Source organism: Mya arenaria, chromosome 4 (genome assembly GCF_026914265.1).
Source record: "Mya arenaria isolate MELC-2E11 chromosome 4, ASM2691426v1".
Classification (NCBI taxonomy): Eukaryota; Metazoa; Mollusca; class Bivalvia; order Myida; family Myidae; genus Mya; species Mya arenaria.
Genome location: NC_069125.1, coordinates 18653050 through 18797228, shown reverse-complemented (window position 1 = coordinate 18797228; position 144179 = coordinate 18653050). Strand labels below are relative to the sequence as shown.

At 34.4% G+C, this 144179-nt stretch overlaps 6 protein-coding genes across 7 annotated transcripts; 1 reads left to right on the top strand and 5 right to left on the bottom strand.

The window, feature by feature from the left end:
- Positions 1-1570: 1570 nt before the first annotated feature.
- Positions 1571-43950, bottom strand: LOC128232496 (atrial natriuretic peptide receptor 1-like). Its single transcript, XM_052946069.1, has 24 exons — positions 43258-43950; positions 39378-39487; positions 31154-31288; positions 26976-27188; positions 26282-26388; positions 25703-25810; positions 22412-22525; positions 22027-22165; positions 19183-19325; positions 18928-19045; positions 18500-18584; positions 17079-17175; positions 16200-16383; positions 15354-15430; positions 14559-14735; positions 13011-13182; positions 10622-10777; positions 9396-9576; positions 8954-9094; positions 8417-8540; positions 6301-6369; positions 5553-5715; positions 4009-4119; positions 1571-2822 (listed from the first exon to the last, which is right to left on the bottom strand). Exons 1-24 carry the CDS (start codon positions 43548-43550, stop codon positions 2446-2448), a joined length of 3594 nt encoding a protein of 1197 aa, XP_052802029.1. The 5' UTR covers positions 43551-43950; the 3' UTR covers positions 1571-2445.
- Positions 43951-53785: 9835 nt separating this feature from the next.
- On the bottom strand, positions 53786-56545 carry LOC128229635 (uncharacterized). Its single transcript, XM_052941402.1, has 4 exons — positions 56220-56545; positions 55273-55364; positions 54278-54371; positions 53786-54009 (listed from the first exon to the last, which is right to left on the bottom strand). Exons 1-4 carry the CDS (start codon positions 56335-56337, stop codon positions 53879-53881), a joined length of 435 nt encoding a protein of 144 aa, XP_052797362.1. The 5' UTR covers positions 56338-56545; the 3' UTR covers positions 53786-53878.
- A 12782-nt stretch (positions 56546-69327) lies between these two features.
- Positions 69328-81257, bottom strand: LOC128231840 (transducin beta-like protein 2). The gene is made up of 12 exons (XM_052945061.1): positions 81067-81257; positions 80076-80282; positions 79767-79818; positions 79357-79419; positions 78647-78755; positions 78154-78253; positions 76861-76947; positions 75431-75616; positions 74231-74410; positions 73333-73422; positions 72331-72427; positions 69328-71480 (listed from the first exon to the last, which is right to left on the bottom strand). Exons 1-12 carry the CDS (start codon positions 81179-81181, stop codon positions 71420-71422), a joined length of 1347 nt encoding a protein of 448 aa, XP_052801021.1. The 5' UTR covers positions 81182-81257; the 3' UTR covers positions 69328-71419.
- Positions 81258-81282: 25 nt separating this feature from the next.
- On the top strand, positions 81283-92738 carry LOC128231839 (THO complex subunit 6 homolog). Its single transcript, XM_052945060.1, has 13 exons — positions 81283-81315; positions 81483-81598; positions 83423-83487; positions 83993-84050; positions 84990-85041; positions 85765-85802; positions 86586-86634; positions 87571-87648; positions 88740-88842; positions 89345-89466; positions 89791-89904; positions 91582-91710; positions 92296-92738. The coding sequence occupies exons 1-13, from the start codon at positions 81310-81312 to the stop codon at positions 92380-92382; spliced, it is 1017 nt and encodes a 338-aa protein (XP_052801020.1). The 5' UTR covers positions 81283-81309; the 3' UTR covers positions 92383-92738.
- Positions 92739-94203: 1465 nt separating this feature from the next.
- LOC128231556 (protein UBASH3A homolog) lies at positions 94204-124242 on the bottom strand. 2 transcript variants are annotated; one of them, XM_052944550.1, is made up of 14 exons: positions 123748-124242; positions 123436-123498; positions 118792-118905; positions 113776-113829; positions 112007-112193; positions 108442-108634; positions 107171-107340; positions 105792-106000; positions 103301-103442; positions 101671-101824; positions 101029-101151; positions 99765-99857; positions 98732-98977; positions 94204-98260 (listed from the first exon to the last, which is right to left on the bottom strand). In XM_052944550.1, exons 3-14 carry the CDS (start codon positions 118899-118901, stop codon positions 98007-98009), a joined length of 1935 nt encoding a protein of 644 aa, XP_052800510.1. In that variant the 5' UTR covers positions 118902-118905; positions 123436-123498; positions 123748-124242; the 3' UTR covers positions 94204-98006. The 2 variants fall into 2 exon arrangements, with proteins under 2 accessions (XP_052800510.1, XP_052800509.1); XM_052944549.1 differs by lacking the exons at positions 123436-123498; positions 123748-124242 and adding an exon at positions 120904-121112.
- Positions 124243-134161: 9919 nt separating this feature from the next.
- Positions 134162-138260, bottom strand: LOC128232494 (uncharacterized). The gene is made up of 5 exons (XM_052946066.1): positions 138184-138260; positions 137346-137541; positions 136976-137090; positions 136144-136233; positions 134162-134959 (listed from the first exon to the last, which is right to left on the bottom strand). Exons 2-5 carry the CDS (start codon positions 137526-137528, stop codon positions 134766-134768), a joined length of 582 nt encoding a protein of 193 aa, XP_052802026.1. The 5' UTR covers positions 137529-137541; positions 138184-138260; the 3' UTR covers positions 134162-134765.
- Positions 138261-144179: the final 5919 nt, after the last annotated feature.

Below are 144179 nucleotides of genomic sequence, written 5' to 3'. Positions count from 1 at the left end.
TAAACCATTGCAGTTACCATTCATCCACTGAATGTCCGCAATTGGTATTACATAATGTCTGATTAATTACTATAGTCTCATACATTAAATTTTGCTCTTTTTATACCATGCCGTTTATAATGTAGATGTTATTTGTGCTGTCGTCTTGAAATTGTCAATATTCCAATCTTACCTGTAGCTGTCAAATCAAGCAATGGATGATGTTGAACTCTTAAAAAATGTTAATTTAATGGTTGATCGCATTACATATCGTGTGTTCGTGCTGTGAAGTTGGTTGCAAGCGTGCGTGTCTGCCTTCATACAGTATAATCACACGAAGTATTGCAATCAATCCATATATTTAGTTTTCAAATAATTATCCATTACGTTTACAAATTAGTAGGATCTTCTAAAATCGAGTATTCATTACAAAATATAGTGCATGTGACATATTTGTGCCGGGTTTTCGTGATTATTTGGATGAAATGGCGATTATCAGTTTTCCGGCCCGGGCCGATTATCGTTTATCGTTTCGCGGCCTGTAGAACGTTCGCACTTGAAATCAATTTTCGTCTAAAATTCAAATTTGGCGACTGTAATGTAATGTCTTAACTAAATAATTACAACAACTTATTGATCTGCTTGAATAGTTTAATTATGAAAATCGTTAACGAAGGCAAACGCGAACGCAGTTTAGGAAAATATGCTAGTGTTCGGTAACCAGTGAAGACTATTGGGGCGGCGTTTTTTATTCAGCGTTGACGTTGACGTCGATGAAACAAATGACGTCAATCAAGGGACCGCTGTCCAAACGGCAGAGTTTGTACTAAGTTCAATCATCTTGGAAGCGGTTTTTTCAGCGATTTTACCCCAGGAAATAATGAGTGTAAATATAAACATTGAATATCTTAGAATTGCGTATGAACACATTTGATACACGGATAATTGTGAAGTCCTTCACTTTCTTTTCTCTAGCTAAATGTTTTCATACACTAATGACCCGCAATTCTAAAACATTTAATTATTAATTGAACTATTCTACATTCTTGCATACAATATGCCAGCGAAGAACAAGTACGACATTGCTTAACATTATTGTAGCGAAGCATATAAGAAAGACCTCCAAAGGTGAAATAAGCGGTATCTCTCAAATACACCCATTGACTTTCTGCTTAATTATTTTGTTTGTTTGTTTATTGTAAATGTAACTCTTTGGTTCAATGTGTCTACTGTACTTTAAAATATCAATTCTTTGTCAGTCATAATTCTCGACTGAAATGGAGGAATAAATGAATAATCTGTATTCCTATTTGGAACAAGACTGTTATGGAGTGACCGTGAACAGTCGAAATCAACATGGTTTGAATAAGTAATGTAACATTTTCCCGAACCTTTTATTAATTTTGGCTGACAACATTTTCGAGGATAATGACAGCTAAAGAATATTTCCCATCAGTTAACGGAGAAACCAGGCTGCCATTTGTTTATTGCAATATCTAGGTACACACCATTCAACAACAGTGATTTCAGAAACTTATGACTCAAACAAGCGTTGTTATTATGTAACGTAAAATGAACGACTAGTCATAGGTGAATTTTCAAGGTTTATTATCAAAAAATGCATTGCAAGTAGGACATGTTCATAAACAACATCAAAAACAAATGTACAACATAACAGTTACTTGGAAAACAATTTTATTTCATCGAGAAAGGTAGTTCCTACGTGCACGTTTAAGGACAATTTTATTAGGTTTGGCTTAATGGGTTAAGTAAGCCAAATACGACTTTAATTAGTCTATCCAAACATTACCAGTTAGCCACTTGCTCTTGTAGTTTATCTAGAATTTATAGATGTATTCACAAATACGCTTAAAAAGTAGTCCGTGAAAACAAATCAGCGTGGAAGCGTACAGTGAATATCACAATATAAATAAAGTAGTCATAAAGCACATTACGTGAATAAGTATTGTGAAAAGAACATAATATACATAATAATGCATCATAAATACATGTTTTGTACATGAGCGAAATATTTTACATTAATTTGATTAAGACTGTAACACAGTCTATTGTAGGGCTTTTAAATATATTGCATCTCACCATGTACACTAATAGCTTAAATATATCGCAAATGCAACTATCAATCATTTCTACTTAAGAAATACACACCATAGCTCTACTGATTACATTGCATTGCATAATACATCACATGTCAATAACTTTCACCCGCATTTGTAAACTGTTCAGCAAACACTCGTGTAATAGTTCCCTTGCTGTCTTTCATTTTCCAAAGTAGAGAGTCAAAACGCCCTTTTCTTATTATAAATAAGCTTTCCACATAATATATCCGTTGGCGTATGGAACTGTGTCGGTAATGTATCTCATATCCATTGAAAATGGATTTGCAAAATAATTCTCGTCTTTTGATGTATATGAAATGACGTTGTTATTGCGTTATTTTGTAGGTCACAAACACGTTACCTCCAAAATACTGGTTTGTTTTGATTTGTACTTTTCGTCCAAGTCTTCGGAGAATGTAGACACTTGAGATACTTTATGTGCGAACTCCAAGGACGGACATGTTGTGAAACTTGATGACGCCCCGGAAATCAATGACGCCATAGAATTCAATGACGTCACAGAGGCACGAAAATTCAAGTTTTCACAATTGTCATATTGCTCTGAGTATGGCAATTCTTTTTTAAATCCGTCTCGACCACAAAGTAAGTATGTCCTCATTTTCCCTTTTCCCTTTACTGCAACCTCACCCCGACAGATCAGATGGTACCCGGGGTATGCATCCAATGCCTCTTTTGAGTGTGAGCTCAAATGGATTCGCAATGCTGTAAAATGGAAATGTAAAAAACAATTAACGTTTTAGTTCAATGCTTCGTGCACTTTTGTGTACATATTCAGTAAGGAACATCCATAACATAATAAGGCTTGTAATGATGTTTGAGGTATGTTGAAATAAAAATAAACTCAAAATAGCACAGCAGTTGATTGACAGAAATAAATGTGTATATATGGTGGTATGGTGAAGATTCTTCTTGTATATATGTACTATAGTTTATTTAAAACAACAATGTTGTTATATTATTGATCGCCAACATATTGCGCTACAATGTATGGTATGAGTGTCGAACAATACTTAGTGCTCGGCGGTCTCCGAGAATCTTTGAAAAACAGGCCGAAAGGTTTCGAGAGACGTAAATTCTGGGTTGACCAATATCTTTTGTCAATAACATAGTGAATATTATGAAATACAATAAAATCTTAAAGTCTTTTATATATTCAAGACACACCCATTTCGTACATTCAAGCTTGATATATAAACCAATCAAAACGTTTTATTTGCTGTGTAATTGCACACCGGGCTCTATATATAATACATGACTGATCTAAAATCTAAGTCAAACTCCGTCTTATACAGATACGCCGAAAATGAATACGCTAATTTACGTTTATGAGTGGGAACGTGTCAATGATTAAAACAATAATGTCGTTAATGCGTTATGTTTTATATTAAGACTTTGCTGCTGTAAACTGTTATGACAGTCACAACCAAATAAATAAGAAACACTACTTTATACACAGCAATAAAAATGTTGACATACAAACAATAATAAAGAATATCGAATTTAATTCTGTTTCTTTTTTATTATTTAGATGTTTCAGAAAAAAAATCGTGCACTAAAATAGAACAAGGTAAAAATAAAATCATAAATTATGATAAACACAATGCATTTCTTATTTCTATATTTTTTGCTACATGCATGAGATAGTGAGGCGTTTTTGTATATTTTATGGTATTAATTAACAACATCGCTATCAATGATGTATTGTTTCCAATAATTAAACCTATTGTCCGCAAGTTGCTGGAGATATAGAAAAGTAAACGTTTGCAGCAACGGCAAAATAGGTTCAAAATATCATGGCTGAGTCTCAAGGAGCTATCCATTCCAATAAAACCTGATTAAGTTTAAGTTTAACTTATGTTCTTCCATAAGGACCATGTCTAATACTTACGCAGTCCAGTTGACTCCATCCTGGACGCCGTGTTGACCGTGTCTCCAAACAAGCAGTACCTAGGCATCGCTAAACCAACAACGCCAGCAACAACAGGGCCAGAGTGAATACCTGCAATTTGAACAACATGGCTTTTGTTATTTAGTTATGCGTCCGATTGAAACAAATATAACTGTAACAGGTCATGACTGAGATGCTTTCTTGCATAAGAACCAGCTGTCTATTAAACATTGCACCGATGTATCTAACTATAAATTAAAAACTGTATTATAATTACAGGAACAAAAAACAATAACAACACTTATAATATGATATTGTTACATGGTAAACAGGTCAAACTCTTAAATTCAAATGGACAGACAAATAGCATTACACATCTCAAATATTCTGTCTTTAAAAACATATTTATGTAACCCCTTTGATAATATTACCATGTATTTACTAGTATGACATACACTGTTGCAATGTTTGATATATATATATTGAAGAAAAACATATGGTAAAACTTAAGAATATCGAATTCATTTTAAAGACGCACATTATAGGTTTAATTATGCACAAAAAATAATATTTTAATGCATTATCGTGTTTAACTCGTTTGACTTTAATGATACAAAATGCATATGATTCAGAAGACAGATAAAAGTACAAGCAATAAAATGCTCTAGCGCTTTTCATATATATTGTACACTTATTAGGTGGTAAAGGCGATCGCAAGCCGGTTCAACTAGTAATGTATGTAGGAAAAGAAACAAGAAACACTGCGTTGATTGATAATGGGCATTTATTCAAAATGCCATAAAATAAAATCAAAGTCAATAAGAATAGGTTGACATTTAGTGTTACGTTATGTTTTCCGTAATACAATATCTGGGTGGGTAAACCGCCCCCGTTATGATAGACAGAAAAATACAAAGTTGTAAATAACGTTATATTATGGCAGTACATGTATAAACAGGGAAATAATACATTTTAATGAAACACAAGTCATAATGAATCAAATGATACAAAGTAAAATGTGCGGCACCCTAGACAACCAAATTCCTTTTTTCAAGAGAAAAAGAGTTGGAGGAGATGGAGGTGGTGGTTAGTTGAAAACATTAAACCAAATTGTCGAACGCTTCTACTATGCCGAAGTAAGCAAAGGAGATGGCTGAAGATTGGTTAACAGAGATCACATGAGAGGTCAAGTGACCTGATAAGCCCGCGTGCCTTAACAAATCTCCTGATTGGCTGATCGCGGTCAGCTGACTGATAAAGGCACTGCTAATGAAATATTCGTTGCACAATGACATAAAGAATTCTATGTGTGCATAAAATACTAGCGCTTTTTAAACTGGGAATTTGTGGTCACGCTATTAATTAAAAAACATTAATAGGACTAATATTGTATTATCTGTAACCAAATCATATGTTTGTTTTTGTTTTTATCATTAAGGTAAAATGAGTTAAACATGATTATAAATGCATTCAAAATAAAAAAATGCATCAAATATATTGTGTATCTTTATAATTCGATACATTGACTTTATTTTCACACATACCTACTCTAATCCTGACTCTCTGGTCGGGCTGGTGAGGGATGCAGAATGTGGATATGGACGCGAGGATGTCCAGGGCGCAGTCGGCTACTTCCTGTATGTGCTTCTTTCCGTTCCGCTTCGGTAAACCGCTGGCGATCATGTACGCATCGCCAATGGTTTCTACCTATAGTGGTTATTGCAGTATTTGATGTACATGTATAAAACTCATCAAACAGAATGGCAGTATTTTTCAAATTCTTCATAGGTTTATGTTTGGTAAATCAGCATTCTTCCATTAATGATTTTAATAAGGTTTATCTAATATCTGCTTTAAAGGCGCACAATATAGGTTGGACGGGACGATATTTTTTTCTACAGCTTCACCTGATTAAAATCAATACGGCTGATTGCTGATTTACTGAAATAAATATATTGGAAAACCTAAAAAAAAAAACGCCTCCTCATTGGACAAAATATAAAGTTGAACACAATTTTTTGTTAATATACATATATTAAACTGCTCCAGGCCTGACAACGATTTATTTGATTCATGCATATTAACAAACACTTACCTATACATAGACCTTAAAATGTGATGTTTAATTATTCAATAAGGTGTATTAAGAAAACTACTGTAAAACTGCTATCACATAAAACAATTGATTGATCTGTTTTGTCACCAGCAACGTAACCAGAATGTGTAGTTAAAAAGTCCACAAGCATGAATATGTCTATTCTTATTCGCCTCAATTGCTTAAGAAAAACTTACCTTATAAACGTCATATCTGGTGATTATATCGTCAAAGAGAGTGTAGAGACTGTTTAATAAATTAACCACCTGAAAAAGTCGAGAATTATATTTAAATTCAACAGCTTCATGTAAAATATGTTTTGAAAACAATATATGCAAAAAAGATATATTTTTTTATAGATGTCGGAAGTTCCTTAATGCAATCAGACGGGTGCTTTGCTTATATTTATGACTAATGTTAAAGACTTTGAATCAAAATTTTCTCATAACCATATACTGCTCTGTAAATCATTGATTTAAGCATCAAATTAATAAACTCTTGAATGAGCATTAAATAATGAAACTCAAATGATTTATGATATATGAACGATAGGTGTGCTGTTGGAACAAAGCGCAGATGAACCTACCTCGATAGGTGTGCTGTTGGAACAAAGCGCAGATGAACCTACCTCGATAGGTGTGCTGTTGAAACATAGCGCAGATGAACCTACCTCGATAGGTGTGCTGTTAAAAAATAGCGCAGATGAACCTACCTCGATACGTGTGCTGTTAAAACATAGCCCAGATGAACCTACCTCGATAGGTGTGCTGTTGGAACATAGCTCAGATGAACCTACCTCGATAGGTGTGCTGTTGAAACATAGCGCAGATGAACCTACCTCGATAGGTGTGCTGTTGGAACATAGCGCAGACTGACCTACCTCGATAGGTGTGCTGTTAAAAAATAGCGCAGATGAACCTACCTCGATACGTGTGCTGTTAAAACATAGCCCAGATGAACCTACCTCGATAGGTGTGCTGTTGGAACATAGCTCAGATGAACCTACATCGATATGTGTGCTGTTGGAACATAGCGCAGACTGACCTACCTCGATTGGTGTGCTGTTGGAACATAGCTCAGATGAACCTACCTCGATACGTGTGCTGTTAAAACATAGCCCAGATGAACCTACCTCGATAGGTGTGCTGTTAAAACATAGCGCAGATGAACCTACATCGATATGTGTGCTGTTGGAACATAGCGCAGACTGACCTACCTCGATTGGTGTGCTGTTGGAACATAGCTCAGATGAACCTACCTCGATAGGTGTACTGTTGGAACATAGCGCAGATGAACCTACCTCGATAGGTGTGCTGTTGGAACATAGCTCAGATGAACCTACCTCGATAGGTGTGCTGTTGGAACATAGCGCAGACTGACCTACCTCGATTGGTGTTGTGTTGAAATATAGCTCAGATGAACCTACCTCGATAGGTGTGCTGTTGGAACATAGCGCAGATGAACCTACCCCGAAAGGTTTGCTGTTGGAACATAGCGTAGATGAACCTACCTCGATAGGTGTGCTGTTGGAACATAGCTCAGATGAACCTACCTCGATCGGTGTGCTGTTGTAACATAGCTCAGATTAACCTACCTCGATAAGTGTGCTGTTGGAACATAGCTCAGATGAACCTACCTCGATAGGTGTGCTGTTGAAACATAGCGCAGATGAACCTACCTCGATAGGTGTGCTGTTGGAACATAGCGCAGATGAACCTACCTCGATAAGTGTGCTGTTGGAACATAGCGCAGACTGACCTACCTCGATAGGTGTTTTGTTGAAATATAGCGCAGATGAACCTACCTCGATATGTGTGCTGTTGAAACATAGCGCAGATGAACCTACCTCGATAGGTGTGCTGTTGGAACATAGCTCAGATGAACCTACCTCGATAGGTGTGCTGTTGGAACCTACCTCAGATGAACCTACCTCGATAGGTGTGCTGTTGGAACATAGCGCAGATGAACCTACCTCGATAGGTGTGCTGTTGGAACATAGCTCAGATGAACCTACCTCGATAGGTGTGCTGTTGGAACATAGCTCAGATGAACATACATAGATAGATGTGCTGTTGGAACATATTGAAGATGAACCTAAGTGTTCTGTTGGAACATACAGGCTTGCTGTTATAAAAGATGGACATCCTCGATAGGCGTGCTGTTGGAGGGGGGATAGTTTAACCTACCTCGATACGCGTGCTGTAGGAAAAGATGACCCTTCCTCGATTGAAGTGCTGTTGTAATAAATGAAAACGTGTTGTATGTACCTATATTGTACCTCGAAATGCCTGCTGTTGGAATAGATAGACTCACCTCGATAGGTGTGCTGTTTGAACATATTGAAGTAAAGCCGACAATATCTGAGAAGTATAGTGTTGATTCGTCGAAATGTTCAGCTTTGATTGGTCGACCCAATTTCAATTCTTCCGCGACAGTTCTGAAGTACAAAATCATTTACTTGATGCTACAGAATTTTCAACAATAATAGTATGAAAATGACCTAGTTTAGATGATAGCTTTAGTAAATATATATATATATGTTAACATTTTGAAATCTTATTAAAATTCTTGATACTAGAACATGGCGGATGCATTCAGTAGATTAACAATCTAAGAGAAGTAAAACATTGACATGCTGAATCATCATTTTAAATATATCAATAATATTTTTTTTCCTAAAATAATAAGCTCTAGATTAGATTATTCACTCCGTTATTCAATGTTCAACCATTTCCACAACGAGGGGCGGGGGGGGGGGGGTCATTTAACTGCATTAAAATGAATATGACCCATTGGTGTCATTTTCTGTAACCGCATTTTAAAGAGACCAGTATATGCATATAGACTCACTGTGGCAGCATGCGATACAGGAGGTTTTCTGTTTTGGCCTTCTCAGCATCCAACTCGCTCGTCCTCTCCGCTACAAGGTCCTCCAGGTGGTTTGCGTACTTCTCCAGCATCACAATCATGTTGTCTATCATAGTCAGATTCCTGAAATGAAAGACAGGATTTCACAATTTGCGATTAAACTTCTTTAACTGACCATATTAACCACACAAATACTAACGTTTTCCATATTTGAATACTTACCATTTTGTGTTAGAATTAATTTAAAAAATAACACTTTTATATACTTCAAATACATTCAAATTCGGCTACCATGTCAGTATTGAATTAGTTTTAAAAACATAACAAAAAAACATACAAATATTACTAACATTAATATTTAAGCTAAGTGGATGCTATCAAATTTTGTACAATATATTTATCAGGCAAATAAAGCAAGTCTTACTGTGGGTTAATTTTGTTGAGTTGTTTGAGGACCCTATTGGCATTCGGGCGACTTGATGGGTCCTCGCTCCAACAGTCCTCGATCAACGACGTGAGTTCCGTATGCTGCCGCAATTGTAACGACAGCATCGGACGAAATGGTCGCTCTCCCTTCACATGGCATTTAATCTTCTCCACAATTTCTGAAAATCGAAATTAAGATAATGGTAACCATGTCTACGAATAATGCAGTCCATTTTTACCATTGTAACCAAGCCCCCCCCCCCCCCCAGGTCTGGGGAATAGCGAGGACAAACTGCTGATAAAATCCCCGTTAAATGCCTCCGCGCCCCGGGGACATCCTAGGTTAATTCAGAGATGATCAGGATGAAACACCATCTTTTTAAAAAATATCGCAAGATTTCGTTTACCTCCGGAACAAGCTTGGCTAAAACGCGGACAAATCCCGTTCGCGGACAAATCCTTTTAAAAGAAGGGGTATTTCCAGACACAAAGTCACGGCCCATTTCCCGTAAATTTCGGCGTGAACATAAAACCACCGCATTCACTTGGCATTGCAGCCCCCTCCCCCCCCCCCCCCTGGAAAGTAAAAACACAGCCCATTTCTCCCGCTATCCCCGCCGGTATACCCGCAGGGGGGGGGGGGGCGTGGTGGTTACAATTGACAAGTGGATAACGATAACGAATGTAATGTTATTTATTTAGTCCTAGAGAGAATAAATCAGAGAACAATTTTCCCGCGATAGTTAAAACGAATAAGATGAAGTAAGGATTATTAAAGTATCTGCTTTTGCATGTTTTAATATCAACTCATGTCACAACCCTAACATAAAGAAAACCATACCACGTAGTACACGAACATACCCAATCGTAATAACTCGGCAATCTCCGGCAACAACACACAATACATCTCCCAAACCCCAACCCCAACCTCAATTTCTATAGGAAAATTAGCGGTTGGGAAAGTGGGAACACAACAACAATATACCGAACTGGTTGATTTTGATTCTTGACTTATTTACGCTTTCGAGTAACTTGAAACAAGATATAAAGAAATTAACTTTCAGGACGCCGGGTATAATTCCTCTACTTCTCTAAAACATTAAATGTGTCTCCTGACGGTTGAAAACACATTCAACACGTTTTCAATCAACCAGTTTTAAATCACCGTTCTTAAATAGGTCAGATCTTTTGAATAATGGCAGAGGTGTTCCGATGAGAACATACCGTTTGATTCAAGGAATGGATACTCGCTGTAAGGCCCGGACCGTGTAAACACCTCCTTCAGGATTATTCCTAGGGCGTAGATGTCGACCTTCTGGCGGTCAACACATTTTTCCTTCCTCTCCTCTCGTAAACACTCTGGTGCCATCCATTGCAACTCTGAAAGAAATCAGATGAAATCAACATGTACTAATAACGATCTTTAGTACTTGTATTTTATATGTATGTTGTCTTGTGGCGGTGTATGTCTATCATTTACATCTTGTCCTGTTAGCACAGTGGTTAGCGCAATCGATTCTCACCAAAGCGACCTGGAGTCTCGGCTTAGGCCCATGTGAGTGTTACAGGTCACCAAGCCGGATAAGTAGGGTACTTCGGTTTCCCCAATAAATACAAGATCACACACTCGTGCAACATCATGCAAACGACAGTGGCTTAGTATATTTTTCTTTACTGTCTTCATAATCGTTGTAAACTGTTTAGACTAGTTTCTGCTTTCCGTTGATCCTTGTGCCTATAAACTGTTTCTTAATTAAATTCAATCGGAGCATCTCGGCCATTTGCCTTCGAAACAACCTCAGATGTATACTGATTGTTTAAAAGGTTTACAATGTCATATTTGTTTACATTCAACTACACTGCAAGTAGGTCGCGTAGTAATTTTGATTAAGCAGTTAAGCCTAAGGACTGTAGTCTTAGGAATCTGATTTATGCAATAAAACACTTCACTAGGAATGATTTTGAACTAAGTAATACAATACACGTTAGAATACTGCAATTGATTATTATTATTATTATTATTATTATTATTATTATTATTATTATTATTATTATTATTATTACGAACTACTTTTACATCCGAGGTTCTTCGTACGGCGGAGGTGGCCGAGGAGTTCCGATTGGGTTAAGTATAGCCTACTTGGCATATCCCCGTTGTTTTACAAAAAAAGTCTCGAACTGAATAGGGCGTCTTTTTATGTCTTGTCCGTTTGTCTTTTGGGGGTTCCAATGTTTAATGTTCAAATAACAAAAGACTGTCATAGAATGTATATGAGTCTAGTTACGTGATCATCCAGTTTAGATTCCAAGTGGTCATACTGACCACACCGAGACGTTAACGTAAAACTATGAACGTCTCAATTACATTTTAAATTCAAATACGAAGTACGCAAAATAGAACCCATATACAGGTTTAAATAATTTAATGCTATATCATTTATTAACAGTTTCCCTTTTATGTCAGTTTCGCAGAGAAAAAGCAATACAATACGCTAAAAATCAACATTTCGGACCATACATTGTTAAAAAAATCTCCCTGCCAACATCTCAAACTATAAAGAGTTCTGAAAGAAGGGGGAATGTTAAAAGGTTGTGCCCCTAAGATACGCCCCCTCTTACTTCGATGCCAGGACTTGCCTCTGTTTTCGATAAACAACTAAAAATATTGTACTGTCATAAAAGCTTGTATTTTTGTAACTTCGGTCTCCAACTTCTATTGAAACTAGTTACGCTTGCAATATATCGTTTCTAGACACTTTTATCATGAATAAGATTGTTTTAGTAGTTTTGCAAGCTAGATTGACATTTATTAATAGACCAACGCGAAACAATTAATCCCAAATGCACATTAAGTTGGAAATGACAACAATAATGTTTCCACGAAAATTCCTTTTTTTTCTTTTTTTTCAAATTTGATATATCTTTGACAAACAATCATATATTTCACCGAAATAAGGCATTAATCACTTATAATCCTGTTTTATTTTTAAGTAGTAAAAATAAAACATAATTTCATAAATCGAACAAAGCTGTATTTGATAAATGTGTACTGCATATTTGTGATAATGTAAACAAACTTTAATGTTTCTCCAAAACCACATCGTACATACCGGCGATAACGAAACATGGGATTAAGCGGTGGCACGTGCATTTTCACTCTCAGTACCTTTGAATACAGACTCAAGAGTGATTGAATTCACTCATTAGCTGTCTTCTAAATCGACATTTGCTGTCGTTTGTGATGTAGCATTTATTCAAAAGCATATTGTAGAGGTGAACCTCATTCAAGTTTAAAGGTACACATCTATATTAAGAAATTCCAAACTAATCGGTGCTTCTCTGAATTAGATGTAGGTACGCCTCCATATATAGAGTTGCACATCTATTAAATATGCATGCCAACTAGTACAAAGCGATGTTGGCCCAAATGATACGGCGTAGTCGTTTGTTAGGCCTTTGATATGATATATCTAATATGGCTTGTCCCTGAAGTTTCCATTGGAAACTTAAATAGGAAAGTGTAAGCTATGAGGAAGTTACGAAAGTGACCTACTATCTATGGATAATTACAATAGTGACCTTTTGTACCAGGGAAATGACGAAAATGACCTACTTTCCCAGGGTGGATCCTTATTAGCCTGTTGAGCTGCAACTTTCTCCATCTCTCGAATTGTCGGGACACCGAAGTCAGTCAGTTTGCACGTCCATCGGCTGTCCACCACACAGTTGGTGCTGCGCAGGTTCCCGTGGAAATGTATGGCGCTCTTGTGCAATAGTTCAAGGCCCTGTATAGAGAGTTATATATACATTAAATTTGTGCGATTCAAATGTATCTTAATATCAGTACAGCTTTCTTAATGGGATTCATAAATAACTGTCCTAAATATTCTTGTATGTTTATTCTTTGAATCTACAGGCAGGGAATATTCGCTTGGAATGCTACATCTTAAGTTTGACAACTCCCATTGCAAAATATGTTCATATAATAGTAACATAAAGTGGTTTTAACGCTTTGTTGGACCAAGGTTGTTTGTTTGATTAATTAAGAGTTGACACACGAAAATTATCCAATTATTTACTTTTACATGTTTTGCTTATCATCTCATAGGACATAAAAATGAATCTACAAATTTTATGTTCCCAGTTTGAACAGGTACTTAAAATACTACCAACGTAATAGATTTGATGAATTCAATGAAAACGTGAGGATAGGAGTAAGGTTGATATTAAGCTCAGATTTATCATCAAGTTTTTAATGTAATCATTCATGGACGATATCCAGTTATTAAGTGCTGTGAGAGACTAAACGCCAAGTATTTGACAATTATCAAATGCTTTCAAAATGACGAAGTGGAAAGAAATATGTGTTGTTTACCAAAGAGAAATTATCATTATTCTAATTACTATCAGTTTAAGAACAATAGAACCCCTATTCATTGACTAGACTTTGTAGAATGAATTGACTGACAAAGTTCTCGATTTTCGGATATTTTTAAGTATTACTCAATTCAATTTTAAACAATGTTTTTGTTTTTGTTTTGGTGAGCGTCGACCCTACGAAGAAATGTCCCTTGTGATAATTAGTCCGGTGCGTACCAAACAAATGCATGTTAACAGGTCTCTTCTGACGTAACTTGTCCTGAAACCTTTTGTGACAAAAACATTTGAAGAAAACAATCGACTCTCATTGCAATTCTCTGCCAAAGAACATTACTGCAAACGAACATTTTCAATTTACCCTAAAATGCTGTTTTCATACTTCGGACATATTGTGTGCTTTTAAATGGCCTCTCTTCCGAAATGTGTTTAGTAAGTATGGCGTTTAACACATAACTTTGATTTTTAAGTAATGAACCGGTTAAATCGACCAGTCCTTTGTTGTCACTGTTGGAGGTAACCCCAACAGTCCCTTGAAGGAAATCAGCTTATGGCTTTGTTTCATATGACCTGTGACGATTAACCTAAAAGCATTTATGTTTTCTTTAGATCTATGAAAGGGGGCCACTCCTACCAGCCAATTTTTTGACACTGTTAAACTGCAGTCACTCATTGTTAGTTTTATTACTGGACATTGGTCAGTGTGCCTTTAAATATGTTACTGGTTAAATTTAGGATACTGGGCTTGTCTCAGCAAGTTCCATTGTGTATTTTGTGCACAGACCTTTGCAACATCGTGGCTGAGGGCAAACATGAACATCTGGTCGAGTTTGATGTTCTGGTTCCAAATGACGTCTTGAAGACTGCCCTTCGCACAGTATTCCCATAGCAATAGGAAACGGTTCGGCTCGAGACATGCTCCTACAAATGCGCATATGTTCTGATGCTTTATTTCCGTTATCTGAAGGAGAAAAGATCGAACGACGGCTTTATTTCCTTTATCTTAAAGAGAAAATATCAAAATAAGACTTCATTTCCATTATCTGGTGGAGAAAATATCGACAAAAGCGTTTATTTCCGTTATCGTAGGCAGAAAAAGGTCAAAAGAAGGCTCTATTTCCATTATCTGAATGAGAAAAAATCAAAATAAGGTTGTATTTTCATTTTCTGAAGGAGAAAAGATCAAAAGAAGGCTCTATTTACATTATCTGAAGGAGAAAAGTTCGAAAGAAGGCTCTATTTACATTATCTGAAGGAGAAAAGTTCGAAAGAAGGCTCTAATTCCGTAAGCTGAAGGAGAAAAAGACGGAAGAAACGACACAAATATGCAGTATTTGATCCCGTTCTTCGGGGTTGTTACTTTTTCTTGCGAGCTGTTGATCTAATTTATACTTTTCATTTTATTTGTGTTTTGATAAACCTTGGAAATCATACAATCTGTCACTGGAAAAACATACCATGAATATACTCACACATATTGGCAGATTTATAGAAATTTCAGGTTAACAATTATACACACATGCACTTTTTTAAACTTAAAAGATAATACAATTATTTATATCATATCTAGTTAAAATACCTGATTCAATTGTTGTAATACGCATTTTGTAAGATTCAAAGTAGGGATCTGCATCCGTTTAACAGACGTCAGATTTCCTGAAATGACAAGAAACAGAGAGTTTGAACGTCAAGAATTAAAAAAAATGCAATCATAAAGCAACATTGATTGTTCTCAAAATCTTGTTAAAACGACAAAAGACTGAACAATTAGTATGTTATGAACAATCAAAATTACCTGTTATGAACAATCAATAGTAGCTGTTATTAACAATTAATAGTAACTTGTATATAAAAAATCATCAAGATACCTTTATACAATACAAGTGAAAACAGCTTTTAATTTGCATGTGTCATTAAAGAACATTAACGTATATAGTATTTGGCTACTAAGCCATGTTATTGTGATCAAATTGAACGTGGTCAGGCGCGGTACATTCCGTTCGATGCTTTCATACATGTATTTCATAAATTCTCGTCTACTGACCCAAATACCGACTGCTGATTGACCAAAATAAACGAACGGAAGATTTGAAAAAAACACTGCAGTCCCATTGGACAAAAAGTCTTCCGAATACCATGTACATGTTAGTTTTGCCATTGCCTAATAAAACATAGAACCGCAATTATTTAACAGATATGGATATGATGCATGAGTGATCTGTCTGCGTTATTTGTATATTGTGTGTAACTTGTAATGTCTTAGCTTTGTGCTTATGAACTATTTGTTTCTTCGATTCTTAATTTAGTCACAAGGATATGGACCTTAAAACACTTTTCTAAGTTAAGTCACAGGAAACGTCATTATTTCCACTCACGTCATATCTTATATACATTGTATATTTACGTTTGTCTGCCATTGATTTACCTCTAACAAATGCAACAGATCCAAACATTGAGGCAGGATCAAGTGCCTTCATGGTGATTTCTGGCGAACCCTTCTTTCCGTTCTCGGTAATCGACTTCATGTCTGGTAGACCAGTTACGTTAATTCGACGCCGCTTTAACGTCTTTGAAGATGGTTTTCTTTTTGACAAGTTTTTGAAACTGTTCTGTAAAAGAGATTGATAGAGAATAACTTCCATACGAGCTTACATAATCATTACACGAGAACAGGAAAACAGTTTTTAATATTTTGAATATATGATTTTCAAATCAGGCAAACTGTGCATTTATATGAACGTTTTTTTATAAATCAATTACTCGGACAATTCAAAGTTTATAATAGGTTTCAATTTATTTTTTAAAATAAATCAAATAAACATGTATTCGAAAATGTTATAAAACTTAAAGGGGCTCGCTCATGTTTTGTAAAATGCACGTTCTTCTATGACGAAACAAAGTGAGGCAAATCATTTTGAGTGTTAAAACTAAGACACTGACGGCTGGAACCCTTCAACAAATGTTGATATATACTCAGATATTGTCTTTGAAGCCAAGGGTTTTAAATAGCCTTAGTAACACGATTCAATAAAACTCTTAAAGGTTAGCTTTTATATGAGTCCTTGTGGGCGAGTGGTTTTGGTGCAATATTTCTATGTTCATTAGTCCGTCGTGGATTCGCTTTTAACACAACCAATACATCAATTGTATTTTTTTTCTGCAGTTGCAGTATCAAAGAGTAAAATAATCATAAAATTACATGTTTCTCGGATGCATAACCGGGAAAAAAAGTGGTTCCAAAACAATATCACATCGTTGTGAATGAGAGTATTATTACATAATGATGATGCAGAATCTGGCTTACTCTTATACTTCCGGTCATAAGAGCGGTCACAAAGTCTATCTCGTCAAAGCGCACCTGCCACAGCATACTTTGCAACGTCATCTGTCGACGGTAACGCCTGCAACCACAACATTCTTAATAAATACTAAAGAGGCATACTATTGGTTGATCATGGAAAGATAATATCATTTGACGCATTGTTATAGCTGACTTAAATGATCGAAACAAAAATAAAACATGATTTGTGTAAATATAATATAATTTTAGCTCTTTTTTAATTATAAGCTACGTTAGTCAATAAAGGTCCAAAATATCTCTAATATTATTCATGTAAAGCAAAATTAAATGTCGTTAATAACAGAAGACCAAATATTGCAAGAAGAAAATAATATTTGGCAAAAATAATCATGCTTTCTTGACTTTTTCTAATCTAAAATTATGTGTTATTACTAATCAATAAGTATATCCTCATAGGCAAAATGACACTGATCATACCAATTTACATTTGAAACTGTTTTAACAGTCCAATAACGTATGCTGAAACCAAATAAAATCAAAATTATTTGAACTTGGTTCGGGTCTTTGTTTGAGTTTCGTCAACTCAAATTGTTAAATGTTGATTTTCCTTACGTTATTATAAACCGCTCACCATCTACATCTTGCATCAACCACATATCAACTACAGCTTCCCTGGGCATCATGTGGACCACTATGGCCAACATCAACACTACACATCAACTACAGCTTACCTGAGCATCATGTGGACCACTTTGGCCAGCATCGACACCACACACAAACTACAGCTTACCTGAGCATCATGTGGACCACTTTGGCCAACATCGACACCACACACAAACTACAGCTTACCTGAGCATCATGTGGACCACTATGGCAAGCATCAAAAACACACATCAATTACAGCTTACCAGAACATCATGTGGACCACTTTGGCAAACATCGACACCACACACAAACTACAGCTTACCTGAACATCATATGGACCACTATGGCCAGCATCAATACCACACATCAACCACAGCTTACCTGAGCATCAGCATCAACACCACACATCAACCACAGCTTACCTGAGCATCATGTGGACCACTATGGCCAGCATCATTACCACACATCAACCACAGCTTACCTGAGTTTCATGTGGACCACTATGGCCGCCAGCATCAACACCACACATCAACCACAGCTTACCTGAGCATCATGTGGACCACTATGGCCAGCATCAACACCACACATCAACCACAGCTTACCTGAGCATCATGTGGACCACTATGGCCAGCATCAATACCACACATCAACCACAGCTTACCTGAGCATCATGTGGACCACTATGGCCAGCATCAACAACACACATCAACCACAGCTTACCTGAACATCATGTGGACCACTATGGCCAGCATCAATACCACACATTAACTACAGCTTACCTGAGCATCATATGGACCACTATGGCCAGCATCAACACCACAGAAGCAGACACAGACGCACCGATAATTGTTCCATTATAGTTATCTAAAATTAAGAAACAAATCGGGTCATTAAGGCGTTCGAATCACATGTTCAAACACTTCATTGAATTGTACAAAACGAAGTTTAGTCAGACCACTGATGCTTTGAAATATGAAAATTAAAAGCACGGACATTACTAGAAAAATGAGGCGATATATGTTTGTAATGTTTGTTTACCAATGTTTGTATTGATGAGTATGCCATTAATTACATTATCATCCTCACCATCATTTCCGATATATAACTGAATTGCAATTCTTTTTGGATCATTACTTGTACCATGACTATTTAAAATAGTACATATTTCTGAGCCCCCCTACTTTATAGCCTAAGTCAAAACACATACTTTGGTAGTCTTCAACAACACACATCTCTCCCTCATAACCACAGACAGGAATGTTTGCTGGTGGAACACCGCCCTTTGTAGGCCAGCGTCCTTTTTTCTCAAACTTTTCTAGATCATCCTGAAAAAGAACTCTAAATATTAGTCTGATCCATTTTCTGGGGAACAAAGGCATCGAATCGGGATGACGATTTTGTCCGCCTATGGAAAGTTTGGTGCTGCGAGTGTTAGTGTCTATAATATCTTATTGAAACTTACGTATTCAATCTTCATTTCCTTGTTTTCTTTAAAGATGAACTTGTAGAGAGTGTAGAATGTTCCATCGTCTCGCATGTCCAGAATACGGTAGTTCAGCATTCGATTCCGTTCTGGCTCGTCAAAGACAATTGCCCCGGTCACACCTGATGGTACATGACGTATGAAAATAGGCACGTGTTGAACATACAGGATCTACTTGATCTACCTTTTGTTTACTTTTACACCACATCCAACAGGGTCACTGTATTGAATGCATTGTGATAACGTTCAACCTTTTAAAAAATATAATAAACGTGACTTTATTCTAATGTTAATTAATGTTTAGTACACAAGTCTTTTCATAAATGGTGTTGGTGGTCGTGAATCACTGATGATTGTTATTAAGCGTGCAAATTGGTCAATTAACTATATTATATATAGAAAATTTACTCATTGGCCTTTGGTCTTCGCCACAAATGCATTAGCATCGATACAGACGAAAGGTCTCATATTGAAATATGAAATACGGAGAAGGCGCATCCATGGCAATTGTGTGATTAATTGAAGTAAAAAGATCAAACAAAAGGCTGCATAATACATTATAACATAATAATAATGGAAACGCTGAAGGTTAATGGTGTGCGTTGATAAGCGTAATTTAGTAAAGTTATTTCCATTTGTTTTTGTTATTTAAATATTCATATGTTCAGCCATACTGAATTTATTTGCAAATGCAAGTATCAAATATTAAGTTCAAAGTGTGCTTTAAACGTATCAAACGAAAAATACAAGTATAAAAATTTCACATTTAGGTCAGGACACAGTGTTGCATAGGTACACTGGTTAAGTACGTTCTTTTTCATTCAAAGATGACGCTGTTTTTAGGCAAATTCATTGTGAAAATTAAGTTTGGTAAAAAAATGATGTATAGGTTGATTTAAATAGGTATAAAAGTTAATTGCTAGTCATGCGAATCACATTAAGGATTTGTTAAGTCTGACTCCCTGTGCTGGACACGATAATGCTAACAAAGTCTCATGAAGTAGGACCAAGCTCAGTTTAGGTATAAATTGTCTAATGCTCCTCTATTGTCTTAACTCAGGCCTATGTAACAAAGTACCCTTTCCCCACACCCACAACCCCCCCCCCAAAAAAAAAGTAAATAGAAAAAAAATACATACAAAATATGAATATATATATATATATATATATATATAGATTAATAAATAAAAAAATGAATTACGACAATAACTTTAATAATAACAATATATATTCAACTAAAAAAAATATGAAAAGAAATAAAAAAAATATATTTCGGGGGTATTGCACAAGGAGTTTGAATGTTCCTTATGTTTTTGCCATCTGGTTTCTGTTCAATGAGCTGTCAAAAGAAATAACGATGCAGCTACTTTTTCTTTGAACACAGCCCTGGAAAATTAGCCAATAAACAATTGACAAGAAAATTGGCACTGTTTGCTGTGACACTCGGGCAATCAACAGGGGATTAACATATCAGACACTCCTAAGACTAGGACTTAAAACAGTCTTCAGAAATTATATTAATTACAAGGTCATCAAGATAAACTATGTTTTAATTATTGAAGTTTAAACAAGTATATAGCCTAAATGAAATACGTTGAAACGTGTTACGCAATGATATTCACAGACGTAATTATGAACATATAGCTGGGCAGTTTCCTATTGCCGTATTCACAGACGCCTTACGTTCATATCGCTGTGTAGTTTACCAGCGGCGTATTCAGAGACATGTTACGTTTATATTCCTTGGTAGTTTCCAACTTTGTAAAAACACATTTTTCTAGTAATATTAAATGTTGTTGCTTCAATAATACAGACACAGGATTGCATAAAACCTAACCAAAAAAACATGATACAACGGATTTGAATTATTGCTTAGAAGTGTCAATTGATTGAATATGATTTAAGTTGACTTCTTGGTAATGACGATACCTGTTCAACAAAAGTTATGTGTACAGTTGCAGACACTGATTTTCTCTACGGGTCAAAGCAAGAAATACGAAAACAAATTTCAACCATATTAAATGAAAGATGTCTCTGTATAATCTGCCATCGGATTGTTCACACGTCGTCAAAAATGACTTACTCAAATATAGCTTACAGGAGTATTAGTTCATACAAAACGAGGCTTTAACTAAATATTGCACATTTTTGCTGTCTGCATGCATTTTCTGTCATGTATTTCCACGTATAGCGACAAGAATCACACATCAAAGTGTGTTATATCATCACCATGCAATGCACAGAACAATGCATGTTGTTTGACTAAAGATATTATTATTACTATTATTATTATTTACATATGTTTTGTATATACAGTCCATGTATGACATCCAAATGCAGCACGTGTGTAAATCGTGATTACGGCTCCATCAAAGATCAGCTGAACCGTTTTCGTTTTATCATTTACTAGTACACGGGCAGACGAAAGCCCTGTCTGGTTATATATTATCATGTACTTTTTTCTTGAAACCCGTTCAATATGACCCAGTGCCCCGTTCCAATAAAGATCTCAAGGTTTATGGTCGTTACTGTCCGGGCGTATCTCCGTTTTTGGGCGTAAACTGCGTTTTTAATAAAAAAAATATCGGAAGGCCATGAATCGAATAGATAACCTAAGTTAGGAAATGACTTAAGATGTTTAATAAATCCCGGCCCTGGTATATTTTCTTCTTTAGCTGAGAATATAAATACCGTTTCTTATTGTGCTATGACGCTCCTTATGGCCAGATGCTCAGGGGTGATATTTAATTCTGGTTATTGGATATAAGAACGGTGAAGTTTATAATCAGATTGCTCCATATAAATAATAGAAATGAGTCTTACCACTCGATATCACGGCCTTTGGAACGATGTTGTAGATGTGTTTACCGTCCCTCGGGTTACCCCCTCGCTGCATGGTGTAGTTTACACAGTCGGCCCACGTCAACATTGCATCATAAAGGTAGGGGGCATAAGCATCTAACTATATAAACACAAACACATCATGAAACATCTCAATTCAAACATTTATTTAAAAAAGGAACCTTTTATTTACGCCGAATACATGAGCAAACTTTGGATTGTTTTATATATTTAAAAAATATCGAACCCATGAAGTTTCCAATGCATTTTACAAGTAGCCGCACACGCATACTATAAATTGGAATTAAAACCAAAGCATGCAATACCCAACAAAGAATCGTTCATCCAATCAAATAGTAAATGGTACCTCTGTGTTATTGAAAGGAATGTCCCAAGCTGATACATTAACTACAGCAGCTTGCTTGGCATACTCTAGGAAATTATCGTAGTAGTCTTTTCTTACCACTGGCTCCATAATAATCTGTGAAAAGAGTAGAGGCATATTGTGGGTGTTGAATCATTAGCACGAATAGCCAGGGAGGTAAACACTCCGGTAAGAAACGTTATTCGTTAAATACCTTTTTTTTTAAATAGAAATTAATGTTGTTGTTTTTGCTTCAAAGCATGTGAACTATCTTTTATTACATGTAGTTGTATTTCAATAATAAAATATCGTTGCCCCACAAATCCCGGTACGTGACTGTATTTTACAACGGTTTTCTTCTATTTGTAATTTAAGGTAAATATAACTTAAAAAATACATAATTAACTTCACTTAAACAAAGTTCCGAACAATCAGCCTAATATCAAGGTATTTTATATCAAAAACTCGGTTTGTTCGTTATCATGCCGCAACGTGTTTCCCTATTCTAAATTTGAAGAAGCTATAATGTAGGTCAGTGAAAACATATATATTTTAGTCAAACCTTTAACACTGTTAAATGCTGCTAATTAAAAGCTAATTAATTTTAACTGTCCTGTGTACAGACATTCTTTAGTTATGCACATGTTAACATGTTATGAATAATTGCTTCTATAACTTATTTCAGCTGTTTTAATTTCAGTCGTGGCTTTTATCTCGCAAGACATGCTTTCGTGGCTTTTATCTCGCAAGACATGCTTTCGTGGCTTTTATCTTGCAAGACATGCTTTTTAATAGCAGGATGTTAACTGTGCTGGGACAAGTGTGTAATTGAGGTCACTTATATTAGCTGCGTACCACACACACCCCGCGAGTTCAGTTCCGCTGACATTTTCAAGTCGGCAACCCACACATTTAATAACAAAAATACATAGTATACATTTTCATATACTACTTATGTTCCTTCTTCACTTATAAAAGTGGCAGGGGTAAACACTATACTTTTGTCCGGTCGCTATCATAAGGCCCACTGAAGACTAGTTGAACGTAGCCGGCAAGAAGGTTTTACAAGACAATTATTTTACGACCTGTCAAAATGTTTACTGATATAAGTCAGTTCATGTTTGCTGAACAAAAATACTATATGGTAGCCACAAAAACATGCACAAAGGGCAAAAGAAGAAACCTTGACAGTTTGCTATATAGTTGTACTGTGGACGTCCTTGTTTCTCATTTAGTGTCTCTAAGGCCTGAACCCTGTGCACTAAACAACCCTTAGTGCTTAATGTTTGGTTATTTGGCTACTCCAGTAGTTTATATATTCCAGGAATTTTAATGCTAAATTAAAGAGGTTTATATTTAACATTTTGAAAGTTAAAAAATTCAAAACGAATGTCTTGCTCTCCGTCCAGACAAACTAGATCGTGTGGTATACCGAGAAGCCTTGATATTAAATCCATGCCCTGCTCGGTAATGATGTAATTAGAAAAACCTGAGACAGAAACATTTATTGCATAAAATGCAGTATTTAACACTGTGTAAATTTAAGAACGGAATGTTTTGTTTTCTGAATAAGTTTTACTAAAAGGTAATTTGCAGCTGCAATAAACCTGTACTTTTTATTGCACTCGTACAGAGCAGTGCACATTCATAAAATGTATGAGTTTGATTTAATTGCATCTTAATTTTATGAGCGTATACCATATTTTCGTTTGAACAATCAAATGAATTGCATGTACGGGTCATCTTAGTAAGTGAATAGAGAACAAAAACAAGACTATAATTAGAGCAATGCAGATCTATAAATATTACTCTTATCTTTATGATTTCGGATTTTTTTTATCCTGATGCAGGCGTACTTGTAACAGAAAAGTCCCATACTTATTATTTATAGAACACTGGTAAGAATTGTCTCGGCCTTTCTGGGACATTTAATTATTACTGTATGAAACTGAGTAATTAATCATGCTTAAACAGGGATACAATAATTATTATGCATTTATAAAAAAAACTTATTAAGCAAACCACGAAACATGGGAAAATTATTTTATCTATCATTTTGATACATCATCGTATTAAAATGGAAGACATAGCTATCTTATCATCTTTAACCACCACCAGCCTTTTCAAAGCGGGTTCTTTTTGAAGTTAGGACAAAAATTGTAATTTATGACTTTATTACACAATAACGCAATTTAAGCTTTCACTTTTAAAGGGTGATTGGTCGTAAACTATAGAAGTAGGGTAGCTAATTGATATTTCTATGTAAACACGTTGCTGATTTCAACACAATATTGTCAATCTAGAGACAAATTCCGGTTAAGTACTTGTTTATCTAAAATTTGATTGATTCCTTATATTCGATTGCAAAATGTTATTACAATAATTGACGTTTTGTTTTTAAGCCGTAGCAATATGCATGCACGAGTTATTAAAGGGATATCTAACATTGCATCTCGTATTTTAACTAGCTCTGGGTAAGGTTTTTAGGAGAGACAACCTCAATATCCTTACCCAAGGTCATTCGGAACTACTCGGCCATTTTAACAAAACAACCTCGGATGTATTTTAGTGGTACGCTTAAGTCCGCTGCAAGTAGATCGCGTAGTAATTTTATTTAGCAGTTAAACTTAATGATTTAACTCTTGGAAATATTTATTATGTTTGCAATAATATACTTCACTGACATTCAATTTAAACTTAGATCAATAAATACTATTCTAAAACACCATATTTCATAAATGATATAATTCAAAAATTTACGAACTACTTCAACTGATGTACCGGCATACATCCGAGGTTGTTTTCCATAAAAATGGCAGAGGAGCTCCGAATTACCCAAGGCCTTGACCTTATAACAGCAACCAGCATACAAGAAGATGATGATTAACAGTTTATTTTATCTCCATTATTGTTCTAGTTGAGATGAGTATTTAACTGGTCCTATCAACAATATACAATTGAGGAAGAATACGTTCACTGGACAAACAGAAGGTGTGTATTTAGCTGACAGTAATTTAAACTACAGAGCAGATGAAACCACCAATTTACACACTTTCAAACAAGCTATCTATCTTCACACAAAATAAGCTCACGGTATTGGGGAATGTTATGATTATTTATTTGTTTTAATTCATTCACCTTTGATTATTCAAGGCTCAAATTAGGCTAAAATACCTCAAGTGGTTACTAGTTCAAACGCATTCTGAAAGTGAATAATGAGTCATTTTTCACTTTGTTTTTACTACTGAATAAGTAGTAATGGATAAATTAATCAATTTGAAATTGGTTACATACGTGAATCACAGATTCGAATATTGTCCTTGCAATTTCATCTTGAGTATCGTTTCTACGCCAGCCCCAGTCAGAAACTATTTTCTCGTCCATGACTTTCAGTGTAAATAGCTAAAACATAAGCAAAATCAGCATGACTATTGTAATCGAACTATAATTGTTGCTACACGCAATATATACAACTGAACTAAATTAAGTTAGTTTGCAAAACACAGCCCGTGTATTTTCAACAGCATTATGAACCATTCAAGTCCATGTGTAGTCAACAGCATTAAGAACCATTCATGTCCATGTGTAGTCAACAGCATTATGAACCATTCATGTCCATGTGTATTCAACAACATTATGAACCATTCATGTCCGTGTTTATTGAACAGGATGATGTTAATGAATCCATTCATGTCCATGTGTACTCAACAGGATGGTGTCAATGATTCCATTCATGTATAGAGAACATTCCATGTCTAGACCCACATCGCTTATAAAACACATTCATAGTATTGGTAGAAGTAACCTTCTTGTTTTTAAAGGTCTACATTATACATAGTAAATAATGAATTTGAAGACAGTTTTGACACTTACATCGCCATGAACACAAAGGAAGGCCCATTCACCGTTCGCCATCCCTAGTTTATGTGCTATCAGCAGGTAGTGTCGCAACATGTGCCAAGGGACCACAAATATTATCACTGAAATACAAATAATTACATCATATATAGCATAAATTTAAACAAAATATCGCATCAACTTTGGTAAAGCATGTGTAGAATTGCTGTCGTGCTAATAAATAACACTGAAATACTGAATTCACTAATCAAAACAATCATACTATTTCATTAACTTTTCCATCTAGTCACAAAACCAATGTGATTACTAGATATATTTAACTTAGATGTTTCGAAACTTGGTCAACCTTGCCCATTAGATAATGGTCAACATGGCCCAACATTTCCTGTTCTGTTGTGCCCAACAAAGCCTGTTAGATTGTCAACATTGTCCGTAAGATCATGGTCTATATTGCCCACTGTATAACTGTCAAGATTGATCAGAATTATTCAGAAATACAGTTATTATAAGATTCAAACTATTAAGAGTTTATGTTTAGCTGATTGTCCAAGATTATATCCAACAGCAATGCTATTTGTATTTCTCTTTTTGCTTTTTCATCAGTTAGATCGTATTTATCGGGAAATATATACATTATATCAAATGCATAAAAATGATACGGTACATTTTGACCAATTAGTTGCAATAAATACAAACATATATATAGTACCACGTGCAAACTTCTTTATCTGCAACAACATCGACTGTATCTCGCTATCAGTTGTCCCTTCAGTGACATAATTTGTGCTTTTGATATTGTAGGACTGTCCTCTTGAGAAGTCTCTAAGCGCGACGGCGACCGTTTCGTATGGTGCCTGCTTGTCGTTGATCAAGGCAAAGTCGGTCCAGTTGAAGTAGAGACTAGTCTGGCGAACGATTTCAGCTGAAAATTAATATTAAATAAATTTACAAACGGTCACTTAGTATTGGAGCAAAAGCCACAAGGCTGTAACTTTTAGGCACACTGATACAGTACACCATCTATGTAGAACAACTTGGCCTACTAGTATCACATTAGTCATTCAAAGTTTAGTCAGTGTAATAAACGTTCAGACAATTCTTAATTGAATCGATCAATATATCAAGCCTTCTAGTTTGAACCAGTATGTTCAACTATTTAGTTAATATATTTTCATTACTTTTTAAGATAAGCATGGTAAGAGTTTTAAATAATATTGGTTCACCATTATATTATTTTACATGGACCATATATTTAAATAACACCAAAACAACACTACTATTATGATATGATACATCAAATGGGGGTTATAAAACAATATTTTATTATGATCGTATAGCAATTGTATTAATTTGTTTCCCAAATTACATAATGTTTATATAAAAAGCTCTTGCTAAAATCTTTAAAATTTATTCAAACTTAAAATGTTGTAACTTTAAAATGAAACTTCACCAGTAACACATTGTTGTTCAAATGATGAATGTCTTAATGTCTGAATCATTTCGTGCTTATTTCGGTTTGTGTTGTTTCGTCAAGACGCACCTGTTTAGTCTTAATATATATATTCGATTCTCATTTTTAATAACAGCATTTTGGGAAGTTTGTGGGAAAACTTTTCTTTAATAATGTTTTTACAAACCACAATTAACAAGCCTATATGTAAATAAAATTAAGACAGATATCATAATTCAAGACGGGTTTCAACTATGATTCGTTAGCTTGGAGCAGTTTTCTTGCATTTAAAATTAATCGCAGATAGTATATTTTCGACTCATCACGCTCATACATTGTTGTTTGTAGAAGACGTTAATATTTAAGACCGGTTTTCCGAGAAGCACAAAAAGTGTGTTGCAAATGATAAGATATTAATTTTCTAACGTCAACTGGTGCAGACAATAATAATTTAATTTGCACAAACGGGGGTATCTGTTTTAGTTTTTTTTTTCTTTTATGCATCAAGAAATAAGTACAAAAGCTAATTTGTCTCTTCTTCTATGAAACAGTTGTTTAGTTTATTTTGAAAATCAACAGCAAGAACACTTATATGCGCGGCCTTAACAAACATTGAAATTAAACTTAATAAACTGAATACCAACGCGTCTTTGAGTGCCAATCTGCATTTAAGATTAAGAATTGTTCAGGAAATCCTTTTATATATATATATATATATATATATATATATATATATATATATATATATATATATATATATATATATATATATATATAGGTGTTGGAAATGTATTGAAACCATCTTTAAATTGAACAGAAATATATGCAAATCTGCATTTTAGATTAAGAATTGTTCAGGAAATCCTTATAAACGATTCAAATTAATTATTATATTTTATTAGTAAAAACTGTAAAAAACAACAACATCGTTTTTATCTGTCGGTGTATAAGATATCACAATTTAACATTGTTATTTTGAAAGAAAAAAAATCGAAATGTATTTTCAGCCGGTGGCCTTGCATAAACACTAAATAATATTGGTATTAGTATATATATAGGTGTTGGAAATGTATTGAAACCATCTTTAAATTGAACAGAAATATGTGAAAAATATTTTTTTGTTTTTAAATAACAGGGCTTAAAGAATCGAAAACATCAGGATGAATCGCCAACCAATACCAGGGGGTTTACCTTCGCTATAATACAAACATTCTTGGGGCTTCGTTGGCATTTGTGTGGTGTTGTTTTTATCATACACATCTATACAATATATTAAGAAGCTGTCATTTAAATGCAAGTTTGTAAAACAAACTAGTCATAAGATGCAATTTTAAGTACGACACCTGTGTTATTTCTTTTTTATATTTTGAAAAATTGATTATCAACTTGTTTTGATAGTTTGGAGACTTTGATCATTTCATTGCAAAAGTTAAGCACCACACCTTCTAATGAATGGTACATCATCATTTAAGTAATTATCTAATGAGTTGGGGTTTTTTTTATGAAATGCACACTTTTCAATTTAAACCTTACCACAAAAAATAGTCGTTCTATCATCATATATTTTATTTTTATATAAGGCAATTGTTTGTCCACTAAATTTGGTTTTATAAATTATTCAAAATTATATCAATTCAAAGAGTTTAATACGCATCATAAAAATGCGTTCACTAACATAAACAAATAACGAAAATTTAGGGGAAAGCCCAGTAACCAGTGACCAGTAGCCATAACATAGAACGGTGGTTTTATGAACATTCAAAAAACACAATGAACAAAAGCCAAACTAACATTAATACGTTATTATTTAACCTATTATAAACTAAATTTCTAGCCAGAGAAATCGCCAATCAGCCTTCAAGTACTACGCTTAGTTGTTTAAGACTTATAGTTTTACAAATGACAAAAGACTTCATTATTTGACCCCCCGCCTGTACAACTAGATGCCAATCAAAGACACTGATCCAAGAAATCACTTCGCTTGTTTCCGCCCTCTTACTTAATATCTTTTATTTAAAACATATACATAAAATACATATAACAAGATAATAACTTAAAAAATATATATAAACGAATTTAGCGGTTATCCGCCCGGGAACGCCCGGTGAATATGAAAGAAACGAGTTTTGTTCAACCCTAAACAAAACCACATCTAACACTTTCTCATGGAATTCAAGCAAAACTCCCGTATGTTTTCATTCGTGATCTTCGCTCTGTACGGTTATTTATAAAACACTTGATTCATCAAACACGCGATTCATTATGTGACTAAATAAGCGGTATATGTGATTAAATATAAAAAAAAATACGAGTGAATGGTGTAATTAACTTAAAACATCTTTGACACTAGCGGATCTAGGGGTGGGCGCTACCGGTGCCACAAAAAAAAACCGACGAAGTTTACTTTTTATTCAATATACGAGAAAAACAATAATTAAATACGCTTAGAATATAATCCCGAGAATGCCATGCTTTTAGATTTTGACAAGTCAAAGGCACCTCTGATTTACTCTATTTAAAGATATATATGCATACCTTGTACGCATTATTATACTTGTACAATTGATCTAAATAATGCAATCTGGCTACACAGTTTAATTTATTCAAAGGGAATTATGGAAAATGCAAAGTAGATAAACATCGTTAAATGTGGTTTAATCCCCCGTGAACTAATTGTCCATAACTTACGTTTATGTGCAAAACACAAATGTTTATGTTTTCAAATTGCTTTATTTATTGTCAAACATGGAAATATGAGCTAGTGTTGACGCAAATCCAAGCAGTTATTGGAATAATTATTATTTTTATTTTCGAACGATTTATACATGCATAATACGATTTTATCGCATTGAATTAAAATGTCCGTTATATGAAGATAAAACTTTATTGTGCATAATAAGCTGCAATGTTAAGTTTCTTCAGTGACACATGTCATTTAGTTTACACTGCTGTTCATAGTACATAATGAGTTATTATCATCGATGTACGTACATGTTAAGGGGATAGACACCAAATGGTCCCAAAATCGGTATCTAATCGGTAATACAGTATTTCCACAAAACAAACCAAGATTTGTCAATATGAGCTAGTATGATGCCGATATAACAGCATTTTACATAGGTAAAAAATATGTTGTTGCTGAGTTAACATGTTCACGGCCTCTAAACGCCATCTCCACCACTTTACGGTGGTGCAAAGAAAAAGAGCTGTCGACACTTCCGTGGTGGAGCTGTGCCCTATGTTTACATGAACAAACGTTCGGCTGATGGGCTGATTCGGCTGTAGTTAGTTGCTTGGTCCCTGTATGTATAGCTATTTCAACATCAACGATATTGAAAGAGTGCACCTGATATACTGGGACACTATCATGTATCGAAAACCCACAATGGTCTTGTTCTGTTCTTTCCAGATCCCACAATATTACTGTTTTTACTTACAGAAGTAATGTAGCGGTCCCGAGAGGCGCACAAGGGTCGTGTACTTGTCCCTGTCCTTGAAGTCTAGATGGTCGGACACCCAACTGAATACAGGCAGGTTCCAGATGGATCCTAGTTGAGCCACGCCCAATAGTCCTGCAGGAATAGTATATAAAATGAAGAAATCACAGATAAGTATAAAATTAAACTAATTCTGTTAATTCACAGTATCGTGTCTTGATGTGTGTGTGGGGGTTGGGCTGATGTTTCAGATATACCTAAGCTAAAGCCACGGCCAACATTCCTGCACGCAACTTAAGCATTTCGACGATATAAATTAATCCATGTGTTTAATGAATCATTGTTGATAATTAATCTTTATGTGACACGCCTTGTATGCCAGATCGCCAGCTTTGAACGGACCATAGGTGGTATGTATTTATAATCAATTTAAATATAACTAAGAGGTCAATGGGTTCATACTGATCGGCAATTGGCATGAGAAAACATAGTATTATTGTTTGTACTCATATAATATGAACAATAATGTCATCGAAACTACTCATCATAGACCTGGCATGTGGTTTTACCTGGTCCAATTTGATTGTTCGCTTAAAGGGACTGTGTCACAGATTGGCACCAAAAAAAGTTTTTTTCTGTTACAAATCTCAGGACAATTATCTAATAGAATGTGTTACGCTTTGATATCATAATTGTAAAAAAGAATAACAAATTGTGTCGGAGACCGTGTTCGAACCTGCGTCGCCACAATTGATGTCCAGCGTCTTACTCACTGAGCCACAAAGGCTTATTCTAATCGGGTGACATAATTAAGCTATACACCTACCTCGGTTATATCACGTGATAAGACCGACTACCCAATCACGCATAAGGAATGAATTCTACCTGGTAGACATACCCAGTAATCATTTTTTAATGGAAAAATACGAAATAACTGCTAAACTTAAATAAATTGTAAACTGTGTGGTACTTCAGTTAGTAAGTTTCAATGCATTGTACACATCGATGCCAAGTTTATGTCAGTTTTCGACAATTTTCCTTTTTGTCGCTATTTTATCATACGTGAGACAGCCCCTTTAAGAGTTATTCAGATATCGGTATAGCGGAAACGCCTATGTTGATAAGATGATGTCAATAATAAACTCATTGCAGTTTTTGTTTTATCTTGCAAGGTTGTTGTTTATGATGTCATTATGTGAGGCCTTACGCTTTATTGTAAGTAACCACTTGTTTTGTAATACGTTTGGCCAAGTTCGTTGAGAACTTAAACAACTGGTTTTAGGCCACAGTGATCTCCTGTTTCGATCGACGTTCGAAGTCGGTTACCCATACATTTTGTGTATTCTTTCGTTATTGATGTGTAACGTTGTGTGTCTGTCTATAGATAGATAGATCGATTTATTTCAGTATGGAATGCACATACATGGACATTTAAAATAAACAACATGTATAGTAAATAACATTATACATACATGATATTATCAACAGCCATGACAGGCACAACGAACCAAGGATGACACAAAAAAGAGAAAACTCTTATTTCCATTGTGATCCTTTGTTTTGGTGGCATGGCATAGGGAGGCATTGCATATTTAAGTAATAATATAGCTGTAATTGAAATTGCACAAATATATTAAAAGTTAGTCTTTATGCATTAAAATAAATATTGTCGTAGTTGTATCACAGTCACTTTACATAATTTAGTAACATAAAGTTATAGTTGAGAAAGTTATATATAACTATCACATTAAATTATGAATATGACAGTATGTAGTACTTATAAAATGCGAGGTTAAGTTAAAATAGTTCCTTTACTGAAAATCTTTGAATAAAAAAAAGCTTTTTAATAGCATAACTAATTATGCCAAATTATCTAAAAATTCTTTACTAGCAATTTAAAAACAGGTAATTTCTTAGTCTGTGCGATACAAGATGGCAACTTGTTCCATAAGGAAATGCCAGAAAAGAAGGACTTTAACCCAAAACCGTTGACCTCTGGAACAACATAAGCCCCTTTCTGGTATAACCTTGTCCTATATGTGTGTACAGTATCTTGGGCTATCTAGTGTCTAATAATGTATGTTAGGGTTGGAGCCTTGTGCCTTTCAAAAGGTTTATGTAAGAAAAAGAAGTAGTTGAACTACTCAAAACATTGCAAACTAATGTGTGTCTATAGTGAGATACTGGAGATAATTGCAAACTCATGTGGGTCTATATTGAGATATTGGAGACAATTGCAAACTCATGTGGGTCTATATTGAGATAGTCTACACATTTTCAAACTCATGTGGGTCTATGTTGAGATATTGGAGACATTTGCAAACTCGTGTGGGTCTATATTGAGATATTGGAGACATTCGCAAACTCATGTGGGTCTATATTGAGATACTGGAGACAATTGCAAACTCATGTGGGTCTATATTGAGATAGTCTACACATTTTCAAACTCATGTGGGTCTATGTAGAGATATTGGAGACATTTGCAAACTCATATGGGTATTGGAGACAATTGCAAACCCATAAGTGTCTTTATTGAGATATTGGAGACATTTGCACACTAATGTGGGTCTATATTGAGATATTGGAGACATTTGCAAACTCATGTGGGTCTATATTGATATATTGGAGACATTTGCAAACTCATGTGGGTCTATATTGAGATATTGGTGATAATTGCAAACTCATGTGGGTCTGTATTGAGATATTGGAGACATTTGCAAACTCATGTGGGTCTATATTGAGATATTGGTGATAATTGTAAACTCATGTTGGTCTATATTGAGATATTGGCGATAATTGCAAACTCATGTGGGTCTGTATTGAGATATTGGAGACATTTGCAAACTCATGTGGGTCTATATTGAGATATTGGAGACATTTGCAAACTCATGTGGGTCTATATTGAGATATTGGTGATAATTGCAAACTCATGTGGGTCTATATTGAGATATTGGTGATAATTGTAAACTCATGTCGGTCTATATTGAGATATTGGAGACATTTGCAAACTCATGTGGGTCTATATTGAGATATTGGAGACATTTGCAAACTCATGTGGGTGCATACAGAAATACCGGAGACATTTGCAAACTCATGTGGGTGTATACAGAGATACGGGAGACATTTGCAAACTCATGTGGGTCTATATTGAGATATTGAAGGCATTTGTAAACTCATGTTGATCTAAATTGAGATATTGGAGACATTTGCAAACTTGTGTGGTTCTATATTGAGATATTGGAGACATTTGCAAACTCATGTTGGTCTATATTGAGATACCGGAGACATTTGTAAACTCATGTTGGTCTATATTGAGATATTGGAGACATTTGCAAACTCATGTGGGTCTATAATGAGATATTGGAGACATTTGCAAACTCATGTGGGTCTATAATGAGATATTGGAGACATTTGCAAATTTGTGTGGTTCTATATTGATATACCGGAGACATTTGTAAACTCATGTTGGTCTGTATGGAGATATTGGAGACATTTACAAACTCATGTTGGTCAATATTGAAATATTGGAGACATTTGCAAACTCATGTTGGTCTATATTGAGATATTGTAGACATTTACAAACCCATGTGGGTCTATATTGAGATATTGGAGACATTCGCAAACTCATGTTGGTCTATATTGAGATATTGGAGATATTTGCAAACACATGTGGGTCTATATTGAAATATTGGAGACATTCGCAAACTCATGTTGGTCTATATTGAGATATTGGAGACATTCGCAAACTCATGTGGGTCTATAATGAGATATTGGAGACATTTACAAACTCATGTGGGTCTATATTGAGATATTGGAGACATTTGCAAACTCGTGTGGTTCTATATTGATATACCGGAGACATTTTTAAACTCATGTTGGTCTGTATCGAGATATTGGAGACATTTACAAACTCATGTTGGTCTATATTGAGATATTGTAGACATTTGCAAACTCGTGTGGTTCTATATTGATATACCGGAGACATTTGTAAACTCATGTTGGTCTGTATGGAGATATTGGAGACATTTACAAACTCATGTTGGTCTATATTGAGATATTGTAGACATTTACAAACTCATGTGGGTCTATATTGAAATACCGGAGACATTTGTAAACTCATGTTGGTCTATATTGAGATATTGGAGACATTTGCAAACACATGTGGGTCTATATTGAAATATTGGAGACATTCGCAAACTCATGTGGGTCTATATTGAGATATTGGAGACATTCGCAAACTCATGTGGGTCTATATTGAAATACCGGAGACATTTGTAAACTCATGTTGGTCTATATTGAGATATTGGAGACATTTGCAAACTCATGTGGGTCTATATTGAAATACCGGAGACATTTGTAAACTCATGTTGGTCTATATTGAGATATTGGAGACATTCGCAAACTCATGTGGGTCTATATTGAGATACTGGAGACAATTGCAAACTCATGTGGGTCTATATTGAGATAGTCTACACATTTTCAAACTCATGTGGTCTATGTTGAGATATTGGAGACATTTGCAAACTCATATGGGTATTGGAGAGACAATTGCAAACCCATAAGTGTCTTAATTGAGATATTGGAGACATTTGCAAACTCATGTGGGTCTATATTGAGATATAGGAGACATTTGCAAACTCATGTGGGTCTATATTGATATATTGGAGACATTTGCAAACTCATGTGGGTCTATATTGAGATATTGGTGATAATTGCAAACTCATGTGGGTCTGTATTGAGATATTGGAGACATTTGCAAACTCATGTGGGTCTATATTGAGATATTGGTGATAATTGTAAACTCATGTGGGTCTATATTGAGATATTGGTGATAATTGTAAACTCATGTCGGTCTATATTGAGATATTGGTGATAATTGCAAACTCATGTGTGTCTGTATTGAGATATTGGAGACATTTGCAAACTCATGTGGGTCTATATTGAGATATTGGAGACATTTGCAAACTCATGTGGGTCTATATTGAGATATTGGTGATAATTGTAAACTCATGTTGGTCTATATTGAGATATTGGAGACATTTGCAAACTCATGTGGGTCTATATTGAGATATTGGAGACATTTGCAAACTCATGTGGGTGTATACAGAAATACCGGAGACATTTGCAAACTCATGTGGGTGTATACAGAGATACGGGAGACATTTGCAAACTCATGTGGGTCTATATTGAGATATTGAAGGCATTTGTAAACTCATGTTGATCTAAATTGAGATATTGGATACATTTGCAAACTTGTGTGGTTCTATATTGAGATATTGCAGACATTTGCAAACTCATGTTGGTCTATATTGAGATACCGGAGACATTTGTAAACTCATGTGGGTCTATATTGAGATATTGGAGACATTTGCAAACTCATGTGGGTCTATAATGAGATATTGGAGACATTTGTAAACTCATGTGGGTCTATAATGAGATATTGGAGACATTTGCAAACTCTTGTGGTTCTATATTGATATACCGGAGACATTTGTAAACTCATGTTGGTCTGTATGGAGATATTGGAGACATTTACAAACTCATGTTGGTCTATATTGAAATATTGGAGACATTTGCAAACTCATGTTGGTCTATATTGAGATATTGTAGACATTTACAAACTCATGTGGGTCTATATTGAGATATTGGAGACATTTGCAAACTCATGTTGGTCTATATTGAGATATTGGAGATATTTGCAAACACATGTGGGTCTATATTGAAATATTGGAGACATTCGCAAACTCATGTGGGTCTATATTGAGATATTGGAGACATTCGCAAACTCATGTGGGTCTATAATGAGATATTGGAGACATTTACAAACTCATGTGGGTCTATATTGAGATATTGGAGACATTTGCAAACTCGTGTGGTTCTATATTGATATACCGGAGACATTTGTAAACTCATGTTGGTCTGTATGGAGATATTGGAGACATTTACAAACTCATGTTGGTCTATATTGAGATATTGTAGACATTTACAAACTCATGTGGGTCTATATTGAAATACCGGAGACATTTGTAAACTCATGTTGGTCTATATTGAGATATTGGAGACATTTGCAAACACATGTGGGTCTATATTGAAATATTGGAGACATTCGCAAACTCATGTGGGTCTATATTGAGATATTGGAGACATTCGCAAACTCATGTGGGTCTATATTGAAATACCGGAGACATTTGTAAACTCATGTTGGTCTATATTCAGATATTGGAGACATTTGCAAACTCATGTGGGTCTATATTGAAATACCGAGACATTTGTAAACTCATGTTGGTCTATATTGAGATATTGGAGACATTTGCAAACTCATGTGGGTCTGTAATGAGATATTTTAGACATTTGTAAACTCATGTTGGTCTGTATTGAGATATTGGAGACATTTGCAAACTCATGTGGGTCTGTAATGAGATATTGGAGACATTTGCAAACTCATGTGGGTCTGTATTGAGATATTGGAGACATTTGCAAACTCATATGGGTCTATATTGAGATAATATAGATATTTTCAAACTCATGTGGGTCATTATTGAGGTATTAGAGACAATTGCAAACTCACGTTGGTATATATCGGGATATTGGAGGCATTTGCAAACTCAAGTTGGTCAATATCGGGATATTGGAGGCATTTGCAAACTCATGTTGGTCTATATCAGGATATTGGAGGCATTTGCAAACTCAAGAAATTAGCCATTATATATATGCATATATAACGATAAGCTAAAATAATCCCTATTCGTTTTGTGTTATCATTGATTAAAATATCAATCACCATTTGAGGGTAAACCAACCCTAACTTCTTCACAACTTAGTAAAAACTTTAAAACCGTTATTGTGTTCTCTCTTCATCATTCAAATTTGTGTCCTCAGTAAAAAAAATAAACATTGCATGTTACCGCGCTAAACACGCCTTGTATTATTTCCTTATCTTTAACTTATTTTGAAGAAGATGTATTGTTTTATAAAATCATTCAAAATTATTTCTTTTAAATTTCAAAGAAAAAGCATTATAGTGAGAATAAGGGCTGAGGCGTCTTCAAAATACACTTAAATGTTATGTATTTAAATGGTCCTATAATATAGTGTTAATGTTTTGTTTTAACCTGAGTATGTAGCAAAACTCTTTTCGGCACAAGTGTATATGTGGCATTCATTTTTAAAGTTACTTATATACTATTTTTAGATTTGTTTGTCATTATGTTCATTTATTCCGCATATTAAGTTGTATGTATGGAGCAAGTAAATATCTCCTTATAAGTTCATCTCTAGCATGCTAATTTAGGACATGTATGCATTCTCGCGTTAAATACTGCACCTGTACGTGACATTTCGCTTTATCTTTCTGCAGAGTATATATAGCTATACACGCGTGATGAAAAGGCTTGTGTGAATATACATTATGAAACTAGCTGACTTTTTGTGTATACATTATGAAACTGATTGTGTGCATACATTGATATAATAATCTTTGTGTATACATTATGTAAAAGTTTGAATGAGTGCATTATGTAAAAGTTTGTTCGTATGCATTATTTAAGAGTTTGTGTGTATATCTTAATATGTAAACGTTCCTGTGTGTGTATGCAACATGTTTATGTAAATGCATTATGTAAAAGTTTGTGTGTATACAGTATGTAAAAGTTTGTGTATATACAGTATGTAAAAGTTTGTGTCAATACATTATGTGAAGATGTGTGTGTATACGTTATATAAAGGTTTGTATATATACAGTATGTACATTTGGTGTGTATACATTTTGTAAAAGTGTGTGTAAAAACATGATTTAAAGATGTGTGTGTATACATTATGTAAAGATTTGTGTGTATACATTATGTAAAGATTTGTGTGTATACAGTATGTAAAATTTTGTGCGTATATATTAAGTAAAAGTTTGTGTAAACACATTATGTAAAGGTTTGTGTGTATACATTATGTAAAGATTTGTGTGTGCATATACATTATGTAAAATTTTGTGTGTATACATTATGTAAAAGTGTGAGTTCATACAGTATGTAAAAGGTCCTGTGTATACATGTATTATGTAAAAGTTTGTGTACCAAATTTCGCATTATATTTTGATTAAGACGATGTTCCTTTCATTAAAAGTGTATGTTTTGTATACATTAATTGCTTTTATGTTAACTTGGTAGAACTTAAGTATAAGAAATTATGTTGTATCTTTAGCTTTGATTTAATTGTGCATATGACGCTTTACCTGCGGAGCAAGGCGGTCCAATAACGACATCGGGATCGTATTCTTCCACAGCCTTGACAAATGATTCCATCGCTTGCTTGGAGTCGCAGTTGGAATCATACCACTTCGCTCTGTAAAATATCCAAACACATATATGCCATATAAAGAATTACTAGAAGTGCATTCATAAAACAAAAATGGGGGCTATAAGTCAATGTGTCTAAAATTGTTTGTTTATAGAGGTGAAATTGTATTTGTAAAATGTTTTGAATCATTTTGTGATGAACCTGCAAAGTGAACTATTAGCTGGTTTGAACGCCTCCCCTGCTGCCTTAGTTTTGTAATAGTTTCACAGTCCCGATATTACAATAAAATAATACTAACAGGTTTTAATGCGTCAAGGAATTTGATCATCTTTGATTGGACTCACAACACAACGCTCCATGCCTATTATTTATGGCGTGACTTTTTAGTTTAGAGAAATTGCGTTAGGTGTATTTCCTATTATGTGCATTTTGTCGAAAATATGCATGATTTCATCAAGCGGATTAGAGACCTCGTGCTAATAGATAGCGTTTAGAACGAGTAGATACAATATATTTGTCTTCACAGTATTCAATAAACCGAACCCATTTTCAAGAAATGTATAAAAAAAGTTATTTCAGGGAAGCTCTTTGCAATGTCTTAAGGAAACTTGCCGTACGTTCGTTCAGTAATTAAGCAAGGCAGTACACTCGGAACTTCCCTGTCATTTTCCGTCGAAAACAACCTCGGATGTATGCCGGTACATCAGTAGAAGCCAATCGTAAAACTCTAAATACTGGTTTTAATTTAGTGTAGTGTTTTAATGTGTATTTTGTATAATTAAGTTTCAATTGATTGCCAGTTAAGTGTATAATTGCATCAATAATTAAAATTCCAAACAGTTAAGTCATTAAGTTTAACTGCTAAATTGAAATAACTACGCGATATAGTTGCAGCGTAGTTAAATGTTAAGATCTCTGACATTGTAAACCGCCCATATACATCCGAGGCTGTTTTCGATGAAAAATTACCGAGGCGTTCCGAATGCAACACAATAATTTAAATAGTGCATGTGTCTTCTGAGAGATGATCAGAGTAGATGTTTTTTTCTGAAGTCTTAGGTCTTGTTACAGTCAAACATTTTTTGCTATTAATGATGTCTTTCTTAAATTGACAAGCAGGCATTGTAAGTATGTCATGGACAATATAGTAATGACATTTTATTAAATTACTTTTCCTAAACTGTCATTTTCATTGTCAAAACCTGTGTTTGACAAGTTACTTAAAACAAAGCTCATGAGTCCTTTGAGTGAATGTTTAAATGTCATCCTGTTTACAATGTTAATGAAAACTCGTAAACATCAGAAAAGTCTATTAAACGCTCACTGCATTGTTTTTGAAGGGAACTCGGAAAACAAAACAAAGACACATAAGTATATCCTATAAAAACTCAAGTGGGCATAAATAGCTTTGTTCAAATACGGAGTATAAAGTCACGTTATGATGGCTTTTTGTGTAAAGTAAAAAGACATGTTGACGCAATAAAAGTCGTATCAAAAAAGTATAATTAAGCTATTATAGTTCTAAGCTATTCAACACTATAGATGCGTGGGTTAAAAATGGCAACATTTCAGATACACCTTACTTGTCGTGATATAACGAATATCATGTGTACATTTATTAAGACGAAATAAAAACAGAAAATAAAAAAGAACAATAACATTAAAAAATATTGTTTATAATTTTAATGGCATTGCAAAATGAAAACTACACAAAATGGACATGAAAATACAAAAAAAAGTGACTGCCTTACCTAACAGTTTTGAGACCGTTACCCTAAACTCAGATATCTTGGCCTTAAAAGACTTTAAACTCTTTGTTTAATTCCTCATAAAAATATATTTTAATAACAAATTTGTTAATATTTGGAATAAGCCTCTTCTAGCGATGACATTATGTCAGGTTTTATTACTTCTTGTACTAGTAAAACAATATCGTGATATATAATTTATTGTATGATATAAATACATATGAAAGAAACTGTTTATTCAATTACGTTCGGTCACCTGTTAAGATATGATTTATATTGTTTTTGTTCTCGACAGTTTTTGGCCACAAATACCTATATGACGTTAACTTGTCAAAGCAATAACCATTTCTCACATGTTATATGTATTTAACAATTGTTGCTTGTCAAACGTTAACTCGTTGACTGCTCTACATTCGGCTTTATCTGTTGTAGTAATGTTATATGTGTTGTGCATACTGTTATATGCTGCGAAAAGATGCCTAAGGGCAAAACACAGGAAAAACACAATCGTAGCATCTCTGCAATTTCGAATCGAACACATCTTCGAATGTTTGCCGATGCATAAGTACAAGTTATTCGTAAATTTGATAATAATATCTACCATGAATAGCGTTTAAACGTGTTATTTTTAATTCAAACTGATTTCCAATAGAGTGTTTTATTGCATAAATAGTTAAGATTCCTTATAGTTAAGTCCTTAGGCTTAAATGCTTAATATTTTGAAAGCACTTCGCGATCTACTTGCAGCGTAGTTAAATAAAAATAGTTCTGACATCGCAAAACCGTCCATATACATACGAGGTTGTTTTCGATGAGAAATAGCTAAGCTGTTCCGATTGTGTGTTAAATGCTGCAAAAAAGTCCAAAGGGAAAACACAGGGAAAACAATGATTTTGTTTACTGTATGATTTTGTCTAGATGCATTTAATGCAGGATAAACATTTGCCATCTCCTCTGGGATATACTTGTATGGTTGTTGATTGATTGTTTTTTTTGCTAAATAGTTGTTGTAATTTTAATACGACTGCTTTACGAGTTATGACATATTGAAATGTGGTACGAAACAAACTTCTCACAACGCCGATTTATCAAATATAAAATGGTTTATTGTCATATCGTGATGTTTTATTTGTATAAAAAGCGCCGGAATTCTTTGAGTTTTATGACAATTTAATGAACCAGATGTCCGTGTCAGAAAGCATTTTCCAAGCACGTGTCTTTCACGTACAATGATACAAGCAACATGTTGTTATTGTAACCTACATTTTCGTTAGCTCAGATTTGTGAATTTCATATATTTGTGAAATATAAATATATGTAATTCAAACATCAGTATAGATTACGTGTCATAAAGTCTGGCCTGCTCTTCTGTTCTGTAAGTTTGAAAATATGGAGGTGTCGTGACCACGAGGTAATCTTGACATTCAAACTGTTTTCATTTTTTAGGAAATAAAACTAACTTACATTAAAGCAACATTTCTGACGCTCACCAGGTCGATAAGCCGAAAGCATTTTTTTACTTTAAATCAGTGTGATAGACATAGGTGCTGTATGCACACATGTAAAACAAAGTTAGATGTAAGCAGTTCTGCCCTGCTGATTGATTGTGTTCAGTTAAATACTGACATCATGAAAAATCTAAAATAATTTTAAGGTCTGCCCATTTTGACGAGGTTTCTTACGTCGTAGCTCAGAAAAGCAAAAATTAAACAACATATTTTTAGGAATTTAGAAGACTGTTTTTTTACTTACTTACTTATATTTGCATATATAATCTGAGTAAATTGTAGTGCTAAATTTAAATGCTATTAAACACTATGAGGTTGAAGTATTATTTTCTTGTAGGTTTGTCAATGTCATGATATGAACTACGACATGCAGACTATGACGTCATAGTTCCGTGAATGCGAATTTCATTGTGTTATGTGTATTAATGGTCGATGGTGCTTTAATGTAATTTTCATTTCGATTTGTATGATAGGTTTTTGGTATGGCTACTAAAACTGACAATTCAAAAATGGGCCATGAAACCCTTTTTTCTTGTCGTTGCATTTCACAAAGTCTCACCTAACATTCCAGCCCATCAGATGATGGTGTTGACGTATATACGCCAACGCCAGCTTCATAACTCCAACACTTGTACGAGCGCTAAAATTGTGGTACTCCTTTTCAGGTGCCAACCAAGCAATTCGGAACTCTTGGTCATCCGGGTCCTTTTCATATCGTCTGCAATCCCCTTTTGGCTTAGGAATCACTTCTATTTTCTTCGGTATTTCGCTTTCGGTAACTAAATTTGGATCGACCGTTCCACATTGAAGAAAATAAGAAAATATTATTCCAAATAGTAAGAAAACACCCATTGTTGTTTATTTATACCCCAAAACAGCAATACTTAATTTCTCTATGTAAATGCTGTGAAATCTCGTAATCATGAACAAACTCAAGTATTTACCAACGTCAGTCTACACATATTGGAACGAAAAAACACGTAATGTAAAATATAACCACAAGTATAACGTAATCCAACATAGAAATAGTGAAATATCACTTTATTTTGACACGCATGTACAATGACAGAAAATAAATCCAAGAAAATATCTATCCCGTAGCTAAAACACACGTTTAGTATTCAACCATTTTGTTTCTATGCGATCCTCCATTGTCTCAACGTTAACGTTATGACGCATGGTGTAAGAACCAATCAAAGTTTCGCTAAAAACAATGAGTGAAGACAGTTCATGGGCCGTTACATTAATTAGCTGTCCAGCGAAGCGTAAATATGACAACACATGACTTGTCATAGATTTGCCTTTGACCTACCTTTGAACATCTTGGTTTGACTTGACATTCAGGTTACTCACTCAATGTTCGTTCATTGTCCAGACGTTACGTTTTGGACGTAACAGAAGACGCATCGCGTTAGTATAATTAAATCAATTGTGATATAGTTAATAAAGTTATTGTGTGAACATTTGCTGTATACCAATGGGTTATGCAAATGTCATCAATATGAGCAGAATGTCGTATACAAACACTGGTTTGGTAATAGTTTTGACAGTTCTAGCTGTTTGTGTTGTTTCTAGACACTCAGTAAAAATTGAAACAATGTTATGCACGTTCGTGAGAAAAATGGTAGAAAATACATGAAAAAGAATCAATACGATAAGTATTGAGGTAGGGGACATTGTAAACTGTTACAAACCCCACAATGCAGACGAAATCAAAATTAAACAAGAAAATATCACAAATGTGTTGACTGTTGTGAAAATGAAAATATTTCGCGAAACGTTGGTTAATGCTAGGAACGCTTTACCAACAGACTCAGTGAAACAAACTGAACTCCAAAAGGTGCCCGCAGCCATGTACAGGACGTGCAGCGACCAATAGGTCCACCGGAAATACATGAGCCCGTAAGCCGTCCATCATCACTGACGACAGGAAAACTGCAACTACAGAGGGTGCAATTGCTAGACCGGTAGATATTAGCCGGCGTGGGCGTAGCTAGCCCTCTATTAATGTGGATTCATAATTGTGCTAGGGGGTTTCGGGGCATACTCCCTCGAAAAAAAATGAAAACCATGGTGCAATCTGGTGCATTCTGAGCGTTCTGAGGTGCATTACTTAGTACTGGAAAATGGACAGTTTTAGGATCATGTAGTCAAATACGCATACTGCAATTTTGGCTGTTTTTTGTTAGAAGCATGTGGATTTAGCCGCGTACTCGCGTATAGGCAGCTACGCGCCTGGCAGAAAAAATGTTATAAAATGATATGAACACTGTGGGCCAGCTATAAAGAACAGACACATCTCGGGACTCAACCTTATGTCTGTCCATAGACCTCTCCGCTTTAGGAAAAATGAATCTAGCTGAGTCTCTGGTTTTATGTCCGACATACATGTATATAGAATCCTCGGAAAATATCACCTGTTGAGTACACTAAACGATTTTTTAAAATCTCCTCATTTTCCAACAAGGATGGGGTTCTCGAGAAACAGATCAGTTCGAGTATCCACGGATGCGAAACAGTGGATTCAGCTCTTTTGTAAACACTTTTAATGGAATAGTTCGCATCCGTGTATTTGTGATCGGTAAATAAAAATCACTGTTGTAAATAAATGTAATCTAACTTCAAATGAAGGTCAAACGCATGTGTTTCTCTTTAAACAATACTGGCTTATGTCCAAAATACAGAATAGTTCAGTTCACTACATACCATAATGTAAGGGGAAACAAAAATACAATAAGAGAGCGCTTCTGTAAAGCTTTATACCAACATATTTTTGTGAAGAACTGATGACAAGGGTCCGCATGACCATATGATTGAAATCATGTCAGGATTTGATTCTTGAAGACTATTTTTATCAATATTTTACGATATCACAATAGCTTTTGCTCTGATGGGTTATTGTGGGTTTAACAAAAAACAAAGGGAGAAAAACAGAGAAAACAACAATTTGATAAAAATTGTTGTTGTTGTTGTGTCCCAGCCTGGGCGCATGTGATTTTGGTATGTGGTCATCAAGCCGGACAAGCGGGTTTCCTCCAGTTACCTCGGATAAAATGAGTGTTTCAGATGCATTACCAGGAAAACTTATTTTTGGTCTTAAAAAATGAACGGAAACGTTTAACCAATCCATTATTTTAATAACAAGCAGTGGCAATGTCACTGTGATTTAACTTGATTTAACTAATTGGCGCCCCCTGGAGGTGGCGACCTCATATCAAACGCATTTTTCTGGTTGGACATAGGAGGCCGAGTGATGGATAAAATTCGTATAAAATTCATTTAATTAATCGTATTTTGTTTTTGTTAAAGTTTATTGATGAAACACGACAAGAACATTGTAAAGTAAGAAAATAAATAATTGTCGTTCCTAAGCACGCTTGTAGATAAAAAACAGACAAGTTTATAATTCATTTAAACAACTTGTCCCGTTTTTGTGACTTTAGCTATAAAACATGACGACATGATAATTTATTTACATTCGGAGCTCCTCGGTCATTTTTATCGAAAACAACCCAGGATGTATGCCGGTACATCCGTAGAAGCAGTTCGTTAAATTTTGAATTATATTATTAATTTAAAATATTGCTTTAGCTTGTATTTGTTGATCTAAGTTTAAATTGATTGCCAGTAAATGGTATTATTGAAAACATAATTAAGATTCCCAAGAGTTAAATCATTAAGTTTAACTGCTAAAGTAAATTACTACGCGATCTACTTGCAGCGGACTTAAAGTGTACCGATTTCTGACATTGTAAACCGTCCATATACATATACATCCGATTTTGTTTTCGATAAAAATGCCTGTGGAGATCCGAATGAATTTATTCAAAAGAGAATCGTAGCAGACAACATGTTCGGCGTTCTGGTGTTACTGATATTGTTGACTACACGGCAGTTACTCCCCTTTGAACATACTTGATAGTTTTCCTAACGACAGGCGGTCACTGACATAATGCAAATAACACCTTAATTATAATTAAAACTAAGACTGGATTCTATCATAAGCAGAAGTTTACGTATTTTTAAAGTGCATCATTCCTTTTAAAAGTACGGTCCTGTTTAACAGTATTTTAAACAGCATGTTAACTTGAATAATTTAGTCTTTGTTTTACCGTTTGCAAAAAAAAATGAATACTAATTCTGTTAAAACAAACTTGCAACTGTAATAAAAAGATAATAGATAATAATATTTACGTATCGCAATGCAGACATTGATTGGACGAGCGAAGTCACCTGGTGGTTTTTTGGGGGGCGTGTCCGCTATCGTTTCAACCCTAATTGTACACATTGACTGCACGAGAGCCGTCACGTGGTGTTTAACCGCAACCGATACAAAATATTTAAATAAAAACCAATATATTAATAATTAGTTTGTCATTCAACTAATTTGTTAACTTAACAAACTTATTCATGGCGCCCCTTGATGCTTTGCATCAATGGTCTGTCTTGTATCTTTATTCCTATGCCATACTTTACATGACCTAAGGCTGGATAAAAATGTATTATTTTATCTGATCTCGTTTATAATAAAGATGGTGTTTAATTACTTAATTTGATCGCTTTATTCAAATAGCGCTGAAACAAAAACAGACGTAAAGCGCTTCAATTTCTCGATGAAATAACTTAGAAGAAAGCTTTTGTATTTTAAAGTTTATGTGAAAAACTCACTGTGTTGAGAAGACTCTTTAAAGTATCATAAGTTCAGATGCAAGCAGCTTAATGAATATTCTGTACATGTACTAAGTCACCTTGGCAAGGCAAGGCAATGGCAACAAAGTATTGGTGTCCGGTCACCCCATATTATTTTGCTAGCATTCGTTTGCTTATTACTTAAATTTAAAATAAATGACATACACTCATAAAGCCAACCACTTTGCTCATAACTGTTTATCGGCTAGATCTACCTTCAAGCAAGTCACATCATAGACTACACTGTAATAGTCTGTCAAAGATTCAAAGGCCCTACTTTAAAATTCAAAGAAAAAACATTAAACGCTAGGATAAATAGTCGGGATTGAAATCAATTGTGAAATGTTACCGCTCTTAATACTTAAGAATTAAAAACAGCCCCAGTAACTTATGATTGTGCACTGTGTATGTTTACGCACACATTTTGCGCTCTTAAGTATTTGCTCTCTTTTTCTGCGAAACAGCTTGGGCTACGGAGAAATAGCATGTGTACAAGCATGGTAGAACGTATTTATATATCTATACTCAAGTTTAATACTATTTAATGCTGTACCCAACAAACTTCTTTTGACTTAGATGTCACGAGTTTTCGCATTTTCCAATACTTGATGATTTCTGTCCATATTTCATACATTGACACAGATTTGAACTACTGCATGACTTTATTTAAATATAAGTAATGTACAGGTAAATTACATAAATTATCGTTGTATCTAAAAGCTCCCAAATATCCAATAAGGAATGTATTTAATACTTTTTACATAATGTACTTAAATAAGGTGCTGCAAATATTTATTTACTCAAACCACTTATTTGGAAGTTGGTTCTATAAGGTAACCGGCTTGTTTGACTGAAGAGAAGCGTACTGTAACTAAATGTATGTCCCACGTTCTTCAGTGATGATTTCTGCCACTTACTGATCTTTTTGTCGAGTTCATATTATAAAGAGAAGGTTCCGGAAAGATGAATCAAAGTAATCAGTCGTCTGCCTTGCTTTCCAACACAAGAAATAAGTTCTTTCAATTCAGATAGTCTTTGTTAAACTACACATGTATTTGTTGAAGGTCCCGAGCCCTTGTAAAAGATCGAAACTTGGTGAACGTCACTTGTAATATGTGTAGTGATAAGCTTGATCATTTTGGAAGTTTTATTATAATTTAAGCGAACTGATTCGAAATTAATCACTTTCTCTAGTGAGCATCAAACCCAAGACCGGTTCGGTAACATTTTACAACTACATCAATCCACACACTTGATAGCTGTATGGTCCTTCACGCGAATTCATTGAACTGTTAAATATACATCAATTCATATGTTTGACTGATCATGCCACGAATTAACCAACAGTTCATACGTTTAACTGATCATGCCAAGTATTAACCAACAGTTCATATGTTTAACTGATCATGTCAAGTATTAACCAACAGTTAATATATTTAACTGATCATGCCGAGTATTAACCAACAATTCATATGTTTAACTGATCATGCCAAGTATTAACCAACAGTTCAAATGTTAAACGGATCATGCCAAGTTTAAACCAACAGTTCATATGATTAACTGACCACGCCAAGTTTTAACCAACAATTCATATGTTTAACTGATCATGCCAAGTTTTAACCAATAGTTCATATGTTTAACTGATCATGCCAAGTATTTCCCAACAGTTCATATGTTTAACTGTCATGCAAAGTATTGACCAACAATTCATATATGTAACCGACCATGCCAAGTATAAACCAACAGTTCATATGTTTAACTGATCATGCCAAGTATCAACCAACAGTTAATATATTTAACTGATCATGCCAAGTGTAAACCAACAGTTCATATGTTTAACTGATCATGTCAAGTATTAACCAACAGTTCATATGTTTAACTGATCATGCCAAGTATTGACCAACAGTTCATATGTTAAACTGATCATGCCAAGTATTAACCAACAATTCGTAGGTTTAACTGATCATGCCAAGTATTAACCAACAATTCATATGTTTAACTGATCATGCCACGAATTAACCAATAATTCATAGGTTTAACTGATCATGCCAAGTATTAACCAACAGTTCAAATGTTAAACTGATCATGCCAAGATTAAACCAACAGTTCATATGATTAACTGACCATGCCAAGTTTTAACCAACAATTCATATGTTTAACTGATCATGCCAAGTTTTAACCAATAGTTCATATGTTTAACTGATCATGCCAAGTATTTCCCAACAGTTCATATGTTTAACTGTCATGCAAAGTATTGACCAACAATTCATATATGTAACCGACCATGCCAAGTATAAACCAACAGTTCATATGTTTAACTGATCATGCCAAGTATCAACCAACAGTTAATATATTTAACTGACCATGCCAAGTGTAAACCAACAGTTCATATGTTTAACTGATCATGCCAAGTATTAACCCAACAGTTCATATGTTTAACTGATCATGCCAAGTATTGACCAACAGTTCATATGTTAAACTGATCATGCCAAGTATTAACCAACAATTCATATGTTTAACTGATCATACAAAGTATAAACCAACCATTTATATATTTAACTGTCATACCAAGTATTAACCAACAATTCATATGTATAACTTATCATGCAAAATATTAACCAACAGTTCATATGTTAAACTGACCATGCCAAGTTAAAACCAAGAGTTCATATGTGTAACTGACCATGCCAAGTATTTACCAACAGTTAATATGTTTAACTGACCATGCCAAGTATTCACCAACAGTTCATATGTTTAACTGATCATGCCAAGTATTAACCAACAGTTAATATGTTTAACTGATCATGCCAAGTATTAACCAACAGTTCATATGTTTAACTGATCATGCCAAGTATTTCCCAACAGTTCATATGTTTAACTGTCATGCAAAGCATTAACCAACAGTTAATATGTTTAAATGATCATGCCAAGTATTAACCAACAGTATATGTCTTTCCCGCGCATTGTTGTGATATTGTATGGTTTATATTAATATAAGCCAGTAACATTGTTATATATACAGCAGAGGTCGGCCTGATAAAAACCAGTTACAGTGTCGGTAGTTCTCGTCCTGACGACCTTCGGAATCGTTATGCATTCGATATTCAGGTCGTCGGTGTATCATAGAGTCATCATGTCGTGTGTGTTTTTGCAATTAAACTTAAAGGCTTGCTAGATACAACTGATTAATATCTCATTCGACTTCATGATTACATAGGGTTTACATTGAACAATGAGTTCATTAAATTAATTTAACATGACAATGGGATCAACAAAAACGATTTATTTGCAAAAACAAAACAACAATGGTCTACTTATAACATTGATTTTATATAAAACTGAAAAAAATGAAACTTTTTACCTATGATTACATTTTCCCTGGTAATTGCATTATTTATACATACAATCATAAAGTCATGACTCAATGCATTTGTAGACAGGTGCCCTAACTCGCCGCCACCACATTAACGCGATAGCAAAAGTCTGCTATTGGTAAGTACGGAGATATTTGACAGTTGATTCTTCTAGCTGACATAGGAAGTGGTTTGATTTTGGTATGTTTACACTCATTTTTTGTGTACCGTTATGGCACAACACGGTATCCACATTTTCTAGGACAGGCATAAACAGCAACGCCCATAGTCTGGCTCCAGCTCAGCCAATTATGTTCCTAACAAGTCCAGTGATTTTTGAATGCTTGAATGTAACGTATGATCATCTTTTTTAGATTTATCCGAAGCACACAAAGCGGAATATTACAATTAATTTGACGAGATTTTATTTTCAATGTTCAATTTATTTCCGCGAAAATGTAATTCTTCTTCATTTGGTTGTGCTTTGCTTGTCTGTTTCGATATACTTCTTTCTCAGTTCAAATCTGTGACTTTCTCCTCAAGCTGCACTCTAACAGATTGGCCGTTTTGACTACTTTTTTATTGTTTGACTTGGAATGAGCCAATCTTTAATAAAACAATGTCTGGAAACTAGCGGTACAAGACTGCTTACAAAAGATCAGATAGCAGTTTTTCATTTTTACGTTAGAAAATTGATATTCTATTACTAAAAGCGTATCTAACGATTTTAGAAAAATGAAAATTTCGGCAGTTTTCCAAACAATTGAGATCTGCTCTATTGCAAGTTAGCTTATTTATCGTATACGCCTGAATTGAAGTAATTGATACCAAAATCAGCAGATACTGAAACAAAAACAAAACAGTCATGTGTGATTGCAGCTCTAAACTGTTTGTTTTCCTTTTGTACATTTTTTTCTGTTTCTTTTTCGTTTACGCTTCTGTTTTATAACATCATGCTTTTGGGTTTCGCTATATCCAAGTACCTGTTGTAATTCAACGCTGGTAAGAACTCTTTATTTTGCTTAAGCTGCATATAACGATTTGTTAAAGATGCACTATTACTCACAAAAAAGATTTAACACATTAAATAAAGTTGTTTAAATATACCAAAAATGATGAATAAATATCGAAAACAATGGTTCTTATGAAGAAACTGAGTTTAATTTAAAAGAAATGAGCAGAAAACACGGTATTTCCACCTTATGAGACGATAGTAGACCGCAGTAATTCTTTAAGCATTCACCAATCACTTAATATTTTTTGCGTTTTCAGCGATAAAATACACGGTTACAATCATGTTATCAGTAATTAATATTTTGCACAAACGCATTATTTAGTAAGTAGTTAAAGGTTTATTACTCAAAAATTATGTTTGTTATACAGGCGTATGAAATGATTTTAAATTAGGGTGTCACTTTAAATTTTGTCAAGATGCATGTTTGCTTGAATATGCGCTTTTGTAACACCATTGATGTTCTGTTAAACAGCTACATTTTTAGATATATTTCCTGTGTTTTGTGAGTATAATACTGTGTAAATGTTTTAGCTTTCATATTACAATTGAAAGCAGAGTAAAATCCTTGCATAGCATGTTATATTTTGTTCGACCTTGATGGTTTGAATGCCACGTATGACCATCCACGCATTGTTTATCGGAAGACAAGAAAGCGGATTAGTATCAATACATCAATAATTCGAGATGTGTTATTTTTAAGGTTCAAATTTTTTCTTCATTTGATTGTTCTTTGCTTTTCTCATTTTCGTTGTGTGTGTTTTTTGTTTTTCTCTTACTTTTTCCTCTTTTTAATCTCAGAATTTCTCTTCAATTGTTCGTTTTCTCTACCATCTGCTCTTCTCGTTTTCGTTTACGTTCATCTATAACGTCATCCTTTCGTGTTTCGTTCTCCTCGAGTACCTGCTGAACTTCAAAGCTTTAAATTACTCTTGATGTTCTTTCTTCCGCATAAAAATATTGTGATTAATAAACTTTTGTCGATATGCATGTTTGATAGAATATGTACTTTTAATAACCATTGCTCTTCTGTTAAACATCGCAGTTTTGAACTTATTTTAATACTGCATGGTAAATAAACAGTATTCTTGGCAAAGTTATCAAAGAAAATTGCGAAAACGCTACTAGTTTGTGCTTGTTTAGCTTTTGCGCCTTGGAGATAACTTCCTTTTGAACGTGCATGCGACGTTTACAGTTGTTTTATCGAATAAATCTTGTAGATCTGAGATCGTTTCCATACATATGTCTCAATCCGAAATCTGCTAACCTTCATAACTTGTGAATGTTATGAAAGCCCACCTTATGCTGGAAATAAACAACAAGGCCACCTAATGCTGGAAAAAATAGTTCAAGGCTACCTAATACGGCCGATTTATGTTGGAAACGGAATACAATGCCATCAATTGCTGGTCATAGAGAACAAGGGAACCATATGCTAAAATGTAGCACAATGCCAACTAATGCTGGAAATTGAGTACAATGTCACCTTATGTTGGAAATAGAGTACGTACAAGGCCACCTAATGCTGGAAATTGAGTACAATGTCACCTAACGCTGGAAACAGAATACAATGTCACTTTATGTTGTAAATTGAGTACAAGGCCACCTAATGCTGGAAATGTAGTAGAAGATCACATAATGCTAGATAAAGTGTACAAGGCCACTTAATGCTGAAAAAATACAAGGTCACCTTATGCTTGAAAAAGACTACATGGGCACCTAACGCTGAAAAGAGTACGTCAGCGTAGGTCATGGTTTAAAAATGCTTATGTTGTAATTCCGAAATCACAGTGCATTACCATAACAAATTGAAGACACCCTTTATGCATTGAAACTGTAATGATAAAATAGTGCATAACCAAAGATATTGTCTCATATGTAGATCTGGTGATTTTCATTTTACATTGAAAATTGAGCGATATATGACCATTTTGAAAAGATTTCTTCATATCTTAAATAGTGGCTTTCAATAGGGCAAAAAGTTTGTGCAGGGTAGATTTTGTATATTTTTGAATGAAATAAAGAATAGTTCAGCTCGTTCAATGCCTTTAATAGTTTCACGCAAATACATGATACACAAACGACAACAATGTATTACTTTTTAATCATTTAGCTCTTCATCTGCACTATACGAAATGTTTTTTCACCTTCTTTTTAATTGAACAGGTAGGGGCCACGTAATTCTGGGCTTCAAGATGAGTCATCTCCCGACCTATGTGACAGACGCTTAGGGAATGGACACCTTTATGCAATCCACCTGAAGATATCAAAGAAACTTTTTTAAAAACTAGAGTTCGATGTCTCTATTACTTTACAGGTATAGTCTAATATGAAAGAAAAACATAAGATATCATACTAGTCTGATTCTTGAATATAATGAGAGATCGACAGCACAAAAGGCCGCCAAAGCCTCGGTTAGTTTAATTGAGACCGTTTATTTACAGCACTACTGTAAAGCCACATTGATGGAAAATACAGCAGAAACAACAAAGATACATTTCAACTGGTCAGTGAGTTTTGGTTACCTGCTAGAAGGTAAGTTTTGCCCACTTCGAGCTGTGCACCGCACATAGATGAAACTGACGAAGTATGAACTTCAATCTGTTTCACTGAATGTATCTGAAATATAAAAAATAGTTAAACATCAGTGTTTTCGTGTATATATTTTTGTATATATCATTACTGTGAACACTGTTTGAAGATTCGTGTTCTTCTTTTGCTTAAAGATTCAATATCAAGGTTGTATAAGAGCATGAAACCTATTATGCTATATTGGTGTTACAACTGTCATAGCTTAGGTAATTAACAAAGTAGTGATTTAATCTGCTATCTATCTATCTTAAAAGTGGCATTCAAAGCAATAGTGAAATTCATCACCAATAGTATTACAGAGATAGCAGGTTCTTTGGTTGATATGTTTTAATATTTTAAAAGCGACCTTTTTCAAAAAGTAATATATGTTCTATATTTACAAGATGATAAAACAGATAAGTGTATAGGTAATTATCTTGATATTCTTCAATTCAATGGTAGAGTATGTACATTCAACATAATATTGATGATATGCATTTGTCAAACGTTTTAAATCACAAAAAGGCAATAATTAAACATTTCGTATACTGCAGTCAAGTATTCAATTCCTTGAATCAAAATTACTTTAAAGAGGTCAACTTAAATGAAAGGACATGGAAGGAAACAATGCTTCAAAGTCTAAACTTTTGTAAAAAATAAATCATCTCTTTTGCCGTCCGTTCAAAGAATTATTTTAATAGAATGCAACATTTTCAAACACACGCTGGATGCATGAATGCAGCATGCTCAATGTTGTGCCCCGAATACGGTAGTCAATCAAAATGTAGATTACATTACAGGTCAGTTTGCATTAAAAATGTTTTATTGCTCTCGTTCTTCCCCTTCTAAATCAGTAAAATCTTACTTCAAATATTCTAACTACTAGCATACTATTTGACAACGTATACACATGTCTGTACTTCTGTCGCATCGTTTGTAGCAGCAGTACCTGCACTGGCTTCACAGTCTGCTGTACTAGAACGGTGTAAACTATCTTCTCAGTGTCAGGCCTCCTCTCCTTGATTACGGTGCCAATAATGGCTGAAATTGACATGCAAATACTAGTATAAGACATTTGTTGATCTTTAATTTAAATTTAGTTAATCGAGATATCACAGAAAGCTTTATCTTAACAATTGGCGCATCAACGATTCTGTGATTATCTTACACCGTTATTTAACACGTTTTCTATTTCTTTAACGCCTATAATTCTTTATTGACATTTATAGGAGAATAGCGTGAGAAACATAAGGTCAAGACGTCGAGTGTTTCTATTACGCCTCCAACATGAATGACGCAATGATATTGGTCCAGGACTGGTCACGCGGTGACCCAATATTTTTCCATATTGGGACACCAATTTTATATGGTACTAAAATGGCGTCTATTTTCCGATTCCGATGCAGAAATGAAACATTTAAACGTGTAAGCAGGTTGTCGCTCTCATCCGATATGGTTTCCTTTGCACCGTATGTCCTATATCGGGTCACCTACTAACCCCGTAACTTGTAATATCAAAAACAAAACACAAAAACGGCATGGTGAGCGCTCCGATAATTCTATAAGAAATATAGGAACCTATTACAAGCATTAGAGTGAACATAACACATTTTTTCACCAAAAAGCATGTCTTAAATAAAAACTGTTGTTCGAAGCCGATTGCACACAGCGTATGAAACAGGTGAGATATTTATATAAGACCTAAGATGCAGATACATGGCACCAATGTTGATGTCCTGTCGATTTGTAGAACTGACGAGTTATTTAAAGCCATCATTTGACCCTCTAGTTACTGGTTTTTTTTTAATATTTCTATATACCACCTTAACTGGAATACACATATTACTAGTATTTGATTTTAATATTATTTTTATTCTAAAAGCCAGAAGTTCTTACCGAATTTTGCGTAACAGAAGCGTGCCTCTTCTCCAATTATTGAACATCTACAGCCCGCACTTATCCGTAGATACAGAATAACAATTATCAGCAACAGAATAAATCTATACGCGAACATTGCGTTTACTTTGAATTGTTATTGTCTATGCTTAAAACCAGACGTAACAGTGGTTGAACAGTTATCTAAACCACGACATTTATTGAGTTAGACGTTTAAAACCGGATTCAAACAGAAGAAACGATTGGCTGAAGGTAACAGGATTTAATCCTATTCAATAAATAAATGAATCACAACAAGCAAAAACTAGAATTTAATCGTTGTATGTATCTTATTGCATAAATGTACAAATTGTGTATTTAAATGGTTTACTGATAATTTACTGCGTTTTCCCTACAAATACTTATGGTTTACAGATATTAAAATGCAAAACCTGATCCGAAAAGTCATGTTAGTAGAGTTATTTGTTTGATTAACTGGTGGTAGATACAAACTTGATAGCACTCAATATGCTTCCTGCGAAGGAACCGATTATACATTTCTATAATATGATAAAATATCAAGACTATGACAGCATTTATACTTGTTTGGTGTAGTGAGGAGAAACCGTGTGATACATGAAGTGTTGATATGTGGCAGCAAAACATGCGACACATAGGCGATGCATCTCAAAGTGTAAGCAAAGTTCGGATGATGATATTGAAAGAACAGCTAAGGTGATTCGTATTAGTTTTGAAAAAATGATAAATGAGGGACGGAATCCATTAATAGACTTGGGTCTGGTACTAATTGTACTGGGACTGCGGTTCGTAACACTGACTGAAGTTATTCAGTTTCAACCATTATAATATTTTTTAATAACAGTGACCTTGACCCTAGGGACCCCAAACGCAATCCCATGAAAGGTATCCATAAACTCTTCCTATAGACCAAGTTTGGTCAAGATATGTCAACCCTTACTGAAATTATTGAGTTTCATAGGTGAGTTTGACGCCGCCCGGGCGCCCGCCCGAACAACGACGTTCGTCATTCTAATAACGAGGTTTCACTATGTGAAAACCCGGTTAAAAATATTCTGGTTTAAGTGGTGAATAACCAACGCCGGTACTAGCCAGGGAAATTAGAAAACTTACAACAAAGGACTCATTCACAAATATAAGGATAACTTAACCTTTTAGCCTTTTGTTGAGAGGTGCTTCTCACGCTATTGAAAATCCTGCTTTTTAAAGACAATTTTTAATCATATGTCAACATTTGTTGAAGGGTTCCAGTCGTCTGTATCTTAGATTTAACACTGATTTGCCACACTTTATGTCGTCATACAAAAAAAGTTTATTTTACAAAAAAAAAGAAACATGAGCGTATCCCTTTAATATTTGCCCGGATAGATATATCTCGGACAAATTCCTTAACTCTCCTATGTAACGAGTATGCAAAATATATTGAGCATACGATGCACCCATGTATATGTCTCTGTTCATTTTATGATAAACATCATTAATTAGGATGCCAAGATGTGTTGGTGCATTTAAGATCTTGACATTGAGATTAATCAAATAACATTGTATAATGATCATAAACAGTATTGACAATGCATGGCAACATGCATGTTTAAAAGTATTTATTCAAATTGATTACACAAGTAAGTTAGGGGTCGGGAGCGAAACGGTTCTTTCTGCTGATATCCGTTATGTCACTGTTATAGAACACTTGGATGGAATCGCTCGACCGGTAACTGTTGATTGTCTATGCTTAAGTGTGATATTTATTTTAATCAATGTTGTTGCCTGCTATATTTTAAAAACCGTTCTTTGCTGGAGAAACTGAACAAAAGATGACCTCTGACATAAGAATACAAGAGATGTCACCTTTTTATTATTATCATTATTGCTCTATATGTTGATACTGTATTTAACAAGGTTCACTCGGAGCATTTGTTTTTTAGCTCTTTATTTTTAAGGAATCACCCTAAAAATATTTCCTTTACCAAATGGCAACTCTCATTTTCACAGAGGCCTGAAATTAGGCTTGAAAATTGTTCAAAAGGTCAAATATATTGAAAACACCTTGCTTACACTGACGGATCTATTTTCTTACCATTCTTCGGAAAACTTCGACAGAATGTTTAATCATGAAAATTAGGCTGCAAGGTCAGATAGCAAAAATGCTTTATTAAGCTCTTTATGTTGCCCACTCTTTATCAGATCTGCTTCAAACCTAGTTCAATTATAAAACTGTGTGTATTTACAGGAAAAATACTAGGTCTCCTGTTTCAAATAACTTTGTTGAGGCACAAGAGACCATAGTTGCTACTAGTTCTTTTAATCTCAAAACTATTTTTAGAGCGTCAATGTAGGTAATGGTGTTAAACTGCTATGTTATAATTCGGTAAAAATGTTCACAGAAACCATTGTTAACACTCGAGAGGCATTTTGCATATTTTCTTGATGAATATGTCCAAACCTAGTCCAGACCCAACGTTTGTTTTAGAAATTAATCCTGGTAAAAGTAAAATTATTCTATTTAAAAAACCCTGTTCAAGTTACGAGGGTTGTCCGGAAAGTTTTGAGACTGTGTCTGTATTTCAAAACGTTTTAAATATAAAACAAACAATAAATAGCTTTGTATTTAGACTATTCACGAGTTTCCTTTTGAAACATGGAATTAAATAATCTCATAATAAGGAAGGAAATGGTTGTCAAGACATCCCATCTTGCGCTTCACGGAAGGAGCGTATTTTGAAAAACTGTAAATGACGTGACGCAATGGGACAACGAAGTGCTCCGTGGCTTGTAACCTGTACTTTTTGTAATGATTGTTGTATACGTTCACTTCGTAGTACATTATAGAAACTTTCAGGATTTGTTTATATTAGAAACAATTGACAGCTGATTAAATTTTAAATGCATCCTATGAGTGGTAAGCTTTTTATGAATGCAGTCTCAAAACTTTCCGGACAACCCTCGTACTAGTAAATATGGAGATAAACGTTGAGTTTAACGTTGTACTAAATCAAGGCACTTTAACCAGTAAAGGTTAGAAGGCATTAAATACTCTGATAGTGAATATCAAACATTTTGTATTTAACCCGAGTACAGTTTATCAATTATCCGACACTATTAAATTATGGCTGTGATTTATGGGGATTTAGTAAGAAGCAAGAAATAGAACGTATACATTTGGAATTCTGTAAAACATTGTTACATGTTAAATCACAACAGTGTATGGTGGGCTAGGAATATGCTTTGTATACTTAAAGATATGTCAGCATTACGATGTAAACAATTACAAAGTAAAAATATTTTAGTACAAAAATTGTTAATTGATGTTGCAAGAGGGAAACTGAATTGGGTATCTGATGCTAAGACAATAATTAAATTTTACAGATATTTAGAAAAACCAACACAACGTAAATTTGAAACTTTTTCATCAAATATACAAACAAAGGTAGGTAGACCAGTTCAAGCAAATATTGTTTAATTCTGTTAAGATGTGCCCGAAATCCGAAATCATGTCGCATGACCTTTACAAATTTAAGGCATACCTGTTATGCATTAAAACTGCAATGAAAAAAGTCCTTTACCAAAGATCTCTACATCTGGTTATTAGAAGTTAAAAACCATTTTGTATGATTTTGTAAAATTAATGAAAATGTTCAAAAGAGATTTTGATAAAAACTTTTTTATGTAAGATCCAGATTTGCAAAACCATTCGAACTATTACAAACAGTGAATATCAGCTAATGGCCTTGTTCGGTTATGTAAATATATTCATGGCGCTTTTGCGTTTTAATATCGTTCACAAAATACTGTAACCATCAATCAATATAAATTAGTCTTGTTGCAGGTACTACATACCAGCCAAAACTCATCATGTCGTTGTGGCTGTTAATTTTATGCATATGATGTATGTTAAATGCTTTATTTAATGGTTATTATATACGATAACCTACTTCATTGTTGTTTTTCTCTTTCATTTATATACTTATAAGTATGTATTTATAATTTATTAAAATGCTTGTCTTGTCATTTGATCAATTATGTTAGTTCAGTACATCATTTAACAAGGCAGATTAATATGATCACGTTACTTCATAAATGTGTTTAAATCTTGTGACTTGTAGACAATCATTTAGGTCACTTAATTTATTGTTCCAAAACCCGTGCTTATCTACTTTAGGCCTTGTCCATTGACATTGGTATATTGTTATGTTTACATTAAAGGTTTAGCGGTATGACCATTTTGAATATATTGATTCATGGCTAAAATGATTGTTTTTAATTGGACACTATTTTTAACAGAGTCTTTGTGGAAAATGTAAAGATAAATAGTTCAGCTTGTTCAATTTCTTTAATAGTTTATCGCAAATACATGCACAACAACAGAATGCTATTTAATTAATTACTTTTACATCGGAACTAAAGATTCTGTCACCATAAATGGACAGGTAGGTGCCACGTAATTCCAGGCTTCAAGAAGAGTCACCTCCCGGCTTACATGACAGACGCTTAGGGAATATCGACCTTCATTCAATCCACCTGCAGATCACAAACTTAGGATTAGTCCGATGCCTCCATTTATTTACAGGCATATTTCAATATGCAAAGAAAAGTAAGTAATATAATCTATCATACTATTATCTGATTTTGAAATAGAAGAGATCGATCCAAAGTCTCAGCATGTTTAATCGAGACTGTTTATTTACAGCAGTAAAGCACATTGATGAACAATACAGTAGGAACAACAAAGATGCCTTCCAAATGGTTAAGTAAGTTACCTGCAAGAAGGTAAGTTTTGCCCACTTCCAGCTGTGCACCACAAAGAGATGGTACCGACGAGGTATAAATTTCAATCGATGTTTGACATTTCCCCGGATTATACTGAAATAACTAAACGAAGTCAACATCTGTACTTTCTTGAATCATTTGTTATGTACACTGTTGCAATAGTGCTGTATTATTTAATATCCAAACTCCATAAGAACATGATACATGTTTTGCCTTATTTATGCTCAACTTCTGGGGGCTTTGGGGATTATGTACGTAATTAGTATATCTCTAAAAAGTGGCATTCAGACAAATTGTGAATTGTATCACCAATTGAAATAGTTTTACAGAAATTACAGAGGCAGGTTATTTTGTTGATATCTTTCAACTTTATATTAGTGACCTTTCTCTATACGTAATACATGTTCTATATTAGACAAAATACAAGAGCTCAGTGTAAAGATAATATACGATATAATATAATGGTACATGTTTTAAATTTATTGCAACTTTTTGCTGTTAAATGTATGGAATCGAAATTTTAGAGTGATATGGAATAATAGATGTAGTAAATCCGTACTTAGTTTCATTATAATACAATGAGCCTTTCAAAAGGAATGCGTTCTGTCCGGGAACTTTCCGAACATACCTCGTATCTAGATATTCTTCAAATGAATGGTTGGTTCTGAACACTCTATAAGATAAACATTTAAGATAATTATCAACTATAGCTTTCGAATTCTATAAGAAATAATCACTTATTATTTACTCTACCAATGATTTTAAAGTGTTGATAAGTATGGTATTTTGCGTAATAAATTCGTCGGACAAACCTAGCGTATTTGCCAGGTTAAAAAATAATCTGATATTTTTTACTTTAATTAGACGTAAAATATCACTCTTGAGCTATTGTGAGATCTTTCTGCGTACACATTTCTGCTGTAAATAAATATGTGATTCGCGCGAGACATCGCAATTGAAGAGATTCTGGCACTGCCAAATGTAGCCAATATTCCTTTCAATTTATAAGTAGATCGTCGTTTATACAAAAAAAACCTTCGTAAATGTCGGTTTGTGTTCTTGTCTTCATTCTTGTGTTATCTGGCCAAGTGCAATAGTTTACATATTTCATCGTGTTTTGCATTTACATCCTTATTTTAAAAACATAAATTTCTTGCAATGCCAAGTTCGTGAAATGGGTTGAATAGTAAGTTCTCGTTAAATTATACACTAAGGAGTATTTTCTTCAATTGCAAAATTACTTTACAATAATACAATTGAAATTGGTCAATACTGTTTACATATAAAGTACCCCTTACTTCTCAACCATACAATACAATTAGTGCACTCATGGCATTAAAACTTCTATACAACCATACAATACAATTAGTGCACTCATGGCATTAAAACTTGTTGTATAGACAAAGATAACTAGAGGATATATGTTGGTTTCAGTGTATTAAGATGGCAATAATTCTCACCGAGTGAACACCAAAACCTGTATTATTATTATTATTATTATTATTATTATTATTATTATTATTATTATTATTATTATTATTATTATACAAAATATCTAATTTTGATGTTCACGAGGTGCAGAAATAACCTTGCGGTCCTTTTATATAACGAAAATAAGAAATGGGAGCACCTCGGCCTTGTTTCATCATAAAAAATAACCTTGGATGTATGCCTGCATTATTAAAAGTAGTTCACCCTGTCTTACACCAGTAATACTACTTAAGAACTCAGATAAATTATTGTTAACTTAACGCATGACTTAGCCGTTGAATACGTTGATAATTCATAACAAGTTAATGTTTTGCCAGTTACTTGCCATTAAGTGACTAATATGCATGAATTAGGATCCCAAATCACGTGTTATAAAACTAGCTGAATTTGAAATAGTTCATGTTATAAGCATGCTATTTGACAACATATACACAGGTGTTCTTTTGTCGCACCTTCCGTAACAGCTGTTCCTGCACTGGCTTCAATGTACGGTGTACCCAAATGGTGTAGACTATCTCATTGTCTTCAAAACTCTCGTGGGTGACGGTGCCAATAGTGGCTGAAATAGATATGCAAAAATATATGTTGAATTTCGGTGTAAGATGGAAATTACATTCATTACGGTATTAAGATTTATCAGTAAAATGAAATAGGTATTTCACTGTCTCAAACAGTGAAAATATCAAATTGATATTTTTCATTGTCAGTTTGAAAGTAAGCACGTTCTCAAAATCAAATGTCAGCATGGACAGGGATGGGGCAAAATTTGAAAGACGTGAAGTTCGCATTCATTTAGGTGCATTTTTCCCTGAAAAACTATTATTAAATGTCCCTTCATATCCTTTATCGGCATATAATAAGAAAATTATTTGTTTCAGTGTGCGATGGCAAATATTATACTTAAGACATCAAAGGTAAATATTTCATTCAAAGCTACGCCACTCGTGAAATATAGTAATTAGTGCTCACTCGTAAAATATATTCATATATAAATATGTACATAGAGGATATTTGTTGATTCAGTGTAAGATCGTATTTTATTTCACTCGTGATTATAGACGAGAAAATATACCTTTTCTATGATCACGAGTGAAATTAAATACGATCTTACACTGAAATCAACAACTTTCTGTATGTGTATGCTTATTTCCGAAGTTTTGTTGGTATTCTAATTTATTTTTCCCAAAAAAATAACTTTTTGTTGAAAAGAGTGTATGATACGCCTTATGGACGTACCTCAAGCAAAGTTTTGATCGTCACTAACATTGATGTCATTTCTATTTCCGGGTCGGGGAGGGATATCAAATTGATATTTCACTGTTGTTAATTCACTGAAGAACTCCATTTTTCATCGAAAAGCCTGTAAGAAATTACGATCTTAAACTGAAACGGAAAATTATTCTCTATATATTTAGTTCATCGAGTGATCACCGAAGCTTTATATAAACGATCGGAGAACCAACGATTGTGAAATCGTAAATGAAATATATTTTGATCTTACACCGAAAATTTACAAGATTTCTGTTTCTTTTATGTCTAAATTACTTTATTGGGAATTCGCGTTAGAAACCCGTTTTTTTTTCATCTAAAACAATAACAAAAAGCATGGTGAGCGCTGCGATACTTTATTAACAATATGGGAACTAAGATAATAATAATAATAATAATAATAATAATAATAATAATAATAATAACAACAACTTCATTTAACGAAGGTTACATACTAAGTGTACAATCATTACAGACATACTACTTATTTCCAGCATGGCAGATCAAAGAAGATTTGTACGAGCAGTTGATATTCTTACTGTAAGCACTCCAGTTAAATATCATATTATTTCGCGTGTCTTAAATGAATACATTTCTATATACGACCTGAACTGGAAACAAGTTTTCAATGTGTTCTTTTTAATAATCTTTCTTTTTTAAAAGTCAAAGTTTTTTACCGAATTGTGCGTAACAGAAGCGTGCCTCTTCTCCTATTATTCCACATCTACAGCCCTCACTTATCCGTAGATACAGAATAACAATTATCAGCAACGGAATAAATTTAAACGCGAACATTGCGTGAACTTGAGTTGTATTCGTCTACAGTGGTTGAATAAGTAACTCATCTGTGCATTTATTTAGCCACGACAGTAAATCAGTAAAAAGTCAGACTCAAACAGACGACACGATTGGCTGAAGCTAACAGGATATACTCACTTCAGCGCGTAATAAATGTACCACAACAATTTAATTTTTGTATTCATTGCATTGCCACAACACAGCGAATAAGGTCAACCAGTTCGAATAGTGTGCTACCATCGGTGGTATTAAGTGTGGCGTTAATTACATTGTGTAATTTATGGCTGTATTATCATTTTCACTCTGCAAAAGTGCATCCTTATTTCATGTCTCATTCTCATATACATCATGCGTGCATGTTCATCCACAAATATTCTAATACTACGCTCGTATATATAAGTAAGAATTCATAGTTTATCTTCTGCAGTAACGTTTATTAGAAGTATTTACCGATTTTAGGAATTCCTAAGGTTGTCAAGGAACTCTCATTTCCGCCATTTTGTGATGTGGGAACTTGCAAGTGCGTCATGATACATCGTTTCATTTTCAGAACATAAATGTTATTTACAACTTTTAATGTAATCTTAAAGTGTCTTACAATGTCATTTGTTAACAGCAAATCGTTATTCAACAGGCTTATGTCGTTTATTTCAACTGGCCAAAATACATACTAAAAATGGATTTTGATAAATAAAAAATGATTTCTTCTCATTAGCATACAGATTTTTCTTATAAAATTTCTAAAAAACTCTTAAAGAAGTAAATATAACGCATTTTATAAAACAACAAAAATAGTGAGTTTAGCTTAATCCTGTTATAAGGGACTTAAGAAGTTTCGAGAAATTGGGGCCAGACGCATTACATCAGTCACTACTCAGAACTGATATGTCGTTAAACTATTGTGTACAATTGCGTTCCTAACTCTGAATTCCAAGGTTATGAAATTATGCTGACTTTTGCAAATGAATCAAGGGAACATAGCATTAAATTGATATCTCCATGACGACGGCTATTGTCCTTAGTTAAAATGTGTATGTTCAACTCGTTGTTTATGCATAATATTTTTTGTCGGCGCAATCTTACAGTGGAACTAACATCGTCTCCTTGGCCTAGTGGTTAAGGCGTCTGCCTACGGAGCGGAATGTCGTGGGTTCGATCCCGGGCCACTTCATACTGAAAGACGTTAAAAGTTGGTACAAGTAGCCGTTGCCTGGCAGTCGGCATGCAAAGGATACTGCTTGGAAAAGCAGTGTACTCAGTACAAGTTCAACTGAGCAAAGTTGTATCCCGTGTATCGGTGCTTTACAACGAGCACGTTAAAAGACCAAGAGGTCTCTCCGCAAAGAGCTAGGGTATCGCACCCGCATCTCTTGTATCTCACTCTGTTTCTTCAAGTCTTCCAATGCTTTCAAATTCGGGCAACTTAGACGCTAATTGTATTCTTGATAAGCTAATTAATAAACAATATTGGATTGCAGAAGTAAATATTTTAAAACAAGCAATTTCAAATACTTGGAAAGAAACTCTTGCATCGGATATATCTACAAAAACAAACGTCAATCCAAAATTACTAATAAGTATCCAAATAAACCTTTTAAAGATATGACGAATAAGCAAATATATTCAATCTATATAAAGCAATTTTAGGAAAAGCCTTACATTCATGGTTATTGGGATCAACGGTTACAAGAGCATATTTGCTGGAACTCTTGGTACTATATTGTTCATAAGTCCATTGTGGATAATAAAGTCAAACAATTTAAAATAAAGTTATTGCATAATCTTGTAGCAACGAATTTAAATTTATTTACTTGGAAATTGAAGGATTGCCCTTCATGTATTTATTGTAATGAAGTAGAAGACTACGAACACTTCTTTATTAAATGTCCATTTTTGACAACTTTCTGGAATGCTATACATGATATCTTTAAAAGATGCGGAATACAGAAAGAAATTAAGAATTTAAGATGTATAATAATAGGTTACAAAATCGACCAAAGAGTATAATATTGTAAACATTGTTTTAAGTCAGATTGCCTAAATCTATAAGACCTACTTTATTTGTGAAAGGAGATCCAAACCGATAAATATTATGTACCATTTATATAATGATTTGAAAGTTCTTCAAACTAACTTGAACAATAGAGCATTTCTTAACGTTTTTTTTTAAACGATTGTGTTAATAAAATTACAATATAATGTAAAGGCATTTTCAAAATGTTTAATATTTACCTCAATTGTTAAATGATATTGTTCCACTTCGATATATATACTTATATATATTGTATGTAATGTTCATTTTATAAAATAAATAAAATAACGGGTTGTCATGAACTGGCAATTCCAAAAAGAAAAAAAAAAAGAATAAAAAAAACCCCAAAAAACAACAACTTATTTTTGATCACTCAACGATTAAACATTCCTAAACAACAACCTAGAGATCTTAAAATGGCATCGCCATATAAAATTCCAAAACTGGTAGGCACTATTTGAAAACACAAACTAAATATATTCTACAATAACGTTAGTATTTAATAGCTGATATCAATTATTCACCAAGAATCTAAATAGCTGGTTATGAATACGCAGACATAATAACAATTGCTTTGCTTACAAAGAGATGCCGTGCGGGTTGCCGCTTGGGATTCGTTAATGTATATGTATGTGTATATATAAATTTAAAAAACGAAGCTATAAATTGGACGTTATAGAATAATGAAATACTTTGTTTCACATCGGTCGATTAGACACCATCCTGACAGAGACAACTGTGTTACAATATAAATGGGCACAATATATGTTGATGCAAAAAACAGATTTTGTGAACAGATAAAAAATATTTTCGCGGGTTTTTCAACTTGTGAATATGTAGCCCTGTAACTAAAAATGAGCTTTATATATATATATATATATATATATATATATATATATATATATAAATATATATATATATATATATATATATATATATATAGAAAACACATATTTAAACTGTACACAATTCAAATGCTTATTTGTTTTGATTATTATCTGGTTTTTCTTAGTGCATTCCGCTTCATAAAATTATTGAATTGAAATTTTTAAAAAGTCCTTGATTGTCATTTTCCCACACAAAAATGCAAGAATAGCTACGCCTTTGAATACTTGGTTAACCTTTACACAACCAGGAAAAAAGTGTGTGTGGTATACCGAATTTAACTCGTTATTTCGATTCTATTTCTAAAGCAAAGTTATTTGAAAAACCAAACACTGTTGTAGAAGTAAACTGTACTCGTTTCATAAAACTGCAATACATACATGTAACAAAACAGTCTTGTAAGAAACAAGGTCTAAGGCTAAATTTCGTCTGCAGCGTTCGTACGAAATTCTGGAATATTACAAGGTGATAGCTTGTCTCCCTAACTTTTTTATTCTGTTCTAATGACTAGAACAATTTCATGGAATGCAATCATAATAAAGGTGTTTATAAGTATAACAATAAACACGAAACAACTAATGGGTTATCGTGGCAAGTTCATGGTCAAGCGTTAACGATTTGAACTGTCAACCCAACGGTCACAGGTTCGATCCCTGCTTGCCAATAACACAAGTTTAACACAACTAATCGTCTTCTGGGATGAAGGTCGAATGTGAGTTCCGTATGACAGTGCTATGTATTGGCTCTAACCAGGGCGACATCCTCTCTATTCATATTGCCCCACAACCTAATAAGACTGATGCTCTTACTGGGACCGACACAAATGACTACGTCAGTGACCCCGCATCAAGTTGAGGACAATCTTGAAGCAAAGCATTATAATATCAATAAACAACTTGCTGCAAGTATTCAACAACCGGAAACATACATCACATGTAAACGAATTGATCCAGTTGAAGCAACAGTTCTAACTCCTCCAAGTATCATTCGAGATCTATAATCCTACCAGACGATTAGACACGTCAAAGACGACAGAGTGTTATATAGCCATATATCCAGATACCCAGGCCTTGCAAGAGGACTATTATGGGGGAAAGAACAGAAAGACAGTTGGACTGATACTGGACATAGCAAACATTAATCAAAAGTACATGAGGTAAAAATACAACAATATATTCAGTGCAGTTTTGGAAAAAGTTTGATTCAGAATGTCATTTGGGTGATCACATGATCGTTCGTATAATAACCCTACAACAGATTTCTCAATCATCTAATCTAGTTATTTATAAGTGAGGCTTTAAACAGGCTGACAGCTTACCTGGTATTCTCTTACACTAAGGCATCATTATTTGCTGGAAGTAAGTGTCTTAGAGTGTAAACAAACTTTGTCATGACCAAATGACCTACTTCACATTTAGACCAAGTTTGATGAAAATTTGGTTGATAATGTTATCTAACGTGTCTGCTTTGGTGTTTACTGTAACCTTTTTCTAATAAGACCTAGTGATCTACAGTTTGGACCGACATGATACGTGTCTTCAAATACATACCTACACTGATTCTCACCAAATTTTATTAAGATTCGGTAGAAAATGTGACCCCTTTAGTGTTAAGATATTATATTTGACCAAGTGAACTCCTTTTTAATCTGAAAACACCAATTATCGAAGTTTCATGATGCTTGGTTGGAAAATATGGCTACAACAGTGTAAACAAGTAAAATATTGACCATCACATAACGACTGACCTACCAAACGTGTATCATGCTGGCCATGAGCACTGTAAATGTCACAATGACTTGCCATGGGAAATTTTGCGCAGATAAATTAATAAGGGAACAAATTCAACTAATTCTTATATTATCTTTAATCATAATACACATAAGGCTTATAGCGTTTTCCAACACCAAATAACAAGCAAAGTACTGAAAACTGGGTCTGTAGTCAAACAGTTCTCATAAATTTATGAATTATCGTTATCGAAAATAATTACAAAAAGTAAAACAATAACGGTATATTACTATCAAAATGGTGAACACAATTTGAACAAAAGCAAACAAAGAAACTGTTATATTTATGTTACAAATATGTATTGTTTTAAAAGCATTTGGCCCAAGATAGTTAAAAGATATTATGCATATTAAACATAGCAATTTTCACAGTTACACATATATATATATATATATATGTTATTATAGTATAAATTTTCTGTAGTGAAGTTTTCCTATTGACCTTTTGTTTCAAATTTTATATTGTAAATCGACCCAATACCAAATCATGTCAAAAACAGTACCTTAGAAATGCACAACAGCTTTACTTTACAACATTTACATTCCCTGGTCTTACATACATAGAAAACTTAACATTTCCATTGTATAACCCGCAAGGGTTTATGATGTCATTGTTTATCTAAATACTGCGCTCTGATTGGATTAGCTGGATGTCATATAACCAATGGTATAGGACATTACAATTATTGGCTATTCTATTACACAAAAGTATGTTGTCATAACTTTTCTTTAACAATAAAAACTCAGCCTGCAGACGGTTTCACTTATTTTTAAACGTGCATTTCACGGAATTTGCATGCATGCCCTCCTGCCTCCAGCATAAACACACAAATATATGCGATCAATCCTTAAAACCTATGACTTGTACTTCATGCAAGCACTTCTTGTACAAATGTAATTTTAAAGCTTGAACATTTTTGCAAAATCCTAGAAATTCTAATGATAAACAAAATTCAGATATTCACCAAAAGACCAGTGAAGCGAATGCCAACGATGGTCTTATGTATTCCAGTCAACATGTATACAAAGTTTCATTTGAATATCTTGATTTTTTTTTTGTGTTTTGGCCTATGTCAAATTTGATGTTCATCAATGACGCCAAAGATGTCATAATAGTTCAACTTCTTCTTTCAGCAAAACAGATGAAATAAAAATACTTTTACCATTACAATTACAAATCATAAACAATGTCTTAAAAGCTAAATAAAAGTTCTACAGACAGAAGGATTAACAGTGCACATTAGTACAAGAAAATGCCCATTTCCAGGCGAAATGATTGTTCAAGCCGATCCCATCTTTTGATCCATTTAATTTTTTATGGTAAAAGTGTTTAAAAATCACTTATTAAAAAAATCAAATTATAATTCGTAATTATTCAGTTTAATAGTTAACACATATTAATGAGCCAATATGAATCACTTATGGGCCCATTTCCTGGGTAGAAACCAGTATTGGTGACCTTTTAGAGATCAAGAGAATGTTCCCCTGGGGTTGGGCTTGAACCCACAACCGCCTTGGAGGAAAGGCCCACACAAATGCAACCATAGGCTCCTCATCCTCATGGTTTGTGACTTTTAACCATATTTGAACACATTAAATTGTCATTTTTATCGCTGATGTTTTTGTTTGTTCTCAATACACAGCATGATTGTAATATAGATATTATGACACAATTTGTTGAACTAAGATATGACAAGCGCCCTGCATGTTTAGTATCTTCAAACAAACAAGTTAGAGACTACAAATAATAAGTTTTAATAACTATAGGATAGTTTCTCCGTCCATGACACATAACAAACAACGTAGCATCTTTCATGATCGAATGGTTTGAAAAATGTCTGAATTAAAGACAAGCCAATAATATATCAGTCTGAAAACATGTTTTAAACCATAAGATGAATATATATTTAGTATCTCAATCTCAAACCATCCTATATCATCTATTCTTCTAAAATCAAAATAATTATTTTTAATCATGGATCCAAACTTTATAGAACTGCAGCTTTTTATCAAGATGATTATTGACCAAACCATTCTTTAAAATTTATGAAGAAATAATACAGATTCACATAGCATCCTTCAATAGTGGAACTACACTGCATCCCACAGTTGAACTTTCTCAGCGTTTAAAACTTGACACAGTTGTGGAGACTACTTTCCTCCTGCGTGGCCATTTGTTGTTCCTTCTCCCTGTATGCGCTTCAAGGCAACTCTGCGGGGAATATGCAAGAATGATGTAATTTGTAAAGATTCGTAAAAACATCTTTAAAACATAAACAACAGCTTTCAGAAAAATGCAATTCTGCCTTTATTCTCTCAAAAAATAGCATTATTGATCAATTCAATGAGTTTATATGGGGCCGATTGTTCAGAACTTAAAGCTTATTGTTTACTTTCCAATTGTTACTCCTATGGAAGTTTAATGGATACACTCGTGATCTGCTGTATTTCTAACAAAGTTTTGAGGCAACTGTTACAGCTGGACTTGTTTATTTTTTATTTATGTGAACACATCATAAAATAGTTCACATGTTAATTACGTTATTAACTTGAACAAAGTTCTGAACAATTGGCCAATTGAATGAACCATTTCTTATGAATGTTAGTTTTTTGTTACATCAACCCCACGATGTGAAATGTTTAAGAGTTGAAAAAAACATGCCATATCATTTACAACCTAAACATATTAAGCATTAATGTATGTTTAAGTTAATGCTTAAAGCTATTTTCTATATGTAGCGGCCGCTACAAGTCACGTGAGAGAAAGGCATGTATTGAGATCTTGTCACGTCATCAAAAATTTTTCGAACTTCATGCGAGAATATTTAACGATGAGAACTGAGTGTTTCTGAATGCCATAGGAATGGCATTGTGTAACTAGGAAATAAAGATATATTCGCAGCAAATAATTTGAGTTATTTTCATTGCAAAAATAATTGCAATTACTCCTTAATAATTATTTCTCTTAATGTTTATCATAACCCATTTTCAGTATTTTGTTTACATAAGAGTGGTTTGATAAGATATCATTCAATTCAAGACAAGAAACTCTGAATACTTACTGTGCATCAGTGATTTGAGATCTGATTCTTTCTTTCATGGCTTGTCCGTTTGCTTTTGTTTCTAAACTTACAAGTTCTTCTATTGTGGCTTTATAACCTACGAAAAATAAAAATGTCAATATAACAACATGTGCAATAGTTAATATGGATGAAATATGTTACTTAAACAAAAGACATTTATTAAGTTATTGGTTTAATAGGAAATAATTTATTTATCTAAGGTTTAAAATACAAAAGCAATTTGTTTTACACCAAACTGTATCTTGGAGCAACAAAGATCTGGATCAATCAGGGCTATTCCAGTAAAAACATATAATCCACACAAAGAAGGCAATTATTTTTATAGTATATGGGTGGGGGTGTTTTTTCGCTAATTTGGACCCCAAAAGGGTAAATTTGCTTCTCTAGGGGGGTGGCATAATTTCAAAGTGCCTTCCCCCAAGATGTTATATGTTTAAATGGTATAGCCCCAAACTCAAATCTGAACATAGCAGCACAAGAGCAAACACAAATGCTTGTCTGTTTTATTTGGGTTGCAAAAATGGGGCATAACTGAACAAATGTTAGTCAGATTTACAGGCCTTGCTTTACAAGTTGGTATTGTCTCTGGCATCAAGTGAACCAAATTTTATCTAAATATCTTTAATTATTTTTGAGATATTTTGTAGGTTAAGTTTTACACCTTTTTTGTCAACAAAGGGACATAATTAACTAATTTTTCAAGTCAAAGTTGCGGTCCTTGTGATGCGTGTGAGTATTATCTCTGGCAACAGGTGTACAAAGTTTTATTTGAATACCTAGATTTTTATGTTATGGCCAAGGTTGAAGATTTTGCATGTTGCCCATGGTTCTACAGACACTAAGGTTATCTCAACAGTCTGACTTTTTTCTTTGAAAAAATAATGAAATGGAATTCTGATTGACAGACTGAACATTGCAAACCTAAGTTTCCCATCTTCTTCAAACAGGGCATAATAAAGATTGCAATGTGTTAACATTTACCTGTGATATTATGTAAAACATAGACATGTTTGTCTCCAGCACTGAGCACATATTTTCCTGAGTTGTCAAACCCTATCTGGGATGATATTTCTGAAATAAAAAGCCAGATATTATAGAGAGCATTTCTTATTTAATTTGAATAATTCCTTAAAACAATGACATGTACATGTATGTATATAATTATAAAACGCAAGACAAATAATGATGTTCATTTGCAGAGGGATAACAATAACATCTCAACCTATTGTCAAGGATTTTTAAAACAAGCATTTTTATCACCCTCTACAAGTATGTAACCATGTACGGTGTATTTATTTATGTCTCGTAAAAGACAACAGGGGGCCACTTCATCAAAAATTCAAGGAGCAGTTCTAGGGAAGATTTTCTACCTAAGTACTAAAATGTTTTAAATCTAAAATTCTTCGTGAAATTTACCCTATATTTGTTAAAGTGACACTCTTATTCAAAAATCAATACATACACATGTATATTAACAAACATACATTTTGACTGATAAACCTTTAACTACTTACTAAATAATGTATTTATGGAAACTATTAATTACTGATAACAAGATGTATTTAATAGCAGAAAGCACAAAAATATTAAATGATTGGTAAATGCTAAAAGATTTTCTGTGGTCTACTATAGTCTCATAAGGTTAAAATATCGTGTTTTATGCTCATTTCTTTCAAATTAAACTCGGTTTCCTTCTTAAGAATTATTGTTTTCCACATTTTTTCATCCTTTTTGGAATATTAAAACAATATTATTAATTGTGGTTAATCTTCTTTGGGAGTAAGAGAGCATCTTTAAGAAAACAGAAAATTAAAAATAGAAGTAAGCTACCAGTTTTTGTCACACTCAACCACAAAAGCATAAATTGGCCCTACAATACCTGAGTGAACATTTTCAATGATTTCCTCATCCTGTCCAGACGAGTTACAGATGTGAAGGCCAGAGTTTTGTGCCATGGCAAGAGTTCGACCATCCGGGGACAAGGATATGATACATAGGCCGGGCCACTGGAGTTTTCCCGTGAACAACAGATACGGATCCTGGTTCATATCGTATCGTACTGAAAAATGTCAATTGGTGGATCATAAAATGAAGGTATGTATATATAGATACCCCAGTAAATGTTGGGAAACAGGAACTTTGAAAGAAACAAAAGCAAATAGAAAATAATTAATACTGACTTTTAAGTCTTTCTTTTGTGTCATAACAAGAGAGCAGGGGATTGAACGCCAATGCTTGCCTCTTTGTTTTTAAGTTAAAAAAGGGGCATAACTTAAACCCAGAGTTATGGCCCTTGCTATACAAATGCATATTTTTCTGTATGTATCCAGTTACATTTGAAAAAAAAATTGACGCTAACAGCAACACCAAGAGTTGCTGTGATAGCAACTGAACTTCTTCGAAAAACAGACCAGCTAAAAAGTTGTTTGAGCTATGAGAGCTGAAAGAAGAGCCTGGTAAGCAAAAACCATTGCTGGTTTGTTGTGTTTTATCTGTCAAGTAAGGGCAAAACTCAACAAATATTAAAGCACTAAGTATGAGCCTTACTAAACATATATATATATATGCACATTGTCTCTGGCAACATGAGCACTAAGTTTCATTAGAATATCTTGAATGGTGTTCAAGTGTGACCTTGATCTTAGAGGGAGGGACACAAGTCTTGCACGTGACACGTTGCCTTGGTATGTCCAACACATGTGGCGAGTTATTTCAAAATCTGTCCATACAAGAGAAAGTTACAGCCCGGACACGAGTTATTAAGCCGGACACACAGACGGACGTACGGTGCGATTTTAATATGCCCACCTTCGGAGGCATAAAAACAAGGCCGACACAATAATTTTTCTTCTCTGCAAAATAGATTAGCTAAAATTCAATTATTACATAGCGCTTTTTATATCATCTTGCATAATTCCAAAAACTTTAAGGTAATTTTAAGAAATTAATGCTAATCTATACTTAAATATCTCAAAAGTACATGTAAACTTGACATACATAACCATATATCATTAAGTTATAACCTTAAAGGCTTATCAATTCAACAGCAAAACTGACTAATATTCAAGCATTGTCCTACTATTTGTATCCCAGTATTTCCAAGTGCCATCTTTTGAAGCGGAGGCCATTCTCGTGGAATCACTGTTAAAACTGAAGGAATGGATGCCGGCGGAATGACCTTTCAACTCGAATGCTCGTCTAACCTCCTGGAAATCCCCAGTCTTGGTGAAACAAACCTCCCACACTTTCACATCTGGTGTGAAGCCTGCATAAGATTAAGAGTTTAATATATCTTAAGAGGGTAAGAGTGGTCTAGTGGTATATGTATCAGTCTCACATCAAAGAAGTGGTGATTTCGGGCGCCCCAAGGGAGTATTTTCAAGTACTGGATTCTACTTGAATATGGAAGCAAGAGCGATTTATATTCACCTATATTTATGATGGTGCTCCAGCCAGGATTTGAAAATGGTAGGGTGCTAGGTCAGAAAGGGCACTTTTGATGTGCATTGAATGAGCCTTTAAATGGGTCACTTTCAAGGGTCAATATTCAATTCTTAGTTATAGTGTATGTGTTGTAACTACTTTCAATAGAAACAGTTTGTAATGAACCCTTTAGCTGTTATTTTTACTTCAGTGTAAAAATTATGCATATTTATTATTGTTATGCTTATTTCTGTCAAAAAAAGGACCAAACAGGGTGTAGTAAAAAGGCAGCAGAGTGCTGGAAAAGGGCAGCAGGGTGGGGTGCTATTTGGGCCTAGCTGGAGGACTGTATGATATAAAAAAAATTACAAATAAATATTCGTGAACATATCATATGATATTTACAAAATAAATAAGGATTAAAAGATATACCAAAAAGCTGGAAAATGGCAACAATTTTTTAAGTAAATTGATTTTTATAATACCAAATATCAAAATTCCAGTCACTTTTCCATTTTAAGTGGTACTACATCATTAATTAATACTTCAGCATTTCCATGAACAATTTCATACAAGTATGTTAGAATCTTAGATTAAACAACAATAAAACAATGGCAACTACAGGGACAAGTCCAGTAGCCAAGACATGTTTTTTTCTTTAAAAGCACAAAAATCAAAGCTCAATCTCCAACACCGTTATCTCCCTTGACAAGAAGGGGAGATCCCTGCCAACACAAACGTAAATAACTGGATTTCAGCTACGGTATTCAATTTAAATTTGAAGAAATTTTGTCTTATTTCATCTCATAACTGTATTGTTTTAATCTTAAAAATAATTCATGTTTGCAAATCTTAAAAATAAAATAGATTTCAATTTAATACAAAAAAGTAAAAGATTTTAAATGTGGTCAGGAAATTTTGATTATGGTCACCAGATATGATTGATGGGCTGGCAGTGGTTCCAGTACAGCAAAGGGAAGGAACCACTATGTGGCGTCTGATCCTAACAGACAGACAACAAGGGACACAACTGTGACGAACAAGGCTACAAAACACAGATTGTGTAAAAATGAAATAAAACCAAACCTGAGGAGGCCACAAATCTTCCGCATGGGGACACTGCTCCGTAGTAGTTGTTCATATGGTTAGTGTTTATCTCACTGAGCACATCGCCTATAAACATAAAGCAGAGGTTTTTATACCAATACTGAGAGTACATTTTCAATGTCAATGACTGAAACCTTCTTATTTGCAGTTTCCCCCCCCCCCCATTTTTTTTTATTGTAACCATAAACTATTACCATTAGAACTGTCTATTCCCATTTTCCAAGAATCTTTTGGTGTTTAATCTCAACATTTCTGTATACTCACAGTATGAAAATAACCTTACAATGGTGAAAACCTTGCTCCTGCCAAGCAATACTGAGACAAGGACTAATAATATCATATAACAAAGACACTTTCTAATACAATTTACATTGTTTAAACACAAACTTTTTCTATACAAGTTTAAATCGAAAAAATAGGGTATCAGCTAGTGAGTAATGGGGAGGTGCTACACCCTGTCTTTTTTTGGTAGCATCCTTCTGCCCTTATCAGTGTGTGTATACCACCTGATAAATTGCGTCATAAATGCTAAGGCAATATTTTGCTTCAAATGAAGACTTAAAACAAAGATAAGTTCACTTTTTCTTCACCATTTTAAATGAAACATGGTGCAGTCTACATCGTTTACGGAGTCCCGCCTTCGGTCTTTTACCAGCGTTTGATTGAGAGTTTAGTTTCTTAAAACACTTCCACAAACCTTTTCACAATACGGCCGTCTGACGGAGCGCTGTCAAAACATTATTTTGGAAACAGGTTTGTTGAAGTGTTTAATGGAACTAATCACCTTATCAAAATGTGGTAATAAAAAAAAGGCGGGGCTCTTTAAGAGGCATAGACTGCTCTTTGTTTTATTTAAAATGGTACAGTAAAAGAAAAGTTATTTTTGATTTAAGTATTTATTTTAAGCAAAATGTTGCCTTCCGACGTAGCATATATAACGTAATTTATCACGTGGTATACACACACTGCTTATGGAGACCTGAATGTACACCCTCCAGGCCTTCATAGAAGTAAATATTTAAGATAATAAAACATTTCGTTTTGATGAGAAACTTAAAATATGATTTTAAATTCATAAAAACTTATTTGGCAGTTATTATAATCTTGCATTCCTTCAATGAACCATAATTTCTAACATTTTCTGTGAAAAACATGATATGTAAACAATTTCACAGCCTGACACAATGCCAACAATATCACCTTATCCCTTTTCGCAGCACACTGTCCATTAAAAAACCTGGCTAAAACCCTAGAAACACATTGCATTCTTACCTTTAATAGACCACACAATCATGGCGGTGTCTGAGGAAATACTCATGATAAACCGTCCACTGCTGGCTATCCCAATGTTGATGATCTCTGCTTTATGTTTCTGTAATAGAGAATAAGGAAATATTTTTTTATGGAAAAGTACTGTCAGACTACTGAGCTGTGTAATAAATGTCTTTTTGGTTCTGTGAAGAAAATGCAAACAGAACTTCACAAATGCGTATGGAAATGGGTTAAAAAGACTTTAAACTTCCAAAAATATGTTCGATAAGTCATAGAAATTAACACTTTTGAATAAACAAACCCGAATTCTTCCGCTTTATAAATCCCAGACTTTAAGCAAGCTCGGAAAGCATTTTAACAGTGCAGGGCTTACAGGCTTGTGCTAATTTGAACTAAAACAGTGATGAACTGTTACCTGAAATTGAATGCTCTCAATTCTAGCTGAATTCAAGATGAGACAACCAAGTTTTATTTTATCAATACGAACACATACCTGTGGGAAGTCTAGAGCCCCGGCAATATTGCCGGGGCTTCCGTCATCTTTTTTCCCGATCCGAAACACGCGAATTGTGTTTGCATTGCCAAGGCTCACAATGAAAGCCCTGGAAAAGTATCATTAGATTATCATAGGTATACATGTTCAAAATTAAATTAATCACTACACAGCTATCCAAAAAACAGTCTTATATATATATATATATATATACACATTAACTGTTGTTCACAGACAGGTTTATCTTTCCAGATGTTGAACCTTACCTTTGTAGTAAAATATATTTGTATTTTAAATAAAGTTTTTAGTTTTAGATTACAAATACATGTATCTTTCTTAGCCAAGAGATTGGTGAACATTGTGTCAAGAATACCTGAGTGACGTCTTAAAGGCGCACAATACAGGTGCATGCAATTATTTATTTATTTTTATTTTAATGCATTGTCATGTTTAACTGAATAAACTAATTTGACTACAAAAAAGAATATCATTTGAGTACAGATAAAAAATATTAGCAATATTTTAACGCTTTTAAAACTGGGGAATTTATGGCCACTTAGCTAAGCTATTACTTAAAACAAACACATTTATAATGGTAAATATTTTTTTAAATGACCAAAACATTTCTTGCATCAACCTATGTAATGTTGTATGCTTTCAGACTTCTTTTTTTATAAATCATTTAGAAACATGAATCACTACCAACTTACTTGGAGTCTGGACTAAACTTGACCCTGGTGGCATGGTCAAGGTCTACATTCCCCCGAATGAATCTAAAATGATAATAATTGCTCATATATAAGAAGAAATGATATGTGAATACATAAAATACAACTTATTCGTAAGATTATCGTAATGCAGTATTACACTCTAAAATTTGAATTATTAATAATTCCAATAGCTCGATCTTTGTTATACAGGCCTAAAAATTTGATAGTTTTATGATACTGATAAATGAACAGTTAGTTCATTGAACTTAAATGTAAAATGAAACAAAAGATGATAATTGCATCTTAAAGATCAATATACCATACCGATACTAAGTAATGAATATATATATATATATATATATATATATATATATATATATATATGAAAATTTAATAACTTCAATTCATACTTGTGTTCCTTTTGTTCAAATTCTTTGGTTGACCACAGCATTACGGAACGATCTAAAAGAAAATTTATATAAGATATATTTAACTGTTAAATCTTAAAATGATTCTGATAATTACGGTAGAGACTTATTTTCAAAACATTCCATGTAAAAATAACAGTTTTGCAGGAGTTTGCTTATACATGGCCATAAAGATATATCCTATTCATACATTGTTCATGCAAGAATAACGTGTATTTACTTTATAAGGAACCAACAATTTCCTTAAAATTAGTTAAACATATTCACAAAAACATTTGTTCCTTCTGTTACCTTCAGCCACAGTTATGACATATTTGCCATTAGGACTGAAATCCATGTCCAAGATCCTTGAGCTGTGACCTTTCAAGGACCCGGCTAGCCACTCGTGAGAGAAGACAACTCTGTCTTTGCCCTTCGTCCGAGCAACAGACTTTGTCTTCTTCGTGGTTGGCTGTTGTTTTTCCTTTTTTGATGTTTTGGTTTCATCTTCACTCTCTTCTGTAAAACAAAATTCAGTGTAACTTACAATATAAATTATAAAGATTTTATGGCTACAAGAAATAGTTTAAATTTAATGTGATAGGGCTTCGGTACTTTCTTCAGTTACACTTCATACAGAATGAAGCATAGCGCAATTAGTGTATCTGACGGTATCTGATAAGGTGTACAAGTTAAAGTTGAATTATTACATCACAATCTTTTAAAAGGCTATCGTACATGTATGCCATTCCCATGATTCAACTCAAAAGCAAAGTAGATCAGGCTATGCTGCTAGAATGCAGGCCTTCGTTGAATTTTCGTAAATTGGAATGAAAATTGTAGGAGTAACTTACGATAAGGCAAGATATTAGACATTCTAAAATGCTGTCCAGACATCATTAACAAAAAGATTTTTTCAGAATGACTAGGCACGATATTAGAGAATTTACCAATTCAAACATTGAGAATGGGAAAACAAAAGCATGACTAAATGTAAGTGCTAATAAAAATGATAACAAACAAGCGCTTTGCTGGTATATTTTTTTATTTTGATGGCCAAGGCCAGTGTTAAGTTTCATTACTTTACAAGAGATTGTGCAATCCAGCATCTGTTGATACCTCTGTCACTTTACTCAAATTGCTGCTAGAAAAGACTCACTATGGCAAGTAAGTATAAATAAACTAGTAAATAATCTTCTATACTGTACACCAAAAAAATGTAACAGAATATAATTTGTTTGTTGCATACCAGTGGTTAAAATGAAAGTGGGAAGCATATTTTGTTATAATTTCAAAAATATACCTTTCTCTTCAGTTTGAGATTTCCTTCCCATTGTAAAGAATAACATGATAAGGAGAACAATAGCACCAACTGCAGCCGTAACTGCAATTGCAGGAACTGAATTTTCTTCCTCCATTGCTCCAGGAAGCTTATTGTTTTAAAGCAAAAATAGCTGAAAATGCAAAACTGTCGCGTGTAAGTTTTTGACACTGAAAAACTTTCAAGTCGTAAAAATAGCTCAGAAACGCTACCGGTTAGAAAAAAATGACGGTTAGTATTTTGCAGGATAAATGACATGATCTTGATAAATTTGTATTATATTGATGATTATGTAGTTATCAATACTTATCCTTTATATTCAAAATCTAAATCATTCATTTACTCCTGTCCGTTTGATAAAACTTCTCAAAATCATATATTTTCGCGATGTGTTTTAGGGAACTGACAGATCAAAAAGGCAGCTTTTGCACACAACTGTATTTGCACAGTGTTTTTCCCCTTGTGGGAAATATCTGGTAGCTGCAAATAACTACGGACAAATAGCAGTTTACAGGTATATATAATAAACAGTTTACAGGTATATAAGATATTTTAAAATTGTATTATGGTGTGATTTGCAAAGACAGCGCTATTTGGGGAATTAAGGACATTACAGACCATAGACCTTACGGACTAGACATAACGAATCATATTTGGGGGCATTATGGACCATATTTTGGAACATGATGTCCCATCTAGAGAAGCATTATGAGTGGACCTAGTCCAAATAATTGTACGTTGACGGATTTTTTTAAGATTTTTGATATGGCAAATCATTCACGTACAAATTGTTTAGTATCAAAAGTAGGTAGTTGTTCCGATCAGGAGGAGGCCGAGCTATTACGATTGTATCGAGTTGTTCCCCTTTGCATAATTGTTGTCTGTGTCAGTCAACTTACGTTTTATTGGAAAGGTAAACAACTTGTTTTAATGCATTAAATGCTTGTTTAGTGCAAAAAAACATTTCACTTACATGGTAAAATATGAATATAACTCTTTATGATCAATTTCAACCATAAAATACTTCACTTAAAACAATTTCAATATTTTTAAAACACCACCGTTTTTTGCACATTCCCGTTTAGACGTTAGGGATTGGAAGAATCCTGTATAACATGTCTATTATTTTAGACTATGAGTGGACCATGATTTATATAAAAAAAAATTGATATGACATTTGCCAAATGTCTTCCAACTAACTGTGAAAATTACTGTGAAATTGCGAATGGTTGATGTTTATAATGTGACCATTGTAATTTTCCTGTGAAATTCCATTAGGTGTAAAAGACCAGTGTACACCAACTCTAAATAAGTTTACAGTAAATAAATATATGAATAGAATTTCTATTAAATACAATCATATACAGAATAATTATGCCCTTGGTGAGTGAAATGTGAAACTATGTCAATTTAAACAGATGTATGAAAACAAACAAATATGACAATCAAAAGTTTATTTCAGAAAGCAATCAAGCACTTATAAGAGCATATAAATATACACATGATTCAGAAATATACATGGTCAGTAATGTCCAAAAATATGGTATAAAGTTAAAACAAACTAAGTAAACTTATAGATCAATTAATCATATTCTGTAATGTCCCCAAATATGGTCCGTTCTGGTCAGTAATGTCAATGGTCCATAATGTCCTCCTCACACCTATTAGGGAGAACAGCAAAGAACATTATTTTACATAAAAATAATTCCTTAGCATACAAAATACATAACTTTACTGAACATTATAAATAACCCAACCTATTTACCTTATATCTTTTGGAATTTAAAGCAGAAACAGATAACCTTTTTCTGGCATAAGCCTTTGCCTGCAACGCTTTATATAAAGGTTAAACCACACACCCAGGAATGTTTTAACTGCTTATTTTGGATGGAGATTTTGGACAATTCTGGCCCCTTCAATTCTTGATAATTTATTTTGCTAGGGTAATTTTAATTCAGTACAATTAAACAAATACTGGCATATTGTTGAGCTTTTTCATTCTCTGTGTACATTATGATCGTTTCAATCACTCACAATTGACACTGAGCTCTTATGTGTCTAGATGTTTGTGGATTTTAGCCAGTAAAAAAAGAGCATTGATAAAATCGATGCTCAGCTAGATATTTCGCCTAGAAGAAGCATGAAAGAAGAAGAAGAAGTCTGATGTTGATGTCTGTGTGCACTCGGAAGAAAAAGTAAACTCACACCATTGTACCAATTTACATGTATAACCATCTGTTGTTAAAATTGTATAGTTCTACTTTATTGTTGTGTATTAACGTAAATCTAATTTATGATTACTAAACTACATAACCAACCACTTTGTTTTCTTTCACAGTATTGTGGCTGCACTGTCCCCAAATGCGGATGAAGAAACAAGAAAACCTATATATAGCTTTGATGGTAATGTGCTACTCAAGAATGCAGGAAATGTCACAAATCATTGGACACAATTCTATTTCCAGTTTAAATGAATTTACTAATCACAGTTATTCATGTATTATCATATTTTCACACCCTTAAGATACCCCCATATAATCAGTTTAATTTTTAGCTTATTTCAAAGGAAAAAAGTTGGGTAATTGTGAGCCATCATTTTGTCTGTGTGAATGACCTTTAACCTTAGCCATAACTAGAAACCTCATAAGCATATTCAAATGAAACTCTGGATTTAAAAAATAGTGAGTTATGCCCCTTGTTCAACTGAAGAAAATGCGCTGATTGGTATTCAATATGAGGCAGTCTTGTTTTTATCAATATACATTTTATATTTGCTTCGGTATAGAGTTAAAGGGCCTGTAAACTATTTTGAACATTGATAGACTTATTGAAAGAAGTTCCTAATTGTTTTTAACATTTTATATAAGACAAATCATGAGGTCAATAGATGATGTTGCTTGTTTTCCAGGTCTGTCCAAAGGAAAACCAGTATACTGTCTTCTATCAACTGATACACATCTAATAAGGTATAATTTATTATTGACTTGTGTATTCAAAATGTTGAGTTTAATATGTTAATAAAAGTCTTATTTATATAATAATGTAAGTCTGTAAACATTACCAAGTAGACCAAACACCTGTGTACAGCAGGGCTTGAAATTTGTGCATGTCTGCAAGCCCAAATCAAGCCTTTGCTAATAAAATGTTGTGGGTAAATATACCGGGTAATCAGGCTCTAGTGTTATATACAGGATAAATGTTTGTTTCAGTGTAAGATTACAATATATTTCACCGAGTGAACACCAAAAGATTTATTTCACGATAGGCATATCCAGGAGTGAAATAATCACTTTTGGTGTTCACAATATATTGCTATCTGACACTGAAACACACAAAATTTTTTTTTATCATATGCCTAAAATTCGAGTTAAAAGTCATTTAATTAATAACACTTTTTTAGGAAAATGTGCCAATTTGTATGTGCCTGCAGCGTCATTTCATATAATATGATGCTGTTGATATTGTCTCCCAGCCTGATGTTTGGTTTGGAACTGAGAGCGGGCTAGAATTTCAAAGTAGTGAAAAGTATCAATTTGATATTTTCAATTAAATATCAATTATATTTCACTGATAAATCTTTATAAATCACAGGAAAGCATATAATAAAATATCATAATAATACAGCCATATATATATATAGTGCACTTGTATAATGTCTTCCAGGCTTGCTCAAATTCTGAATTTTATATATAAGGGCATGTTCAAAAAATTTATGCCAAGCAATAGTATAAGAATTCGGGCTTGTTCATCCAAAAGTCTAAGTTCAATGATTGGATAAGTTCCGGAAAATCTTGATAATTATGACTAACCACAGATTTTTGTAAAGAACAATCTAAGAATTCAAAATTTTGTTTGTGTTTGTCATCTTTTCTCTACAAATCATTTTTTAACGTTTTGTTTTTCAGTGCTGGAAATGGCGATATCGTTGCATGGGGTTGGTCAGAAATACTAGATAAGGTACTGATAAACAAAACAGGTGGACATGAAATGTAGATTTGGTTAAAATTCTGCAAGGGATTTACATTCATGATATTATGCCAATCAATCAGGTTGCGAATTTAATACCTCTTGAAGTATAAATTTACTGATGTTTGCTAATGATTAAATAATGACAATGCAATTTTCAAACTTTGTGATTTTTGCCAAAACCAAAAGACCTGTAGACAGGGTATGTTAAAAGGTGTATAAGGAAATAACACTTTTAAAACAAGGGGTGGTTACAACACTGTAGTTCTAACTACCTGAACTTGTATATAAGGTATCTGATAAACAATTAAGATTTTCGTTATGTTAAGGCATTAACGTTAATAATAAATTTTGATGCCCAGTTTACCATTATAATTTTGGTATCATTTGAATTATAGGTATTTATAATTGATTAATAAAATGTACCATCAACAACTAGAAAAAAACATAGATAAAGGATTTGCAGTTTGTTTTGTTTGTTTATTTCAACCTAAATCAGACATGAAATGATCTTTTCCTAACATTCAGGGCCAAAAGCCTTATTCTGGATAGAACCCTTCTAAATGACAACAAAATAATATGGGGTCACCACATAAACATAATTATTGTACATAAGTAACCTTAATTCATACTTAAATTACGTAAGTAACCTTAATCCATTTAATTCTGTTTACAATTTCCCAAATTTATGCTGAACTTCTTTCTCATTTTTAGGCAGCAAAGGTAGCATGGACCTTGCAGTTACCGAAACTGTGAGTAACGGTATATAGGGCATCTTATCAACAAGCGTACTACATAAATACAAACAGACAAGAAGTAATATCGAGAAATTCAATTGAACACATGGCTAGTGTCTGAAATTAAAATTTAAATAAACATACTGTTACCTTCATAGCTGGACTATTTGTGTCAATCCATTATCCATCACACAGTCTGCTCATTGATAAGATGGCTGCTATCAGTTATTGTTTTAAAATCTTTTGTTAGTCTGTATAAATAATATACCCTATAAAGACTCGTTATGAATGGTTGTGATGAATTTTTGGTAAAGTATTTGCTCATAATATTAGTGTATAAAAAATAGAATGCAGAGAACATTTTCTCTGATCTTTATGTGGTTTACGGAGGAGATTTTACACATAATGTCCTGTGTGGTGTAAAATCTCCTCCGTAAACCACATGTCATAACATGGCATAAATGCCATTCTGGCATTATCTCAATGATAGTATAGTTATCACAGAAACATTTGAATTATGAGCGTCATATATTTACCAGTAGGCAAGTAGTTCTGGTAGTCTTCCCTATGTCACAGTGACTATTTAGTATATTTATTTTCCTTTCCACAAGTCAAAGAAAATAGTTTTTTGTTGTTAATTTGTTTGGCTTGTTGTACACATTGTATATTGTGAATAGAACTGTATCAAGGACAGCCCGCTCCCAAAAAACATTCTGATAAAAAGAAACTTTGTTTACAACAAAATGATATCTGAGTTTTTTTGTTGGACAATTTAGTATGCATATTTTCTAATTTCAGACAAATGTATACAGATCCTGAGGTCAACACAATAGCACTCAATAAACAGGTTTGCTTTATATTTAAACTATAAGCAACATTAACAGTGTTCAAAATTAGCACAAGTCGGCAATGCAGAGCAAGTCCTGCACTGGTTAAATGCTCTCTGGGCTGGCTCAAATTCATGATTTTGTATAGCTGGGCTTTTTCTTTCTCTTTGGTTCTACTTGCCAAAGGCCAGAAGAGCTAATGCCATGGCATTGTTTCTGTCGTCTGTGCCTGCGTCCATAAACAATTGCTTGTGATCATGCTACACTTTCCAGTATCCCAATCAAACTTTTACAGTAGTTAGATATCCATGAAAGCCTAGTCTCTTTCATAAAGCAGCAAGATCAGGCCATGTGTTGGATTATGGCCCTTGAAATGCTGCAGCCCTAGCAAAAGTATACTCTAAGGGAGACAATTGTACAAAAGAGCATATTTTTAAGTTGGGGCTCTTGTTTTGCAATTATTTTAAATTCTGCTGTGTAGATTCAAATGTAAAGTTACTCTGGTGAGTTATTCTCGTAGTTAAAACATTAATGTCAGCCTTTCACTCAAGAGGTTGTGTGGTCAAGCTTTATCCCAGTTATTCCACACTTTTTACACTCTTGTTCCCTTAAAAAGGCTTCAGTTGAGTCTAAGCCTGATGCTGTTTGAAACCCTATAATTTTGAGCCCAAATTCTAGCATTGCTGGTAAGTTCAGCATACAGCATATTTATCATCAGAATCACCAGTTTTATATGGAAATATAACTGTTTAAGCTCCGCATGAAATGCAATTTGTTTTTTATAAATGCAAATTAAATACCTGTTTCATCAGATAGAATAATAGTCATGATAACAACTATATCTGGGCACAATATCAGTTGCTCAAATAAGGCACCAGCAGCACATACCTACAGAGAATCTCAGATGGACATGACTCATTCCCTATTATCAACTAATGCTAGTTTTCTTTATCCAGGATACAGGGACAGAGCTGCTGGCTGGATGTGGCGATAACAATGTACATATCTGGGACATTGAATCTGGCAACCTCACTGTAAGTTGTAAACTGGCTCCATGTTTAGCAGACAGACTGAAGCATTTCAATTTCCGATTTCAGGATGTACGTAACTTACCACATGCCTAGACAGAATTTGGATAGGTATTTTGGACATTTTTCAGTTGGACATGAGATATTTTCTGTGTTATTTCCTTTAAAGGAACAATGTCACAAAACTAAGTGAAGGATGACCATATAAGGAGTTGGAATGTGTATGCAAAAGCCAATTATAAATCATTCAGTAGCTCAAGAAAGAAAGTGGGTTAAGAAAATGTTGTCTTTTTTCACATAATTGTCACACTTTCAAGCTTAAAACACGGGATGGGTTTTATAAGCATGTGTTCATGTATCCTTAATCTCTATGCCATCATCTTGCATTTATTTTTGTCACATTGCACAGCTCCTAAGAAATGAAATTTGTGAAAATTAAGTCCAGCTAAAAGATGTCTGAAACACGCATCAATTCTATGTTGGAGTACGATGAATTAACCATTTGGTATGACATGTACACGGTGTATCTTGCTGACTGAAGATAAAAGGTACCTAATTTAGAGGTTACGTTACATGTATATATGTATTTTTTAAATTTGTACCCATATGATTTACGAGAAAATACATTAAACTAAATTATACATGCAAAATAAAGATATTCTAAAAAAGTAATCTATAACTATGGCGTTGACACGTAGAAATTTTGGTCCTGGGTACCTGATCCTCAAATGACTCCCTAGCACCTGTATATTTATATACATTTTATGCAGCAGAATAAACACCACACAGAAAAGTAAATGTTTTTTCTTCTAAGTAACCTTGTTGCCTGAAATAAAAACAAAATTGTTTGAAAATTCTTTTATCGTTTGTCAAATGAAAATATAAAATGCCATTCCTCTTCATTCTATATACATAAAATACATTAAAAAATTGTATAATTCCATTGTATATTTTATTGCTGTATTAATCCGGTATTGGGTACTTTATAAATGCCTGTCTATTACACTATTACATTTTAACCAAGTTGAAATAAATTGAAATATGAAGTCGGTCTTCATTAAAAAATGCATGTAATGTAATGTGAATGTTTTTTACAGAGTACATTGAGCGGGCACAAGGACTACATACATTGCTTGTGCACAAAGAATGCTGGGCGGGAATGTGTGACCGCCTCTGAAGATGGTACTGTAAGGATCTGGGGTAAGCCATCACTAGATTAGTTCATAATGATTACGTTTAGTTACTTTGAAGACAGCTTTTTTGCTGAGAGCTACTTAATTTAAACACACAGCCCACATCAGGAAGGCACTTTGAAATAGGACTGTCCCCCTTTAGAAGTTTGCTTCCAAGTAGCATATTTTGCTTTCCTGGTTTTGGTTGTAAGTTTGTAAATTAGATAGCACTGTTAACCTGTGCTTATGAACCATCTCCAAGCACAGACTCACAAAAGTAAAATCTAAAAGAACTCATTTATACCAGATTCTTTTGGCAAACTATATGTGAATAAGTGTGAAACTTTCCAGTTTGATTATAAACAGCCCTTTTTACAGCCAATGTTTTGCTGCATAGAAAATATGTTTCACTCTTTGAGTAATAAGTCTGAATCCCAATTTTTGATTGTTTGTAAACATTGCCTTTGAAAGACCAAATGGGCGAGAAATATTTGTTTGAAACCACAAAAATATCTTTTTCTTCCTGATAGATTGCAGACAGGGAGGGGAGGCTGTACAAATCCTTGATCCGAGTTCCCATGAGGCAACTGCGAGACCAAGCCTGGGAAAGTGGGTCGCCTGTGTCACATGTGATGTCAATGAGGACTGGTTGGTATGTTATAGATAGGAAATGGTATTGATTTCATTTCAATCAAGTTAACTGTGAATGTAAATGGGGTGTGACTTCAATAATTCAAACAAGCTTTGACATTCACTCTGTGAATTTGTGATGTGACGAAATCACGAACATAAGCAAAATTTAGCAACTTACATAATTCAGTAGTGTCAATGCATTAAAAAGATTGGATAAATATTAGTTTATATAAAGGTAGTGTCAAAGAGGATATATGCAAACACTTGACTCAGGCTGTTGATATCATAGTGTAAAGGTAAAAGGATATTCAAACACTTGTGTAAATGTTCTCTCCAATTGCAGGTATGTGGAGGGGCCCCTCACCTGTCAGCCTGGCATCTCCGCTCCCTCAGTCCCATGACCACATACAACAGCCCAGGGGCCACACACAACTTCGCCATGTATCATGAAGATCTGGTAGGTAGTACTATTAGCCTCTTCATCCAGTGCAGTTTGAAACAACAGTTAAGTCAGTAACAGAAACAATAGTATAGTTATTATTTGAACTAACAGTTTAGTTAATGTCAGAACCAACAGTGTAGTTATTGTCAGAACCAACAGTCTAGTAATTGTCAGAATCAACAGTGTAGTTATTGTCAGAACCACCAGTGTAGTTATTGTCAGAACCAACAGTGTAGTTATTGTTAGAAACAACAGTGTAGTTATTGTCAGAATCAACAGTGTAGTTATTGTCAGAACCAACAGTGTAGTTATTGTCAGAAACATCAGTGTAGTTATTGTCAGAAACAACAGTGTAGTTATTGTCAGAATCAACAGTGTAGTTATTGTCAGAACCAACAGTGTAGTTATTGTCAGAACCAACAGTCTAGTAATTGTCAGAACCAACAGTGTAGTTATTGTCAGGACCAACAGTGTAGTTATTGTCAGCACCAACAGTGTAGTTATTGTCAGAACCAACAGTGTAGTTATTGTCAGAACCACCAGTGTAGTTATTGTCAGAACCAGCAGTGTAGTTATTGTCAGAACCACCAGTTTAGTTATTGTCAGAACCACCAGTGTAGTTATTGTCAGAAACAACAGTGTAGTTATTGTCAGAATCAACAGTGTAGTTATTGTCAGAACCAACAGTGTAGTTATTTTCAGAACCAACAGTGTAGTTATTGTCAGAAACATCAGTGTAGTTATTGTCAGAACCAACAGTGTAGTTATTGTCGGAACCAACAGTGTAGTTATAGTCAGAACCAACAGTGTAATTATTGTCAGAACCAACAGTCTAGTAATTGTCAGAACCAACATTGTAGTTATTGTCAGAACCAACAGTGTAGTTATTGTCAGAAACAATAGTGTAGTTATTGTCAGAAACAACAGTGAAGTTATTGTCAGAAACAACAGTGTAGTTATTGTCAGAAACACCAGTGTAGTTATTGTCAGAACCACTAGTGTAGTTATTGTCAGAACCAACAGTGTAGTTATTGTCAGAAACAACAGTGAAGTTATTGTCAGAACCAACAGTGTAGTTATTGTCAGAACCACCAGTGTAGTTATTGTCAGAACCACTAGTGTAGTTATTGTCTGAACCACCAGTTTAGTTATTGTCAGAACCACTAGTGTAGCTATTGTCAGAAACAACAGCCTAGTGACTGTCAGAAACAACAGTGTATTTATTGTCTGAACCAACAGTTTAGTTATTGTCAGAACCAGCAGTGTAGTTATTCTCAGAAACAACAGTGTAGTTATTGTCAGAAACAACAGTTTAGTTATTGTCAGAACAGAAACAACAGTTTAGTCATTGTCAGAAACAACAGTGTAGTTATTGTCAGAACCAACAGTTTAGTTATTGTCAGAATCAACAGTAAAGTTATTGTTTTGAATACCTCTTTGATCCAAACTCCACACAGCAGTTACTTCCCTTAGTCATTCTGTCACTGGGATCACTGCAGTCAAAGGGGTGTCTAAGCTGCTATGATGGGCTGTATTCAATATAGTTCTTATCTTTAGATATGCCTTAAAGATTTTATTTAGTCCATTGCCCATTTATTCTTACTTTCCAATCAAAACACAAGTTTTAACTCTTAAAGTTTTATTTCAGTTGGTTATTAAATACAGCCACTGAATTAAGCTTTTACCTTACAGCTATTATCAGGCGGCAGCAGCCCTTATGTGAACCATTGGTTTGTGAATGGTGACAGGAAATCTCAGGTGCCATGTTCTGCCACCAGCGTGTTCAGCGTTGCCATTAATTCAAAATCAGAATGTAACAAGGTAATGATATATTCCACTTTAGATGGGAACATTCAAACACTCTCCTCATTTAAATGTTGATATTCATCCTTGAATTTCAGAGAATAAAGTCGAATTTCAATGACCTTGATGCTTATTGTACACTGTGAGGCAATTGTTTGGGGTGCAAAATTATTCAGACTGCACAAATTGATATGTGCACAGTCATCGAAATTAGACTTTTGGATCAACAAGCCCGAAATATTATACTATTGCTTGGCATCAGATTTTTGAACAAGCCCTGCTATATAAAATTCAGAATTTGAGCAAGCCCGAAAGACATTTAACCAGTGCAGGGCTTGCGGGCTTGTGCTAATTTCGACCACTGTGTGCATTTAGCGGGATCAAACCAACAACCCCTTGCACTGAAAGGACACTTTACCAACATGTATTCGCTTTTTTAGTCTGAGAGTTTGAATATATATTAGTGATAGCTATATTGCTATAGCAAAATTTGTTAAAATAAATTAATGATACAAGAAATATTGTTTTGCTCTGATACTAAATTTGTAATGCTGTAAAGTATGTTATATTGGTATGGTCATTCAATGTTCAATGATGTTTCAGGTCCTCAGTGTAGCTGGTAGCAGTTCCAAGATCGACATTTGCACAAACTTTGGATACAAAGCATTTTCACTGGTTTTTGATGTCTGAAAGAAATAATCTTTGAATTTTACTAATACCTTGAAAAATTGTATTGATGAAAGAAGTTATTAGTCTTTGTAACAGTTGCATTTATATAGCATAAGATATAAAGCTTGCAATGCTTCAGTGTATGACATTATCAGAGGTTATAGTTTATCATTGTAACATGTATGAATGAAAAAAATGGAAAACCTATTCACGTATGGCCTACAGTTGATCAATCATGAAAAGTTGTCAAATATCGTCACATATGAACATCACATGTATATCACAGGGTATTCAGTGATTTTCAGCTGATGAACAAATGTTCATCCAATAATTTGTATTCATAGATTTAATAAATCTGAAAGAGTTTATTAAATATTCTTTTGAAATAATCTTTCCTTCTTGTCATAAATGTGTTAGATATTCATAAAAATTACCTTAATTTTGGGCCTGTCATAGCATGTATGTTCAAATTATTGTGGAAAAAATCCTGTTTGGTTATAACCAAATGTAGGAATAATTATAGTCACAGTTGTAGCTTTTCGCTTTGCATCAGATTTTGATCAAATTTCACACATTTGTTCAGCATCATGGGAAGGTGTGTCGCCCACAGCTTTCACCTTAAAAGGTCAACTTCAAATTTAGTGGTCATTTTGGAGCCCAATAGGGATTTCATATGAATATTTCTTGTCTTGGCTGTAACATTTGTAAATTTCCATCTGATTACGACCAAACTTCACAGAATTGTGGAACAGTATTGGAAGATGTATCACCATTTGTGGTCCCAGCTTAAAGGTCAAGGTTGCACTTGGTGGTCAGTGGAGCCCAGCAATAAAATGTATCTTAGGCTCTCAACTGTAATTTTAGTTAACCAAATTCCTCAGGTGCATATATCATTAGTAAATTTATATCTATTCAAATTACCTTTATATTATACAAATAGCTATCAGTCGTACAAGACCAAACTGGGAGCTTTTATCATGTTCCTGTGACAGCTTGTTTATCCAGAATAAAGCCGTATTATTAGCATGGCTTGTGCCCTTGATGTGGTGATAATTTCACCCTTATATATATATATATATTTATCTAAATACCATCAGTGTAGCAGATGGCAAGGGGTCAGACTCAATAGCGATGGGTGGTCAGACTCAAGGTGTTGGGTCAGACTGGAAAGAAATTTGTCAAACTCAAAGTCGATGAGTCAGATTTGAAGATGTTGAGTCAGACTCAAAGGAGATGGGACAAACTCAATAGCGATGGGTTAGACTCAAAGGAGATTTGAAGGTGTATGGTTATACTCAGGCGTTAGGTCAAATTGAAGGAGATGGGTCAAACTCGAAAGCGAAAGGTCAGACTCGAAGGCGTTGGATCAGACTGTAACGAGATGGGTCAAACTGGAAGTTGATGGGTCAGACTCAAAGGAGATGGGTCAGATTCAAAGGCATTGGGTCAGACTCCAAGGAGATAGGTCAGATTCAGTCAGACTTGAAGGCAATGGGTCGGACTTGAAGATGATAGGTCAGGCTCAAAGGGGTTGGGTCAGACTTGAAGGAGATAGGTCAGACTGGAGAGATGGGTCCAACTTGAAGGCAATGGGTCAGATTCGAAAGCGTGGAGATGGGTCAGACTCGGAAATTTAAAGGCATCGGCTCAGGCTCGGAAGTGATGGGTCAGACTGGAAGGAGATGGGTCAAATTGAAGGCGTTGGATCAGACTGGAAGGAGATGGGTTAAACTCGAAGGCAATGGGTTGGACTCAAAATGCAGACCAATATGCAATTTAGAAGCAACTGCATATTTTTATAGACATCTTCTCTGATTGAAAGCCAATAACAACAAATCAAAATTGTGAAATATATATTTATTATAAATACAAAATTATGAAATTTGTACAGAACAGTAATAATAATATAAAGATGATTAAATAATATCTGATAAATATAGCACAAATGAACCCAAGTGTAAAAATCATCAAAAATTGGCAATGTTTTTTCTCCCACTTTACATTTAAGATGATGTTTTATCACATGCTTTACTTTGTTTCCAGTTTAAAATATTTTATATATACATATATTTTTTTTGTATAACACATGAGTAATATAACATTACTATATTCCTTTTGGTCAGAAAATATATCACACATCGTCTTTGTACGCAAATTGAAAAAATTTTTTTTGTTAATTTGCAATATTTTAGCAAGTTGTTCATTTCTCATTTAGTTTTCATGATAAAAAATGATTTGAATGAAGTAGTATTTTCCATCTAAATCTTAATAGAAAACATGTTATTTCTTCTTGATTTGTTTTATACATTTTAAAGACCTTCAATACTTAAACTGACGTCAATCATTAAAGTATATTAAATTCATCCTATCTGATATGACGTCACAATTTGAACAAGCAAATTTCATTTAAAGTATAGTGTCTATGTTGGTATTCTCACTTGATATCATCTTATTATTCTTTCAATTTAAATTGAATTAAAATACTCAAATTTTAAAACAGGTAACATATAGATTTGCCCTTGTCCATCTGTCCACAAGTATAATGCAAACTTGAGACCTTGTCGGAATGTTTTGAGATGATGAAGTTGTGCACCCGGGGTTCAGTTTGCAGCTCTACATAGTAAGGGAGAGTTATGGCCCTTCAATTACCAAAAATTGGCATTTTCGAACTTCCAAAAATATATGACCTCGAGTCATTGAAACCTTAGGGTAATGTTGTTGGGGTGAATAGCAACAGTTCTTTTAACATTTCCTGTGTCATGTGAGGCAAGTCAGGGTATACGTGTCCAGTGGACACATTGGTTTTTTACCGGAAGAAGCATGATGTCATAAAAAGAATCTGACACTCTTCATGATATAATTCACTTTTTTTTTCAACTTGTCCAGGAATTATGTTTGTAATCTTGCAAAATACTTGATTGTGAATTTTTTTTTAATAAACTTGTTGAACAAAATTATGTATTATACGACAAATCATGACGGATCATATGATATATCTGTTAACAAAATGATTGTGAAAAAATGCAAACCAACAATAAATGTAGCTTGTGCATAAAAGCAGATGTTGAAATGAAAACTTTAATATGGTAATAATGTTTCGACCCCAAAAAAGTAGCGATCATTGTATGGAAGTTCATATCATATAATAATATATCGGCAACAATTTATTACATGTTAAAATATACAATAACTTCATAATCAATATCATTAGTCTTTTCTCCATTGTCTGAGATTACCAACATCCTCAATATTTACCATTCCTACTTTGTTCAACAAAGGAATATATCTACATGCATGTGTTAGTCCAGGGTTATCATGTGACTATGGTTGTAAATCCCTTCATTTGTTTACCAGTTAAAAATAATTTTATCAGGGTAATTTGGCTTCATTTCAATGAACATAAGGGCGAAACTCAACAAATGGTGAGTCAAGCATGGTAAAACTTGCTACAAAAAAGCATTATTTCCAGCATTCAAGTGTTTTCACATCTATAACATCACCACGGTCATGACAATATCTCAATACCATGTTTTACATTCAAAAACAGACAGTTAAATATAAAAAACAAACTTATAATTTTAACAACAAAAAATGCTGCCTGCAGCATTGTGTTAGTTTAATTCAATTCAATGGTTTACATTGTGTAGAAATATCCAAATGCCCAGCACTTTAAAGATCAAAATGAAAATCGATGTATAAACAAGGTTCCATAATTAACAAGGTTCCATAATTATCTGCCTGTATAAATTTACTTCAATCAATCATAAACTCTATCGACCAACTAAAGAAATATCTATACAAAAGAATCACTGAGCAAAAACCAACACTGATCTGTTCTTGTTTTTTCAGTTGACTATTATAGAAGTCAAGATTGTGTGCTTTACTATACATGTGTACCAAGTTTCATTCCAATATCTTGAACAGTATTTAAGTAATGGTCAAGGTGAAAGCTTTTGCATGACAACTTGGTGGCTACTGCAATAGCTCAACTTTTTTTCTTAAAAAAACAACAAACAAATAAGCTTGGGGAACAAGTCTACCGTCATATGATAAAATTATAATAACCAAACAAAACATAGCTGTAACATAAAAATGAGGTTGCGAAACATGACTCACATATGAACTTGTTTTGAAGCTACACATAATGTAACTTTTAAGTGCGCTAAGCTTGCTGACATTCTCATAAACCTCTTACTATTGTAGTGTTATTCTAAACCTGTAAATTGTACATATATCCCTACTAAAGTAAACTAAAAATAGTCTAGACCTAGTGAACTAAAAGTAGCCCAGACTAAGAGAACTAAATGTAGTCCAGAATTAATGAACTAAAAGTAGTCCATAATTAATGAACTAAAAGTAGTCCAAACTTAATGAACTGAAAGAAGTCCAAAATTAATGAACTAAAAGTAGTCCAGAATTAATGAACTGAAATAAGTCCAAATTTAATGAACTAAAAGTAGTCCAAAATTAATGAACTGAAAGAAGTCCAGAACTAATGAACTAAAAGTAGTCCAGGATTAATGAACTAAAAGTAGTCCACTTGTACCCGTAGTGTCTAGGCAACATCTGTAATAATATATACATAGAAAAAGACTAGAATAAACTATGAGCCTTATTTCTAGCTATTCTTTTCTACAGTGTTGCAAATATGAAACTTTTAAGGTTGACCATATTAAACTCTGGCTAAATAAGATTGCACAGAAAAAATAAATGCTAATAAATACAATATAAATCAGTATTTTGATGATTAAACAAAGGATATTTTTTTGCATGAAACCACAAAAACGTGGTTAAAAAATAAGAAATTCTTGTGTGTGTGTTTTCTCACTCAATCTAACAAAATGTGATTACCTATTTACCACAGGAATAATCATAATTGTACACATCTACCACCAGAATAATCAAAGAAATATGACATATAAGAACTAGATACATGTACTATGATAATCTATAAGTAACAGTATTATTTACATAAGAAAATGTTTTAAACATGCCTTTTTATATTTTTGTGTAATGCTTGGTGGATTTATTTTAGTGACATGTGACCTGTTTGTTTGAATAATGCATTTGTCATTAACGTGGAATATTCAAGGTAAAAACCTATATTTATGTATAAACTCAAATGAATGCCTTATTCTTTGTTCAAATATATCATATGGCATTGGAAAAAGCATGATTTTCCCAAGCAGAATCATCTTATGAATTAAAGTTACAGAATCTGATGTCTATTTAATACAAACATTCTAGTTTTATTCGGAATATAAATGCATGCAGCACACTTGTATTTTATAAAGATCATCAGCTCATCATAACTTATGATATAATGTTTTTTTCTTTAATTTAAACATGTACAGAAATACTTTTCCATCCGCTCAATATAGGCATCGAGGGGCTGTTCTATAAAGGGGCAATTCCATCAAGAGGGCCATTCCTTCAAGGGGCTACTAAATGCACTAGTTTATACCTAATAGAGATAATCTTAAGGACTTGTGTTGAAAATTTCTCTTCGGAAGATTTTCATCAGCTGATTTAGGTTATATTTGCAATGCAATTGATTTAAAATTTCTAATATTAGCGGAAAAATCAAATCTTCGCAAAATGAAAGCAGTGTTCAGTATAATTTTTCAGCACATCATCACTGTAAACTATAACTCTGATGGGTAAAACAGTTTTGTCATCACCATCTGCTTATTTTGGCCATGTGTCAGAGATAGAATTGGAGCATCTCCCATGCTCCATTTTTGGGTGCGTAAACATTCCGTAATAGAGAGCAACCCACAGTATGGCACTTTGGCACAAAGATCTCGGAAATCTCGATCAGGTCGCGGAGTTTTCCTAAGCAACTGACGCGTGCAGACCTCGAGACTTCCAGCATGTCCAAGAATCAGGATGTTGCCTCCTGTAAAGAACATGTCATGTGTTTGATATACATGAAGAATATCACTTTTGTTACAAAAACCAACAAAAAAAAACCTTTACGCATAACAATAGCTATCAGTGCATGTACTGGGATATCATTATGTATAACGATTACAAAAACACAAGAAAATTTGCTAAGAATTCGATTTAATTGAAGGTAATTAGGTTTGAGAGATTTAAAGAATAACGTGGTAGGTTGATTTCACATAAGAATTGCTCCAGCTGAATTGTATAGAAGTATCAGAATTTTCAGTTTTCAGTTTTTCAAGTTTACCAACTTGTATATGTATTTAATGTATTTAATTGGTCTAAACCCCATTCACAAGAAAGCCAAAAATCATACCAAATTTAGATAACATGTATTGCCCTTGTGAGATAAGTCTATATATTTTAAAGATTAAAATATTAACTGCTCAGGACACAAGAAATTAATATTTTTCAAAGAACCTACCTTCTTGCTGATGTCGAATCACAATATTCCTTGATGTTTCACCGGAGCGCCGATAATAACCTTCTATATTCTCCTCCATATCGAATTTGGTTATCGGCACAAATGGCTTATATGACAAGTCCACATTGAACCCGTGGCTTTTTAATTCCGTTGGAGTGAAGAATTTCGGCAGCCCTAATTGGTACCATCCGAGCCACTCGAAGATCCCAGGCTCTACGTGCAGGGGAACTGTTGCCTGACCCATACCTGAAAACAGTAGAGCACTTGAAATAATAATTACATGAGACAATTTATAGAGATTTAATCTTTAAATTAAAGAGTTGTGTTCTATTATCACACGCATATTTAGTGAAAGAGTGCATGTTAAAAGGTAATCATTGCACATTTTTTACCATCTGTGTCATGTTCAGTTTTTTTAAACAATAAGGCAGCAGTAGAGTATAAAAGTATATGTTTATAACAACCAAGAAGAGGTCGTGCAGATTTTTAGAAAGAATTTCTCTACTCAAGATATTGTTCATGTAACATATGTATATGTTCTTATGGTATGCCTTTAAGTAACAGTTTTCTAGACAACATTTGGTATGGTATGATAATAATTTATTTATAAGCAATATGTCTCAACTTTTCAAATAGTGGCCAAAATTTCATACTACATATACTGTACTTATCTAAATAAGTATAACATTGAAAAAAGTGAATTTTCAAAAAATAATCATTGTTTCTCTTATTCTAGACTATTGCCTGTAATAAACGAAATTAATACACACAGTAGTGAGTACTGGTAAAAAATTATGACATCATATCCATTATGCCATTTAGCAAAAATTCGGCCAATTTCAAAAATCATTTAATTATTGACTTAAATAAATTATTAGCATGAAATAAAAATAGTGTTTCAGTGTGTGGTGGCAATATATTTTATCTCCTGAACACTAAACATAATTATTTCACAAAGCTAAAATACACAAATAAGCTATTGTTCTCCATATCATATTCGAAAGTTTTTCGAATATACTCAAGCAGTTCTCACTTTTAAGAACACTGGTGGCAGTCTGAACACATCGCAGGGACGGCGACACGTACACATGATCAAAGGTGATTCCCTTCGACTTCAATGCTTCACCTGAGAATAGAAACAGTGAATTATGACCTGCATAACTCTTAAAACAGTATTCAGTGTGTGTATACCACGTGATAAATTACGTCATATATATGCTAAGGCGGAAGGCAACATTTTGAAAGTTTAAATCAAAGACAACTTTTTGTTTACTACACCATTTTAAATAAAACAAAGGGCAGTCTAAGCCGCTTAAAGAGCCCCGCCTTCGTTTTATTACTGAAGTTTTATAAGCTGATTTATTTCATCAATCACTTCGACAAACCTTTTTCCTAAATAATGTTTTGACAGTGCTCCATAAACGGCCATATTGTGAAAAGGTTTGTCAAGTGCTTTAAGAAACTAAACTCTCAATCAAACTCTGGGAAAAACCCAAATGCGGGGCTCCGTAAGCTGCATAGACTGCGCTAAGTTTCATTTAAAATGGTAGAGAAATAGTGAAGTTAACTTTGTTTAAAGTCTTCATTCAAAGCAAAATACTGCCTTCCGACGTAGCATTTATGACATAATTTATAACGTGGTATACACACACTGAGTCTTTACTAGTCAGACCAATGAACAAGGTCAAGAAAGAACCTGTTATTGAAACAAACCTGATATATTCCATCCACAGAATGATGGCACCACCACAGTGCAATACAGTATCTCAACAGTTATAAGGATATTATCAATGTTTCTTACTTACAATTACAAACAAAAACTTATTCAATATGCTTTCTGCGTAAACAGGTCATAATAGTTGAAGCCCTGAATAATAAGTATTCGGTTTTCCCAAGATAATCCTCTGGTACACACAAACAAAATTGTACTATTCTAAAATACCAACAAAACTTCAAAAACAATAGAGTCAGTGATCTATTACATGAATTTCAATAGCTCAAATTTCACCTTTTTATTAGTAGCTGCATGGGAAAACCTGGTTATGTGAATTCTGGGTTACATCTATTAGAAATACATGTATGAAATAACTTACTTTAGTTTGCTTTAAATTGAATTGGGTTTAATCTTATTCATTTAATGCTAATATTCATAATTTGGTCATTTCAAAAACATTCTTAATATGTATGTGATTATTTAACAGTCTTTATGTAAAGAATTCATGTCTCCATGCTATCATTAATATTTAATAGCATACAAATACTCAATATGGTAAGCTGTATTAAATAACAACATATACCTGTCAGGTGTGCCTGGAAAGATCCAAGGGTAGTGAGGGGTGCGTCCTTTGCGTATTCATAATGAGTGCCCGCCCGCTTGGGCATAGATTTCGGCATGTTCAAATCTGATGGTCTGTAGTTACCTAGTGGGGCATCAATTAAAGATATGTTTTTATTGAAACTGGTACATGCATATTGTACGGTACATGATATAATTATTTATTTAGTTGATTTAATTGCTATTTGATTAATATTTTCACAGATAGAGTGTCAACATCTATTTTACAGCCATAATTAGACATTTTTAGCAATAAGAGACATTACATGACACATATTATTGCAAGTGTTATTCGCCTTACTAGACATGGTATCATTCTCACTGGTAAAGTGTATACCAAATTTTATAAGAATATCTTAAATGGTTATAATTCTAGTTTTGTTTTTTTTGCCTTTTATTTATGTAGTCGGTCAATAGCTATTCACAGCCTGTGTGTTCTCTGTTATGTCATACCGACTTAAAATAAAATTTGATTTCTCACTAGTAACATGTGAACCATTTCTTGAGTTATAGTAATGTTGAAGTTTTTGCATGACATTGTGAAACTAAAAAACTGCAATTAAGTCCCTTTGCCTCTACTAATTTGAATCTTCCTCCACCTCACCATCATCATCAAAGCAGAGGTCCACCCAACTCCTGCCAAACAAAAAATCCATCCTCTCCCCATGTCTCATCACCACCAGGGATCTCGGGATGCCCAGGTCCTGGGGTCTCACCTCCTTCCTCGGCACTGGTGACTTCTTCACCTCTTTGTTCACCTGAAACATAGAATTCTATAATTGAAACATGTGAAACAGGGGCTATTATAGACAAATTTCCTCTGTTCCCTAACACAATTTCAAGAGCAACAATTTCCACAAAACTGTAGGCAAAGGCTTCTTCTCCTAAGCCAAAGGATGTTCAAGGGCTACCAGGCTAATCCTTGGATAAGCTCAAAATGACCAGCATGTTCAAGGGCTACCACTCTAGTCGTAGGATAAGCTCAAAATGACCAGCATGTTCAAGGGTTACCACTTTAAGTATAGGATAAGCCCAAAATTATGAGCATGTTCAAGGGCTACCACTCTAGGCCTTGGATAAGCCCAAAATGATCAACATTTTCAAGGGCTACCACTTCATGTTTAGGATAAGCCCAAAATTATCAGATGTTCAAAGGGCTACCATGCTAAGCCTAGATAAGCCCAAAAAGTTCAGCATGTTCCAGGGCTACCACGCTAGGCCTAGGCAAACATTTCATGCTGTGTTCAATGGTCCCATTGAGGGATTGATAAAAGAAGCAACACGTAAAAATTATTTCGATGACAATAGTTATCAAAAGTCTGGAAACTCTACTTATCTTATGCAGTATTTGTAAAGGAGTCATTCTGCCGATGTGTTCAAACTTTTCAGAAAGTCTGTCAAATTGTCAATTACGACATGTACAGAAAAACACCTAACATTTATAAACGAAACTATCTGATAACTAAATTTAAATAAATTACAAATTATTGTTACGCTTTGTTTTTCATTAAAATTTTATCAACAGATTAAAGTGTGTGCTTTTTTTGTTATTTAACTTGTTATGTAAACAGATTTGTTAGTTAAAATATGTTCTTCATGAAACACTGCCCTAGTTTTTCATTATTGCAATGGTTAAATATCCTTTAAATATTCAACTTAATATTATTTAGCAGCAATAAGTAAAACATGAATTGAAGCAAAAATAACTGAATCAACATGTTTGATATCAGAATTGAATTGAATCAAACTTTAAGTGAATCGTTGCAGCTCTAGCTGTCACACAGACAAGTACCCCTTCACCAGACAAATTAGAAACCCATGGCGCGCCTGTCACACAGACAAGTACCCCTTCACCAGACAAATTAGAAACCCATGGCGCGCCTGTCACACAGACAAGTACCCCTTCACCAGACAAATTAGAAACCCATGGCGCGCCTGTCACACTGACAAGTACCCCTTCACCAGAAAAATTAGAAACCCATGGCGCGCCTGTCACACAGACAAGTACCCCTTCACCAGACAAATTAGAAACCCATGGCGCGCGTGTCACACAGACAAGTACCCCTTCACCAGACAAATTAGAAACCCATGGCGCGCCTGTCACACAGACAAGTACCCCTTCACCAGACAAATTAGAAACCCATGGCGCGCCTGTCACACAGACAAGTACCCCTTCACCAGACAAATTAGAAACCCATGGCGCGCCTGTCACACATACAAGTACAAGTACGCACCTTGGCATATGTCGGATCTGCCTTCCAGACTGCTTCATAGGTCTCCCCTGAAGCCTTAGGGGGTTTGGGCAAGGGCATGTGTGCATGGCTGTCCCCGTTACACACTGGGGAGGGTGTCTCCTTTTGTACCAACAACTCTGACCTGAAAAATAAAAAAAAATCTTTTAATTTATGCTGCATATCAGCATAGCTAGGTCATCAACACCAAGGCCCCTGGCTTCAGTAGCTTATTTCAATAAGCTATATTACATACTTATATTGAATTTTGATGAATGAAAACTGGTTTATTCTGATTATCATAAATCTCTTAAAGAAGTTAACATTACACAATTTATTGAAAACCATAAATATTGAGCTTAGCTTAATCCTTTTATAAGGGACTTAAGAAGTTTCGAGAAATCGGGGCCTGGTTATTATATCTATGAATTGAAAACCAGTTTAAAATCATAATTGGAAATATTCATAAAAGCAATTTTATGTTTTTTTATTTGTATAAAAGAATATCAAGCTGCATTTAAATGTTAATAAATGACTTAACAATGAATAAAAGGAATTATTTTACCATAGTTTTCTTATTATTTTACCATATTTTTCATATTTGTAAGTATTATTTTTAATGATAAAAGGTAATGTTAAGGGTTTCAGCTGAAATGTACAGAATACCATATAATTCATAACTTCATACTGCTGTTTAAATGCAGCCACAGAGAAATAATCAATTCCAAGATTGTAAACAATCAATTTTTGAAAATACTCGATCCTAGATAATTGCTTCAGATAACCACATGTACCACTGATTTTATACAATTTTAAGCAACACTCATTTTTTCAAACACACTTCCATAAGTCCATATTTCAAACTGCACTGGGTTGGTATTTATTAAACATATTAAGCCATTTCTTAATTTCTTATCTTAAGGAATCTGATCCACAATTATAATGTTAAATTTTGATGCCCGGTGTTCCAATGTAATTTTGATAACATCTGAACGGGCAATTTTTGACCACCTGATAAAATGTGTCCTTTTCAACCCTGTCACTTTCCTGCAGGACTTTTCTTTTTTTAACTAAGCTAAAACCCTACTTTATGTTCCTAATAAAAACTAATACTCACAATGTATCAGGGTTCTCAAAGGTTTCAGTTGAACAGTCTAAAATAGTAAAGGAGCCTACCAGCTTCTACTTATTCTACTTAAAATTCACTTATTTTTTTCAAATTTGAACCAGCCCAATTGCCATTTGAACCGTCCATTTTGACCAGCAACTGGTTCTTATTGATAAAACGGTGTTAACATGTTCCTGTAACTGTTACATGTAGCTTGTATGAACAGTAAAAGTTACTCAGGCTCTTAGGTAGGGTCCCTTGAAAAAGTAGGAGGAAAATAGGAGATTTTATTACATAACAGTAGAAGAAAGTAGCAGTTTTTTGCAACAATAAAATAGGAAAATAAGGTATTTAGAACACCAGCTTAAGGTCATTTTAAATTTCTTTCTTAAAAAAACATTTTTTAACATCTAATACCTATTTTGTCAAACATGTGAATGTACTAAGCACTGAATGAAAGTTTTAAGTAGTTGAAAAATTTATAGCCATCAGGCCATTTCAGGATGGTTTACGTTTACGTTTAAAAGTGATTTCAAGTGGTTGCTCTTTTCCTGCGTTATTGTGATGTCATTTGAAAAAATGTTTCCGGTTGCAGTCGGGGCGTTCTATTTACAGAATGGGTAAGAAAGGAATGCTTAAAGATTTTCTTAAATGAAATGAAGTATTTTTTCAACAATTTTTGAATGAAATAATGAACTATTGGTGTAAATATAGGGAATGAATTGCGCGGTTGATGTCATTATCGGGGATATGAACGCAATTGGGCTGGTCAAAGTATGCGTGGAGTCCTTTAGACTTCACACTCTTTGACCAGCCCAATTGCGTTCATAACCCGATAATGACATCAACCCCGCAATTCATTCCTTAAATAAGCGCGGCTTCGGACTCACAAGGTAATTGGTGAAGAAAATTAATGAAAAAAGATAAAAACTAATGTACATATTGGCATTTTTCACCAAAAGTAGGATAAATATTATAAATATTATTATTATAGAAGGTTTTAACAAGAAAAAGGAACAAAAAAGGAGGCCTTTTCAAAAATACAAATGCTGGAAAGCACGAGTTATTGGGACCGTCTTATCATGCAGCAAATCAATCATTTATTCTTGATGAAAATGGGAGGGATTTTGAAACAAAAAGTTTGGCTAGAAACATAACATTGGTTATATTTGAATTTGGAAGTTGTTATTTTAATTTGATTTCTGACACTTGCTAAGTGATTATCTGAAGATCTTCATCCCATGATATTTTGTTCTTCGCTCTGACATTGATAAGATGGAAACACTGTGTTAAAACAGAAAAGATTGCTGTCAATGTATGCTTGTACTTATACAATACAATATACATGACTGTGTAAAGTTAATGTCAACCATGGAAAAGACATACGCATGTAACGCCCAAGTCCACGTTTCTGAAGTCCGTTCAGTATATGGCCCCGGAAACATGCTCTGCCGCCCCGTCAGCCAAGACGTCCCAAAATACCACTGATCTGTGCTTCGTGTTGGCTCATTGGGGTCCATAAAAACATAGTCCCCAATTATAAGGTCAAGCTCATCCTCAAGCGTTGCATGGTAGGTTTTCTTCACTCTCCGTACCTTAATAAGTTAAAGGACATACTGAAAATTTATTTGTAAACAGCAAATTTGAAATAGCATACTTGTACACATTTTTAAAGCTTAAGAATAGGGATTTTATTTCTGCACATTGATATGGGATGTTATATTCAACTCAAGTAAATATTTGCAGAGCAAAATAAAAACTGACAAATACAAACACAACCTCCCAGATCAAAATACAGAGCCAATAACCCTTGTATTATATACGCTACTGGCATTTGGAAGGTATGTTATAACATGTTATATAACATTTTAAAAACCCAGTATTTTGTTTGAGGAAGTCATTTCATTTCAACTTATCACGATCATAGTTTACATTACATTGGCAGAGTGGAATATGGACATACACTACATGGAAAACTGACAAGCTTAGATTTTGTGATTTATTTTGCTTGTAGATTTATGATACAATAAATTACATTCACACTTAAACTTTTAAAGGGACACAATAAGGGTTCATGAATATAAAAAAAGCATAATCATGTTTAACTCATTTGACTTTAATGATCAAAACCGAAACAAGCTATATATGATTTGTGTACAGTTTATAAATATTAGCCTTAAAATAATATTAACAGCTACATGGCCACAAATTCCCCAGTTAAAAAACGCCAGAATAAATTATGGCTAATATTTTTTATTATCTGTACAAAAAAACATATGCTTATTTATGTTTTGATCATTTACGTCAAATGAATTAATGATGCATTAAAAAAAAAAAAAAATGCATCAACCTGTATTAAGCCCCTTTAAAGCTGCACTTTCACAGATTTACCATTTACAACTTTTTTATTTTTGTCTTGGAAAGAGCAAATTTTTGCGTAAATATCTGCAAACCAAAGATATAAGATTGCTGATAAAAAATCAGATCGTGGATTTTCATATTTCCATTCGAAAATTCATGATTTATGCTTAAACTGTTACTAACGGTTTAAGAAAAATGCATAAAACATCAATTTTTGAAATAAACTATAAAAATCTGCGATCTAATTTTTTGTCCGCAGTCTTATTTAGCTGGTTTCCTTGGATTTTCGCAAAAATTTGCTCGTACCAAGACAAAAAAATAAAAAGTTGTCAAAATGTTTTATCTGTGAGAGTGCAGCTTTAACACAAGCTTTCTGAAGAATATTAAGGCTCAAACTATACTACCTCACTTTTGCCAACCCTTGGGTCCCGGGAATACAAACGGACCTCCCACTGACATGCCGCATTAAGGTCGATCCCCCGAGCCTGCTGCATCAGCTCTTCATGGTACTCAGAAGAATACTGATAAGCCAATGTGATGTGAAGCTGTTTCTTCACTGGTTCAACATTGATTCCTGGGGGGTAGTAGATATTTTCCTCATGAAATATATACCTACATGTTCTTTAATATTCTAACAATGAAAATAATCTAAAGCCTAGATTCAGTGCAGTCTGATGTTAATTTGATTACTAATTGTCTAAAATAGGTAAGGGTAGAAATGTAAGTTCAACACTTCAAATTTCTTTAAAAAAAATAAATATTAAATGTTAACTAATTAAACAAGAGGGCCAATATGGCCAAATATCTCTCACATAATTGGACAAAAAGTTCCATAGTTATTGATCAGACAAAATTTTGGGCCTCTCGCTCCCGTACATTGCTAGTGAAACTCTGTGATAATCTTTTGAAATTGGACCAATGGTTTCTGAAGATTTTTTTTTCAAACTTATCCATATAGACATGGTGGCTATACTTTTTTATGAATCACAATGGGGTGAAGGACTCTGATATACAGTCCCCTAATGAAAATTCTGCAACCATTGACCTGACTTTTACAGATCAACATTGGGTGAAGGAATTTGATAGAGGATCATTTCTGTGAAATTATGTTAAAACTGCCATGAGCATTACTGATACACCAGCGGGAGTACTCACAAGCCATCTGAAGTACTTATAATTGGGAGTACTCATAAGCCAGCGTGAGTACTCACTAGCCAGCATGATATGTATTTGTTTTTAAACTTAATGCTAGGATAGGTTATTTTACAATTATAAATTCCATTTACGGGATTAAGTTTTATCTATATTCATACTAATAAGCATTTTAGGGTTAAAACACATCTGAGTATGTTTACAAAGCAACATAGTTGAAGTTTTTAACATTGTGAAACTGTCCAAACATGTAACAATTAATAGTTTAAATTCCTTCTACAAAACTTGGGTGTTTATTTATACAAACCAATTACCTAACAGACAAATATATTATTTTCCTACTTGTTTATAAATAATTACATTTTTCTTTCATTCAACTCCCCAATTATTCTTTTTTATTCGTTAACAAAGAAAAGCTAATACAATTTTAAGCCTTGATGTTGTTTTATAAAACTTCTATTACTGATATAAGGGTATATTCAGTTTTTTCAGAAAAAGTATAATTCTTTGTTTCTAAACTCACCATATTTCTTACACTCAGCACCAAACTTGCTGACAAGCTCTGTGAAGTATTTATAGCAGTTATCCTTGAGAAAACATCCTATGAAGTTGTTCTGGTTAAAGAAGTCCAGCTTGAGGGGGCCAGGGCATTCATCAAGGTATTCAGATATCATGTTCAGGGCCTTTTTTACCATGCCACATTTACTGTCCTCAACCTGTAAATTATGTATACATGTAATTCTCAGTTATATAACATTGTTCTGTACAATATGCAAGGATATTTTGTTCAGTACCCAGCTGGAATAAACAATGGCTTTTCAACTATGTCTTTTCCCTGCTAGATATGATGAATGATGCATAAATGATGATTTTTTATCAAATTCCCTAAAATATCAGTAGCAGGTTCTTGTGACATTAAAATTAATATGCCTTAGCTAAAATGAAGAGAATGGAATCTCAGAGACAAATCTATTTCCTTTCACTGAACCTAGATACATGTATGCTGATATTTCGTATGCACTCTATCTGCATCCGCTGCCTGCATAAGTAAACTATTATTGTCTGGTCTGTTCCTTGCAGACACATGGAATACTCTTTCCATTTTGAACTGCAGATGCACAGTTAAGATGCGGACTATGGATGTATAAAACGTGTACACATAATACATGATCACTTTGTTGTAATACCCCAGTGCTTTCAGTGCTTTGGTTTTTTAATTGATTTTTTTCTGAGATTTCTAGCTGTCGAAGAACAAGACATGTAAAGATCTGTTTTTAACTAGAGCTGTCACAGGAGTGACGAATACCCCCAAATGCCGCCTGGACACAGGAATGGAAAACCATTCCTTTGAAAAGAGGCCATAACTCCAAGGTTACTGCACACTGCATCTTCTTTTATCATGCATGTATTGTTTTATTTAAATCTGTTGAGTAATTTAGAAGTTACACTGCTGACAAGAAAAACTAGCTGATGCTCTAGCTGACTTCTTCTGGAATAAGACAAAACCATTTTTCTATTTTCGTAACAGTGCACAAAAACCTTTACTCCACTTGCTTCATTTTCAATCACAAGCATTGTCTTCACAGAGGCTGCCTATACAGCAAGTTTCATCACAATATCTCATGCCCAATTAAAGTTATGAAGCAGAAACCATTTTTCTATTTTTAGTAACAGTGACCTTGACCTTGGCCCCACCAGCCCCAATATCGAACTTGACCTGTATCTTCTGATGTTACACCTGTGTACCAAAAAATGTTCAAATCTGTCAAGCCTTTCATGAGTTATCGTCCGGAAACCGTTTTTCTATTTTTAGTAACAGTGACCTTGACCCCACCAGTCCCAATATCGAACTTGATCTGTATCTTCTGATGTTACATCTGTGTACCAAAAATTGTTCAAATCCGTTTAGCCTTTCATGAGTTATCGTCCGGAAACCGTTTTTCTTCTTTTAGTAACAGTGACCTTGGCCTTGGCCCCACCAGCCCCAATATCGAACTTGACCTGTATCTTCTGATGTTACACCTGTGTACCAAAAAATGTTCAAATCTGTCAAGCCTTTCATGAGTTATTGTCCGGAAACCATTTTTTTATTTTTAGTAACAGTGACCTTGACCCCACCAGTCCCAATATCGAACTTGATCTGTATCTTCTGATGTTACACCTATGTATCAAAAATTGTTCAAATCCGTTTAGCCTTTCATGAGTTATCGTCCGGAAACCGTTTTTCTATTTTTAGTAACAGTGACCTTGACCTTGGCCCCACCAGCCCCAATATCGAACTTGACCTGTATCTTCTGATGTTACACCTGTGTACCAAATTTTTTTCAAATCTGTCTAGCCTTTCATGAGTTATCGTCCGGAAACCATGAAAACCGACCGACCGACCGACCAACAGACCGACCGACCGACAAGCTCACTCACTTGATCTGTATCTTCGGATGTTACACCTGTGTACCAAAAATTGTTCAAATCCGTCTAGCCTTTCATGAGTTATCGTCCGGAAACCGTTTTCTTTTTTTAGTAACAGTGACCTTGACCTTGACCCACCGACAGACGTTCAAATCCGTTTAGCCTTTCATGAGTTATCGTCCGGAAACCATTTTTCTTTTTTTAGTAACAGTGACCTTGACCTTGGCCCCACCAGCCCCAATATCGAACTTGACCTGTATCTTCTGATGTAACACCTGTGTACCAAAAAAATTTCAAACCTGTCAAGCCTTTCATGATGCATCGTCCGGAAACCGTTTTTCTATTTTTAGTAACAGTGACCTTGACTTTGGCCCCACCAGCCCCAATATCGAACTTGACCTGTATCTTCTGATGTTACACCTGTGTACCAAATTTTTTTTAAATCTGTCTAGCATTTCATGAGTTATCTTCCGGTAACCATGAAAACCGACCGACCGACCGACAGACCGACGAACAAGCTCACTAACTTGATCTGTACCTTCTGATGTTACACCTGTGTACCAAAAATTGTTCAAATCCGTTTAGCCTTTCATGAGTTATCGTCCGGAAACCGTTTTTCTTTTTTTAGTAACAGTGACCTTGACCTTGGCCCCACCAGCCCAAATATCTAACTTGACCTGTATCTTCTGATGTTACACCTGTGTACCAAATTTTTTTAAATCTGTCAAGCCTTTCATGAGTTATCGTCTGGAAACCGTTTTTCTATTTTAGTAACAGTGACCTTGACCTTGGCCCCACAAGCCCCAATATCAAACTTGACCTGTATCTTCTGATGTTACACCTGTGTACCAAAATTTTTTTAAATGTGTCTAGCCTTTCATGAGTTATCGTCCGGAAACCATGAAAACCGACAGACAGACCGACCGACCGACAGAGAGACCGACCGACCGACCTACCGACCGACCGACCGACTGACAAGCTCACTCCTATATACCCCCTCAAACTTCGTTAGTGGGGGTATAACAAGGAACAAGGAAAGACTCATGGATTGGCTGTATTTCACCCACCAATGATTCAAATATTTAAAATCAGGGCATACTTGTCAGGGCATACTTGTCAGGGCATACTTGTCAATATGTTTTGTCAGGGCCTCATCACACTGGTCTAAAGTTATAAGCAGTGTGTGTACAATTTTATTGTTATAAACACAAGGTATATATAACTTGTGTTTATAACAATAAAATTGTACACACACTGCTTATAACTTTAGACCAGTGATTTGATTGACCTGGTAGCTGAAAGGCTGAAACCATTTCAGTGATAAGGTGGGGGGCACTTAAGGCCCCTAATGGGGATCAAAGGGGTGAAGCACCATGTTGACAGAGATGTGATTGACGTGGCAGCCGAATGGCTAAAACCATTTCAGTGATGGGTTTGGATGGCGATTCTAAGGTCTCCTAAGGGGTTAAAGGGGGCTAAGCGCCCTGCTACAGAAAAAAAAACGTGATATTTAGAAACTCTTTTTAGGGCTCTCCTGACTTGAATTTGAAGCAAACTCTGGTGTCAATACCTACAACAAATATGTTAAAACCCAAAGCAGCCATTATTTTTTTGTCCCATTAGATCCACAAAAATCTGCAAATCCACGGACAAATAAAGTCTCTGATTGATACACTTACAGTAAAGAATGGACACAAGGTTATGTGTGGGAAGTAGGTATGTGCGCCGTTCCAACCACATAGTTTCTGTGACCTCTCCCAAAAGGTCATCAACTGCTCCTGCAGTGGGCCAACAGGACACAGATATAGGATGTACTGTCTGGGGGCAGAAACGTCCAGCTCAGGGTCGTTGACATGAGATAACAGCCTGATAAAAATGAATAGAAACAATGCAAAATGATGGTAAGAAATGCTCAATTAAAGGGACTAGACACCAGTTGGTCCCTAAATTGGCAAATACAGTATTTTCTCAAAACAAGCCTAGTATTGTCAATATGAGCTAGTATGAGGCCGAAAATAGATCAATTTACATGAGTAAAAGAATATTTCCTGGCTGTCTCAGCTGAGTTTACCTGTTCAAAAATAGCGCATAATGGTTTCCCAATTTATAGTGAGTATATTTAGCATGTGAAAGTCACATGATTAGTACAGATATATATACCGACGTTATTTTAAATTTACTGGTTTTTACATGTAATTTTTTTTTACATGAGACATAAGCGATGTGATATACATCAGTAAGTAAGATCCATTGAGTTATACATAACGATATCAATTTTATGTTATTTTTTTATAATAAGGGTTTTTTCTTGCAATTGTATCATCTGGTGTCTAGTCTCTATAACACACTCATTATTTATCATTCAGTGGCCTCATCAAGTATTATGCTATTTTTTTTATTTGATATACTATGCAGTGAATCACGAATCAAACTTTAAATAGTCTTTAACAGGATTTCTAACAGGAAGTCATGATGATTTAACACCCAATACTGAAACATTATATCAAGGAAGTTATCTTATAATACAGTGGTATTCTTTAATAAATTACATAGGAAGTGTGTCCTTCTGTTTTCTATTTACATCCTATTATACATGTACATGTCATACAAAAAGAATCATGTTTTTTTATTATCAGACCACTGACTTCATGTGAGAAACCAAAACATTAGTAATTAACATGAACAATGAACTAGACCGTGAAATTAGCATTACAGTGACAATGACAAATACAAACAATTCAATATATGAGACATAGTAGTTAGTCACTTCTTAAAGGCAGCCATAAATAATTATGTAAAAAGATACTTATTCGATGAAATTGTATGAAGTATCACGAAAGAAAAAGTCTTATTCAAAATTGGCCAAATCCCATCGAGTTTAGAAATGGGGGTTTTCAATTTCAGTTTAATATCAAAAGGATCTATTTTTAGATGTATTTGGTACAAGAAAATACAGTTAAAGTTGCATTTACATTCTAAATTCATAATGTTTCAATGTTATTTCAACAAAATATTATATAAATGACTCATGTCAGAGTGGACTTAATCATTTTTATGATATATAATTATAAGTTATACGTATAAAACAAGAGCCCATATGTATTCTCTATATACCTACTTCCTTCAAGTCAATTGAAAAGTTTTTCAGATATCTTACGTTTCTTTTAAATAAAGGGATTAAAAAAAGTTGAGTATTTAGCCTACTGCCCAGAATGTACAATGTTTGTGCATTCAGGCTTGTTGTTGAGTTTAAAAAGGTCTGCCCGCGTCCTATAATACTGGTAGCCACATTACGGCTTAACACTGCACAGTCACATCCCAAAGTGTGACTGCTTAAACAAAAAATTTGAAACCAAAGGGGGAGTTTTGCTTTCAGGGTTGTACCCTGGTTTAGTTCATTTCCCCAAACATCAGGAATGAATGGATAGAAATCATATGTTAGCATTACCAATCAGAGGCCAGTTGCAGATCTCTGTCTCCTGTTGCTGCCAAAGCTTTTTCTCTGAAAGAACAAGTAAAATATTATTATAATAAACTGATAACTTGTAATACAGTGATTTTTTTTAATTATTTGTACCACCTGTGCCTTGCAAATTGGGAAAAAGTTTACTTTGGTAAAAATACAAATCAAGTCAAAATATCTAATATCATGGCAAGTATAAATGTTTCGAAATTTAAATGCATACATTATGCTGTGAAACAGTTCGTCTTGTCAATTTTTTGTTTATTTTACAAGAAATTAATTAACGTAATCTGCGTTTATCAAATTAAAAAAATATCATAATATTTTGGAGGAAAATGGACATTTTATGCAAAGGGAAACAGCATTTGAAGGCATTAAATTGCATCAAACAAATCACTGTAATGCCATGATAATATTAAATGACTGGAACATTTTTCATGGTGTGTTTGTATGTTCATCATCTTGTATATCTAATTCTAAGTCTAAGGTATGTTGAAAAATAGCTAATGTTTCTTGTTATCATATGTATACCCGCTTTAATTAAGGATTCTTGTATATTGTAATTTCATCTAAATGTATCTTTTAAGCACATAAGAATTTGGAGGATTGAACTCTGGACCCGTGCTTACAATTCAGTTGCCAACTGCTAATTCCCTTATGGTTTTAGTCCTACCCAACATATGATAAGATTTATTTTAAGGCAATAATTTCGGTCCAAAAAACATGAGCGAATCATTTAAAATGATTTTTGAGTGTGAGATTTGCTACCTGTTACATTCAGATCAGATAAGTGGACAACATTGATCAATGATACAATGTCATACAACCAAGATTATTTTCATTACAACCATGGTGGTCTGAGCAAAGGTGAGCAAATAAGGTCCTAAATAAAACTCTTGCAAAAAAAATCAAATCATATGTACCCTGAAACATAAACTTGAACTAGAAAAACACAGCCATTGGTAAAACATACAATTTGATTGAGTACCAATCACCTGAAACTGAAACCTGTGTAAAGTGTTTAAACATGTGTAGTGGAGGTTGTAAATTAAGGATCGGGCATTCATGCTCAATATGACAGATAGAACAGGCTTTTATCTCCATGGCGGTACAAACATCCTTATTAAGCTATTGCGCACAAAAACTGACTAAAAAAAATAGCATTAGTAATAAAGCAGAGTTGCATCACTTTACAAGTACTGAAGTCTCGAAGTCATAATCAATAAAAAGATCATAACCTGATGAAATCATATTAATTTTAACACTCAAACTCATTGACCTCTTTAATTATATAGACACACAAAGTCTTAGCAATATAATAAAATATTCTGCAATTTTGCACGCCATTTACAATTTTTGTCATACCAGATCCTTTAATTTAACTGATCCTTTGAATTAAAATTATTTTTTACATGTATGTTGATATGATTAAGTATTTGTGGGCCGATTTTTGGCAATAGTTGATTTTTGTCTTCGCAGGCTGAAAGTCAATGATTGTCGAAAAGCATTTTTCCAACATCAATTATACAATATGTAATAATATTTCATTGTTTTGTTGATAATTACATAAATAATTCACTTCTTTATTTCATTTTATTCTTCAGCAATAAAATAAGTGTGATTTTATTTACCAGTACATACAAACTAGATGTGAAATGACACAAAATGTATTCTTTAAAAGTTTTTGATATATATTATCGATTTATCCTATTCATTATTTAGTCTGTCTGGCAGTTCAATCAATATAAATGAAAATCCAGTCGATTGCCCATCATTATTTATTTATCAAGCCCAAATTAAAGTGACACTCTTATACAAAATCATTACATACACATGTATAACAAACATCAATTTTAACTGATAAACCTTTAACTACTTATTTAATTAGATAATGCATTTATGGAAAACATTAATTACTGATAATGTAACGTTTCTTCCCTAGCTAGCTCGGACATGCTACCTTAAATTAAACTATAAACCTATTCTCGGACTGCATTGTCCCAAAAATTAAATATGAAATCAGTAATATATACACGTGATTAACAATGATTGCTTACAAAACCAATGATTGGAGAAATAATTATTATGATTCAAGAATCAATGTTTAATTATCCCAAAACAAAGAACGCACAAACAGAGACACTACAACACATACTCTATTACTTCAAACAGGACCAGCATACAAAACGCTTATAAACCAATCACAATATATCAGCAAAACCTGCAGTCCTAAGTGTATAGCTTTTACGGGGAATCAAACCATTGACCCTGTTCCGTCTGTATCGCAATGATCCAGGCTTACTAAGAGGCCAAAAAGAAACCCCACGGATGTCCGAACCTAGAAACTAGAAGCTGTAGCGCAATGCTTCACTTTAGTTCTCCTAGCCTCCAATAGTTCAGAACCCGCCCTCAACAGTACAAAAAGATACTTTAAGGCTTCCCTATATATTAACGTGATGTTCTCCAATCAGCGTCGAGACACGAACTGACTATTTCTATGCCTTTCGCTTCTTATATATACCTTAAAATCATGTGACAAAACGGAATTATCCATTTTAACAAACCCTATGACGAAACCATTATATATAACTTACATTACAGAGTAGGGGTGTCAAGTTTATCAATCTTTAGAAAAAGTAGAAAACTATTAAGAATATAACTTCTTTCGTATCAATTTATGATTTACTAGCTAAATTTAGACATTTAACACTAAAACCATAACATAAGTATTAAATACACGAAATCATTCTAAAGAAGTAATAGCGATAAAGCGAAAATCAAATACTTCATAAATTTCACTAAAACCGAAATGTTTATTGTCCGGGCTCCGGACTACATGATTCCAGGAACAATACAAAAACAAGATTGTAACCGAGTATTTAATAGCGGAAAGCGCAAAAATATTAAATGATTGGTGAATGCTAAAAGATTTACTGTGGTCTACTATAGTATCATAAGGTTGAAACACCGTGTTTTATGCTCATTTCTTTCAAATTAAACGTCACTTCATAAGAACCATTGTTTTTCGACATTTATTCATTTTTTTTGGTATATTAAAGCAATATTATTAGTTGTGGTAAATCTTATCTGGGAGTAAAAGTGCATCTTTAATAGATGTTCAAAACTGGATTCTTCTACTCCCTAAACATCTACATAGGCTTGTGAAAAAACAGGGTAAGTTTTAAAAAAGTATTGAAACTGTAATTAGTTAAGTATTTCATGCTTTAAATGGATTATAAAATTGTTATTTTTATGTTGAACCATGTAACTGCAAAAGTAATTTCACAAAATAGGCATTAAATCCATAAAAAAACAGGTTTCACCTCTTACATTGAATTCATTAAACAAAAGCTACTAATGACAAAAGTTTTGCATAGGTCCCACATATGTGAACTGTATATGCCCTTCATGTTTATATATATTATATACTGTTATGTTTTGACAGAAAGGAATAAAACAAACCTTAAAATCATAATTGTTTGTTGGATAAGTTGGATTTTCGTGTAAGGTAATAATATCAAATAACATATAAGATTAATTAATCTTGTTTTAATGCTTTTTTTATAGATATATTTTTGTATAATATGCCTTAATCCGGAATCCCAATCAGAATAACTGGCCAAAAATGGCGACAAAATATTTTCTACATATAAAATATCATAAAATCTAAAAAGGTATTAAAATTACATTTCTAATGATGCAAAGTTTATAACTAGTACTTTAATTTTAAGCTTGACAAATATAAATTGATAAAGCAGTTGTGTATTGGTTATTTAAATGGCTGCCTAAAGTTCCTGGTCACGGACACGGGTGTTTTCAAATTCAAATGCTAATAATAAAAGCCTAATTTCCTTTGTTTATGTATGGGAATTAATTTGATATTGACCAATCAGAGAAAATAATAAGCTGTTTAATGTTGTTTGCTGCTTTTTTTCTACGCAAGAAATAACACACCTGCAGATCATCAAAGTTGGCCTCATTTTCTGCAAAAAATATCACTAAGCAGCAAATAACTTCAAAAACTATTAACATTTTCCTATAAAATGATGGTTTTACATTTTATTTTGAATAAAAATGACAATCGCATGTCGGTTCAAAGTTCATAGGTCACATGGCTGAGGTCGTAAAAGCAAAAAACATGCCGCCGCCATATTAATTGTACATCCGTGTTTACCAAAATAGGCTCACAGCTGACTTCAGAGACCTATGACCCAAAAATAAATTGATTGTTTTGAGCAATTTTCATCAAATACTAGATTCAAACAATATTTCCAAATGAACGAATCATTTATCAATCTTTTTTAATGGTATGTTATTTTTATAAACGTTGTATGGATTGAAATGATTAATACACTTGGTCATGTAAAATTAATTGACATAGCGTCATGGAAGAGTGACTATAATTTCGGACAAAACTGATTCAGCGATGAATTTTCTTTGGAAGTTTATTGTGTTTTAACAGATGTCATGACATAAATTATAGTTAGTTTTAGCAAGTTCTGTTTTTGTCAGTTCTAAATTATAAGTAAGATGATATGGGTAAGTGACTGAGTGAAATCCATAATGAATAAACGGGCTATTTGAGTTGCCTGATGAATTAACTTCCTTTCTAAATTATAGTATTGTCATAATAATTTATTTCATAACAAGCTTACATTTCAAAGTGCTTTTTAAGTATCTTTTAGTTGTTCTTTGTAGCTCTAAGTCGTTCTAGGAAGCTCTTAGTAGTTTGTTGTAGCTTTTATCAGGACCTCACTACACATGTACATCAGATAATTCTATTATACATTTATGTACCATTGCAGGTACCACAGCAACTTTGAATTCATTGATGCATCAAATAAAATGTATTGTCTGTGAAAATTTATTCCTGCTACGAATGACGTGTATCATCAAATTATTGGAGTATTTTGAAGATGGATTTTCTCTTGAAAACGTGATTAAAAATAGGAATTAATTTAATAAATAACGAAATTCGATCAAAAAATGAAGAAAACTTACGCCCTTGATTTTGAAAATCCCATCTGTTGTAAGATATCTTTTGATGACTTGATATCCTCCCTTCGTATTGTACTTGATTGCCGTCTTCGTGGTGGAGGAGTTCTATCCATTTTTCTGGGTGTTTTAAAGAATATTATTATTAAACAACTAGGAAGCAAATGATGACAGTTTAATGTTCTTCTTTTGAAGAGTAGCGATTATCGCTTTTATCCCAAAGAAAATCTCACGGAAAGGTCTGATATTCGACATTCGGAGCTCCTCGGCCATTTTATCGAAAACAAGGAGGAGTTCCGAATGGATATTCGACTGCTTTAATCAAAGGGGGTTGTCGCGGTGCCAGGACTCTATATTAGGTTCAGTTGTGACCAAAACTAGGTCCAGACCGAAAAAAAATGTGACCACCCTTATATATATATATGGTCCTGGCACCTTGACAACCCCCTTTGGCTTTAATCGCACGTCCAGTGGGCAACAGGCATTATTTCCAAAACATAGTGTGCATTATACAATTAGTTTTAAGTAAGAATTATTCCATAACATTGCGGAAATATATAATCAGAAAAAGTAGTAGTTCAGTAGTAATGCTGTTGATCAATTAAGTAAAACGTATTGCCAAAAAGTGAATGAACTTTTAATGTTCAAGAGCACATATATTATGATATAACCAATTTTTTATCATATGGGTGTGAAGAGTGGGGTATTGAAAATATTTAGATTATTGAACAATTTGAATTGCACCTCTGTTGCAGATTCTAGAAACAGACTATACTTTATATCTTTATCTCTTTGTATGCTGAGTATTCCTGGTCTGTTGGTGTACAATGCTTAGCGTAGTTCATAATAAATAGTTAGAGCACACTTATGTTCCTTATTTATTAAATCACATTAGTGAACATTGAACACACGCACACTATAACAAAGGAAAACAAAACACCTCTATAAATGTATTAAACTAATCCCGAGTTCACCGAATTGTATGATTGTTGGTGAGCTAGGTTTACTGACACCGGCGATTGCATTACATAAATATCTGTCAAGCGTAAAAAAACGTATACCTTTGGAGAATGATTTTGATGCCAAAGATAACAAAATAAGTAAGTAATTACATGTCTAATGCTGGCTCTGTTAATTGTTCTTGGATTGAGTATATTAAATCCTCACTTGATAGTCTTGGAATACTTCACATCTCAAAAGTTGTCAGTATACATATACATACATGTACATCATTTTAAATCTTTGTAAAAATCCTGGATTAATGATCAGTTTTTACAAAACATAATCAATGCCATTCTTAATTAATTAATTTAGTTCAAAGATTTTCATAACTATGAGTCACAAATTACCAGTAGAAATAGGGCGAATTTTTAATATTGTAATAAATCACCGTTCATTATATATATGTTATAACGGCTTGTTGAGTGATGAATATCAGCATAGCATGGTACTAACATTATAATAATATGACAATGAATGAAAAAATAATGCTCAATTCTATGTTATAATGCATAAATGTGTACAAATTTGAAATGATGACGAACAGAGAGAAGTGTACTTGTAAAAATATGTTTTCGTAAAATTATTTTGGCTATAACACTTCACTTTGTATCATGATCCACTCAAGTTTATGGTTAACCTAGTTATTTTACGAGTAATTGTTTTACTTGTTGTTTGTTTTATTAATAAGCCGCCATTTAAAAAAGTTCACTCACTTCGATCACTAAAGTGACACTCTTATTCAAAATCAATACATACACATGTATAACAAACATCAATTTTGACTGATAAATCTTTAACTACTTATTAAATAATGCATTTATGGAAAATATTAATGACTGATAACAAGATTGTAACCGTGTACGTATTTAATATCAGAAACCACAAAACATATTAAATGATTGGTTAATGCTAAAAGATTTGCTGTATTCTGCTACAGTCTCATAAGGTAGAAATACCGTGTTTTATGCTCATTTCTTTCAAATTAAACTCAGTATCCTTCTTTAGAAACATTGATTTCAACATTAATTCATCTTTTTTGGAATATTAAAACAATATTATTAATTGTGGTAAATCTTTTTTGGGAGTAAGAGTGCATCATTAAGTTTTCAAATGTACCTTATCTTTTCAATGAGATCACCCCATTTGGAATTGACCGATGATTTTATTTTATCCATTTTCAACTATTTTGAAATTATCCTTTAACTAAATTACATATCCATTTTTCAACCGAACATAAAGTAACGACATCATGTCATTTCCCGTCTAAGCTCAAAACAGGATCTCAAATACAAGTGCGCAACAAATTGTAATTCCGCAATGTTATGGAGAGAAAAAAATATGTCCTGCATTTTATTAGTGCCGGAATAAAGTCATTACATCAACGCACTTGTTTATGAATATGTGCGCATTGATTGTTTATGCATAATTCAGATATCGTTCGCGCATTGAGTATAATATATGTTTTTGCTATTTATATTCATTAAACTCGGTATTCTTTTCTCCATGCTCGGTGTACATCTTTTTCTTACTTTGTAAATGCTAGGAGTGGCCACAGAAAACAGCGGTCTTCATTAGCGGTTTTAGACGGTGGCGCATCCGGTGAGCGCCCCCTCTAAAATTGTCCAAGTTTACTATGTATTCGAGAAAACAATATGAAAGTATGCACTTGAATGCATTATTTCAAAAAAGTATGGCTCAGTCTTTGCTTGGAGACGACTTCAAGCCCCAATTTACCCATTACAACCGTGAATTGTTCGTTGGGCAGAGGCGTACTATCATAGTTGCTCTCCCAAACCGTGGCCCATCTATCGCGAAATCCTGAACCAGCCCCTGCTCTTTTAGAATGTACCTCCCCCGCCTTTAACTTTAATATTTATGGTTTGTCCTAGGCACTTATTGAAAAGATTTTGAGGAATTTACTTAAAACATCACATACTTTATTCTGGTAAACGAGTACACTTTCGTCGTGTTCTGGTAAACGAGTACAGCCGGGGAAATGGGCCGTGTTTTTACCTTTCAGGTGGCCCCGCAGTGCCGCGTGAATGCGGTGGTTTTGTCTTCGCTTTAAATATAGCGGGGAACGTACCTTACCTAGGGTCCCTGGGGTGCGGGGGCATTTGCGGAGATTTTACCATCTGTTCGTCCCCGCAGGACAGGGATTTTAGCCGGGGTTGGCTGGACCGAAAGTCAAAGTCTCCGCTATTCTTCGGACCTGGGGGGGGGGGGGGGGCGTGGTTACAAATGACTGGTGCATTACCTTATGCTTGACAGCTCAAACATAAATACGAAGCTATATCATCTTTCAAAAATCTTGTTGAACTATCGCGATAAAATCAAGTGTATAATGTAAATAAATAAGCGTTTTTCACCATCACTGACCGATATTGCCACTTATGACTTACTTTAAGTTTATTTTCAATACTATATATTTCTTACAATACCGAGAATAAGGGATAATGATGTATGTTTATATGTTTTTGTTTCTGTTGTTTAATTCTTTCTTTTACTTGAAAGAAAACAAGTTTGATTGTTGTTGTTTTGTAGTTATTTTTCTTCAAATTTTGCTGGTTTTTTCCTCCTCACCCACGCCCGCCATCAGTGAAGGACATATTATAAAGGATCGAGAGAAAGAAAATAAACTGAAATTGTATCAATATGTAATAATATACGAGAAGAAAATGCGAATTAAAGACTGAGTAAAATGCAATGTCTAAAAAAATTGTAACCCAAAAGAACAAAAGGCCTCCACCCCTTCCTAAATAAATTTCTTAAGACCAAGAAAAGACAGCCAACCCACCGAACCACCCATCCCGCTCAAGACTAGCATACCCTTCCTTAATGTAACTGCCCCTCCATCCGACATGACCCCATCCTCCCCATAAACAAACCACTACCACCACCCCACCCCCTTCCCGAATGGGCTCCAATAAAACCCAATCTAAAAACACCTCCCCACTCACTATAGAATGACTGTATTATGTAAGTGCTTCATCCAGATGCCAAAACCCCGAAGCTCCGAGCCAAGCGGCCGGTTCGTAGTGGCCGTCTGCTGGCTGACAGATCGGCGACCCCGACCGCGAGATCAAGAGTTTCGAGTGCTTGGTCAGAAATTAATGAATATAATAGCCCTCTCCCTCCTAAAATATCAAAATACCCCCAGGATATCCCTATCAGTAAACTTATATTAAAACAACCCCCTTCTTTATTAGGCGCGCTCACATCGAACCCCCGGACGGACAAATATATTGAAACTGCCCCCGCCCCTCCCCGCCCATATATTCGCCCTCTTTCTACCTATATTTTACTAAGAAGAAAATAACAGGGAAATAATTTAAGTACAGAAAAGTTCACCCCCTTCTTAAAAAGATCATGAAATAACAGACCCATTCAATTGTTCCCCTTCCAATTTACCCCGCCCCCTCGAATTTACCCCGCTTCCTCCCTTGTTATAAGTAAATATGACATTTATTTTCCTCAAGTCATCAATGATATTCGGTTTATAATGGTTACTTTTTTTCTTCTTTTTATTTTAAATTAGTGTTTAAGATGTTTGACGCTATTGTTGATATCTTTCACATCAGGCATGGGCGGGTGGGCGTGGCCTCTAAGCGTAGAAGAGCTCGGACGTTGTTTTCCGCCAAATCATACTTCTTTATCAAGTGTTCCTCAATTTTCCTTTTCAACTCGGCTCATCGCTCGTCAACGGCTTGCCTGAAAACAGTAACCGGTGACAAGATTTAGTATTTTAGCTGGAGTGTGGCCCTTTGTTCTGATTCGGGGATTGGGTAATGAATAATGAGAAAAACGTCGCGTAAATGAAACACTAGTGGACGAAAATTGTTGATTCATGTACAATACATTCGGTCAAGGCACTCCTTTCGTTTCTGTCGATACTTAAAACAAAAGGTTTTCAGACAATTATAGGAATTGGTAGTTCACAAATACACGTATAAATTTTACTTTCTCTCATCGTATTTCTTGAGCTTCTGTATCCGCTCTTGGATGATATCCGAACGTTTTTTTGTCAGCCAAATTGACCTCGGTGTCGAGGTTGTCATCTGCTGGCCCTCGGTTGAGCTGGAAGGTAACGAGGACAAATATGTCAACTATACTCGGCATGGAAAATTAAAGTCCGTGGAGAGTGACCGAGAAGATCTATTGACCGATGCACGACTCAAGTGGTTATAAGTTCGACCAACCTCGTAACCGCTCAAAATAGACACATGGAGCCAGATTCATAAAGCTTCTTTGTGAAAAAGTTTTCGATTTTTTGTTTATAAATATTTGAAATACGCAACATATTCCATGCTAATTTTCATATTTCTGCTGTAAAAGCATTACTAGTTTTCTTTAAATTCAGAACAGTAGTTATGCACCAAGTTGAACATTTCACTGAGATGCTAAATTAATACGTCCTTGGTATTGATTTCTAACATTCGAGCAGATTTCAGTATAACCTAAAACTAAATCCCTCAAACAAGAACGTAGCGGATGTGCGTTTATAGTATAACATTCCGTTATAGACGGAAGTACGTTGATAGTACGTATGTTTACTTGGTTGGTAATATGCAATTTAGCAAAATCCGGGCTCCGTGTTGATTGAGAATTTACTGTATATAAAGACCAATGAACCCCTTCAGGATTAAGCAGGCTTTTCTCTGAAGGGATATGTTGGCCTTGATTGACACCCCACGTTACAAATCTATGGTAGTAATGAAATGCAAAGTAGTCTTTGAATTTTATTTTGCAAAGATGCCTTAATTGGGTAAAAGAGTACAATGTCACATCATGCTGGTAATATAATACATGTGTGTTTACAATGTCGCCTATTGTTTGTTATAGAGTAAAATGTCGCCTCTTGTTGGTAGTAAAGTACAATCTCGCCTTATGTTGGTAGTAAAGAAAAATGTAGCCTAATGATGGCAATGGAATACATTGTCGCTTAATGCTAGAAATGGAAAACACGGTCACCTCATGCTGGTAATAGAAAACACGGTCACCTCATGCTGGTAATAGAATACACTGTCGCCTCATGCTGGTAATAGAATACACTGTCGCCTCATGCTGGTTATAGAATACACTGTCGCTTCATGCTGGTTATGGAATACACTGTCGCCTCATGCTGGTAATAGAATACACTGTCGCCTCATGCTGGTTATAGAATACAATGTCGCTTCATGCTGGTAAAAAAGTACAATGCTGCCTGTTGCTGTTACTAGAGTACTATGCTGCCTGTTGCTGGTACTAGAGTACAATGCTGCCTGTTGCTGGTACTAGAGTACAATGTCGCCTAATGTTGGTAATGGAGTACACTGTCGCTTAATGTTGGTAATAGAAAACAATGTTGCCTAATGCTGGTAATATAATACACTGTGGCATTATGCTAGTAAAAGAGTACAATGTCCCCTAATTTTGGTAGTAAAGGTCAATGTTGCCGAATGTAGGTAATAGAAGACGTTGTTGCCTCATGTTGGTAATAGAGTACAATGTCGCCTCTTGCTGGTAATAGAGTACAATGTCGCCTCATGCTGGTAATAGAATAAACTATCGCTTCATGCTGGTAATAGAGTACAATGTCGCCTCATGCTGGTAATAGAATACAATGTCGCCTCATGCTGGTAATAGAGTACACTGTTGCCTCATGCTGGTAACAGAGTAAAATGTCGCCTCATGCTGGTAATAGAGTACATTGTTGCCTCATGCTGGTAATAGAGTACAATGTCACCTCATGCTGGTAATAGAATAAACTATCGCTTCATGCTGGTAATAGAATACAATGTCGCCTCATGCTGGTAATGGAATACAATGTCGCCTCATGCTGGTAATAGAGTACAATGTCGCCACATGCTGGTAATAGAGTACAATGTCGCCTCATGCTGGTAATAGAGTACAATGTCGCCTCATGCTGGTAATAGAGTACAATGTCGCCTCATGCTGGTAATAGAGTACAATGTCGCCTCATGCTGGTAATAGAGTACAATGTTGCCTCATGCTGGTAATAGAGTACAATGTTGCCTCATGCTGGTAATAGAGTACAATGTCACCTCATGCTGGTAATAGAATACAATGTCGCCTCATGCTGGTAATAGAATACAATGTTGCCTCATGCTGGTAATAGAGTACAATGTCACCTCATGCTGGTAATAGAGTACAATGTCGCCTCATGCTGGTAATAGAGTAAAATGTCGTATAATGCTGGTAATAGAGTACAATGTCGCCTCATGCTGGTAATAGAGTACAATGTTGCCTCATGCTGGTAATAGAGTACAATGTTGCCTCATGCTGGTAATAGAGTACAATGTTGCCTCATGCTGGTAATAGAGTACAATGTTACCTCATGCTGGTAATAGAGTACAATGTTGCCTCATGCTGGTAACAGAGTACAATGTTGCCTCATGCTGGTAATAGAGTACAATGTTACCTTATGCTGGTAATAGAGTACAATGTTGCCTCATGCTGGTAACAGAGTACAATGTTGCCTCATGCTGGTAATAGAGTACAATGTTGCCTCATGCTGGTAATAGAGTACAATGTTGCCTCATGCTGGTAATAAGGTACAATGTTGCCTCATGCTGGTAACAGAGTACAATGTTGCCTCATGCTGGTAATAGAATAAACTATCGCTTCATGCTGGTAATAGAGTACAATGTTGCCTCATGCTGGTAATAGAGTACAATGTTGCCTCATGCTGGTAACAGAGTACAATGTTGCCTCATGCTGGTAAAAGAGTACAATGTTGCCTCATGCTGGTAATAGAGTACAATGTTGCCTCATGCTGGTAATAGAATAAACTATCGCTTCATGCTGGTAATAGAATACAATGTCGCCTCATGCTGGTAATAGAATACAATGTCGCCTCATGCTGGTAATAGAGTGCAATGTCGCCACATGCTGGTAATAGAGTACAATGTCGCCTCATGCTGGTAATAGAGTACAATGTCGCCTCATGCTGGTAATAGAGTACAATGTCGCCTCATGCTGGTAATAGAGTACAATGTCGCCTCATGCTGGTAATAGAATAAACTATCGCTTCATGCTGGTAATAGAATACAATGTCGCCTCATGCTGGTAATAGAATACAACGTCGCCACATGCTGGTAATAGAGTACACTGTTGCCTCATGCTGGTAATAGAGTACAATGTCGCCTCATGCTGGTAATAGAGTACAATGTCGCCTCATGCTGGTAATAGAATAAACTATCGCTTCATGCTGGTAATAGAATACAATGTCGCCTCATGCTGGTAATAGAGTACAATGTCGCCTCATGCTGATAATAGCTAGAATACACTGTCGCCTCATGCTGGTAATAAAATAAACTATCGCTTCATGCTGGTAATAGAATAAACTATCGCTTCATCCGGGTAATAGAGTAAAATGTTGCCTAATGTTGGTAAAAGAGTACAATGTCGCCTCATGCAAGTAATAGAATAAACTATCGCTTCATGCTGGTAATAGAGTACAATGTTGCCTTATGTTGGTAATAGAGTAAAATGTCGCTTCAAGCTGCTAATAGAATAAACTATCGCTTCATGCTGGTAATAGAGTACAATGTTGCCTAATGTTGGTAAAAGAGTACAATGTCGTCTCATGCTGGTAATAGAGTACAATGATGCCTAATGCTGGAAATAGAATACAATGTCGCCTCATGCTGGTAATAGAGTACAATGATGCCTAATGCTGGAAATAGAATACAATGTCGCTTCATGCTGGTAATAGAGTACAATGATGCCTAATGCTGGAAATAGAATACAATGTCGCCTCATGATGGTAATAGAGTACAATGTTGCCTCATGCTGGTAATAGAATACACTGTCGCCTCATGCCGGTAATAGAATATTCTGTAGCCTCATGTTGATAATAGAGTACAATGTCGCCTCATGCTGGTAATAGAGTACAAGGTTGCCTCATGCTGGTAAAAGAATACAATGTCACCTCATGCTGGTAATAGAATATAATGTTGCCTCATGCTGGTTATCGAGTAAAATGTCGCCTCATGCTGGTAATAGAGTACAATGTTGCCTCATGCTGGTAACAGAGTAAAATGTCGCCTCATGCTGGTAATAGAGTACAATGTTGCCTCATGCTGGTAATAGAGTACAATGTTGCCTCATGCTGGTAATAGAGTACAATGTTGCCTCATGCTGGTAATAGAGTACAATGTTGCCTCATGCTGGTTATCGAGTAAAATTTCGCCTCATGCTGGTAATAGAGTACAATGTTGCCTCATGCTGGTAATAGAGTACAATGTTGCCTCATGCTGGTAACAGAGTACAATATTGTCTCATGCTGGTAATAGAGTACAATGTTGCCTCATGCTGGTAATAGAGTACAATGTCGCCTCATGCTGGTAATAGAGTACAAGGTTGCCTCATGCTGGTAAAAGAATACAATGTCACCTCATGCTGGTAATAGAATATAATGTTGCCTCATGCTGGTTATCGAGTAAAATGTCGCCTCATGCTGGTAATAGAGTACAATGTTGCCTCATGCTGGTAACAGAGTAAAATGTCGCCTCATGCTGGTAATAGAGTACAATGTTGCCTCATGCTGGTAATAGAGTACAATGTTGCCTCATGCTGGTAATAGAGTACAATGTTGCCTCATGCTGGTAATAGAGTACAATGTTGCCTCATGCTGGTTATCGAGTAAAATTTCGCCTCATGCTGGTAATAGAGTACAATGTTGCCTCATGCTGGTAATAGAGTACAATGTTGCCTCATGCTGGTAACAGAGTACAATATTGTCTCATGCTGGTAATAGAGTACAATGTTGCCTCATGCTGGTAATAGAGTACAATGTCACCTCATGCTGGTAATCGAGTAAAATGTCGCCTCATGCTGGTAATAGAGTACAATGTTGCCTCATGCTGGTAATAGAGTACAATGTTGCCTCATGCTGGTAATAGAGTACAATGTTGCCTCATGCTGGTAACAGAGTACAATGTTGCCTCATGCTGGTAATAGAGTACAATGTTGCCTCATGCTGGTAATAGAGTACAATGTCACCTCATGCTGGTAATCGAGTAAAATGTCGCCTCATGCTGGTAATAGAGTACACTGTTGCCTCATGCTGGTAATAGAGTACAATGTCGCCTCATGCTGGTAATAGAGTACAATGTCGCCTCATGCTGGTAATAGAGTACAATGTCGCCTCATGCTGGTAATAGAATAAACTATCGCTTCATGCTGGTAATAGAATACAATGTCGCCTCATGCTGGTAATAGAATACAATGTCGCCTCATGCTGGTAATAGAGTACAATGTCGCCACATGCTGGTAATAGAGTACAATGTCGCCTCATGCTGGTAATAGAGTACAATGTCACCTCATGCTGGTAATAGAGTATAATGTCGCCTCATGCTTGTAATAGAATAAACTATCGCTTCATGCTGGTAATAGAATACAATGTCGCCTCATGCTGGTAATAGAATACAATGTCGCCTCATGCTGGTAATAGAGTACAATGTCGCCACATGCTGGTAATAGAGTACACTGTTGCCTCATGCTGGTAATAGAGTACAATGTCGCCTCATGCTGGTAATAGAGTACAATGTCGCCTCATGCTGGTAATAGAGTACAATGTCGCCTCATGCTGGTAATAGAATAAACTATCGCTTCATGCTGGTAATAGAATACAATGTCGCCTCATGCTGGTAATAGAGTACAATGTCGCCTCATGCTGGTAATAGAATACAATGTCGCCTCATGCTGGTAATAGCTAGAATACACTGTCGCCTCATGCTGGTAATAAAATAAACTATCGCTTCATGCTGGTAATAGAATAAACTATCGCTTCATCCGGGTAATAGAGTAAAATGTTGCCTAATGTTGGTAAAAGAGTACAATGTCGCCTCATGCAAGTAATAGAATAAACTATCGCTTCATGCTGGTAATAGAGTACAATGTTGCCTTATGTTGGTAATAGAGTAAAATGTCGCTTCAAGCTGCTAATAGAATAAACTATCGCTTCATGCTGGTAATAGAGTACAATGTTGCCTAATGTTGGTAAAAGAGTACAATGTCGCTTCAAGCTGCTAATAGAATAAAATATCGCTTCATGCTGGTAATAGAGTACAATGTTGCCTAATGTTGGTAATAGAGTAAAATGTCGCCTCATGCTGCTAATAGAACAAACTATCGCTTCATGCTGGTAATAGAGTACAATGTTGCCTAATGTTGGTAAAAGAGTACAATGTCGTCTCATGCTGGTAATAGAGTACAATGATGCCTAATGCTGGAAATAGAATACAATGTCGCCTCATGCTGGTAATAGAGTACAATGATGCCTAATGCTGGAAATAGAATACAATGTCGCTTCATGCTGGTAATAGAGTACAATGATGCCTAATGCTGGAAATAGAATACAATGTCGCCTCATGATGGTAATAGAGTACAATGTTGCCTCATGCTGGTAATAGAATACACTGTCGCCTCATGCCGGTAATAGAATATTCTGTAGCCTCATGTTGATAATAGAGTACAATGTCGCCTCATGCACGTAATAGAGTACAAGGTTGCCTCATGCTGGTAAAAGAATACAATGTCACCTCATGCTGGTAATAGAATACAATGTTGCCTCATGCTGGTTATCGAGTAAAATGTCGCCTCATGCTGGTAATAGAGTACAATGTTGCCTCATGCTGGTAACAGAGTAAAATGTCGCCTCATGCTGGTAATAGAGTACAATGTTGCCTCATGCTGGTAATAGAGTACAATGTTGCCTCATGCTGGTAATAGAGTACAATGTTGCCTCATGCTGGTTATCGAGTAAAATTTCGCCTCATGCTGGTAATAGAGTACAATGTTGCCTCATGCTGGTAATAGAGTACAATGTTGCCTCATGCTGGTAACAGAGTACAATGCCACCTCATGCTGGTAATAGAGTACAATGTTGCCTCATGCTGGTAATAGAGTACAATGTCACCTCATGCTGGTAATCGAGTAAAATGTCGCCTCATGCTGGTAATAGAGTACAATGTTGCCTCATGCTGGTAATAGAGTACAATGTTGCCTCATGCTGGTAATAGAGTACAATGTTGCCTCATGCTGGTAACAGAGTACAATGTTGCCTCATGCTGGTAATAGAGTACAATGTTGCCTCATGCTGGTAATAGAGTACAATGTCACCTCATGCTGGTAATCGAGTAAAATGTCGCCTCATGCTGGTAATAGAGTACACTGTTGCCTCATGCTGGTAATAGAGTACAATGTCGCCTCATGCTGGTAATAGAGTACAATGTCGCCTCATGCTGGTAATAGAGTACGATGTCGCCTCATGCTGGTAATAGAATAAACTATCGCTTCATGCTGGTAATAGAATACAATGTCGCCTCATGCTGGTAATAGAGTACAATGTCGCCTCATGCTGGTAATAGAATACAATGTCGCCTCATGCTGGTAATAGCTAGAATACACTGTCGCCTCATGCTGGTAATAAAATAAACTATCGCTTCATGCTGGTAATAGAATAAACTATCGCTTCATCCGGGTAATAGAGTAAAATGTTGCCTAATGTTGGTAAAAGAGTACAATGTCGCCTAATGCAAGTAATAGAATAAACTATCGCTTCATGCTGGTAATAGAGTACAATGTTGCCTTATGTTGGTAATAGGGTAAAATGTCGCCTCATGCTGCTAATAGAACAAACTATCGCTTCATGCTGGTAATAGAGTACAATGTTGCCTAATGTTGGTTAAAGAGTACAATGTCGCTTCAAGCTGCTAATAGAATAAACTATCGCTTCATGCTGGTAATAGAGTACAATGTTGCCTAATGTTGGTAATAGAGTAAAATGTCGCCTCATGCTGCTAATAGAACAAACTATCGCTTCATGCTGGTAATAGAGTACAATGTTGCCTAATGTTGGTAAAAGAGTACAATGTCGTCAGTACAATGTCGCCTCATGCTGGTAATAGAGTACAATGTTGCCTCATGCTGGTAATAGAGTACAATGTCGCCTCATGCTGGTAATAGAGTACAATGTTGCCTCATGCTGGTAATAGAGTACAATGTTGCCTCATGCTGGTAATAGAGTACAATGTTGCCTCATGCTGGTAATAGAGTAAAATGTCGCCTCATGCTGCTAATAGAACAAACTATCGCTTCATGCTGGTAATAGAGTACAATGTTGCCTAATGTTGGTAAAAGAGTACAATGTCGCCTCATGCTGGTAATAGAGTACAATGTTGCCTCATGCTGGTAACAGAGTACAATGTTGCCTCATGCTGGTAATAGAGTACAATGTCACCTCATGCTGGTTATCGAGTAAAATGTCGCCTCATGCTGGTACCAGAGTACAATGTCACCTCATGCTGGTAATCGAATAAAATGTCGCCTCATGCTGGTAATAGAGTACAATGTTGCCTCATGCTGGTAACAGAGTACAATGTCGCCTCATGCTGATAATAGAGTACAATGTTGCCTCATGCTGGTAACAGAGTACAATGTTGCCTCATGCTGGTAATAGAGTACAATGTCACCTCATGCTGGTTATCGAGTAAAATGTCGCCTCATGCTGGTAATAGAGTACAATGTTGCATCATGCTGGTAATAGAGTACAATGTTGCCTCATGCTGGTAATAGAGTACAATGTCGCCTCATGCTGGTAATAGAGTACAATGTTGCCTCATGCTGGTAATAGAGTACAATGTTGCCTCATGCTGGTAATAGAGTACAATGTCACCTCATGCTGGTAATAGAGTACAATGTTGCCTCATGCTGGTAATAAAGTACAATGTTGCCTCATGCTGGTAACAGAGTACAATGTTGCCTCATGCTGGTAACAGAGTACAATGTTGCCTCATGCTGGTAACAGAGTACAATGTCGCCTCATGCTGGTAATAGAGTACAATGTTGCCTCATGCTGGTAATAGAGTACAATGTCGCCTCATGCTGGTAACAGAGTACAGTGTTGCCTCATGCTGGTAACAGAGTACAATGTTGCCTCATGCTGGTAATAGAGTACAATGTCGCCTAATTCTGGTAATAGAGTACAATGTTGCCTCATGCTGGTAATAGAGTACAATGTTGCCTCATGCTGGTAACAGAGTACAATGTTGCCTCATGCTGGTAATAGAATAAACTATCGCTTCATGCTGGTAATAGAGTACAATGTCGCCTCATGCTGGTAATAGAGTACAATGTTGCCTCATGCTGGTAATAGAGTACAATGTTGCCTCATGCTGGTAATAGAGTACAATGTCGCCTCATGCTGGTAATAGAGTACAATGTTGCCTCATGCTGGTAATAGAGTACAATGTTGCCTCATGCTGGTAATAGAGTACAATGTTGCCTCATGCTGGTAACAGAGTACAATGTTGCCTCATGCTGGTAATAGAATAAACTATCGCTTCATGCTGGTAATAGAGTACAATGTCGCCTCATGCTGGTAATAGAGTACAATGTCGCCTCATGCTGGTAACAGAGTACAATGTTGCCTCATGCTGGTAATAGAGTACAATGTTGCCTCATGCTGGTAATAGAGTACAATGCCACCTCATGCTGGTAATAGAGTACAATGTTGCCTCATGCTGGTAATAGAGTACAATGTTGCCTCATGCTGGTAATAGAGTACAATGTTGCCTCATGCTGGTAATAGAGTACAATGTTGCCTCATGCTGGTAATAGAGTACAATGTCACCTCATGCTGGTAATAGAATACAATGTCGCCTCATGTTGATAATAGCGTACACTGTCGCCTCATGTTGGTTATAGAGTACAACGTTGCCTCATCCTGGTAATAGAGTACGTATTATAGATTTCACACCTCAAGATCACTTAATGCTGGTAATAGAGAACACTGTTGCCTAAATTGATTATAGAGTTCTAGATCACCTAATGCTGGTAATAGAGAACACTGTTGCCTAAACTGATTATAGAGTTCTAGATCACCTAATGCTGGTAATAGAGTACAATATTGCCTAATGCTGGTTAAAGAGTTCTAGATAACCAAATGCTAGTAATAGGGTACAATGTTGCCTAATGCTGGTTATAGAGTTCTAAATCACCTAATGCTGGTAAATGAGTTCAAGGACACTTCATGATGGTAATAGAGAACAATATCACCTAATGCTGGTAATAGAGTTGATGCTCACCTCAAGGTAACACAATGCTAGTAATAAACTTAAAAGATCAAGGTCGCCTTATGCTGGGAACAGCGCATACATATGTATAAAGATAAAGGTTAGTTTAAAGCGTTTTAAGCAAAGTAAAACATTTCAACAACTTGTAATTTCAATGATAATTACAGAATAGAAATAATGTACCGAGTATGTCAAAATACAGCATCAATCAATGAGTTTTTACATTGTACAGAATACAACAATATAGTTATACATACTGAGTCTTATAATAATAGTCTTGTTTCATTCTTTTATTCAAACAATACATGTACAAATAAATACAATAAGCAAGCAAAATAACATTTCTACTTACTTATATGATAAAAAAATATATTTTCTAAAATCGGAAAGAATTGGGTAGATTTCATAATCATCAAATATGTCTTTGTCTTATACATGTATGTTGGTATTGTTCTGATATACATGTAGTCTTGACAATTTACACAAATAACAAACAATCGGTTATAAATAGGTACAATAATAACAGAAAATCTTCAATTAACATTATGTTTGATCAATTATCAAAATTACACACATAACAAACAATCAGTTATAAATAGGTACAATTACAACAGAAAATCTTAACATTATTTTCAATCAATCGCGCTACCACCACACATTTTCTAATAAACATAGTTTCATCCAATTCAGGTATTTCTGATATAAACTCAATGATTAAACACGATATATAGCACACAAATTTAGTTCGCAATACAAAAGTTGCTGCACTTTCATCGATGAGGTGAAATTTTTAGGTGATTTTTTTTATCGGTGATTTGGACAAAACATCTTTTACTTAAAGATAAATCTTCTAGTCGGCAGATGTGACACCTTAGAATACATAATCCCACAGCATTTCTACATTTTTGCGTCCTTATTGTCATGGAAACTTTTTCTGAGCTCGCTGTTCAACAGTTTACCATACACAGCATTGTATGGATGAGCATATACAGTTCTCTCCCCTTTTTCATCCACTAGAGGTCTATTTTCATTGGCCCATTTGAATAAACTGCCTTCAAGGTTGGTCACTTTTGGTTGAGTAGGTGCAGCCCCTGTAATTAACATTACAAACTGTGAAACATCATGCTCTAGCATGTAAGATCATAATTATCTCCCATGGTCGAGAGTGTAAGATAGATTCATTTCAATCCGAACATTTTTTTTTTCAGAAACAAGGAAATTATTTTAAAGAAAGGAATTAAAAAGAATATTTTGTCTTACTATTGTAACTCTCGACATAATATTCCTGTTCATTTCTCTTTATTAAACAGTAGATTTTCTATACAAGAGCTGTTCATAAGACAGCATGCTTGACTGTGCAAAAAAGTGCAGACTTTGACAGAGGCTTATGACAAATCAAAAGAAATTTGGAGGGCCACGCCTGTTTAACTGTCACAGGTCATTGTCATGCACCTTTCTGTATACATGTAGTTTCATGAATACTGGTCAACAGGTTTCTGCAATGTCTTTTTCTTTTAAGACCTGCATGTAATGACCTAGTTTTTTGAATAATCAAAATTCTTTGAACAATAAAACTCAATATCAGGAAACTTCCTGCAAAGTTTCATAATGATATGACAGGCGGTCCTAGGGGAAGTGTCATTTTTCATGAATTTGATCAAAAGCCAATGGTAAAAGGTTTATGCATGCTAAACTTTAAAAGGAATTTCTAAAACAAACAAGGGGATATGTCATTTTTCTTGAATTTGAATTTCTTAAAAAAACAAGGGCAATAATTTGCAATATATATCAAGTGAAGAGTTGTATTACTTGAGCTTTTTAGTTGGTTGATGGCTGGGAAGCATTGTATAAATTATCAATCAAATACAAAATATGGTTACTGTGAAAAGCAACTTTTACCATAATTTCTAAGACAAGCAAGGGTAATAACTGTTTAACCTAGAGTTGCTTTACTTGATTAGTTTAGTAAGTGTGATGACTGGCAAGCCTTGTGTAATGCACTAATCCAACACATAAAGTGACAGAGATACAGCTCTGATAGAAACATGCACGGAAACTTCACCAAAGGGGTGACAGTAGCACTGATAGTGACACAGATGCCAGGGTGAGTAGAATAGTTCTCCTTATTATTTGAATAGTTGAGCTAAACATTGTGCATGAAAATATAATTGACACTTAATAATTATCAATAGCAACATTTTTCAAATTTAACAGCAATTAGGGTTCAATTTATTTACATTCATTTGAACATGTACAGTACTTTTGATAAACACACCTGAATTCTCAAAGAACTTGTTCAGCTTATCAGCAACAAGTGAAGACCGATAGCCCACAGAACAATAACACACAACTTTGGTCTCGCTATCTGAAAATAAGATGAGTTTTCAAGCATAAGCCTTTAATGGCAATAGATGAAAACATTAATGGATATATAATAATTAGCTGCACTCTCACAGATTGGACGTTTTGACAACTTTTTTTATTTTTTGTCTTGTAACGAGCCAATTTTTGCGAAAATCCATGGAAACCAGTTAAATAAGACTGCTGACAAAAAATAAAATTGCAGATTTTTGTATTTAAGTTCAAAAATTGATGTTTTATGCATTTTTCTTAAACCGATAGTTACCGGTTTTGGCCATAAAACATTAATTCTCGAACGGAAATATGAAAATCTACGATCTGATTTTTGTCAGTAATCTTATATCATTGGTTTGCAGATATTTACGCATATATTTGCTCTTTCCAAGACAAAAAATAAAAAAGTTGTAAAAATGGTAAATCTGTGAGAGTGCAGCTTTAACATACATGCATACTTAAAAGGATATGCTAATACTCCTACTAAAATTACCCAAACCAAGATTATCATATCCTCTGCTTTTTCACTAAAAAAACCCTTTCTAAAACTGTTACACCACATGCTGTCATCAAACAGAGTATGATGTTAACGTCACTTCCTTTCTATGATTTTTTTTATCTGTTGATGATGGTGCAACTAAAAAAAATTGAAAAAAAAAAAGGCTTTGTGTGATTTTTTTATATGACATGGTTATTCATTGAAATTTGCAAATCTTAACATAGCGTCCTATGAGACATTGTTCACTACTGACCTATGGAGGCGAGTTGAGGTACAGCTTCTAGTATATTGTTCACCTCATCAGTGTAATCCACACGCGTTGCACCAGGAATACGACTTATGCTGTATTCTTCTTCTGGTCTTGTGTCCTGTTAAACAAGGCAGAGTATTAATATTCAACATTTATCAGAAATTATGTTTCATCAAGATGTATCCCCGGAACTCAAACCCAATGCCATGTGACCTCACCTTAATCTTCTCAAGAGGTAAAGGCCAAGTCCATAAATATACCTTAGCTTATGTGTCAATTACAACGCTTGATTTTTTTTAGCCATACTGACTAGTACCCGGTAGATAAAATTATTGCTTAAAACATTTTCTGCCTTAGATATAACGCTTCTTACCAGAATGACAAGCTTTCCTGAATCTGCTGACTGTCCTGATGAGTTTTTCATAAGCTGTGCAAGATCTGCAGTTGAAATATTTGGCACTGACGGGAATTTGGCTGAAATTCCAGCTATGCACAGTCTCATGCCTATCCCCGGCGAGCTTACTGTCCCTTCCTCCGTACTTCCTGAATCTGTCATGCTTTGCTCAAACCTTTAATAAAGGTGAGGAAATGAATGCCCAGACACCTGGGGTGGTATTCAATATACAACTTACATTGCAGATTGATTTTCACTAAGGAGCATAATTTAAGTGTTTTCATTGGCCAATAAATCTTATATGACCAATCAAAACAGCTAGATGTTTATTTAATATGTCCCCAGATCAGGTTTTGGGTCAAGGGGTGTTTAACAAAGATATGAGAAGGCTAAGAAGTGAAAGTTACGCTGTCAGCTCAGCCTGGGAGTAGGATTACATTATTGGTCCCAGGCTCAGCAGTGTAACTACATGTACATGTAGTATGTACTGAATAACAAAAATTATACTTATTAATACAAATATTACAGTGTAGTATCAATTTATTTATTTTTACTTTAGTTCTACCGGTAGTTACAGTTCCCCAATCATTTTTTATAGGCCTGGGAATATTTTTTGCTTTTTTGGTAACTGATGAGGGGGCGTGGCCATAGTGGTGTTGCATAACAACATTTCATATTAATTAAGTCTATAAGATAATAAACCCCTGTCAAGTGGTCAGTCAATCATTGATTTTATAAAACTGACAATAAATTGTCTGATGAAAAATTTAAAATTTCGGCAGTACTAACAAAGCTAAAACACTGGCACGCTACTTACCTGGTACCGAACTATGTGTGTTTTGTCAAGCTATGTCAAATAAAATAATTGTCGTACTCACAAACAAGGGGCGCAACTGCAATGTCGTACTCACAAACAAGGGGCGCAACTGCAATATGAACGTTAAAAGTAACATACAACAGTTTTCTTTCTGTCATTTTTTTTACTAAAAATGAAAGAAGGCATGGACGGTGGTATAATTTAGTAAAGCTAGTAAGATTCAGCTGCTATTAGTAATATTAGTTAGATATTTATTCATAGGGGAATATTTGTAAAGAAAGAATTATCCTCTAAGCGTGTAATATAGCATGTTCTGGTCCGAGTGTTTCACGGATAAATCGTCCTTTATTAATATGCTACACTATCTGCAACAGCACGAAAACTAACATTCTGTTCCAAACCTACGTACAATGAATCAGTATCAACATGTTATTAAGGTGTGACCGAGGACTCCCCCCCCCCCCCACCCCTTTTTTCCTCAACACTTATGTTTATTTTTAAACTGGCCTAAATTTTCAAATACAAAAAAAATGTTGTAAAAATAGTGCTCCGATGTTTCTGCTACTACAGCAACAGCAAAGACGGTGTTCAATGACAGCGGACGGCAGAGGAGAGTTGATGGCAGGCAGGTGTATTAAGGAGATCAATGTTTTATAGAGGAACCAGTTTGGGGATCTCACATCAGAACAACACGCGGAGTGCTCCGGCTACTATAACCAACTTTCCTGACCGCAGAAGCAACTGCATGGGTCCGAACTTGCATTGGTCATAATTAAACAAACTTTTGAGTTGTTCTAAGTGTTTGAGTAGCTATTACTTTTTATTGTTTTCGGGTTATTTAATTTTGTCATTCTCCAAAAAAGGTTGAAGGCCCTGCATGCCTACAAGGCCTACATGTAGATACGCCACTGCCTTTATTGCAAAGATTGTCTGTAAATTTAAGGGTTCGTATCGATGTTACATGCATCATTGATTTCTGCAGTTATACAACCATACCCCCAGCAGAGCTATTGAAAATGTGTCTTCTTACGCTTGTAAGCGGATCGTGCACGAGAATTTCGAGTAATCCCACTAGCCGATATATTGTATTAAGAAAGGCTATAATAATAATCTAATGTTTATCTTTTGGAAAAATATTTCTATGTATCAATTTAAAAATCTGTAGTTATTCATTAATGCATTTATTTCCTCACTAATATATGCAATACACTTATCGTCGGATAAGTCAGATACAGTTACTCGTTTGTTCGTTATTTCGTGGAGAAAAACTCATACTGTATCTATTAGTTAGACCTCTCTCGAGACGAGGTAGGTCACAAGTCTTCATCAAAACTATGATAAGGGCAGAACGTAAATGTAAATTATTTCCACATAATTCCTTTAAGTCAGTATTTAAGTTTCTACTATGTTGTTCTACGTAGAGTGATATACGAAGAAAACAAGAAATTTAATCAAATTCGCCAAGCTTATAATTTAGTTAAATTTAATAATTTATATCAGACGCTATGAAGTTTTTTGCTCGTGAAAGTTTGTGTCTTGGCCATATCAATATTTATTTTGTGTAATCGGCCAAAGGCAAAATACTGATTGGGCAATAAAAACTTGTGACCTGTTTTAAACAAAATAAATGCATACTTCGCCCCACCAGGACAGTAAACGCTATATTAACATAATTCATCTAATCAGTACCATGGCAGCAACCACTCTTAATTTTAAATATCCAAAGAAAATAGACGGTCGTAGGAATAGACGGTCGAAGGATTATATTGTAATCAAACAATGTATTCTAGCCCCTGGACATGTTTAGGTCTGAGTGAACGGAGTCATATTTGGTCAAATCTTGTATATCAATACATGTGTTAGCTATACTTTGGTCAGTTGAAGCGGTAAATCAAACAAAAAGGAAACTCTTATAGTGGCTGCCATGAGGATAATCTTGTTTGTTTCCAGGTATTTCTTTTGGGTTGTGTTTCGATTTAATATTATGTTGGATTATGCAGAACTGTTTCCATTGAGTTTTCGCTTTTCTTTTACTTGTTATTATAATTGCTGGTTGTAAAACAAATCGTTCAGGACATTGGATCATTCAGAAGTTACCAGCTAAACAGTTAAATAGCGAAATATTTACAAGAATGACAACTTTATCTACATTTTTTCTTTCGAACGATTTTATATATGAGTGCTCTTATGTTCATAATGAAATCAATAATTGTTTGAGAGAGAAAATAGTCTTCGTATTAATAATTAATTAATTAATAAAAATATAGATTCTAGAACTACAAGAATAGCAAACAGGCTTTTTCTCTTGGTTTAAGAAATGCATCATTTTTTTTTCATTATACCATTTGTTTTAGAAAACTTTTTTGAATAAGTGACTCCATCAGTTCAATGGTTCAGCACTTTCAGCGTCTATGGTACCGAAATTGTCCCATCATCCAACCGGAAGTAATGTCCCTTGCAGTGGAGTTGGCTAGGTGACCAGACTAACAGACTAGGCGACAACTCACTGATGATGACTGGGCTGAACAAGGTGAGCAGTGTATCATCGATGACGTTTAACAATCGTTTAAAATATTCACATATAATTTGCACATTGTTGTATACCTTTTTTTGTATTTTGACCATTCATTATGGTCTGTACATTTGCAATGTTATTTTAAGAAATGCATTAAGTAGGTCACTTTATATTTCAAAGCCTTATGATGAATTAATTAAAATATATGGACAACGTGTTTAAAGATTCTTATTTAATCATTTTTTTATTAAATATATCAATGATTCTTCGAATTAATGATTCTTTTTTTCTAAATACACGAAAATTAAAAAAAGGCATTTTCTGTTGGTTTAAGAAATCTTTCAGTGAAAATGCTAAAAGTTGCTAGCATCCTTTTTCAAGACTTATTTAACGGAAAACAAGTAACAGAAAATGTTTATTTCATTTTCGTGTATGTAAAAATGTTATATTTTTAAATAAAATATTTCACATTGGAGGGGCTTATGACACCTGTTATTTTTATTTATAAACTACTTATTGAAATAAGTTACTGCATTAGTTTTTTTATATAAAAATAAATGTTACAGCGTCCACAGTACCTGAAGCGGCCAACCATCCAACCGGTAGAGATGCCCTTTGCAGTGGAGTTGGCGAAGAGGCGTAATGCGGCTACAGTTGCAGTCAGGTTTGCGTATGGTTATGTGGACAACTTCATCAACAAAGATATGTATTATTTTGCTCACTTTTTGTATAAGTTTTTGCATGCACAATTTAGCTCAGCATTGTTTGTTTTTGAAACAATTCATCTTGAAAGAATGTTTTCACTAAGTAGGCCACTTCATATTGCAAAGCCTTATGACTTATTAATTAAAATGTATGGACAACATTATAAAAGGTTCTTACTAATTCAATTATTTTATTAAACATATCAATGATTCTTCGAATTAATGATTCTTTTTTGTTCAAATACACGAAAAATGAAAAGGCATTTTCTGTTGTTTTTGCAAATCTTACAATGAAAATGCTAAAAGGTGCCAGCATCCTTTCCTAAGATTTTATTTCCGTGTATGTCAAAATGTAATATTTTTTTTTAAAAAGTTTCACATTGGATGGGCTTCATTTGTATTAAATTAAACGTGGTTTATAATTAAACTGGTAGGGAAGGCTCATGAAATGAGAGTGCAAAACAATATAAAAATGATTTAATTCATATGAATATATTTGTTTAATGAACCTAATTTAATTGAATTCAAATGATATTTGTTTATAGCTACTTCAATTCACATGTTTAACAATTGTTGATTTAATTATGACGCTTGCTTATTTGATATATAAACTACTTATTGAGATAAGTTATCGCATCGTTTTTTTATATAAATATCAATGTTATAGCGTCCACGTTTCCTGAAGCGGCCAACCATCCAATCGGAAGAGATGCCCTTTGCGGTGGAGTTGGCGAAGAGGCGTAATGCGGCTACAGTTGCAGTCAGGTTTGCGTAAGGTTATGTGGAAAACTTCATCAACAAAGATATGTATTATTTTGCTCACTTTTTTGTATAAGTTTTTTTTTTGCACTATTTGGCTCAGCATTGGTTTTTTTTTAAACAATTCATCTTGAAAGAATGTTTTCACTAAGTAGGCCACTTTATATTTTATAGTTTTATGATTAATTAATTAAAATATATGGACAACGTTTTTAAAAATTCTTATATGATCAATTATTTTATTAAAAATATCAATGATTCTTCGAATTAATGATTCTTTTTTTCCAAATACACGAAAATTAAAAAGGCATTTTCTGTTGGTTTAAGTAATCTTACAGTGAAAATGCTAAAAGGTGCCAGCATCCTTTCCCAAGATTTCTTTAACCGAACCCAGGTAGCAGAAAATTTTTATTTCATTTTCGTGTATGTCAAAATATAACATCTTCAAATAAAATGTTTTTAATTGTAGGAGCTTAATTTGTATAAGTCTAAACGTGGTTTATAATTAAACTGGCAGGGAAGGCTCATGAAATGAGAGTGCAAAACAAAATAAAACAGATTTAATTCATATTGACGATTTCTTTAATGAACTTAATTTAATTGAATTCGAATGATATTTGTTTATAGCTACTTCAATTCACATGTTTAACAATTGTTGATTTATTCATGACCCTTGCGAATTTGATATATAAACTACTTATTGAAATCAGTTATTCCATCGGTTTTTGATATAAATATTAATATTACAGCGTCCACGTTTCCTGAAGCGGCCAACCATCCAACCGGAAGAGATGCCCTTTGCGGTGGAGTTGGCGAAGAGACGTAATGCGGCTACAGTTGCAGTCAGGTTTGCGTTAGGTTATGTGGACAACTTCATCAACAAAGATATGTATGATTTTGCTCACTTTTTTGTATATGTTTTTTTTGCACTTTTTGGCTCAGCATTGTATTTTGTTTTTAAACAATTCATCTTGAAAGAATGTTTTCAATAAGTAGGCCACTTTATATTTCATAGCCTTATGATGAATTAACTAAAATATATGGACAAAGTTTTTAAAGATTCTTATTTAATCAATTGTTTTTTTTTAAATATCAATGATTCTTCGAATTAATGATTCTCTTTTTCCAAATACACGAAAATTGGAAAGGCATTTTCTGTTGGTTTTAGAAATCTTACAGTGAAAATGCTAAAAGGTGCCAGCATCCTTTCCCAAGATTTCTTTAACCGAACCCAAGTAGCAGAAAATGTTTATTTCATTTTCGTGTATGTCAAAATATAACACTTCAAGTAAAATGTTTCACATTGGATGGGCGGGGCTTCATTTGTATAAGACCTAACGTGGTTTATAATTAAACTGGTAGAGAAGGCTCATGAAATGAGAGTGCAAAACAATATAAAACTGATATAATTCATATGAAAGTATTTCCTTTCTTAACAAAATTTAATTGAATTCGAATGATATTTGTTTATAGCTTCTTCAATTCACATGTTTAACAACTGTTGATTTAATCATGACGCTTGCTTATTTGATATATATATACTACTTATTGAAATAAGTTATTGCATCGGTTTTTGATATAAATATTAATATTACAGCGTCCACGTTTCCTGAAGCGGCCAACCATCAAACCGGAAGAGATGCCCTTTGCGGTGGAGTTGGCGAAGAGACGTAATGCGGCTACAGTTGCAGTCAGGTTTGCGTTAGGTTATGTGGACAACTTCATCAACAAAGATGTGTATTATTTTGCTCACTTTTTTGTATATGTTTTTTTTGCACTATTTGGCTCAGCATTGTATTTTGTTTTTAAACAATTCATCTTGAAAGAATGTTTTCACTAAGTAGGCCACTTTATATTTCATAGCCTTATGATGAATTAATTAAAATATATGGACAAAGTTTTTAAAGATTCTTATTTAATCATTTATTTTTTTAAAAATATCAATGATTCTTCGAATTAATGATTCTCTTTTTCCAAATACACGAAAATTGGAAAGGCATTTTCTGTTGGTATTAGTA

What these genes read in the sequence shown, in the direction of transcription:
- LOC128232496 (XM_052946069.1), bottom strand. Translation starts at nt 43,550, where the DNA reads ATGGGTGTTTTCTTACTATTTGGAATAATATTTTCTTATTTTCTTCAA. An exon ending in TGGACCGCCTTGCTCCGCAG is followed by an intron (nt 31,289 to 39,377) that starts GTAAAGCGTCAT and finishes CTATTCCTGCAG; the next exon opens with GACTATTGGGCGTGGCTCAA. An exon ending in TTATGACCGGAAGTATAAGA is followed by an intron (nt 16,384 to 17,078) that starts GTAAGCCAGATT and finishes TCTCTTTTACAG; the next exon opens with AACAGTTTCAAAAACTTGTC.
- LOC128229635 (XM_052941402.1), bottom strand. Translation starts at nt 56,337, where the DNA reads ATGTTCGCGTATAGATTTATTCTGTTGCTGATAATTGTTATTCTGTAT. An exon ending in CTTCTGTTACGCAAAATTCG is followed by an intron (nt 55,365 to 56,219) that starts GTAAGAACTTCT and finishes TGTCAATTTCAG; the next exon opens with CCATTATTGGCACCGTAATC. An exon ending in CAAAACTTACCTTCTAGCAG is followed by an intron (nt 54,010 to 54,277) that starts GTAACCAAAACT and finishes TGATATCTTCAG; the next exon opens with GTGGATTGCATAAAGGTGTC.
- LOC128231840 (XM_052945061.1), bottom strand. Translation starts at nt 81,181, where the DNA reads ATGGAGGAAGAAAATTCAGTTCCTGCAATTGCAGTTACGGCTGCAGTT. An exon ending in AAGTTTAGTCCAGACTCCAA is followed by an intron (nt 78,756 to 79,356) that starts GTAAGTTGGTAG and finishes ATACTTTTCCAG; the next exon opens with GGCTTTCATTGTGAGCCTTG. An exon ending in TCTCAAATCACTGATGCACA is followed by an intron (nt 71,481 to 72,330) that starts GTAAGTATTCAG and finishes TATTCCCCGCAG; the next exon opens with AGTTGCCTTGAAGCGCATAC.
- LOC128231839 (XM_052945060.1), top strand. An exon ending in GGTCAGAAATACTAGATAAG is followed by an intron (nt 85,042 to 85,764) that starts GTACTGATAAAC and finishes TCTCATTTTTAG; the next exon opens with GCAGCAAAGGTAGCATGGAC. An exon ending in CAAAATCAGAATGTAACAAG is followed by an intron (nt 91,711 to 92,295) that starts GTAATGATATAT and finishes ATGATGTTTCAG; the next exon opens with GTCCTCAGTGTAGCTGGTAG.
- LOC128231556 (XM_052944549.1), bottom strand. Translation starts at nt 120,962, where the DNA reads ATGGATAAAATAAAATCATCGGTCAATTCCAAATGGGGTGATCTCATT. An exon ending in GATCTCATTGAAAAGATAAG is followed by an intron (nt 118,906 to 120,903) that starts GTACATTTGAAA and finishes TAAAACACCCAG; the next exon opens with AAAAATGGATAGAACTCCTC. An exon ending in TGCTGAGTGTAAGAAATATG is followed by an intron (nt 107,341 to 108,441) that starts GTGAGTTTAGAA and finishes ACTACCCCCCAG; the next exon opens with GAATCAATGTTGAACCAGTG.
- LOC128232494 (XM_052946066.1), bottom strand. Translation starts at nt 137,528, where the DNA reads ATGACAGATTCAGGAAGTACGGAGGAAGGGACAGTAAGCTCGCCGGGG. An exon ending in ACCTCAACTCGCCTCCATAG is followed by an intron (nt 136,234 to 136,975) that starts GTCAGTAGTGAA and finishes TCTTATTTTCAG; the next exon opens with ATAGCGAGACCAAAGTTGTG. An exon ending in CAAGTTCTTTGAGAATTCAG is followed by an intron (nt 134,960 to 136,143) that starts GTGTGTTTATCA and finishes TGTTAATTACAG; the next exon opens with GGGCTGCACCTACTCAACCA.